The following is a 102,059-nucleotide window of genomic DNA, read 5'->3' on the forward strand; positions in this document are numbered from 1 at the left end:
GCACGGTCACCACCAACCCAGGGAGAAGCGCAACAGAGTTTTTGCGACCCTGGAGAGGATTAGGTGTGGTAGTCTTCAGGACAGACCCCCCAACCTTAAGGTCTTGCTTTTGAACGCCAGATCTGTCAATGGTAAAACAGCTGTCATCCAGGATTTGATCCTGGATGAGAGGGCAGATCTGGCATGCATCACCGAGACATGGCTGGATGAGCTGGGAGGTGTGAATCTTACCCAGCTGTGTCCTCCTGGTTTCGGGGTGCATCAACAGGCCAGAGTTGGGGGGCAGGGAGGAGGAGTTGCGGTGATCTTTCGGCAGTCCATCGCCCTGATCAGATGCGCCGTTCCACAATCCCCGAGGTTCGAGTGTGTCTTCCTGAAGGTGGGAGCCCGAGACAGCTTGGGGATTCTGTTGGTGTACCGTCCACCCCGCGACCCAGCAGTCTCTCTGTCCGAGCTAGCAGAAGTGGTCTCCAATGCGGCCCTTGTCTCCCAACAACTGATAGTTTTGGGAGACTTTAACATTCATGTCGAGACCACATTGACAGGTGCAGCTCAGGATTTCATGGTTGCCATGACAACCATGGGGCTGTCTCAAGTTATATCTGGGCCCACACATCAGGCAGGACACACCTTGGACCTTGTTTTTATTGTGGACGGTGGGACAGTCAGAGTGGAAGAGCAAAACATTCTTCCATTGTCATGGTCTGACCATCATCTGATCTGTTTAAGTATCGCCGTGCCTTCTAACCTCCGCAGGGGTGGTGGACCCATTAAGATGGTCCGCCCCAGGAGACTGATGGATCCGGATGGACTTCTGAGGTCTCTTGGGGATCTTCCTGTCCTGGAGACTGGCGATCCTGTCGATGTCCTGGTTGATCGCTATAATAGTGAGCTATCAAGGGCATTGGACACGATCGCTCCCGAACGTCCCCTCTCACTGCGTAGAGTCGCGTCGACTCCTTGGTTTACCGAGGAGTTGGCTGTGATGAAGCGTAGGAGGAGGGGACTAGAGTGCATCTGGAGGAAATCTCGGGACGTGTCCGACCAAGCACGGGCTAAAGCCGCTATTAAGGCGTACTCCGTGGCTCTGCGAGCAGCCAGGAAAGTTTTCACGACTGCCCGCATAGCGTCTGCAGCCAACAGGCCATCGGAGTTGTTCCGAGTTGTGGGGGAGCTCCTGCGGCCTCCTGAGGTCCAGGGGCTTCCCGATGACTTGGCAACTGGGTGCAGCGATTTCGCGCACCACTTTGCAGGCAAAGTTGCTCAGATACGCCTTGAGCTAGACTCCAGCTCAATTGTGGTCTCAGCGGAGGTAACCGAGGTACCTGTCTGTTCGATCTTATGGGATTCTTTCCGGCTTGTTCTTCCTGATGACGTGGAGGGGATTCTTGGGTCTGTGAGGGCGACCACCTGCGCTCTGGATCCTTGTCCCTCTTGGCTGGTCAAGCTGGCCAAAGATGGGTTGTTGGATTGGTTTGTGACCATAATAAATGCTTCTTTGGTTCAGGGGTCGGTGCCATCCTACTTTAAGCAGGCGGTAGTAAAACCACTACTAAAAAAGCCTTCGCTTGACCCATCTATTTGTAACAACTACAGACCAATCTCCAACCTCCCGTTTTTGGGCAAGGTTCTGGAGCGGGTGGTTGCCACGCAGCTCCAGGAATTTCTTGATGACACTGATTTTCTGGACCGCTCGCAGTCTGGCTTCAGGCCTGGGCACAGTACCGAGACGGCTTTGGTCGCCCTGGTGGATGACCTCCGCAGGGAGCTGGACAGGGGGAGTGTGACCCTGCTGGTTCTCTTGGACATCTCAGCGGCTTTCGATACCATCGACCATGGTATCCTTCTGGGGAGGCTCGCCGGGATGGGGCTCGGTGGCACGGTTCTGCAGTGGCTCCGGTCCTTCCTGGAGGGTCGTTCCCAGATGGTGAAGCTGGGGGACACCTGCTCGGACCCCTGGCCATTGACCTGTGGGGTCCCGCAAGGGTCTATTTTATCCCCTATGCTATTTAACATCTACATGAAACCGTTGGGAGAGGTCATCCGGAGTTTTGGAGGGTGTTGCCATCTCTACGCAGATGACACGCAAATCCACTACTCATTTCCATCTAACTCCAAGGAAGCCCCTCGGATTCTGAACCAGTGCCTGGCCGCTGTGGCGGACTGGATGAGGAGGAACAAGCTGAGGATCAATCCTGACAAGACAGAGGCCCTCCTGGTCAGTCGCCCATCTGATCGGGGTATTGGGTGGCAACCTGTGCTGGACGGGGTTGCACTCCCCCTGAAATCACAGGTCCGCAGTTTGGGGGTCCTCCTGGATTCAGCGTTGACGCTTGAGGCTCAGGTGTCGGCGGTGGCCGGGAGGGCTTTCGCACAACTCAAACTTGTGCGCCAACTGCGACCATACCTCGTGAAGTCTGACTTGACCACGGTGGTGCATGCCTTAGTTACCTCTAGACTGGACTACTGTAATGCGCTCTACGTGGGGCTTCCCTTGAAGACGGCCCGGAAACTACAATTGGTCCAGCGCTCGGCAGCCAGATTAATAACAGGGGCGAGCTACAGGGAACGATCTACTCCCCTGTTTAAAGAGCTCCACTGGCTGCCGTTCACTTTCCGGTCCCAATTCAAGGTGCAGACCATCATCTATAAAGCCCTAAACGGTTTGGGACCCACCTACCTTAGGGACCGTATCTCCTACCATAAACCTGCTCGTTCCCTCCGCTCATCCGGGGAGGCCCTTCTTTCGCCACTGCCTCTGTCCCAGGCCCGTCTTGTGGGAACGAGGGAGAGGGCTTTTTCTGCTGTGGCCCCCCAACTGTGGAATTCATTGCCCACTGAGATTAGGCAAGCCCCCACCTTGTTAGCCTTTAAGAATGATCTAAAAACTTGGCTTTTCCGATGTGCCTTTGGGGAGTAAATGTAATATATTGCTCTGGCCATTCCCCTTGGTTTTTATCCTTTAGACTGCGCCACCATTTTATTTCCCTGTTTCCCCCTATTCCTATGTCTCTCTCTCCCGAGTTTTTAATTAAGTGTTCATGTGACCTGCCCTGGTTTTCATTGTTTTCTCCGATTTGGGTTGTAATATATATTCGATGATTCTGCACTGTTATATTGTGTTTGATTTGCTGTTTATTTTGTTATATTGTATGGTGTCTGGGCATGGCCCCATGTAAGCCGCCCCGAGTCCCCATAGGGGAGATGGTGGCGGGGTATAAATAAAGTTTTATTATTATTATTATTATATAGAGGTCAATAAGATGGGTTACGGAACAGAGCATGTCAGAGAGTGGAATTGGTTGAAAAGTGGAACCCAGTTTTTTGAACTTGCAAATGCTTTTTGGCTGCTGAAAAACATAATTAATACACAACAATTGGTCTTCCACATTCATTGGGGTTAAGGACACAGAATCACTATGAGACTGAAAGACTGCAATTAAAGAAATTTCTGTGTTTATTTACTCGACAGAATATCTCTCTAAGAATGACTTATGGTCAACTTCTCCTGGAAGTTGACCATAAAATCACATTGGAAGACCTAGAGAGAATATTTTAAACAAATACATGGATCACCAAATCTGCAAAAGTGAAAAACACAGATGTGGAGGGAAGGAATGTATTTAGAAATACAAGTACACCAAAATCCAAAACGTCTGCAATCTACAGCGCTTCTGATCCCAAGTATTCCGGATAAGAGATTCTCATCCTATATTTAGAATATGCAACAATATTATACAAATGTTAAGTATAGGTAAATATACCTAATTATGATGAAGTTTTAGCAAATTTGGGGGGTAAACATGTAGAATGAATCCTCAAAGGGTGTGTGTGTGCGTGCGTGTATGCTCTGTTACCTACCAATAGAAAGTAACAAAAATAGCAAGACTTGAGAGATAGTGCTTTCAGAGGAACAGTCAAACTCAATAAAGAGGATTTACCTGGTCCCCAAAGAGTTCCGCCCATAACTAAGATTTTTCTCCTCTTCCCCCTCCCACTCACTTCTAGAGGATAGAAAACAGGATTATCTATATGGGATAGAAAAGCAGTCAGAGATCTGACCCACTACTCCAGATTTATAAGGGTTCTTGACTTGTCATCCAGAGACATTTACTATGAGTACAAGTAAGCTGCCTCTCAGAGGCTGAGGGTGGACGTGGGGGGAGGAAAGGACCTCACTATGGGGGCCTGAGATACAGAAACAGGGGGCTTAGAAGAAAGAATTGTGCTCCCTCTCTTTCACACACAAACTTCTCCTCGTCCATGTGCTGGCAATGCTCCAGTCCCACATTACAATGGACTGCTGTTCTGAGTATTTTGACACAGCTGGCAGTTTGATGGGAACAGCTGGTTGCCCAGAAGGGAGGGTGGAGTGGTCCTTGGCTTGATGCCGGGGGCCCTCAGTAGGGGCTGAACAGCTCTCTCTTTCTCTCCAGATCTCTTTGAGTGAAGCAGGAACCATTTCTATATAGATTGGGGGGCGGGGGGGGGGGAGATGAGATCAAGAGATCCGTTGCAGCCAAGGTGTTCCCCAGTGTTGTCCTTCCCAGCATGGAGGGCATCAGAAAGATACAAGGACAGATCACTGAAACTTCAATGTGGAAATGACGGACAGCAGCATCTGAGCAACAGAAAAACATTTAGCATACTTGCCAAACCACTCTTTCTGCTTACTCCCATCCTGTTGTACAATCCCAAGCTTGAATTTTCTTGCTGCAAGATTCATAGCTTGGGAACTTTAAAAGGTAAAGGTAAAGGTTTTCCCCTAACGTTAAGTCCAGTCATGTCTGACTCTGGGGGTTGGTGTTCATCTCCATTTCTAAGCCGAAGAGCTGGCGTTGTCCGTAGACACCTCCAAGGTCATGTGGCTGGCATGACTGCATGGAGTGCCGTTACCTTCCCGCCAGAGCAGTACCTATTGATCTACTCACATTTGCATGTTTTCAAACTGCTAGGTTGGCAGGAGCTGGAGCTAACAGCGGGCGCTCAAGCCGTTCCCGGGATTTGAACCTGGGATCTTCGGTCTGCAAGTTCATCAGCTCAGTGCTTTAACGCACTTCACCACCAGGGCTCTTTACCCATGGAGAACTCCAAACATGGTTAGTGGCTTCTTTTTGGAACTGTAGTCTGAAAAAAGGAACTTTTCCGAACTCTGAGTTGATCCTTGTCCTATGAAATCTTGTCTAATCTTTCGCAGCAGTTGCTTCCTCTTCCACGAAGGTATTGGTGCTGGAGCCAGTTGTGAACCCTATAAAACTGAGAGCTGGAAATGTATTGCAGTGGAGCTGAACTGAGAATCCTGAGTTCAAATCCCCATACAGCCTTTAAGTTCAATTGTTCAATGTTTATTTAACTTATTTATTATGATGTTTCTAGTTACATATTTCTTCAAATATAAGACTCCACCAATTGAAAAACACACAATTTCAGTAATACCACCAACAACAAAAACAATAATCATAGAATCATAGAGTTGGAAGATACTTTGTGGGCCATCCAGTCCAACCCTCTGCCAAGAAGCAGGACAATCACATTCAAAGCATTCCCAACAGATGGCCATCCAGCCTCTGCTTAAAAGCCTCCAAAGAAGGAGTCTCCACCACACAGAGGTACAGAGAGTTCCACTGCTGAACAGCTCTCTCTCACAGTTAGGAAGTTCTTACTCATGCTCAGGTGGAATCTCCTTTCTTGTAGTTTGAAGCCCTTGTTTCATGTCCTAGTCTCCAGGGCAGCAGAAAACAAGCTTGCTCCCTCCTCCCTATGACTTCCCCTCACATATTTATACATAGCCACTATGTCACCTCTCAGCATCTCATAACAGGCCCCTGCATTGTAAGACACACCCCATTTTTAGAGATGTTTATACAGGGAAAAAGTGAGTCTTAGAATTGAGGAGCAGTATTTCTTATGGCATTTATATATCACAGCATGAACCTGGGCTGTAGCACAGCAGTGAAGCCCGTGATTTATATGCCAGAGGAATTAGGTTGTGTCCCTGGCATCTTTAGGTAGAATTGGGAAACAGCCAATAAAAATACCCCACACATATGCACACAGTAATTTGTAAATCACATAGTTTTCAGAATAAAATCAAAATCATTCACCATCCCTTATAGAGTTTTAACATTACAATCATGTCAGTGCAAATAACTGAGACTAAAAGATGGTTGGGTTGTTGTATGTCTTTCGGGCTGTGTGGCCATGTTCCAGAAGCATTCTCTCCTGACGTTTTGCCCACATCTATGGCAGGCATCCTCAGAGGTTGTGAGGTATGGATAAACTGAGGATGCCTGCCATAGATGTGGGCAAAACGTCAGGAGAGAATGCTTCTGGAACATGGCCACACAGCCCGAAAGACATACAACAACCCTGTGATCCCGGCCATGAAAGCCTTCAACAACACATTAAAAAATGGTTCTTAGTGATGTCACATAGGCAAGTTTTGTGATGTCACAGAGACAAGGTAGGCAAGGATTGAAACGCAGGCCTAAGGTTGCTAAAGCTCAAGCTGGAGATGGTTATGCAGAAGAGCACATTTCAGTAGGTGTTGTTGGTCACACAACCAGGGAAAAAAGAACACCTGCTGAAAATCAGATGAAAACTGCTGCTGGGTCTGCAGACTGTGGAAATCGGCATGAGGGTCATTTAGTTAAACAGTTATAAAATTGGGACAAAACTTGGCTAACCAGGGAGCATATTCTAACCACAGGCTAGAAAACAGCATTTTGGAGTGGCAGGCATCCACTAGCTGAAGCAATTTTGACATTCCCACTAGAATTTGCAAGCCATTTGCCTGATGCACAGCCATATTTGATACATCTGGGCTCTATGCTGCTTCTGGGACAACAACAACATGATAAAAAAATTAAGATAAAGAGTGAATGTTTACATTTCTTTTGTCCTGGAGTTGCTATGGTATTGTATTGCTCACTTTTCCTTTTACCTTAGAAATGGATATTGAGAAATGGTAATGGGGAATATTGTTGTTGTGGGCTTTTGTTTCCAATTCATGGTGACTCCCAAAGTCCTATTACGATGCTTCTTTGACAAGACTTGAAGCTGAGAAAAAGTGACTTGCCCAAGGTCACACAGTGGGTTTCCATGGCCAAACAGCAATTCAAACTCTGTTAATCAGAGTCATAGTCCAATGCTGTGTTTTATTAAGTGCTGCATGTGCTCAACATAGTGCTTGACTTACTCCCTGCTGGTTACTAGAGAGCACCGCCTTAGCAGTGCTAAATACCTTTAGCATGAGGGTGATTTTGGGAAGAACGGAGCTTGGAAAAATCTTTTAATTACATCTTTCACAATCCCTCATTGGCCATTGTCATTTTCCCAAGCTATGGGAAATGGCCACACATTCAGAGCTACGGGAATGTGATTTTTGTGCAGGCAAGTTACAGCAAGTTACCTGTTCAGATATTCAAAAACGTATCTTTAAAATTTGATATAGATGAAAGCTTTGTTAAAAAGTAAGGCTAAGTAATTGCAGCTTTTAGTGTTGTATCTAAGCAGATGGATTTCAGCCACAGGATCCCATTGCTGTCAGGATGGGAATTTTTTTTCAGAATGGTCAGCCCATTTGGTGTGATTTTCAGCACCTTGTGAATTCTACCAAGCCATGAATATATATATATATATATATATATATATATATATATATATATATATAGGTAAATGTTTCCCCTGACGTTAAGTCATGTCTGATTTTGGGGGTTGGTGCTCATCTCCATTTCTAAGCTGAAGAGCTGGCGTTGTCCGTAGACACCTCCAAGGTCATGTGGCCGGCATGACTGCATGGAATTACCTTCCCGCTAGAGCGGTGCCTATTGATCTACTCACATTGGCATGTTTTTGAACTGCTAGGCTGGCAGGAGCTGGAGCAACAGCGGGCGCACACTCCACTCCCAGGATTTGAACCTGGGACCTTTCGGCCTGCAAAGTTCAGCAGCTCAGTCCCATCCCTAGTAGAAAAGGTTTGCCTTGTTCACTGACCTAGAACAAGGACTGGGAATTATTGTTCTTCAGAGATCAGAAAAACTTCAAATCACATCAGCTTGATCATCGTAGGCCATGGTGAGAGGTGCTGGAATTGCTGTCCAGCAATATTTCTAAAGCCATAATTTGCCCACCCCAACCTATAAATAGTACTATATAAATGCTATGTTTGAGTGCTAAAAATGATGATACAACAAAACATCAAGGAGATGTTTAAAATAGCATCAGCAGAACCTAGAAGAGTAAGCGGATCAATGGAGCCCATGTTCACTGTATTTTTTGCTAGTTCTCAGCTTTGCATGCATTGCAGTATGCCTTAGTTTGATTAACCAAAACCTTCAAGTAAAATGATGTAGCTGCCATGGGGGACACATTGTGCCTGAGCTGTTTGAGTAAAACCACAGATGCTATAATTCCCTTTGCCATGACATGTGCTCCTTGGGGCCTGAAGGACATATCTACTTCCTCTATGCTTATAAGTGGATTGCCCTACAACAGAAAAAAGCCCACTCTCAGACCTATCAGGCTGCTCCTCTGACTTCAGCTGGTATTAATTGCAACATTATATCCTCTCTCCCAGAGTCTTCCATCTAGGAACTGAAGATGTTATTTCAGGATTCAAACAGAGATACATATTTACATTATTTAAAACTAATTCATGCACAAAGAATAATGTCTGGTGCATGCAGTTTGAATGCCCTTAACATGCATATAAACTTTCACATGTCCTGGCCCCATGGTTTTGGAGCTACGGTTTAAACAGAGACACATGCGCTAGCACAGTGGTTCTCAACCTGTAGGTCCCCAGGTGTTTTGGTCTACAACTCCCAGGAATCCCAGCCAGTTTACCAGCTGTTAGGATTTCTAAGAGTTGAAGCACAAAACATCTGGGGACCCACAGGTTGAGAACCAATGTGCTAGAGTTTTATAATGCAGTTTTACATAATACATAAAGCACAACTAGTATTTTCTGTTTCACGACATTGGAGCTCTTAGGGATAAAAGACAAAGCAATGGAATGTTTTTAATTTAAAAAATTGTGTGCTGGCAGTTTTATGCATGAACCAACAGTGTCTGAGGTCATATCCTCATTAGCGCATATTCCCACTAGAGACATTATTCACACATCCTCAGCTGGTAAGTAGTAACTATGCTAGTATTGGTCAGTTTCCTTCTGTGCGTCTAGATATGAGGATGACAGGATTGTTCAAGATACACAGTTTCCCTTGCCCATAAGCCTGATCTAATAGAAGAATGAGGGGTGCACCTCTAGCCAGTAAACTAAGGGCAAGATTGCTTCAGCAAAGTAGAGGTCTCCAGGGCATAGGCAAGGTTTTGTCTCTCCCAAACTTCCCTTCTCACCTGTCCGATGGCCTTCTCTTTCACTTCAACAGAAAAGGAAGAGGGGAGTAATTTCAAGTTGGTACCTGAAAGAAGGAATAAGTTTTTAATGCACTTCAATAAAATTACAAGTGAGGCAGTTCTCTCAGGATCTTTCCTCCAGGCTGTGTGGTCATTCAGCTCTAAATAGTTTTCCACAAGCAGCTAAACACATTAATATTTATACCCCCAAGTTAGGTTTTGTGTTAAAAAAAACTGGAATGGTTGTGTTTTATCTCTCATGAATATGGATATTGGGGTACCAGCTCAAGGCTTACTTTATTATTATTCTTTTTTGCCCTTAAACCACCTCTTCCTTTGGCAACTGAGAAGTGCTTTAATGCAGCTCCAAGAGTAGGCATTGCCTGCAGGTTCCTTCGGCCGTTGTCCACAAGTTGGACAAAATGGCTTGGCTCAATGTCAAGATTTCTTGGAAACTGATTGCCATTGTGTCCTTTTCCTGCTATTTGGAGTTCTTGTTCTCTCTCTTACTCTCATGCCACCAACACTCACAGTGTTGCCTCACCAGTACCTTTCAAAAATATTGTAAAGGCAGCAAAATTATTCACTTTCCCACTCTTTTTTACACACCCTGGCTCCGCCACTACAGATAGCCAGCGGCTGTGTGTTGTCTTCTAGTAAGACCTTTTATGTAGAAAAGTCAATGTCATGGTACAGGGCTGTAGGAACTTGGTGCTTCTATTCTGTTCTGCCTGTGGGAGTTGGGGTGCTTATAGCAGAGGCCTTCAAAGGGCATGGGAATTTGATACCCAAGAAGAATGGGTAGGAGAAGCACTTATGAACTAGCGTAAGGGTGGGTTGTGGGTATCACGAACACCAAGGCACAAATGGAAATGCTGTCTAGAAAGGGCATGAGGAATCTTTGAGTAATAGAAAGTCCTCCTCTGCTTCTGTTAAGCTTGGCAAAATCCTGAGTTTACATTAGTTAGTTTTTTCAAAGTATAATCCTGGCTTTGTTATGTGTCTATTAGTAGATGAAGTCTTCTCTCACACATAAGGGAGACCTAAAATAGAGAAGGTACAAGGAATAATTGGTCCAGGCTGTCCCTTGATTCTCCCACACTGATAATGCATGATCTATGGAAGAGCCAAACACAAAACATCTTACAACTGTGCCGGCAGGGATGCTGATGTTTCCTCCTCTCTCTCTCTGCTTTTAAGTGTAAGAACTTGCATCTCAGTTAGGTACACCTAGAAGGCAAAACCAGACTCCCTCACAAGGTCTGGCAACTGGATTCTACTAGGCTTGCAAGTGGGGAGGACAAAGACAACAGGATAATTTGAGATATCCTCTTTGGAGAAAGCTTTGGGCTATTGGATAACTTGAATGATCAAAGTTGTTTAATTTACCACTTCAATTTAGGTAAAAGAACCTTATCACACCAGGAAAGGGGGGGAGGAGCGGGAGATAGTATCCTCTTCCAGTTCTGTTCTATGGCATTTTGTCTTAAAATAAGATGGAGACTATATCACCCCCATCACACAGGATGTGCCTCAGCCTGTTTCTAGTTAAACTATGAGTGTCATTCATCATCACACATGCAACTCTTCTCTCCTCCCATTCCATCATCTGCAGAGTGCCCATATCATAGTTTTTTTAATTATGCAATTGCAGAATTTCAAAAGTTCAAAATTGCATAGTTACAGCAATGGTTTTAAAAAGAATTATTTACCAGTCCTCCTTGTGTCTGAAGAGAAGTGGAGGCAGAAGGAGCATTGAGGGACACGAAAAGACTGTCCACATACACACCCACGTTGAAACATCACAAAATGAACTGAAATGGAAAACACAACATTTCCCATCCCATGGAAAAATACCAATTTCTAAGTGTTTTTAATCACAGGGAGACAAATGGAGTCAATTTCTTCCTGTCCATTTCTACACACTCTGGGGACACAGTCCCATGAGCAGTCCACAGAGCACATTGTGATGGTGCATGGCAGTGTCCATCCAAGCCGCAAAACAAAGCAGCAAAATGAGGCTAAAATGCCCTGTGTGAAGAGGTCGCCTGTCTCTCAGCAGTTAATGTAGATGCTAAAAAGTATACATCTTGGAAATAAAAAAGCACTATCTGAGAGTCTGAAATTCATGATCTGAGTAATTTCTCATAGTTTGATGTATCCCACAAAAGAGAGTTGTGGTTCTGTGATGTTAGGTGCTGAGCAAAATAGTAAGAAAAGGGGAAAGAGGAAGGTCCTCTGCTGTGACAGAGAAAAGCGGCCTACAGGGTTGCTTTTGGATTTGATGGGGGGAGGTGCTGCTAGTTCTAGCAACTGGAAGGAGCTCCAGCCAAGTGGCATTCCTCAATGCAGAGAGAATGGCTCAAAGGAAAGGATAAGCGAACTGACAGCTCCTCCTCTCCCTTTACAAAATGAAGACAACAGTCTTGCACTGCCTGTCTTGGAAAGCCAACTCACTACTAAAAATTAGTACTATGTGATCAAAACCCTCAGGATTGCAAAACCATTAAGGGCTCTTTTTTCTCCATCTCACTTAGAATCATAGAATCATAGAATAGTAGAGTTGGAAGAGACCTCATGGGCCATCCAGTCCAACCCCCTGCTAAGAAGCAGGAAATCGCATTCAAAGCACCCCCGACAGATGGCCATCCAGCCTCTGTTTAAAAGCCTCCAAAGAAGGAGCCTCCACCACAGTCCAGGGGAGAGAGCTCCACTGTCGAACAGCCCTCACAGTGAGGAAGTTCTTCCTGATGTTCAGGTGGAATCTCCTTTCCTGTAGTTTGAAGCCATTGTTCTGTGTCCTAGTCTGCAGGGCAGCAGAAAACAAGCTTGCTCCCTCCTCCCTATGACTTCCCTTCACGTATTTGTACATGGCTATCATGTCTCCTCTCAGCCTTCTCTTCTGCAGGCTAAACATGCCCAGCTCTTTAAGCCGCTCCTCATAGGGCTAGTTCCCCAGACCTTTGATCATTTTAGTCACCTTCCTCTGGACGCTTTCCAGCTTGTCAACATCTCCCTTCAACTGTGGTGCCCAAAATTGGACACAGTATTCCAGGTGTGGTCTGACCAAGGCAGAATAGAGGGGGAGCATAACTTCCCTGGATCTAGACGCTATTCCCCTATTGATGCAGGCCAGAATCCCATTGGCTTTTTTAGCTGCCGCATCACATTGTTGGCTCATGTTTAACTTCTTGTCCACGACAACTCCAAGGTCTTTTTCGCACACACTGCTGTCTAGCCAGTCGTCCCCCATTCTGTATCTTTGATTTCCATTTTTTCTGCCGAAGTGAAGTATCTTGCATTTGTCCCTGTTGAACTTCATTTTGTTAGTTTCGGCCCATCTCTCTAGTCTGTCAAGATCGTTTTGAATTCTTCTCCTGTCTTCTGGAGTGTTAGCTATCCCTCCCAGTTTGGTGTCGTCTGCAAACTTGGTGATCGTGCCTTCTAACCCTTCGTCTAAGTAGTTAATAAAGATGTTGAACAGAACCGGGCCCAGGATGGAGCCCTGCGGCACTCCACTTGTCACTTCTTTCCATGATGAAGACGACGCATTGGTGAGCACCCTTTGGGTTCGTTCGCTTTGCCAATTACAGATCCACCTAACCGTAGTTTTGTCTAGCCCACATTTTACTAGTTTGTTTGCCAGAAGGTCGTGGGGGACTTTGTCGAAGGCCTTACTGAAATCCAGGTAGGCTACATCCACAGCATTCCCTGTATCGACCCAACTCGTAACTCTATCGAAAAAAGAGATTAGATTAGTCTAGCATGACTTGTTTTTGGTAAATCCGTGTTGACTATTAGCAATGACCGCATTTGTTTCTAAGTGTTTGCAGACCACTTCCTTAATGATCTTTTCCAGAATCTTTCCTGGTATCGATGTGAGGCTGACCGGACGGTAATTGTTTGGGTCGTTCTTTTTTCCCTTCTTGAAGATAGGGACCACATTTGCCCTCCTCCAATCTTCCAGGACTTCTCCTGTTCTCCAAGAACTCTCGAAGATAATTGCCAGTGGTTCTGAAATAACTTCCGCTAGTTCCTTCAATACTCTTGGATGTAGTTGATCTGGCCCTGGGGACTTGAATTCGTTTAGAGCGGCCAGGTGTTCCTGGACAACTTGTTTCCCTATTTGGGGTTGGATTTCCCCCAATCCTTCGTCCATTCCATGTTGCTGAGGTTGAAGATGGCTTTCTTTTTGTGAGAAGACTGAGGCAAAGAAGGCATTAAGCAGTTCTGCCTTTTCCCTGTCCCCTGTTGCCATCACCCCATCTTCTCCTTGCAGTGGCCCTATCGGCTCCTTTTTCTTCCTTTTTCTACCAACGTAAGCAAAAAAGCCTTTTTTGTTGTTTTTTATGTCCCTGGCAAGCCTGAGCTCATTTTGCACTTTAGCCTTGCGAACCTTTTCCCTGCAGGTGTTGGCTATACATTTGAATTCTTCTTATCTGTCTTTCTGTTTCTCTTTTTCTTTCTCTCTCACAAGCAGACAAGCATCTTAATAAATGTCATTTTCAACATTTCAAAAAAAGAGATTTGCAGGGAATACTTGGTTGATCTGGAAGGGACCTTTTCCTTTCATGTTCAAATCTCTCACCTAATCTTTTGGGCAAAGACATGTTTGGGAGCTCTTGTTTTACAAGATATCTCACTCCACCCTCTGCCCTTTTCCAAATGTGTTGGACAACAAACTCCCATCAACCTCAACAAGCATAGCAATAGAGCATGGATTGTAGTTAATGGTTGGAGTTGTATTCTCCATACATCTGGAAGATACCAGGATGACGGAGAGCTGGATTACATTCTGACTCCAAAATATAAAAGAAGATTAATAGTGAATTGATTGAACAGTGAATTTCAGGAACAGGAATTTAAGACAATTCCTGCTCGTGGGTATAGAGGGATCTGTCCCCATAACCTCCTGGCAAATCTTTGGGGAGTTCTCCTCCTACCTCTAAACTGCCATCAATTTGGAGAGAGTTGGATGACCTCACAAGTACACAGGTTGGAAGCGAGGAAGGGAAGAGAGGGAAGGTTTCTGGTTTTGGATGGGCCAGAAGCCAGGTCTGGTAGGGAGGGGAGTGCATTAAAAGTTGAAAGCCAGTCTTTTTTCATCCATGTCTAAATGGGAAACAGCTGCAGTAGCTCCAGCCAAAGCCCTGCTGCGCCAGAGACTAGCATGTGGGGAGAGGGTGTTAGACATAATACCAGGCATGAGGAAAGCGCGACTGGAGCCTCCAAAACTTTATTACTTTCCTTCCGCAGGCTGTTCTACCTTGCCTGGCCCCTGGCAAATCACGCTGCATTACGGCTGGCAGAAGATGATTGCGGGCCTCCCTCTTGCCACCTGAGCCTTTCTTCAAACTACGCTCAATACAACTGAGCCTCAAATCCTGTTTGCCATGCCAGGGGGCCTCAGATCCAAATGATAGAAAGCAATAATAAGAAACAAAGCAAGTGTATCTGGTCATAGGCAAAGTGTCTTTCTTTCTTTCAATATACAGGTCAATATTTTGTAACTTAAGAGGATAGGAATTTTCTTTCAGAAAGCCAAGCTTTCCAGCATTTTAAAAAGTCAGACAGAGCTTGGATAAGTTAGTGTGCATGCTGGGAATTACAGTCCCCAAAATTAACTTTTTCAAAGTTTGCTGCTCAGAGACTCTTCCCTTTTCTCTGACACACTCCAAGTACAATCTGCTTCACTTTGTAACACTTGGTGCTCTCCTTCATGCCCCATAGCCATGCCAGCCTGTTCCACCCAGGGCAATGCCTGATGTGCCTGTTCTTGCTGTGACCAGTCTGATCCGTAGGTGCCTGCCCTCTGCATGAGGCCAAGGTCTCCCAGTATCTATTGAGAACCCTCAGCATGCTATATATCTTATTTTCCATACTCTTTTGGGGTGCTATTTCTGAGAATAGACGATATTTTTTTCATCAGCTCCCTTCCTCCACTAAGAAGCTGGACCCCTTGTTGATGAAAATGACAAGCAAACAAACAAACAGATTGAGGCTAGAAGCTTAGAAGGGCTGAGTACAGGGCAATGGTGCAAGTTGGCGGCATTTCTCCAGAACTCCCACAATTTTATTCTGCTGCTGTAAGTTCAGGGATAATATTGGATGAAACTGCTAGCCAGAGGACTCACCAGATTTTATTTTTGCTTCCTGGTTACCCTGTTCACTATCACTTCTACAACACAATTGTTGCTGTTACCTACTACTAGTAATAGTGTACTATGACTATTATTTTTATGATACTTTGGTTCAGTGACTAGTTGATTCAAGAGAGCTAGGAAGTTGGGAGATTTAAAGAGGAAGAGAATTTGACGCTGGGTGTATCTGTAATATAGAATTAATGTAGTTTAAGGTCACTTTAACTCTCATGGCGCAATGCTATGGAATTATTGGAGTTATAGTTTTATAAGGCCTTTAATATTCCCTGCCAATGAGTGCTGGTGCCTCTCAAACTACAACTCCCATGATAAAAGTGATAAAATGATCTTAAACTGCATTAATTCTATAGTGTACTGCAGGTAGAACCACTGAGACAGAACCAGCCTTGCTTTTAGGAAGAATATGTTGTCACTTCTATTTTTATTTCTGACTTTAAGGGTAAGGAGTAGCTATCTGCGGGTGGGGTTTTCTGCCTTCAGGAAACAAAACAACTTGACTAGACATTGACTTTGGCACTGGTTCAGTAGGTGTCACCATTTTTGTGCCACTTCAAGCAGAAAAATGTCCTAATCCAGTCTTGTCTTGAAAGCCTAGAAAGCTCGGTCTAGATATTCCTAATCAGATAAAGATGTCCCTGTGGCTGGTCAATAGATTTGACTCTGAGTTTGGACTACAACTTCAGAGTCCACAGCCAACAAGGCAGTGGTGGTGGCTATGCTGTTTAAGAATTGTGGGCATTAGACTCCAAAAAGTATCTTTTCTCACCAGGCTATGCACATTTGCTCTTCAGAGATTTTGTGTGTCCTGAGCAAAGTCAGAATTTAGAAACTGGCTCTGATACAGGAGTGGGATTCCAGGGATTCAGTTTTCAACTAAAACAAACGCTTCTAGCCTTCATAATAGTGATTAAAAGCCATGAGACATTCTAAGGTGTGGTGGTGGTAGGAGATGAAGAGGCGGAGGATGTGAAAGAGAAGAAATCCCTGTAAGAAAGCTCTGAAACAAGAGACTCTGGCATTTCCAAAATGGTTGCAGTTTTAAGTAATGCCCTATATGGACCTTTTCCTCTGCTATGTGCCCAAACTCCCCCAACAAGACGTTGAAAATAATATCTACGTTCTGCAGCATCCTAAGTGTTGCAATCAAAACAAACAGTTATGATCATAAAATGACTGTGCAAACCTATTTTTGATATGTAAAAATCACAAATACAGCGTTTGAATACCTTGGCTCTGAATGCTGACTTTTGGAAACAAACTACATATAAGTCAAGGTCTTACTTGGGTCATTCCAGTGAATTCCAGACTAATTTCCTGGCAAGGAGCCTGGTTCAAGCCACATCCCTTGTGCCCAGAAATATCATGGTCTGGACAAAAAAATAACTACAACTTACAGAATTGTCTAGTTAGAAAGTCTGGCCATACTGAATGGATGATTACAGGATTTACAGTGAAAAGGAACTTTTGCAAGCTCTGTGATGTGTATCTCTACACCATCTAGTTTGTAAGCATCTCCTAGCTGAGCTATGTGAAGACCGCAAACCGAACCGAACCATTAAAAAAATCAAGATTACTTAATCCAGTTTCTTCTGTAGCAGGGACCTTTGATTTTCCAGCTGTTTTGGACTTCAGCTTCCAGCAACCCCAACAACATTACCTGCGGGAACACACATGGTAGTTGTAATCCAAAAGAGCTGGAGAGGCTACTTTCCCTTCTTGCTTTATAATCACAGCATGACAGAACTTCTTAAGAGTTAAGATTTACAATAAGAGGATGTACAATTTCCCCCCACTAAAAATCATACAAGCATTATAATTAGTATCTTTAATGTTCATAAAGTTACCTATTCAGCCATTTACACAGGAGGGATAGAATGCAGCAACTACAATTATTTGTTACACATCTAGATTTAGTGAACAAAGCTTGGTCAGAATATGAAGCTTTCCTTTTATTTCTGAACAGGTTCTAGTGCCCAGTGTTGCTTGGGAGAATCATTAACCATTGTTAATTATTGTTTCGTTTTAGCTCCTCTGGAGGAGGAAAACCGCCTTTCTGTTTTGGTACTCAAAATTGCTCTTCAGGGAATACATCAGGCTCAGTTGCCCTTGGGAGAGCAGGCTTCTCCTGATTGGCCACAAAATACACTGCTTTGCCTCTGGGTTGCCTCTCAGGGCCCCTCCAAGTTAATTCCATGTATGCTCCATGGACTAGCTGAGCATCCCAAAACCTTACTTCCCAAATCTGGTTAAAAAAATCTAGCTGTATATGTCTGATGCAGCAACAAAAAGTCATTTTTGTTAACATGCCTTGCTGAAATGTATCAAGAGATGTGTCACATTATTTTCTATGCATGGAAAACATACTAATGGGGTGCCAACCGTGGACTCCCAAATTGAATTTCATGTATACGGTATACCATGCTTATTGTGTACCTTCAGGTACACCTTATTGTGTACCTTCCCAACTTATGACAGCCCTAAAGTTAACCTATCATGGGGTTTACTTTACAAGGGCTGAGACTAAGATAGTGTGACTTGCCCAAGGTCACCCACCACCCAGTGGGTGTCCAGGGCCAGAAGGGATTCAAATCCTGGTCTCTAGAATTGTAATCCAATACCCAAACTTCTGCATCTCACTGGCTCCATAGCTTATATTTCAAACCAGACTGTTTATATTTACTAAAATTAAATTAAAAAATTAGTTTCCTCCTACCAAGTGAATTTTGCAGACACTACATTTTCTGTATTTTAAGTCAGACCATCACAAACACAGCTTCCAAATTTGGAGAAAGGCCTGTTGGAAAATAATTGGGATGTCTCCCCAAGGTTATCAAAAGTGATTTTTGCACAATGTGTATGTCACGCAGTCTATATTTTGAGTTAGGCCATCTGAATCTGTTTTTTTTATTTGGGCAATTAAGCTATGGATGTAGTCTTCATGTGCTCTCTTGCTGTCCTTGCCATTTATGTCCATTGGTTTAGGAAACAAGGTTCCTGATACCCGATGGCTCTATAAAACACAGGGAATAAAGTCAGATGACCCATATAAACTTTCTGGGGTCAGTATGCTAACAGGGGAAAACAAGAAGGCACTTGCTTATGTTTAAGGGATATGTGGAACCTAGAGCATTAAACGGGCGCATAATAGATGCTCCATGTTTTGTCAATGTGTTTGTTTTTTTAAAAACCTAATTATTAGATGTGATGGCATCTAGTGTCTATTTTCTTCTCACATCCTCACTCCACGTTCCTGTTGAATTGTTCTGGTAGATGTAATCAGTGTTTGTTTAATTGTTTTAACACAATGCCATGGCAAACACTTCTAGATGAATATAAGTATATGGGTAGGGCTGCCCTGCTCTTTTCAAGTTTGTAATGCTATAACAAAAATCCATTAAGAAGGTGCCGTATAGGCACGTATTGGGCTTTACTAAAAATTATCATTGCAGTAATTTAGCAATTCCATCCTAGGATTTATGGTTTGGTGAGGGACTTATTGCTTTACCAGTCCACTAATTTAAACCATGTTATTTTATTTTAAGGAGGCCCCGGTGGTACAGTGGGTTAAACCCTTGTGTCGGCAGGACTGTGATTTGAAGGTTAGGCTGCTGACCTGAAGGTTGCCGGTTCAAATCCAATCCGGGAAGAGCGCAGATGAGCTCCCTCTATGAGCTCCAGCTCCGTGAGGGGACATGAGAGAAGCCTCTCACATGGATGGTCAAAACATCAAAACATCCGGGCATCCCCTAAGCAACGTCCTTGCAGATGGCCAATTCTCTCACACCAGAAGCGACTTGCAGTTTCTCAAGTCACTCCTAACATGAAAAAAAAAGTAAAATCCACTCCAGCCAATTTTATGAGGTTAGCTAAATGTTTATGCTCTCTATCATAGCCTCCCTCTAACAGCATTTTGTCCACAATAATGGCATCATTACCAACTCCCAAATCTTTTTAACAAAAGTAATAATGCTGCAATGGCAAACCAGTACAATGGTAAGATGTATGATGATAGAGCATCCCCAAAAACAAAACAAAACAGAAATCAAAAGTAGGGATTAAAGTGGTTTAAAAATACTAAGAAAAGTCACTTTCCCTGCCGGAGAACCAGAAGGGGTTTGGGCTTCTCTACCAGAGATTTCCTTGGAAATCCTTGAGTGAGGGATTACCTGTCCACACACATACACACATGTAGCTCATTCATGGAAGATAGCTCTATGAAACATTCAGACTGGATCATGAATTATTGTAGGAAGTGGGAGGGATAAATTGATTATTTCCAGGGTGAAAACCTCATTTTCAATGACCCTGCAATACAATAATGCCTGGAAATCAACAAGTTCATGCAATATGGCTGAGGCAAACATGAACTAATGCATAAATATAATGGTTTAACAGCATGGTGTGATAAAACCCTTAGGTTATCCATTCTGAAGAGCTCTAGTGAATTCCCCACAACTACAGCACAGAACCGTAGTCTCAAATGAAAACATAAATCACAGGTTTCCATAGAATGGAGCCATGGCAACTGAAGTGGCATGAGTCTGCTATAACTTTGTAAGGCAGACGTATTTTTAGAAGCATCTTATATTATCTGGAAGTAACGTTTCAAGGACAAGGAGGATTTTTGTATAAACTTCTCTCCCCTGCCCCCTTCTCTCCTAAAAGGTAAAGGTAAAGGTTTCCCCTGACGTTAAGTCCAGTCATGTCTGACTCTGGGGGTTGGTGCTCATCTCCATTTCTAAGCCGAACAGCCGGCGTTGTCCGTAGACACCTCCAAGGTCATGTGGCAGGCATGACTGCATGGAATGCCGTGACCTTCCCGCCGGAGTGGTACCTATTGATCTACTCACATTTGCATGTTTTCGAACTGCTAGGTTGGCAGAGGCTGGAGCTAACAGCAGGCGCTCACTCCACTCCCCGGATTTGAACCTGGGACCTTTCGGTCTGCAAGTTCAGCAGCTCAGCGCTTTAACACACTGCGCCACTGGAGGCTCCTTCTCTCCTAAGGAAGAAGCAATTTTAGCATTCCTTAAGGGCACTTAGAAGGTTATGGCAGTAATTCCTACTTTCCATGTAATGTATTTAGGACCACATGCCTAAGGACAGTGAAAGAGCATGTGATTTGCTCCCTGGCTGGCATCGCCAGGTAAGTCTTGGAAAGAGCCTTGCTTGCGTCTCTAGAGAGCTGTTGCTAGTCAATATCAACAATATTGGGCCACATGGACTATCCTCAGTAGAAAGTAGATTCTGAGATGTTCCCGAATGTAAAACAAAACAACAACTTGCTTAACTGACAATGTTCATTCTTGCCCTGGGCCTGGAGCACAAAGATCAAAGCAAAAAGGGTGGTTCGTAGGCTTACATCTGGGCATGTAGGGAAGAAGACTTGTGAAACAACCACACAAAAACAAAACAATCTTGCACAATACAGAGGGTTGTCGCTATTATTCTCAGTATCAGCAATTAACCCACGACATCCTTTACTGTACAGGTTGTATCAGGTCAGGCTGAACGATGTAAAATCTAGTGCAGATGTGTTGGAGGCAGGGTGTCAAATCTTTTTTTAAAAGCACTACATGTGAATTGGACCTTGGGGTTATTGTTGCTTGTAAATCACACAATTACACATGATTCTCAGTCTAGTGACAGTGAAATGCAATTTCTGTGGTGTTCAGTTGCTGAAGAAGGGCAAAATCAGGGGGGAACAAAAAGTGTGAACCTTGACTACAAGGTAATCAGGAAGGAGCCTGCATGATAACTGCAGCACTAGACACCAAGGATGGAGCATATGCCCTCGCCGGCATACTCAATGGTTAAATGATGATGGGAGCTGCACTCCAGCAATATATTAAGGGGCCACAAGCACCTCATCCCCCTGCAAAATACTCACTGTTGCAGGATAATGGAAATAGCAACCTGACATCTAGTGAAATACACTTTCCCTATTCCTGATCCATACCTTCGTAAGCTAACAGGTACTTTCCTAGTGTTGGGAGGTTCTTCTGCAACAATTTAATATCAGTGTTAAAAGTACATGCCTTACAGCAGATGTTTCTAACCCTTCTTGTATCATTGGTATGTTCTAAAGGTTAGGAAAATGTTGTCAGTATCACTAGAAAATGGCAGTTTCCAGGATGGATGCATAGTGGGTTGCAAAATATCAAGGAAGTAAAAGTTGGATCTAGAAAATCTGAAATCCATATAAATGAAGCTGTTAAACATTGTACAGTACAGTGTCCATATCTGCACAATCATTTCCTATACCAATAGTTCTCAACCTTCCTAATGCCATGACCCCTTAATACAGTTCCTCATGTTGTGGTGACCCCCAACCATAACATTAAAGTCAAATGACACAAATACTCGACATGCCCAAATGTGAACAATGGTGGAGTTTGGGGAAAATAGACCTAGACATTTGGGAGTTGTATTTGCTGGGATTTATAGTTCACCTACAATCAAAGAGCATTCTGAACCCCACCAATGATCAAATTGTGCCAAACTTCCCACACAGAACCCCCATGACCAACAGAAAACACTGGAGGGTTTGGGGAGGAATTGACATTGATTTAGGGGAGATGTAGCTCATCTACTTCCAGAGAGCAGCGGAGAGTCTTTGGCAACCCCTCTGACACCCCCCCTTGCGTCCCCCTGGGGGTCCTGACCCCCTGTTGAGAAACACTGTCCTAGACCCTCCAGTACAACTCCATAGTATTCTTTGTTCAGAAGTGCTTAATTTTAGAAGGGTTCACTATTATCTGTGGTTTTACATATTCATGTGAACCTGATAACGTAAGGTTGTATTGTATTGAAATGTAAGTTAAAATGCCTGCACTTGAATTAAACAGACTATCTGATTAGAGATAACAAAAGTTCTCATTCCTTGAATGCATTTACATTGCAGAATTAATGCGGTATGACACCACTTTAACTGCCATGGCTCAGTGCTAAGGAATCCTGGAATTATAGTTTGGTGAGGCACCAGCACTCTTTGGCTGAAAATGCTAAAGACCTTCTGAAATCACAACTCCCATGATCCTATAGCATTGAGCCACAACAATCAAACCGCATTAATTCTAGTGTATAGTAGCACTCAGTGTCAATATGTATAGTTTTCACTTGCAGCACAATGCATACCCATTCAGTAGTCACTTGTTATGTGAGCGAGTATAGATTTGTAGCTTGCAGACTATGACTTTTCACACTAACCCATGTGTATGTGTGTGTACAAGAGAGTGATCTCTTTCGCAAGGAGAGGGTTCCCTCTGAAGTGCATTCAGTGGGCTGTCACTGTATGTGAACCACTTCCTGGTTTGTGGGAGAGGTTTGACATTAAAGAGGAACAGCTCCTCCAGCAATTCAACAGAGCACGCTTCTTCCATCTGGCTGTTGCCCAATACTCTTCTGTGACGGCTGGGACCCTTTTCTACTTACATTGCCTACTCACCTTTTACTATAGTTCATGCAAGATGTAGCAAAGCAGTTCCCTGCGTATATCCTGCACATTTTCCATTGACATTTATTAAGGGGAAATAGTCTATAAGCTCAGTGCATATGCATCTATCTTTCCAACATCGTGAGTTTCACCAGGGCAATACATGGTGGATAAGTAGTAAGATCAAAAATATGATTTATTTGTTTGTGTGGACATTTGAACCTGGCTACATCAGTAGTACAGTGGAGAAGAAACTACCAGGTAAAGACTTTTGAATAAGAGCCACCCTCAATCTTTACTTTGTTTCCTGTTAGCTTAACTACAATATTACAGTAGCTGTGGGTGGATGCGAGGAATGAATTACCCAGCAACGGAATATTCCTATAAGTGCTCATCATTATGCTAAGTGTTTTGAGGTGGCTTGTTCCTGAATGGCCAATTATATATTTGCTTACATTGCCCAATGGGTTTCAGCTGACCTAAAACTGAATTCCACACATGTCTGTGATAGAATCACTGTAAGTCAGATACATCTTGAAGGCACACCACAACAACATTTAGATTTAGCTATCTTCCCTATGTATGAAAAGTAAAGGTAAAGGTTTCCCCTGACGTTAAGTCCAGTCGTGTCCGACTCTGGGGGTTGGTGCTCATCTCCATTTCTAAGCCGAAGAGCCGGCGTTGTCCGTAGACACCTCCAAGGTCGTGTGGCCAGCATGACTGCATGGACCGCCCTATGTATATGTGTGTTCTATTTTATAATTTTTCCCTTGAGACTCCATATATGCAGTTGAAAGTTTTTAACCCATTGCCATGATGCTTGTGTACATTTATTTGTGATCCATTCAACTGCTATGGTCTCTTAATTGTTACCAAAACAGATAACCAATGATTGAGGGGGGAAAACTAAAACAATTAAAAAATGTCAAACCTGATTTCTCAGATCTTTCTTACCACTTTTATTTGATTATTTGGTAGATGCTTCCCAGTTTTGCTCTATTTTTGGTCTTGAATGTGCAATTAGGGCCCGCTGACTATGCAAAAGAGCCACTGTGGCTAAACAGACTATTTTGCATGATATTTTGCAGACAAAACCATTTGGATCATGTCTGTGCTGAGCACTATGCTTATGTGTAAGCATACCCTTCTGTAGCTTCCCACCATTTCACAAATCCTCTTGTTTTGAATTGTTCACCATTTCATATAATGTTTTTTATTTCACTACACCATTGTATATAATAAGACTTGAGTACCCACAATGTTTTGGAATCCATAGGGATCCTGGAATCAAACCATAGTTTGTCTCCATTCTAATAGTTCATTTAATTGTTTTATACTTTTAATAATCTGATTTTTAGCTGTGTCTTGTTTGAACTGCATTGTAAACCGTGATGTTCCTCGTATTGAGAGAAAGGTATAAAATAAGCAAACAATAAACAAGCAAGCAAACACCCTACCTGTGTTTTTAGATTCTCCTTGGTGGCGTAGTTATGAAGACAATTGAAAATGCCTGCCTCTCAAAATTTGCAATCACATCACTGCCCTCCCTCTTCCTAGCATCTAGGACGGTCCTGATAAAACTCAGTGTTTATAGACGGTGGTGTGTTTCCAGAACAGGAATGTAGGAAAAATTAACAGCTCTTTTGGGAATTATGTCTTTTTACAAGAACAGATAACAAAAGACAAGATGGAAATAAAATTAGCTTTATGTCCGTCCGGCTGTACTCTAACGTCATCCCATTTTTATTCTTCAGGTCTGTTAAGGCCATTTAGTTCATTTTTTAAAGTTTTCCAGTCTTCCTTTGGATTCTTGCTCTCATCATTCTCCTCCTTGTGGCCTCTGCAAATTCCACCAATACATTCCTGCTTCCATTGCTGTTGGATGTTCAATTAAAACTGTGCCGCACAATGGGCACAAGACATTCCAAAGATTGCTTCTCCCTAGTTTTTGTCCTCTTCTTGGTGTCACTGTTAGCTTTACAAATGATCTGGTGACACACTGCTTGTTGAACAAATAAGCACGATCAAAACAAAGCCACAAAGCAAACAAAAATTCTGTTATTTTTCAATCAAGTTCCCCTTACTTTTTGCATACGTATAAAACCCTTTGTTTCTAATAAGCCCAGTTGTATTAATGTACTCTAGGTGATTTTATTGCAAATTTTCAATGAAGCATAGTTGAGCTGTATTCCTTTTTTTCAAGGCTTTCAGTAAGTGATAATTGATTCAGCGCAAACTCTTACAAGTCACCAACGGACAAATACAGGTGTCCTATGGGGGGTAAGGGGCGGAGTGGGAAACAAACTTGCCGAGAGTCACAGCTGTACTGTAATTTGAGTTGTCTGCCTCTTCCATGCTATGCTAATTTACATACTTTATCACAGAGCGAGCATTTGGTATTTTAACAAATGGAATAAAAAGTAAGACTGTAATATGTTTTGGGGCCTGATCCAGCAACCTCTTCCAGAATTTCCTAAACTAATACTTGGGCGCTTTGAAACTTTTTTTTGCTCTCAGATACACATTTGTGAACCTGTTTTGATTTGCATAGACATTTCAAACAAATGGATAAACTTTTCTCTCCTCACTTTTTTAAATGGCTGGTTTTGATCAATTTTGTATTTATTATGGTATGAAAGAATTTTTAAGGATTGTAAACACTTCTAGTTAATTTTTTTCTGTTAACAATACCAAGAAATAATCTGCATTCAGCTAACTCAATAGAGAGGCAAGGGACATGAGAGGAGAGTCTTGTCTTTCCAGGAGGCTCAGGCAAAAGCAAACTGCTGGAGCTTCTCAGTTTGAATCTCTTTCACCATTAGCAGCTGTTTCCACTTGGTCATGCTGTAATATTGCTAGGCCATGTGTGTCACAATTTTCATCTGTGAAATGTTAAATTATGTTTAAACAGGATCAGGAGTGCTAACATCTTGCTGCTTTGCTCACAAACGCAAGCTGGGCTACAAGATTTTTAAAGAATGCACTACTTTGCTTAGAAAACACACTTGGTAGGAATGAGGGAAGAAGGATTAATTTTCCTACTGATGAACGGGATATCTTGCCTCTTTCCCCTTTTCCTCCCTCATTTTTTAAGCTAATGGTAAACACTTAGGATTTCAAACGCTGAACACTTTTTATGTTCCTTTTGGTTGGCTTTATTAAGGCACAGTATTGCATTTTTTAACAAAAGGAAAGGCACATGTTTTCATACTCCAAATCCAAAAATTAACTATAGCAACAACAAGCAGAACCCACATCCTTATGAAAATCCTAAAGATGTAAGTTATATTTCCCCCAAATGTATTATCCTTTTTGTGTTTAGGGAAATGTTCTCTGTTTTAAACACACAGCCAAATGTTAAACGGGAGTCCTATCCACTGTACCTTCAAATTGCACTGATCTTAAATGATAGTCCTATGAACAGAACTTCTGTGACTTATCTTAAGGCTCAGACCTGTTTATATGAAAAAATGGTCTCCTTTAGGCAATCAGGTCCCAAACTATTTAGGAATTTAAAGGTCAAGTAGTATATGCATCTACCTTCAAGTAATCTGTCGATTTATGGTGACCCCATGAATTTTATAGGCTTTTCTTAGGCAATGAATAAGCAGAGGTGGATTTACCAGTTCTGTCCACTGCCTACAGCGCACGGTATTCATAAGCAGTCTTCCATCCTAGTACTAACCAGGGATGATCTTGCCTAGCTTCCAAGATGAGATGAGATCTGGTGCCTTTAGGCGGATGGATACACATCTGTTAAGCTGGGCACAGAGATCATTTGATAAACCATATTCTGATACAGAACCATCAGAATGTGCTCCAAATTCTTGACCCTTACAAGAATATTGGCCACACCATTCTCTACTGCCCAGAGCTCCAAACATGTCTTAAAGAGAAGCTTGTAATAGTCTCATCTGGTCATAACCAGAGACTGAATAATTGAGGTTTGCAGATGGTACACCCGCCAATACTAGCATTCTTAAATCTAAATCCATACATCCCCACACCCAGCTGTTCTGAACTGTCCTGAATTGGACATTACTGATTAATCTTTTGCCATCCTACTTTTTCTTCAAACTGAGTTCAAGTACAAAAGTAACTTGCACTCAATTAACTCAGCAGGGAGGAGAAGTGAGGCAGAATCTTGCCTTTCCCAGTATGTTCAGTCAAAAATAAACTGCTCCAACCTCTCCTATTTGATTCCTCATTAATAACTTTCGCCATTTTGACCACACTCTCCTGGTGTTTGGCCACAGGTGTCCTCATTTTTGTCTGTGAAATGTTGGAGGGCATGTAAATACAGTTGCTAATCTCAACTGGAGCAGAAACAGTTACAGAGCCTTGTGCCACTTTAACTATTGTGGCTCAATGCTATGGAATCCTGGGATTTGTAGTTTGGTGATGCATCAGTCATTTTTGGCTAAAGACCTTGTAAGGCTACATGATTCTATAACAATGACCCACAGCAGATAAAATCAAATGGCAATAATTTGACAGTGTAGGATAATTTGACATCCTTAGATTGTGTTTCGTCTTTGAAACCAATTTGGTAAGGCACAGAGGTACTGCAGCTCTCGTAGGGATGTGACAGAAGAGTCCTGGATTGTAATTTTGTTATCATGTCAGAGGGACTTGAGAACATACTGCAAGTCACTTCTGGTGTGAGAATATTGGCCATCTACAGTGAGGTTGCTCAGAGGACACCCAGATGTGTTACTATCCTCCTAGGAGGCTTCTCTCATGTCCCTGCAAGCTAGTGCTGACAGACAGGAGCTCACCCCATCTCACACATTTGAACTGGCAACCTTCAGGTGAGCAATCCAACCTTTAAGTCAGCAGTTCAGCTGCACAAGGGTTTAACCCACTGCGCCACCGCAATGTAATGGTTGTAATGAGGGCTTGGGAAAGGCTAAGGTCTGCTTGCACTGAGGCCTTGAGGGTCAAGGAACGGTCCCAGGTCTGGGGATGTGCGATCCGCTTCTCCTCTCCTCCCTGGGAGCTTTGGCAAGGGTTGAGTGGGAACGCTGCATGCAGAGTGGCAGCCTGGACATTCCTGAAGGGCCCTGGCGCTTGATCTCTCTTTCTCCGTGGAAGGCAGCCAGGCAGCCAGATGTATGAGTGAGTGAGTTTCTTGCCTATAGGATGGGCCTGGCCCAGACTAGTTCTACCGCTCCTCAGACAGGCGGGCCAAGCCCTTGCTCACTCCCATCACTCTTGGCAGAGGTAATCTCCCTCTGCAGGCAAGATGAGCGCGCCAAGGAAAGTGGGACAAGTGGGGAAAGGTGGAAGCTTTCAATCTCTGACAGCAGAAAGACTATGTTAATGGGGAGTTTGGGAAGTTATTTCTTGAAGGCCTTGCTTAGTGCTGTTGTCAGGATTTTAAAATACTATTGATGTTACTTGTTAGGGTGGCTAAAAGGTGCCTTGTTATATCATTTGCTTTCCTCTTTTGCGGCAAGAGTGGAGGAATATTTAAGATGGATAGAATGGCATAACCTAAACAAGGTGACTGAAATTCATTAATGTGTCCTTTAAAAGTAACCAGAGGCTATTACCCCTTTCCACCTCAAAATGTTATGCGGAATTTCTACTTATTATTTTTTAAACATTATTTCATGACACACTTGATGTCTGGACATAACTAATCATTTCAGCAGATTACTCCAAGTTCAGGTTAGAGTTACCAGGCTCCTGTCCTTTTAAGGGTTGTGCAGAAGTGGCAAGTTCAGCAGGTGATGCTTGCATGACATAAAACACCTACTGAACCTCTCCCGACTACTCAACCATCAAAGGGACAGGAACTCTGTCCTTTATTTGACCTGGCAACCCTAGTCAGGTTGTTTGACCTTATATTGGTATTGTCAAGGGAGAACCACTTGGGATATCTCATGGGAAAAATGTTATATAAATTATATAAATAAATAATTTAAGCAGTATGTAAAACTTTTCAGATTTTTCTCAGGTTCATAATTTAATCTTTCCACTGTGGTTGTGAGGCTGTGACTATAGTTGAAATCTTTTAGAAATATACTTAATTTTTGGAATGAGAGTTTTACTTTAATTTATTAATGCTTTTATGCATCTCCATATTACAAAGTCTGAATTCAAAGTTTCAACATGAGAATAGCTTTTTATGTGGTTGGTGACCACTGGGATGATAGGCATGAAGAACTGGAAAGTGGCAGATAACCTGTGTATAAGACGTTGGCTGAATAGAACATGATCTATTATTGCGTTTGCTTATGACAGACCATATCATATCCTTGGTGTTTATCAAAAACAAAAAAAACCAACTGATGTTCTGGAGAAATTCATGTTGATACAAATGGAACTATACACAACATTGAGTGGAGTGTGAGAAATTACAGCTACAGTTAAAACTGATTCTGTAACAAAGATTTGGGGAAGGGAAAATAGCAGAACACATACAGTAATAACATATCTTGATGTCTATTGTTACTTGCCAATCTGTTTCTTAAAATCATAATTGCATATTTCTTGATACATTGTTAGTATATGTTATTATAAAAACATGAAACTACCATTGAAAAAAATTGTCTGGCAGGATGTTAAACGAATGGGAAGAGTTCTTTCAAATGCAAAATCTTACTCCACATATTGTGACATTTGATTGATACCAGTAATGGTCGTATAAATGTTTTGTTCCTGTTTTGTATCCCAACTCCCTCCACATTGTATTGATGGCCAGAATCCCGTGAATGACTTGTACATGTGTACGTTTTGCCTATAGACATGTTTTCAGAAGGGCTGTTCTTAGTTCAAAAGTGCATGTGTGTGCACTGGACATACATTTGTGCATGGGTCCATTTTCACATTTGGTTGCACATTAAATTGCACAATGTCACAATTCTCTAAAGAGCCAGTGTTTCACAAAACTCCACAAGCATAAAATCATGCTCATCTACTTGATGCAGAATGTAAACTTGTGTAGATCTTTTCCTGTGGAGGAATCAGAGCACAGTGAAATACAATGGGGTAGCATGTCCAAAGATTAGTGGTGAGAAGACACATGAGCCATTTAAAGTCAGAAAGGCACTAGATCAGAGGGGAGGAATGTGTGGCTCGGCAGTTGTTCTTCAACTGCAAGTCCTATCAGTCTCAGGCAAGATAATAAAGAATTCCCCATCACTGCACCAGATTGGCAATACATGTTCATGAATTCCTGGAGCAGTGACCATGAGGACTGTGTGTGTGTGTGTGTGTGTGTGTGACTGCATCCATGTCATCCTGGCTGTAGTGTCTCAGTATGGATGTGTGCTCCACATGCTACTGCAAAGCAAGGCAAAGGGGATATTGTTCCCTTGGCCAAAATGTGGGAAAAGGCAGGCCAAAGAAGCTGAGTAATTCATGAGAGGTCACAGAGTAAGTGGGTGGTAGAGGAAGAAGTCTTTTCTTTTTCTTTTTTTTTTAAAAAAAGCAACCTAACTGAATCATTTATCACATTTGAGCTAAGCAGTCTGGAAGGGACTGAAAGGTGTGTCTAACTGCCAGGGCTGGCCCAAGACATTTTGCTGCCTGAGTTGAAAGAGGGGCCACATTCATGGTTCCACTTACAGAAGCCAGCTAGATTTGTAGTCTGCCTTTAGCCCTGCCTAACCCTACTTAAGGGCATACAGGAAGAGCCATTGGGTGCGCATAAGAGCGTGATCCCTTAGCAACTCTCTGCCACTCCTTGGCCCCTGAGGCATGCACTTCACTGTACAAATGGTAGTGCTTCCCCTGCCAAGTGAAACAACAAGATTGTGTTCACTGCCATCTTGGGCAGGCAAAGAAAGTGCTGAAAGAAGCACATTGGTGAAACATTTATTCAATCTGCTGATTTATCCAGTCATATATTATTTATTCATGCATTAGTTGCATTTTTATATTTCCCCCAATGAGCTTAAAGAAGTTTTATGTGGCTTCTATCTGATCCATGCCCTTTTCTCACAGCAAACCTATCAAGTAGGTCAGGCTGAGAGATCACGGTTGACCCAAGGCCACTCAATGCATTTCAAAACACAGTGGTGACTTGGGGAGCGTCTACACCGTACAGTTAGTACAGTTTGACAACATTTTCACTGCCATGGCTGCATGCTGTAGAATTCTGGGAGCTATAGTTTTACAAAGTTTTCCCTGCCAAATACTGCTGGAGACTCAATGCATTTCAACTCCCAGCATTCCATAGCATGGAGCTATTGCAGTGAAAGTGGCTTCCATCTGCATTGACACTACAGTGCAGACACAGTCTCAGCTTCTGATCACCCATTACCCAGCCCTATATTCTAAGGGACTATGACACCATCACTTTAGAGTGTTCTGTTGCTCTTGTCATCTCATATCTTGTGGCAATGAGTTCCTATGGCTGCTTCTACAAAATTTTCTTCACTTAAGGTTCTCAGCCTGTGGGTTCCCAGATGTTTTTGGCCTACAACTCCCAGAAATCCCCAGCCAATTTACCAGCTGTTAGGATTTCTGGGAGTTGAAGGCCAAAAACATCTGGAGACCCCAGGTTGAGAACCACTGTCCTAAGGTTTTGCTGCCAGCTACTGCATAATTTTTTTGGAAGCTGATGCTTTAACAGCCCATTGGACGTCAAGATGTTTTGTGCTAACCACTGCAAATCCGACCACCCACTCTGCACTATGGTCAGCCCTCTAATTGTACATCCATAGATTCAACCATCTGTGGCTTGAAAACATTGAAAAAAATCCAAAAGTCAGAGTATGATTTTGCCTATTTTACCCAGTAATTTGTATACAATGAGACTTGAGCATCCATGGATTTTGGTATCAACGAGGATCCTGGAACTAAACTCCAGGGGATACTAAGGGCCCACTGTTTTTTATATACATTTCTCAACTACTCATACATAAACACACATAAACACCACCACCAACATTTTATTGTCTTCAGGAAGTTGCTAGCGACAGTGTGAGGCGAACTAAGGAATGTCTTCATTTGGAATCTTATAATAAATCCTGAACCCAACAGGATGTTAACAGTTTTCTGTCTTCCTCCTGCCTCCCCCTTCCCTGTTTCTCAGCCCTCACTTTGTCCTATGGATTTCACTGTATGGCACAACACAGATGAACTACATAGACATTTTTGGAGATTCAGAAAAATGAACTTTCTGGAAGGGGTTTCAAGTTTCTTTGGCGCCCCCTCCCCTCGCTCTCATCCGTGCCCGGGCTCCTGGGCTTGTGCCATTGGAAACAAGGCGGGCCTTTGCTCCAAGCTGCTCCTTCTCCTGCCTGGAAGAGCATGGAAACTTTCCCCTCTCCTTGGGGAATCTGGATGCTCATTAAAGGCAACAATGAGCAACTTTTGGGTCATGTTTGGGGAGTTTGCTGGAAAGTGTGTGGGAAAATGCAACAGTGGCCTGGAAGTAATGAATTAGAACCAAGCCAAGGCATCCAGCTTGGGTTCTTCCCCACTTCCCTGCAAGCAGCCAGGGGTGCATCTACATGGCAGAATTAATGCAGTTTCGTACCACTTGAGCTGTCTTGGTTCAATGCTGTGGAATTTTGGGTTCTGAGAATTTAGGTTTCCAAGACTGCTTGCCTTCTCCACCAAAGTGTGTTGGGGCCTCACAATAACTCCACCTATCATGATTACAGAGTAGTGAGCTATGGTGGTTCAAGTGGTGTTGAACTGTGTTAATCCTACAGTGCAGGTAGGAGATGGTCCTCTAGGATCTATCTATACCGACCATATTTATAGGTTCATGCTGCAGCGGCCAGACACCAAACGCTCACAAAAACGTGCAAAGAAAACCCGTGCATCAGTGCTCTGTAGTTTGTGTAATCACCACCTGGGTGGCAAACTGATTCTAAGGCAGTGGTTCTCAACCTGGGTTCCCCAGATGTTTTTGGCCTTCAGCTCCCAAAGTTAAATTAATAAACTGGCTCGGATTTCTGGGAGTTCTAGGCCAAAAACATCTGGGGGCAGGTTGAGAACCACTGTTCTAGGGTGTTCTATACTGACCATTTATTGCAGTTTCAAACTGGTATTGAAGAAAGTGTTTTTTCTGTGCAGCTGATTCCATAGGAAATCCTGGAAACAGTTTGCTACCCAGATGGTAAGGCCAGGGGCCCACATACACTGCCATATAATACAGTTTGGAATTGCATTATATGATCAGCATAGACTCGTGTAATGTAGTTTAATTGCATTGAGCTATAGTATTGTATTGACCATATAATGTCAGTTCCAAACTGCAGCATATGGTAGTGTAGATGAGGCCATAAAGCACAGAGCAGTGATAAGCAATAAGAGCTTTCTTTTGCAAAGCGTTTTGAGAGTTTGCTGTCTGGCTGCCAGAATTTGATGCTGGCTTCCAACTGCATTAAATGTTTGATGTAGATGAGACCGTAATAATCTGAACAGTAAAATTACTTTCTTTTATACCAGTTGGAAACTGGCATAAAACAGTCAGCATAGGTAGGGTCCTAATCTCCATTGCATTCCTTAATTGGGCCTCCTAACCCCTAAAAATAATCCCTAATAACACTCATCGGCCTTGTCCGTAGATGAGGCTAACGTTACACTGTGGTATAATGCCATTTTGAAGTGCATGATATGGTCAGCATAGACTTGTCTGTGTTATAGATATGTGAAATTTCTGGCACTAAGGCTGTGTTGTCAAACTCATTTTGATTAAGGGCCACAAGAGCCTTATGGTTCCCTTCAAAAAGCTGTTGAATCATAGACAGAGAATCCATGGTTACAAAGGGCCAACTATATTTATTTATTTATTTATTTCAAATATTTCTATCCCGCCCTTCTCACCCGGAGGGACTCAGGGCAGCGTACAATTGGCAACAATTCGATGCCGATACATCATTAAAAACAACAACATATAAAAATATATTACAACCAATTAAATACAGTATAAAATATAAAACATAAAACATATGCTTAAAATCCGTTCGTCCAATATCTTCCAACTTTATCCATATAACAATCTGGGTCGTCTTTATCATTTATTCGTTAAAAGCCTGGGCACAAAGCCATGTTTTTAAGGCTTTTCTAAAACTCAAAAGGGTTGGGGCTTGCCGTATATCTCTGGGGAGGGTGTTCCACAGCCGAGGAGCCACCACCGAGAAGGCCCTGTCCCTCGTTCCCACCAGCCGCGCTTGTGAGGCAGGCGGGACCGAGAGCAGGGCCTCTCCAGATGACCTCAGGGATCTTCCTGGCTCATAGGGGGAGATGCGTTCGGACAAGTAGATTGGGCCAGAACCGTTTAGGGCTTTATAGGTCAAAACCAGCACTTTGAATTGGGCTCGGTAGCATATCGGCAGCCAGTGGAGCTGGCTTAACAAGGGGGTGGTAAACTATAGTTTTTTAACATTGTGGTCAGTGCTCTTTAGTTTAGGTCAGTTTAGGTCTCCAGATATTACTGAATGACAATACTCATCACTTCTGATTAATGATAGTAATAATAGTAATAATAATAATAATAATAATAATAATAATAATAATAATAAAGTTTTGTTTATATTCTGCTTCCTCTCCCCTTGGGGTAGCTTTACACTATGTAACAATATTTGAAACAATTCTGTTTCTGGTTTAAAAGTGTTATTTGTGTTAAATTGTGCAGTACTTAGGGTTGTTGTATGTCTTTCGGGCTGTGTGGCCATGTTCCAGAAGTATTCTCTCCTGATGTTTCGCCCACATCTATGGCAGGCATCCTCAGAGGTTGTGAGGCATGGATAAATAAGGCAAGGAAGTACTTAATTTGAAAGTAGTTGTTATACTCCATAAACTTTGTTTTAGTGGCTGTCACAAACTGTGTTGAATTGGTTGAGATATTCATGGAAAAACTACAGCAAAATGTGCTGCAGGATGTCCCACAAAAACAAAAAGTTTTTTTGTAGGTAACGAAACTTTTCCCATGTTTTTATGATACAATCAATTAGGAAATTGCATTCGTGCTACACCAGGCCTGGGCAAACTTTGGCCCTCCAGGTGTTTTGGACTTCAACTCTCACAATTCCTAACAGCCTATTGGTTGGGTTGCTGTAAGCTTTCCGGGCTGTATGGCCATGTTCCTGTAGCATTCTCTCCTGATGTTTCGCCCACATCTATCCTCAGAGGTTGTGAGGTCTGTTGGAAACTAGTCAGGTAAGATTTATATGTCTATGGAAGGTCCAAGGTGGGAGAAAGAACTCTTGTCTGTTGGTGGCAAGTGTGAATGTTGCAATTAATCACCTTGATTAGCATTGAAAAGCCTTTCAGCTTCAAGGCCTGTCTGCTTCCTGCCAGAGGGAATCCTTTGTTGGGAGGTGTTAGCTGCCCCTAATTGATTCATGTCTGTAATTCCTCTGTTTTGAATGTTTTTGTTTACTGTCCTGATTTTAGAGGGGTTTTTTTTTTAATTCAGGGAGCCTGATATTGTTCATTTCATGGTTTCCTCCTTTCTGTTGAAATTATCCACCTGCTTGTGGATTTCAGTGGCTTCTCTGTGTAACTTGACCTGGTGGTTGTGAGAGTGTTCCAGCATTCCTGTGTTCTCAAATAACATGCTGTGTCCAGATTGGTTCCTCAAGTGCTCTGCTATGGCTGACTTCTATGCTTGAGAGGAGACATGATAGGTAAAGGAAAAGGTTTTCCCCGACATTAAATCTAGTTGTGTCTGACTCTGGGGGTTGGTGATCACCTCAATTTTTAAGCCAAGGACCTGAATTATCTGTAGAGACCTCCAAGGTCATGTGGCCAGCATGACTTCCTGCCAGAGCGGTATCATTTATTAATTTATTACAGCATTTGTATCCCGCTCTTCTCACCCAAGAGGGGACTCAGGGCGGCTTACAATAAAAGCATATATATAAAAATAATACAATACATTGCAATTCAATTAAAATTAATTACATTAGACATTCATAAAATACACTTATAAATATGCAGATTGGCGCATACAGAGTCTAAAAGAAGAACTTCCTCACTGTGCAAGAAAGCTGTTCAGCAGTGGAACTCTCTGCCGCAGAGTGTAGTGGAGGCTGGATGGCCATCTGTCGGGGATGCTTTGAATGATTTCCTGCTTCTTGGCTGAATGGGGTTGGACTGGATGGCCCACGAGGTCTCTTCCAACTCTAGGATTCTAAGACCTTGCAAAAGTAGTATAACTCCTAAGATTTAATTGTGTTGCGCCATGGCAGTTAAAGTGGATTCATTATACAGGTTAGATCAGGCATGGGCAAACTTGGGCCCTCTCTTCAGGTGTTTGGAAGTCCAACTCCCGCCATTCCGCACAGCCTCAGGCCCCTTCCTTCCCCCCCTCAGCCGCTTAAGCGAGGAGAAGGAGGAGGAGAAGACGCTTCAGCGGCTGAGGGGGGAAAGGAAGGGGCCTGAGGCTGTGCGGAAAGGCGGGAGTTGGACGTCCAAACACCTGAAGAGAGGAGAGGACCCAAGTTTGCCCATGCCTGATCTACACTAACAGTATTTAGATCCAAACTACAGGAGTAGATGCAGCCTGAGAGTCCGTGAAGTCAACCCACAGGCCTCCCAGGTGACGTTTTCCTCTCTGGGGAGTCAGCTGTGCGTGGAAGTCGAGGGAAGGGAGGTGGGAGAGCAAGCCCTCCAAGCCGGCCTCTCATTCCCTCCCTCCCTCCCGCTTAGTGCCCCCACTCGTGGATGGAGGGGGAGGGGGGGCGGGAGCGTGGGAGCGGAGCGAGGCCGGGATGGGATGGGATGGGCGCGGGCCCCGCCCCCGGCAAGAAGAAGGAGCCAGGCCCCGCCCCGCTCTCCCTCCGCGAAGTTTCCCAGGGTCCGGGACCAAGAGGAGGAGGAGGAGGAGGAGGAGGCGCCAAAGCCGCCTTGGCGAAGCCTGGCTCTCTTGCGCCGCGCAGCCTGGGGCCCTCCATGGAGCTATAGGGCGGGCGGTCGACGGGCGGACGGAGCCCCATCAGCCGAAGGAGCCCAGGGGAGAGCCACCCGGGCGGGGCTCTTGTGGGCATGGGCCGGGCGGGGGCCCCTTGGCTGGGCCTGGCGCTGCTGCTGGGCGTCTGCGCGCGGGTGGCCCTCGCGGCAGGTAAGCAAGGGACACTCGTCCTCGTCGGGGGTTCGTGGGGGGGGGGGGGGGAGGGAAAGCGCCGAAGGAGCCCTCCCTCCCTCCCTCCCTTCTCTCTCATTCGCCCCCCTCCCTCCCTCTTCTTCCTCCTTCCTGGGCCTTTGCGTTTCCTCTTTTCGAAACTTTGTGAAAGAAAGAAAACTTCTTGTGTTTGTGGCCGGGATCACAGGGTTTGCTGTGAGTTTTCCGAGCTGTATGGCTATAGTTCCAGAAAGAAAACTTTCCCCCTCCTTTCCAAGCCCAGGCTCCGAAACAGCCGTGGCAACAAGCTTGTTCTTCTTCCCTTTCTTTCTCTCCCCAGGGAAGGAAAAGGGAGACCCAGCCAGACCACAAAGGAAAAGATGGAGGGTTTAGCTTTGTGCTTGGGAGCGGGGAGGGGGGGGAGAGAGAGACCTAATTCATCGGCACTGATTTGAGCTCCAAGGGAAAGGGAAACAAATCTCGAAAGTGTGTTTTTTTTTCATTATTGACTTGGAGCAAACTTTTCTCGGCCAGCCCGTTCCAGCTCCCCGGCGCGGAGATGGCTGGAAAACCCGGAGCCTGGCTTTGGATCTGGCTCCTCTCTCTTCCTCGAGCCTGCTGTGTGCTCTACTCCTAGAGGCCGAGTGTGCGGAGTTGTGTGTGTGTGTGGTTGGGCCCTGGAGTGGCCTGTCGCTGTGGGGAAGAGGGAGGGAGGGAGGCAGCCAATTTCTGGAGGGCAAAGCAGGGCCGAGGGAGCCTTTGGCAAAGGGAGGGAGTGCGTTCACAGTTCCTCAGACTCGGCTGTGCGCGCATGCCCTTCTCAAAAACGCACAAATGGGCTCCCTTCTCAAATACGCAAAACTTTTGGATGTTGAATGTATTGTCGGAGGCTTTCATGTCCGGAATCACGGGGATGCTGTGAGTTTTCCAGGCTGCATGGCCATGTTCCAAAAGCATTTTTTGGACCACTCTAACAACTGCCATGTCAGACTACACAGTGAATTGAAATCCACTACACAGTGAATTGACTACACAGCCTTTGAAATCCACAAGCATGTGAACGATTTCAACAGAGAGGAGGAAACCATGAAAATGAACAAAATTTGGCTACCAGTATTAAAGAAGTCTCTAAAATCAGGACAGGAAATTAAGAATAACACTCTGAAAATGGGGGAATTCCAGACATGACTCAGTCAAGGCCAGCTAACACCTCCCAACAAAGGATTCCCCCAGGCAGTAAACAGACAGACCTTGAAACTGAAAGGCTATTAAATGCTATTTTGTGTGTGTCAGGAGCAACTTCGCTTCTGGTGTGAGCGAATTGGCAGTCTGCAAGGATATTGCCCAGGAGATGCCCATCTTGTGAAAGGCTTCTCTCATGTCCCCGCATGGGGAGCTGGAGCTGACAGAGGGAGCTCACCCGCACTCCCCTGTCAGTCAGCAATCCTGCCAGCACAAGCGTTTAATGCTAATCAAGGTGGCCAATTGAAACATTCACACTTGCCTCAAGCAGACAAGTTCTTTTTCCCAACCTGGATGTGCCACAGATATATAAACCTCACTTGCCTAGTTTCCAGTAGACCTCACAACCTCAGAGGATGTCTACCATAGATGCAGGCAAAACATCAGGAGAGAATGCTTCTGGAATATGGCCGTACAGCCCGGAAAACTCACAGCAACCCACTGTTGGATGTTGGCTTACTCTCACTGTGAACTCAGAACTCCTGGACTGGGCCCTGAAAGTGTGCCAGATGTGTGCTTCCACAGAAGTGTCATTTATTGTTTGCACACTGTTGTTGAGCTGCCTATTTGTTTTTGCTTGAGGTGGGAGCCCTTATGGGGTGCATTTATACACTGTCGAGAATGAGTGAATGCAGTTTGGACCCACTTCAACTTCTATGGATCAAAGTCAGGGTTTGGGGAGGCACCAGAGCTTTTTGACAGAGAAGGCTAAAGACCTTGCAAAAGTTGTATAACTCCTAAGATTTCATTGTGTTGAGCCATGGCAGTTAAAGTGGGATCAAACTGCATTAATTGTACAGGTTAGATCAGGTATGGGCAAACTTGGACCCTTCAGGTGTTTTGGAGTCAAACTCCCACAATTCCTAACAGCCTCAGGCCCTTTCCTTTCCCCCCTCAGCCGCTTAAGCAAGGAGGAGGAGGAGGAGAAGATGCTTAAGCAGCTGAGGGGGGAAAGGAAAGGGTCTGAGGCTGTTGGGAATTGTGGGAGCTGAAGCCCCAAACACCTGGAGAGCCCAAGTTTGCCCATACTTGGTTTATATGCACCCCTGGATTGGGGCTGATGCCCAGAGATTCTGTGTTTTTTTTTCTGGCTTGCCCCACAGTTGCCTTCCTGGAAGGGTAGCTCTTGAGTCAACTTTGGATTGGGTTGCACTTCTGTTATGGTGCATTGTGTGAATGGGATAGCTGGCCAGCAGCGGGGCTGTGGATGGTTTGTGCAGATGTAGGTGCAGCTGTCGTCCCCATTCCCCCCCTCCTTCTCACCCTCCTTCACCCTCTCCTGGATGTACAACATTGTACTGTTGCTCTAAGCAGCTTTCAGTAAGTAAACTAGATAGATGTCCAAGTGCCTGCCCAGCCAGAAAGCTCTTGCACTGAGTACAGTATTGGGGCCCTGACATGGCTACTTCTAGCCTTGAAATGCACTGGGAGCCCTGGCGGTGGAGTCAGAAAGGCACCTCAGAGGCAGCCCAGGCAGCGAGTGCACAACTCAGCACCTCCGTTCCCATGCTTCTGGGGAGTCGGGGCGGCTCTGTCTGCTCCCTCCCTGCACTGCCACCCAATGCACAGCCGGCTCTTTTCCCAATTTGTGCTGGGAATAAACTTGTGATGCAAACGGGAGATAAGATGACTTAATTGGGTGTCATGCAGCGACTTGCTTTGCCCTATGAAACGTGCAGCAGTATGCCAGGGATGAGATAATTGCTGCGAAAGGTAAATAGAACGTCGGCTATTATTCCGCATGGGTTTCACTCTCCCATGAAGCCACCTGACTGGTTTGGGGAAGCTGGGCCTTGCTGCTGTTACAGCGCTTGCCCGCCAGCTGGTTGGGCCCTGCGTGTGGGAATGTGTGCCTGGTCCTTGCACAGGAGGCCAGGAAAGCGGCTGGATTGTGGACGCCTGGGAATAGGAATCCCCTCCTCCCCGCCAGCTTGCTGCTTGGTTGGACATAGACAGGGCATTGTTCTTGGTTGAGCAATTCCACCGCAGTGCCGCCGAAGCCTTGGCGGTCTTGTGCCAGACAAGAGTTTGACGCTGTCTACTTTGAACCACACTTGAACATTTCTAATGGCGTTGGAAAACTTGAAATCACATGGAAGTGGCTGGGGGCCCTATCCTTAACCCCCTCCCCCCAAAAGCGCATGGAAAGAGGCTCAAGGGCTATGTGATCCTATATGTGAGATCGAATCTGCCTGGCTTTCTGGGTTTGAACTGGCAAATTTGATTTTTTTTCTTTCCTCTTCTCCCTCGCATTTGGTGGATTGAGTTGCACTAAGTGAGGGTCATTCAAGGGTTGGAAATCTGTCTAGCATTAAGGCCGCTATGTGGGAGCGAAAATAGACCCGATTTTTCTGTTTTTAAACTGTAGAGCACTGATGAAAATTGGGGCCAGACACTTAGCCCTTATCCATACCCTTAACTGTAAACCAGACATTTTGTCTCTTTCAAGGCTGTTGTTTCTTTTCTGCCTGGCTTCACTGATAACAATGTGGTGATTTGCAGTAAAGTGCTTCACTTGATGGAGCCCTCATCTGTAGGCTCAGAGAGACCACCCCCACCTCGTCCCCTTAGCTTTCCAACAATGTATGTTGCATTCCAGGACACCAAAACTCCCCATGCCTCATCATTGTGTAAATATTTTGTCTAATTTGCTTCAGTGTAGAAGGTTTAGTAATGGACAAAGTGTTGTTAGCACAGTTCTCTCATCCCATAATTGACAAAACCCATTGTTAGTAAAAACCATCAATCTGTATAAAAATGTAATACACTTCAGTGAGGACTCTGGGATTTGAACATAAGTAATGTAGTTAAATACGTCCCTGCCATTTTTTAAAAACCCCAGACTTTACAATACATTGATTACAAGTGTGGCACTAAATACGAGATAAATGAAATAATTTGAAATCAGTTTGTCTATTGGCACAGTTCAGTCTGATTTCTTTCCTTTGTTTCTGGAATTGGGAGAGAAATCTATGCTTGTGCAAATCAATCTATAGAGCTTTTACTTTTGGAAGACACTCTTGTGTCAAAATCTTCTTGCCTACCCAAGACATTTTGCTGCAACAGAGCAGCAAAAAAGACCCTCTCCAACTCACCCAAGTCAAAGTGCAGAAGGCCCTTCATACATCTCTCTCACTCCCTAGTAGTACAAATATAACAATCATAAAAGCAAGCAGTCAAGTAAGAATTTGCTGCCCTTTTATGAAAGCCAGCTTCATTTTACCTAAAAGCAGGGATGGCCCAGAATATCTTGCCTTGTTTGATTGTTTTTAAATTCTTGCAGACATGGGTGCATAGCCCAAAAGTGTAATGTACAAGCATATCTGAGGGAGAAGGCTGAATGAGGCCATTGTCTCCCCAAATAAGATTTCTGTTCCCCAATAAGATTTTCCTTCAATCCCTACAATTTCAGTGTGGCAGTAAAGAGCTGCGGTGGTGCAATTTGTTAAACCCTTGTGCTGGCTGGACTGCTGACCTAAAGATATGGTTTCTGACCTGAAGGTTGCCAGTTCGAATCCTCAAGATGGGGTGAGCTCCCGTCTGTTAGCTCTAGTTTGTGGGGACATGAGAGAAGCCTCCCAATAGAATGGTGACACATCCGGGCATCCCCTGGGCAATGTCTATGTAAACAGCCAATTCTTTCACACCATAAGCAACTTGCAGTATGTTCTCAGGTCACTTCTGACAAGATAAAAAAAAGTGTGGCAGTAACTTCAAATTTCAGTCAAGCATTTGGCAATACAATTTTGCGGGCAGGCTTCCTTCTTCCCTCAGGTGTTTTGGGGGAAGGGGGACCCTGGCCTTTGGTCATCTGAGCAGCTAGGGGATGTATCTTATCCTTCTGGTCAGGAAGAATCTCCTGCCTCCCACACACTTTTGCCTTCGAAAGAGATCTGTCTGTGCTCAGAGCAGAGCGCGGTTGAGATCCAGCAGCTGCCTTCCTGCTGCAGCCCATCCAGAGGCAACAGTGGGACAGCCGGCTGGCCATTCAACTCCCTGCCCCTTTATTCTACCCACATTGCTAGCCAGTTAATAAAGGCATTGCAGAGGCAGCTGGAGAGAGAGAGATCTAGAGAGACCACAAGGAAAGCAAGAGAAAACTTGGAAAGACCTTCCACAACCCTGCTGCACTCACTTTGGAAGCTGATTTTTCCAATATGTATCCACATTTTTAAAAAGCCTCAGATCAAGTACATTAAAGGGGTAAAAAGATTCCAGCTTAAGATTCCATATGCATCTCTTGAAAGCAGTATCTGAGTTCAATTATGTGCATGAATCTTGGTTTCCCATACCATGTCAGCAACAGCTCACTGATGTTATTTTTTGAAGTGCATCTCCCCTGCCAACGGGTGGATTCTGGGAGTTGAAGTCCAGAAAAAGTACCACCCAAGCTCATTGCTGAAAATAATGTCTTATAAATGTAAGCAGTAATATGGGGAAACCAGGATTGGTGTCCACTTTGGAAGTCCCAGATCAGCAACTGCATGTTCAGTTTGGGTTAGTCAAATCACAGTGTGTTGAGATTACATGCAAATAGAAGCCATGTGACTTGGACTAAAAGCAGTGGCTGACTCCTGTCCATTCACTGTTTGAGGAATAGGAATGAAACTTCTAGGAGTCAAGCATCATTTTGCTTTGCAATTGGAGCAGTCATATTTAGGGCCTCTTTCAATTTCAAGCTTCCTTTCCTCACTCCGTGTGCACAGAGGTACTTTCACTAATGTAAACCCTGATCTATTCCAGGTGGTTGTGAGATCAACAGCATCCAGTTGTGCCACAACCATTTAATTACAGTAGTTGGGTATTGAAAGAACATTAAAATTCAGGCAGCAGTTCTTAATAGTGTAATATTTTCCTCTTCCTTCTTTATCTGCTTTTCCTTTTATGCTATGTCTTTTTAAACTGGAAACCCTCTAGCAGAGGCTGTCTTATTTATATTGCTCTATAACCACTTTGGGGATCTTTCCAGTTGAAGAGTTGAGGTAAAGAGGTTTTAAAATACAAATGGGCAAGAGGGCAGTTTCTCTCCTATCTTTCCCCCTTGCAGTGTCCCCCAAAACATGGCACTATAGCTCGGGTTTTTTTTTTGGTCAAGGTCCTTTTCTTAATGCACATTTTTGAGCATGGGGGTCAAGTAAAAATTACATCATTTCAAAGTGCTGGGGGGCTTGCAATGCCCCCCTGCATGAAGCAGAGTCTAGAATCTGTGGGTCCCCAGATGTTTTGGCCTTCAACTCCCAGAAATCCTAACAGCTGGTAAACTTGTTGGGATTTCTGAGAGTTGTAGGCCAAAACACCTAGGTACCCATAGGTTGAGAACCATCTGTCTAGAGCCTGTATGCAGCCGTATTGCCTCACCCTGGATCAAAAAAATTAAAAAATCATATTTTACTGTCCTGTACTAGGATTTGAAAGTGCTTCTCCTTCCAAACAGATTGTTGTATTTTATGCAGGCACAAAATTTAACATAGGTGTGGAATTCTGACAGCTGTAAAGCTTACTATTTCTTCTTTAAATCAGGTTTCTAGTCCTTATGATCACTGGGAGGAAAAATGGGGGCTGAACAAGGCTTCCAGTAGTCAGGAGATTGGACTTTGGGTTTAAATCTGGTTGCTAGTCCCTACTAGCACAGATCCATGAATCAGTGGAATGTCTTACCAAATTCCATGGGCCTCGCAGTTGGATTTAGGTCTCTAACAATTTCTCCCACCCCATGGTGGCGCAATGGGTTAAACCAGTGGTTCTCGACCAGTGGGTCCCCAGGTGTTTTGGCCTACAAATCTCAGAAATCCCAGCCAGTTAATAAGCTGTTAGAATTTCTGGGAGTTGAAGGCCAAAACATCTGGGAACCCACAGGTTGAGAACCACCGGGTTAAAACCTTGTGCCAACAGGACTGCTGGCACAAGGGTTTAATCCAGGGAAAGTGGGTGAGCTTCCTCTGTCAGCTCCAGCTCCCCATGCAGGGACACAAGAGAAGCCTCTGACAAGGATGGTAAAACATCAAACATCAGGCAGCCCCTGGGCAACATCCTTGCAGATGGCAAATTCTCTTACACCAGAAGCGACTTGCAGTTTCTCAAATTGCTCCTGACACACACACACACACACACACAAACAAAACCCCTACGACTAAGAAGAAATCATGGTAATTGATGCATGCAAATTGACTCACTTTGCATAATACGTCCAAGTCATAGTTTTTCAGCATTTCTTGGCTCAGAATATAGTATACCTTGGCAGAAAATTTTGGTGTTTTTAAAAAGTAATGAGTGTACACAGTTCTGTTTATAAGTGTCTGCCAAAAAGGGTCTGAAATCACTCAACCACACCCTACATGGTAAGCAAGATATGTGGGTGGTACCCTTGTCCTGGGCTGTTTCAGTGGCACTGTGTAAAGTCTTTCCAAGGAGCTCTCTCTTTCATTTTGGGATGTTGTTTTGAGAGATGTTCTTGTGGAAGGTTTTTGGAAAGGCTAGCTGTGCCATGGTGATCACCACGAACTGCAGCAAGACAGTGGTTTTTCCTGCTTTAATTGTGCAGCATACCTGGCCACAATCATTTGCTAGTTAGATTAGTAGTAGTGGGCAAGGGGACTCTTATAGGCAGGATGGGGAAGCCAATGGTCCTCCAGATGTTGTTGCACTGCAACTTCCATCAGTCCTAGTGGACACATGCAATGTGAGGGACAGTATGTGTTGCCAGACCAGAAAAATCTGGATGGCCACATGTTGACCATCCCAGTTTTAAGGGGAGCTAATCTGTTGTTTTGTATCTGTTGAATGAGAAATGCCAAGAGTTATACAGAATGTGACTTTGTATTTTAATACTATAAGACCACCAGCAACGGAATGGGCCCAGGATGATAATCTCTAGTTTATCTCTGGTTATTCGCTGTATATCAGTGACGGCTTCTCCTAAAAGAGAGATTGGAACACAAGGAGGAGTCCAGTTCATTTGGAAGTCTGTGCATGTAAAGTGAATGGAGATTTGGAGATGGAGAGCCATAAGATTTTGAGGGTGAGCCCATTGTAGAAAGCCCTTTGATAAAATTCATACAGGGGAAGAGGGTATAGTGCATCCTCTGGTATATCTATTCCAGGATCAGATTACCAAGGTCTCTCAGAAAAGAAACTCCTAATAAAATTTCTTACTAGTGTACGCATGAATTGCGAATATACAGTGGTGTTTCCAGAGGTTACTATTTTAATGCCATCTGTTTCCAGTGTTTCCTGTACTGCACCTTTCCCCAATCTGGTGCTTCTAAGCAGTGCTTAGACTTCACCTCCAGCCAACATGGTCATTGATTGCTGAAGTCTGACATTTGGAGGTTACTAGGAAGACTGCTGTGGTCAATATGCCAAGAAGACTTGGAATGGTTGCTTCAGTTCACTGTCTTTCAGGAAGTGTTGAAGGTACTCTGTACCTGCACAACCTGTGGACTTCCAGCTTTTTGAGACTCCAGCTCCCAAAAGCCCTAGTTGGCCTGTCCAATGGTTACAAATTCTGGGAACTAAAGTCCAAAATACCTGGAGGGCCACAAGTTGTATTCATTTACAAGTAGACTTAAGAGATGAGGGTTTGTTTGGACTGTGTTGGTCTTGTTTCAGAAAAAGTAGTCATCTTAGTGGAGCTTTAGCTGATACCACAAAAGCTACCAAATTTTATCTAATGGATACTTACGAATCATGGTCATGTACTTAGTTGTAAGATTTTGTCTCTACTGAAACATTATTGTAGAGTTTGTTCATTGTTAAAGAGCCAGATTGACTGGTATCTGGATAACATAGAAACTATTTCCTGATAATAGGCCCAAATAACCCATCTTCTTAAAAACGTTGGCATTACAAAAGGAAATTCCCATGGGAAGAATGGCTACATAGAATAGTTTGCCTGTTTTGAATGAAGATTCATGACTGAAAGTATATGGTGTTATCTGGAAGGATTTATTTCTGGACCAGTTGATGCACATCCTTTTCTGTGTTGAAAGAGATTTGCCTTACTCAAGCATATGTGAAGTTTGAGGTCAAGGCCAAAGTTTCACAGTCTGTGATGTGTCATGGGAGTCAGGCAATTTGCAAAGGAAGTCTGGTTAACTGCAGTGCCATTAAAACTAGTTCTACCTATTTTATCAAGGTAACAGTGCTGGTGTCTGAGCCTATTTCGAGCTACTGGAGGTTTACCTGCCTCTCTTTTGAACAGACAATTTTTGTGATAACTTTATAAGAAGTCCTTACATACACAACTAAGTCCCTCTCTGCAGGTAACAGGTTTTCAGCTTCGTTGGGATAGTATCTCACTTTGTGCTGCAGGAGTTTTGTGGATGTTTGTTGCTTTTTGTATGATATATGATACTAAGAACACAGTGATTCCTGCTTGTGGCACATCCCGGACTCTGTTGACCTAATTTGAGGCTTTGCTGTTGACTGCCTTTCTGTGTGTGTCTTCAAAATTATACGACTCTTCAGGTGTTTTGGTAGTTGTTGTATCACAGTGCAAGAATCAAGAAAATGTATGTGTCCCAAAGAATATGTGCCATTCCAAATGTACAGTTGTGTGACTCTATGGCAAAGTGTTTTGTACATTGTAGGTCAATGGTTCATTTGCAAGTCATGGGTCCTTGTGAAATGGCTTGGAGATACTTTTCATGCCAATGTTACTTTGTTGCACAGACTATATGCTCAAGAGATTTTAGGTTTTCATGCTTCCTCTGCCATCTTCCCAAAGAGGTTTGGGGCTATAGAAGTCTTAGGAAAGGAAGAAGATATTTTCATGGAGGAGGATCATGTAGTGATCAATCGTTCTTACATGTTTTTAACTGATATCCTATGAGCCAGTGCGGTGTAGTGCTTTCATCATTGGACTACAAGTAGAGACAAGGCTGCCAATACCTGTTCAGTCAAAGAAACCCATGCAAAGAGAAATTCCCTTTGAACAAATCTTGCACACAAAAAATACCCATGATCAGTTCACCTTAGGTTACCATAAATTAGAAGCTATTTGAAGGCACACAACAGCAACAACCCTAAGACCCATTGATTTCAGTGAATCTAATTTAAGCATGACTACATCTTGATACAACCTGATGTAAGCAGATGTGCCATTTAATTAAATAGCTATAATTATAAAGTGCACATACAGTGAAACTTCTGTTGATTCAAACATTGAGACAAGTTAATTTCTGACTTAAGTCCGTATGAGTTAACATATTGAAAAGAGGAGTGTCAGGAATGAACAACATTAAAATACATGCAGGATATTAATGTGGATGAAATAATCTTTGCTTTCCTTACAAATCCATTTTCAACACCAGAAATATGCCTTTCTGGTGTGCCTTTGGCACTCACCCTCTTGAATAGCTCAAATCCTAAATAAAATAGGATATGTATTGATAGCCAAGCGAGAAAAGCTTGGGATAACTGTGTATTCTATTTTTAACTTTCAATAGTGACAGCTGGAAAGGGAAATATCTTACCTGGGAGGGATTTGAAGCTCAGAGCTAAAGATTACAATTAGTAAGGGACGGAAGTAGCCTTGCTTTTCTCTGTCTGATTATCTTTTGGAATGGCAGTTATCATAAATTCTGCCTCTTCTTTCCAGACTGAAAATAAGGTCTGGCAACTGAGAAGTTTTCTCCATTCTCACATGGCTGTCATAATTGGTCTTCTGCCAATGAACTTGAGAATCCTAGAAAATGGCCCCAAGTGGGAGTTTTAATGTTAAATTTAATTGTTAGTCCCAGTTATATTCATGGTGTTTACCTAAATGCAAACATAGAAAGTTCTCATGGGTCGGTGGGTCTACTGACAGTGAGAATAACAATTAGATTTAGTCCATATAAACTTTAGTCACTGTGATTGCTGTGTAGTTAATATTGGAAGTAACACATTTGTCCTCTTCTTGAGAGCTAACCTAATCCCCTTGAAAGCACTAGCTCCTGCTTGTTGTTTGTTTTGGGGCTATAGTTGCCTGACTAGGTATACCTGGATGAGAATCATGTGGCCCTGCGGATGTTGTTGGACTACAGTTCCCAGCACTCCTTACCATTGGCTATGCTGGCTATGCCTGCTGAGACTTGCAATTCAACAATATCTGAAGAGTTGCATTTTGTCTAACATTGTGCTAACTAAAGAGCAAAACTGTCAACCATGGATGAAAACAAACTTAACAAGAAACTATTGTTGCTGGCTGAATAGAGAACTAGGCCTTAAAAGATACTTTGGCAAAGTGTAAAAAATAGTTATTGTATATGATGACAAACTGGGACAGCAAACAAAGAGTTCTTCAGATTTGGAGAGAAATTAATGATCGAGAGTAGTGTTTGATATTCCAAGGTCTCAAAAAAGCATTTAAAAGAATTTAAACTACAGTTATGTTTTTTGTAATATATTTTCTCTTTGGTTTCTTTTGTCACAGCAAGACGTGTCTGATTAAAACTCTTTCTAATCAACTGTACTGCAGTATAGATCAAAATATAACAAATGATCTAGTGAAACAGGGCATTAAAGACAGGATCTGACACAAACGCACTGTCCTTTTCAAGATATATAATGATGTTTGTGTTCTCTTCCCCTCTTTAAACTTGTGCCAAGACAGTCATGGCCTTTACAGAATCTTATGAAAATCAAGCAAATGTTTTTAAATTTGCTTCTTTTGCCCATTTTTTTTTGTTCTAGTTATGGTATATAGAAAGTAAAAAATGCAAAGTATAGAAAGTAACAAATGCAAAGTACAGAAATCTTGCCTGTTTACTAGTAGGAAGTCCATTTTATCCCAACTCTTGTCTTCTGAGAGTTCGTTCTGGATTTTCCTATGACTCTCCTTCACTGTAAGAAGAAATCTGTTTAAAAATTATTTCAAGGATATGAAATTCCAAAAAGAAAGTTGAATTTTTCGTATTTATCCTGATTTGTTGGTAAAAACCACCATAAAGATGGGGATGTCCCTGTACCTATTTGTATCATAGGAATGCTTTTTCTATCTGGATTACCAAATCATTATAAAGGTCCCACATATCTCTGTTTAGAAGGTCAGATTGTGTTTAGGAATTCTTTCACACTTCAGGGAGAGGGGTTAAATGTTGCTTGCATGGGTAGATCAGGGTTGCTTGTCATTGTGAAGGGGAGGATGGATGGAGGGGCGAGAAGCCTGGATTCCTAACATATAGCAAGAGCAGGGGGATTAAGTGGTCAAAGCAGTGGGAGCCAGGACTCCTCAATTGTAGTCTGTGGCTTTTCACAGCCTTGATGGGTTGACCTCTGCCACTTCTTATTCCCAGTGGTTCTTTAAAGAGCATGAGACCTATTTGCTTTCCAGCTTGTTTCAGGATGGGCTAATGGAAAACTGGAGCCTTCAGGAGCTCATTTTCTGCCCTATTTGTTACCCCACATATATATGGAGAGGAGGTATGATAGCCTGTGGTTTGTTGCACTTGTCCTGAAATCCTTGAGCGGCCTGCTTGTATCTCGGTTTCCTCTGGTCTTTGAAGATAAGGTCCCAGGCAGAGGCTGAGCACCAGTACTGTAGACATGAGACTCCTTTGCACCTGGCCTGACACCCAGGAGCCAGTGTTGTGTTGGAAGGTTGCCTGCAGAGATTGCATGGAGGGGTGCAAGCTGGAGACTTTTTTGAGGAGAGTCCAGGGTTGTGGGAGCACATTCCATGGGCTCAAGTGTGGCTTTGCACTCCTGGGGGGGGGGGGGGTGGGAAGGTTCAGTAGGAAATTTTGGGATTGTGTTGTCTTAGGAATGCAGTCTGCTGAAGTCCCTCCTGGCTGTATGTGTTGAGTGCTGTGAGATGGCATGCTCGTTCCCATAATGAGTGCTATGCTTGTCTCTTTGAAAGCATTCATGTGATGGCTGTGTTTTTAATATTTGAAACCTTCTAGAAATGTATAGGGATCTCTGCTGTGATAAGATACTGGAAAGGTTTGTGTGCATGCATACACGTGACATGTGAATGTACAGTATTGGGAATGCTTTTCCATTGGGTACTTAGCAGCTCCAATCAATGTGTGAGAGAGTGGGTGATGGTGCTTCTATGTATCTTTGTAGTTGTTGGAAACTTATTTGCACTCAACAATTATCAGGCAACCTACCTGTGTGCACCCTTTTTTGTAAGTCTTAAGTAGAATTAAAGGGAGTGCTGAAAACTGCAGCACCACGTTCCTTTTGGGGACTGAAATCTTCTAAGAGCCTGTATATCTGGGGTTGCCGAGAGCAGTTTGTTGCAGCGCTGTTTCTGCCTCTGCCTGCCGACAGAGTGAGGGGCGCAGGGAGTGGGGCAGGGGAGCCATTGTCTGCACTTGATCTGTGTGCTGGGCACGCACTCTGCTACAAGTGGGTCTCTAGAAAATGGCTGAGAGTGAGTGAAGCAGCTGGGCCCCAGCTCCTTCCATCTTCTCTCGGCTCTGAAAAGGGGAGGGGTTTTCCAGCCTCTGTCCTCCTGCTCTGCAGCTGCATTTCTCTTGTTTCATAGATCCAGAGCACTACTATCTTCTTTTGAGCCTAGAGGTTATTGGGGTGGGGTAGAGGGGGGATGCTGTTTCTCTCATTGCAGATCTTCTATGGGGCCCTCAAGCGCCCCACTCCAAGGGCAGGCTGGTAAAGGGGTTTGCCTGTAATTTCCCCAGCCTGGGCCCCCCAGAAAATGTGCTTTGCTTGGCTTGGGTAATTTGCTAATTGGCTCCTCCTCCTGTCCCACTCAGACCAACACATTGCATGGATAGGTTTTCTTACCGGTCTCCTTAAAGCGAGAGGAGGAGGAGGAGGAGAAGGGAATTAATCTGGGAGTAAGGGGGCTCTCCATTTGCAAGCTGTTTGAAAATATAGCCTCAGCATAAAAAAGGCTACCCATCTTGATTTGTCGAGGTCAAAGCTGCTTCCATTGGCCATCTGGGGGAACAATTCATTATTGGGGAACAACTGTAATCCCTTGAGGCGGTCTCACAACTCGAGTGAATTCCAATACCCTGGGGTTGCTGAATCCTTAACATGGTGTGATGAGAGCATGCACAGATCCTGGTGCAATCCTGTTTCTTCTGGTGTGACCCCAGCTTCCTAGAATTGCTGCATTTCCCCTCCTGGTTGCAGATGATGTCAGGTTCTTCTTTCTGTTGGTTTGGCATGGATTGGACCTTGAATTGGTCCCACTGCTTTTACTCCGAGGGAACAAAGTTACCTGTTGTAATATGACATGTCGTACCTGTGGCCTTCTAGTCTTTCTGGGACTGCAACTTCTGCAATGCCTCACCATTTGCTCTGCTGTCACCAGGGCTTTGAGGAGTTAGCTAAAACATCTGGAGAGTCACAGTCACCCACTTCTATAGTAAGTGGTAGTTGAATGTCCAGTTCATGCAGACTGTAAATGCTTCCCCACCTAAGCCAGCTTGGAATAGTGTATGTGGGGATGAACTCTTAGTATTGGCTTTCTCATGTTCCTGAGGAACATGTGTGAGAAGGATCAGACTTCCTAGATGAAATTTGGAGGAGTCCTTCCACTTTCACTGTGCTGCCATCTTGTTTCATTCTTTCATTTTTGCTCCATGAGGCTTAAAGAGAATGTCCAGAGTTTCAGGCCAACTTCTCATTTTTGGTGAGGAATAGTGGGCTTATGAGAGCCAGTGTGGTGAAGGGGTTAGCTTGTTTTGATACAACTCTGAAGGCCAGGCTTCAAATCTCTACTCAGCCATGGAAATCCACTGGTGATCTTGGACATGTCACAAACTCTCAGCCCCTAAGAACAAGTCTTGCCAAGAAAAACCCATCATAAATTCGCCTTAGGGTCGTCATCAGTCAGAAATGACGCAGCAACAAAATGAGTAATGCTCATAGGGAAGGAAATAGTCCATGTGAAATGTGTATTGCTCTTCAAAATTCGGAGACTAAAAGAAGCCAGATGTAGCCTATAAAATGGCAATTATTCCATTGGTGCTGTAAATGATTTTTAAAGTGACAGTGTAGTTGGGATCTGTTACATTTTCCCACAAAGCATCAGAGGAAATGAGCTGTGGGGAAAATACTGGTTCTTCTAATGTAAGAATTTGCAGATGGTCATATTTCTTTCATGTTTTTTTTTTATGCTGGAATTCTGTATAGGTTTTGTACGTGGAGTAATGAAGCTCTCTTTAAAAACGATGTAGGTGTTGAGGTTGCAGAAACCCAGCTAACTGGGCTTATTTGTAGCTTGTGAGAAATTTGTCCATCCTCCACCAGTTTCTGCTACTAGATGTTGTCCTGTGTGGCTCTGTGAAGTTACAGCAGAACAGCATCCGCTTTCTTTTCTTGTGGAGATGTAAAATTCCCAGAAGTTTTAAGATAGGATGGAGTGAGGGGATATTCCTCACATTCCTTCAGTTTCTTGGGAATGTATTCTTAACACTACCAGTAGCAGTTATTAACTATTTTCAAGTATGATCATTTTAGCAAGAAAAATGTGAAGTTGAGGGCAAAGCATGTGATTGCAGAGTTTGCCCTCAGTCATCAGGGGGGAAAAGGAAGGAAGGCAAATTTATCCAATCACTGCCATCTCTCCTTGGGATTAATCCCATCCAAGAGCCCGGAGAGCTGCTGCCAGTTGATGTGGTAATAATACTTAGCAAGAGGGATTATCTGAGTTTGGCATAAAGCAACTTTGGGAGAATGAAAGGCTGAAGACAAGAGGTTTCAGGAATATAAAACCCTAGGAGTTCTCTGTGAGATCATTTCATCTCCTGGCCCTTCAGTATTTCCCCTTCTCAAATACTGTACTTCAGCCCCCATCACCTCTAACCAACATGGCCAATGGTTGGGTTTTTGGGGAATTGTGATCTTTTCAGGGATGAAAGTAAGGCAAGGCTAATTTGAATTACTATTTTATGCCCAACATGACTCTGGAAGTACAGTAGAGTCTCACTTATCCAACGCTCGCTTATCCAACATTCTGGATTATCCACGCTTTTTTGTAGTCAATGTTTTCAATACATGGTGATATTTTGGTGCTAAATTCGTAAATACGGTAATTACTACACAGCATTACTGCGTATTGAACTACTTTTTCTGTCAAATTTGTTGTATAACATGAAGTTTTGGTGCTTAATTTGTAAAATCATAACCTAATTTGATGTTTAATAGGCTTTTCCTTAATCTCTCCTTATTATCCAAGATATTCGCTTATCCAACATTCTGCTGGCCCGTTTATGTTGGATAAGTGAGACTTTACTGTAATAGAATGGCAGTGATGGCCATCCTTAGCAAGGAGGGCAGAGTTTGGACTGGATAGGGTAACCTGAAAGATATATAACTGTTTTGATTGATACCTGTTTTCCCGTTTTTCCTAGCCAAAGTATTTTGTTTTCTTTGCTGTAATGCAATGCATGCTCTGACCAAACTTCTTATCTTTTCCAACAGGTGTACAATGCTTGGATGGTGAGAAACCCTGTGAAAACGGTGGGAGTTGTGTTGTCTACTCCAACGGGATTGCTGCCTGCATGTAAGTGAAATCACTCCACAACCCATTTTAGGGGCTCATAAACGGCTTGTGCATTGAACCAGTTTACATGATTGCTTGTAATGGATAGACTAGTGAGACAATATGGGAGCCATAGATTTGTAATTATGAAAGCAGTAGTTGCAGATCAAGGGATTTGAGATATAGCTAGGGAATTATGGTAACACACAGTGTGAGGTGCAGTTTAAGAGAACTCTGGTCTTGTAATAGGCAGCATGCTGTGTCAGGGGCCAGAGCATCTTGCTCAGTTGCTCTATGTTAGATGTGTGGGAACTGGGAGGTACTCCTGCTGACAGCTACGCATTAGCTTTTGCTATAAAGCACAGACTGCTCTTCATCTAGTCTGCTGTGAGACGTTTGAGCAATTTAATCTCAACATCAAATGAGAGCCAATGTGATCTAATGTTGGATATACATTACAGAAACCTGAATTCCTGGTCAGCCATGAAGTAATGACAAGGAAGAAGGGAAAGATTAGTTGGATTTTCTGCTTTAATTGCCTTGCATGGTTGTTAGGAGGACAAAATAGGCTATTGTCAGGATCAAAGCCACAGTGAGTTCATGTGAGGAAGGATGGAATAAACATGAAAGAAACATAAGAGTGAAAAGAATATTACCTTATATACTCAGGTAAAAATCTAGAAATTTTAGCCAAAAATATTGAACCAAAATCCCTGGGTTGACTCACCTGTGGGTCGATGTACTTTAACTTATCAAAAAAGGAACCATCCCCTTCTCTTAGCAGAGTAATAAAAAGCAAGTGTTTAGTCTCTTCCAGGAAAAACCTAAAATAAGCATGTGGCACAGCTCTAGTGGCAACTTCCCCTTTCTAAGGAATGACCCTCAACTTACGCATGAGTTTATATTGGAATCAATAATCTTGATTCCTCCTCAATTTATACATGAGGTTGACTTACACATAACTATTTACGGTAATATGGGTTATTTCAATTCATTTTTATCAAGAAAACTTTAAATCAGAAACAGGAAACTGACTACTGAGACAGGCAGACAGTTGGGTCACAGCAAAGGAATACTGAAAAGGGATAAAGAGATTCTAGGGAAGCTAAACAATTGTTGATGTGTCTTCAGTGCAGAAGATAAAGGTCACAAAGTTATACCTGAAAACAGGTGAAAGGGAAAACGTAACAATATTTTATTGATACTTCTAAACAAATAGGGTTAAAAAATCAAATCACTGAGACCAGTTTCTTTATTTTTTAAACCATGTGTGAAATTGCTGCCTTATTAACAAAATATGTAATTTGTCTCTAGGATCATGGAAATTAGATTCCAATATTTGTTTTGGGTAAATTGGTGGTAAAGCATTATAAACATCTTCCTGAAAAACAACTCTGCTTCGTTGAGTTTTTTAAAAATGTCAGTAAACACATAGTGAAAGGTGATCTGCTAGCCATTGTTTGTTTGCTCGGACTTCCTGAGTCTTTTGGCAAGAAAACTCTCCTGAGCAAACGTAGCAGTCTTTGAAAAAGAAGACCTTGCAGATTGCTTTCAAGTCATTTCTGGCTTGTGGACACCCTAAAGCAATGGTTCTCAACCTGGGGTCCCCAGATGTTTTTGGCGTTCAACTCCTAGAAATCCTAACATCTGGTAAACTGGCTGGGGTTTCTGGGAGTTGTAGGCCAAAAACATCTGGGGACCCCAGGTTGAGAACCACTGCCCTAAAGCATCCCTGCCATAGCAGTTTTCTTGGCAAGTTTTGTTCTGAGGTGGTTGTCATTGCTTTCCTATCAGGCCGGGCCCATACAAACCACTATAGCACTCTTGTTCTTTAATAAGAAAAGTGGTCCTGGTTAAAAATATAGAAGCTAAAAAGTAAAAATAAGTGGTTCTTTCAATGGAGGGATGCAGGTATTTTGATAGGCATATCCGGTAGAGACTGGTACTTTTTAATTAATATGTAGATGTTTTAGAGTTTGAGGCAAGTAATGACATGGGTAACTATGCTGAGGATACCAGAATCTTTAGGACGATTGAAATAAAAATCAATTGGGAAGAACTTCATAAATGATACTCTCCAAATTGGAGATGTTAAAATGTTAAATGTGATTCCAAGTTAGAATAAAGTGATCTACCTGGGATCAGTAATTGCAATTTTACCCTGATCTGATCTTTGCTGGCTGTGTGTGTGTTTGTGTCTTTTCCCCAACCTTGTAATAACTAGAACCTGTGGTCATCCACTGGGTGCTGGGAGATTTTGGAGAAACAAAAGGAAATTTGAATAACTTTTAAAAGGGATTAGATAAATTGAAAATGGATAAGGCTATCAATAACAGCTGCTGGTGAGGGGATATATGCTATCCTGTATTGCTCTGAATAGTATTTGCTGGAAAGATAAATGAGAAGATGTTAATTGCATTCACGTCCTGCTAGCATGGACTTCCCAGATGTATTTGGTTGACTACAATATGAATAGAATGTTAGTTTTGATAGGTCTCTGGTTTGATTCATCTTGGCTCTTACGGGCACACTGAGAGTTAAAATGATGATCACCATCTGTGGTGTGTGCATGGATATAGTGTTTAATCCTTCCCTTCTTTCCCAATCTTAGTCACTCCCCAAATTACTAATTAGTCCCTCAGTAGAAAACATACAGGTTATAGCAGTTGTGCAGGTATAGTGGCTTTTGGAACTGGAAAAGGCTTCACCCCAATTAAATCTAGAGCTGTCTGTAGCTGCTTTTAAGTAAAAATGAGAATGTAGGAAATTAGAATCATAAAATCAGAGTTGGAGGAAACCACATGGGACATCCAGTCCAACCCTCTGCCATGCAGGAGAAGCACAAAGTACCCCTGACAGATGGCCATTTGTTTAAAAACCTCCAAGGAAGGAGTTTCCACTATACTCCAAAGAAGAGAGTTCCACTGCTGAATAGCCCTCACAGTGAGGAAGTTCTTCCTAATGTTCAAGTGGAATCTCCATTCCTGTAATTTGAACTCATTGTTTCGAGTCCTAGTCTCCAGGGCAGCCTGCTCCCTCTTCCTTATGACAGCCATTCAAATATATAAACAAGGCAATCATGTTTCCTCTCAGCCTTCTCTTCTGCAGGCTAAACATGCCCAGTTCTTTAAGATGTTCCTCATAGGGCATGGTCTCCAGACCTTTGATCATTTTAGTTGCCCTCCTCTGGACACCTTCCAGCTTGTCAATATCTCTTTTAAACTGTGGTGCTCAGAACTGGATACAGTATTCCAGGTGAAGCCTAACCAAAACAGAGTAGAGAGGCACCATGACTTCCCTCAATCTAGACACTATACTCCTTTGATGTAGCCCAAATCCCAATGACTTTTTTAGCTGCTGCATCACGCTGTTGGCTCATGTTCAACTTGTTGTCCACAAAGACTCCAAGATCTTTTTCACATGTACTTTTGTTGAGCCAGGCATCACCCATGCGGTATCTGTGCATTTTATTTTTTCTGCCTAAGTGAAGCATCCTACATTTTTCCTTGTTGAAATTCATTTTGTTAGTTTTGGCCCAGCTCTCTAATTTGTTAAGGTCGTTTTGAATTCTGATCCTGTCTTAGCTATCCCTCTGAATTTGTTACCAACTACTAAATTTTCATCCAAGTAATTAATAAAGATGTTGAACAGTACTGGGCCAGGACAGAACCATGCGGCACTCCATTAGTCACTTCTTTTCAGGCTGAAGAGGAACCCTTTGGGTTCGGTTGCTTAATCAATTACAAATCCACCAAACAGTAGTATTGTCTGGCCCACATTTTTCTAGTTTTTTTTTTACAAGACGATCTTGGAGGACCTTGTCAAGCACTTTACTGAAATCAAGATTTGCTACATCCACAGCATTCCCTGCATTCCCTGTTGCCTGTTCCATTTTCTGGACAATTGTCTGCAAGGCAACTGAGGAATTTGTTGGACTTTATACTCTTGACTGTTTGTTTTCCAGCAAACATCAGAATAGTTGAAATTATCTATTATCTCAATATCTCTCCTTTCTGCACGTTTGGTCATCTGTTCAAGAAAGGCTTCATCCAGGTCTTCAGTCTGGCTTGGTGGTCTGTAGTAGACCCCACAGCTACATATTTTTCAGTTCCCATTCCCTTAAGGCTTATCCAGATGTTCTCAACCTGGTTGTCAGAATTAAAGTCCTGCATGGACCTCTGTGACTATGGACCTCTATCTTTTCCCGTTTTGTTCCTTGCCCATAGATGGTCATGGTTGGGAAGTTAGAAAGATGTTGTGGGATTATTTTGTATTACTTTTGTAATATACACTGAATTTCAGTAGCCTGGATCATAATGACAAGTCAAAAAAAGGAGGGAAGGACAGACTTTCTGATTTGTTGGATGGCTTAATTGTAATGAATTTGATGTCATAATGCATTGCTGCTCATGAATTCTTCTTCTTCATAGCCTGATGATCGAGCCAGGTCACATGACACTTGGTGGTCTGTCAATTTCTCTCTTACGCACAAACACACACTACTTTTCTGACTGTTTTACATTCAATAGTAAAGATAAAAGATTCTCTGGACATTAAGTCTAGTCATGCCTTGGCTCTGGGTGGTGGTGCTTATCTCCATTTCTAAGCCGAAGAGCCGGCGTTGCTCGTAGATGCCTTCAAGCTCATGTGGCCAGCATGACTGCATGGAGTGTCATCATTTTTCTGCTGAAGTGATACCTATTGATCTACTCACATTTGCATGTATTCGAACTGCTAGGTTGACAGAAGCTGGGGATAACAGCAGGAGCTCACCCTGCTCCCTAGATTCGAACCACAGATCTTTTGGTCAGCAAGTTCAGCAGCTCAGTGGTTTAACTGGCTGCTCCACCAGCTGCTGCATTCAATGGTCTGGAGCTATTGGCCTTGATGTGTTTTGCCCTGAACCTTCTGCTGCCGAATTCAGTTCTTTGGCCAAATGGCAGGTGCATAAATGAATTCAGTGAATGGTGTGCTTGGCTTGGTGCTGCCTGTGTTGGAATCCAGGACAGGTGGATCTGCCTGCAGCCGCCACGCCCAGAACAGGTGAATCACTGGGAGGTGGAAGGCCTGGCCTGGATTCCTGGATGGGACCAGACAGGACAAGAAAGTACTAGCAGCCAGCCGGAAACCCTGATCTGGAGTCCTAGGACAGATTGCTGCCGTCTGTCTGGCACTGGAATGGGCTCTTCGCCAAGTGTTCAGGGATTTTCAAAAGCAGTAGGCGTTTCTGGGGGTGCTCTGGATACCTTCTCCTGGGGGTTCAGGAAAGAGGAAGAAAAAAAGAAAAAGAGCGCTTGGCAGCATGGTCTGAAACCTGTCAGACAGGTTGGGTGGAGAGCCTGGGAGTGCCCAGCGCTAAAGGGAAAATGCTGTCCTCCTCCTCCTCCTCTCCCCCTTCCCTCCTCCTCTAAACACCTGCAAAGAGGCCTCTTAAAGGGGCGGTCTCCTTTTAGGCCAGGTAATGCCAAATCAAAAGGGGTGGACAATGGGTGGTTTTCAATTAGTATGCCCCCCCCCCTCCAATGGTCTGGCTTTTGTTTGGAAAAGAAAGGTAGGTGGGGCTTGCATAAAAACTGTCACTCATTTAAAAATGAATGTGAATATATGTTCTTGGGAAATTATGTCCTTAGTTTTATCTACCTAGAAGGGTGTACAGAGTAGAGGGGAAAGTAAATACCGTATTTCCTCAATTATAATACGTTATTGAATTTAAGACACACCCTTCTTTCAGTGCCACCACCACCACCAAAAATACATAAGATGTACCCAATAAGATGTACGGCGCTCCATACAGTCATGCCGGCCACATGACCTTGGAGGTGTCTACGGGCAACGCTGCTCTTCGGCTTAGAAATGGAGATGAGCATCAACTCCCAGAGTCAGACATGACTGGACTTAACATCAGGGGAAACCTTTACCTTTTTTACCCAATTTTAGATATGTTTATATAGGAAAAAATTGCATCTTAGAATTGAAGAAATACAGTAGTTCTGGAATCAGCAGTAGGGAGGCTGACCCCCAAAACTGCCTTGGGATGTGGAATGGGCTTAGTGTGTGGCCTCATATAAGAAGTTAGGTCACTAGATGGGAGATGTCACAGTTATACAATACAGGTTGCAATTTTAAATTCCAAGTTTAGTAGTTGCCACAGAGTCTCATCTGTCTTGATTTTAATTTTAAAAGTATTTAGTATTTTTTTTACAGGAAGAAGCATACAGGACTAAAAATGCATGACTTTGATGGTTTTTTTTTACAGCTTTGGTGCTTTGGTATGTTTGCCCCTTAACCTGTTCAGTCACAAAGAGACAATTTAAATATAAAAAAGAGAAAGAATGAGAATATAACATTTCTGCTTGTAACCTGTATACTTGCATAGTCAATACTTGTAAATGGGCATATTTATTTTAATTCTTGAATTGAGGCTTCTTGGAGTTTTGGCCCTTAGTTTCTGTTATCTTTTGAGATACAGGCCGGATGGGATTCACTAGGTATTTATTGCTTTACGAGAGATAGGGAAACTAGCACAAGAAGACTTGATTCTCTTAGGCTACAACCCTATACCTACTTTAATGATAGTAAATTCCATTCAGTTTAGACTCCCAAATCATCACAGGAATAGAACACAGTAAAATCTCAGCATCCAACCAATATATCCCAAAACTAAGGTTTAAATTTCTGTCGTCTTGTTATGTAGTGGCGTAAATACCCAAAAAGTACCAGATGTCATCTAATTTTGGAAACTAAGTGGTTCAGCCCTGGGAGACTACTAATAAATACCTGATGTTGTAGGCTATATCTCAGAGGAAGTTGCTGCCAAACCCATTTCTGAGTAGTCCTTGTGTATGAAAACCTTATGAAATTCATGGAGTTGCATAAGTCAGTTGGTGATTTAAAAGCACATGCATAGTTCTTGCTTTGAATTAGTTTATTCCATGATACAATATCATATAGGACACATGAATGCATGCCATCCCTGCAGTCTTATGGAGTAGGCAATTTCTTATAATTTTCAATGAGTAATCATCACTGTTTGGAAAAACACCTTTCTTTTAATGTGCTCTCATTTGGAAACTGTCAAGAGAATATGTATCTTTTGTCAGCAGCAGGTTCAGCATTTGAGTTGTCAGTACTCATTGTGTGTCTTGAATTTCAGGTTTTGTCTGTCAGCCACAGAGGAAAAGAACTGATTCCAGATACAATTCCTACACCTCCAGAGCCAAATTAAAGGGTGTTCGTTTCCTTTTAAAATTAGGAAAATGCATGTGGCTGCATACACACACACACACACACACACACACAAATACGTGTGTGTGTGTGTGTGTGTGTGTGTGTGTTTAGATTACAAAACAGTGTCACTGTTTGAACTGTTGATGCATTGGGTTGACTACCAATGTATCTGTCCAGATCAGCTTTTCCTTGGGCTATCTATATTGCCATTGTTTGATGGCTGTGTTTTGGTTTCACAAAAGTCCCTATTTGTATGACTAATTTCTTAGGACTTTGTGATAGGACCATGAAAAGGACACTTACTTTACTGGGAAATGCCGTGCATAAGGAGAGACACAAAATCCTTTTTTGTTCCCTTGTTTCTATCCCCTTCCCCCCCCCCCCCCAACTTTTTCTGTGTGCCTTCACATTGCATACGTAAAGTAAATATGGCGACTCCATGATTAGCAAAGGGTTTTCCTAGCAAGAAATACTCAGAGGTGATTTTGCCAGTTCCTTCCTTGGTAATACAGCATGTAGTACCTGGTATTTTTTGGTGGTCTCCGACCCAAGTGCTAAACAAGGCTGACTCTGCTTAGCTTCCAAGATCAGACAGGGTCTGGTTCCTTTTAGGGCAGGCATGACCAAAGTCCTGCCCAGAGGCCAATTGCGGCCCCTGTTCAAATTTCACTGGTCCTCTCTTTCCAGGCCTCCCTCTCTCCCTCCCTTTCTTCTTTCCTACCTCCTTGACTTCCTTCCTTCTTCCCTCTCTTTATTGGCTTCTTTCCTCTCTTCGTTCCTTCCTTCCTTTGTGGGGATCAGGGCCTGGAAAAGGTAGGCTCCTCAGGAGGAGAGAGAGAAAGAGAGATGGCAGTTTTTTTGTGTCCCTTCTCCCCAACTAAGCGTCTCCTTCTCGGGTGGCTCCGGTCTTGGGCATGCTATTCCAGTGACCCCATCTCTCTCTCTCCCTCTCCCTCTCCCTCTCTCTCTCTCTCTCTCTCTCTCTCTCTCTCTCTCTCTTCCCCCATAATTTTTCTTTATTTTTCTGCAAAGTAAGGCTCCCCAATTCTCCTGCTTGCCCCAGGTGTTCACGGCCACCGTCGCTACTACTACACAGCTGGGAAGGGCTGGTCCTGGAGGCTGAGCGCTTGTCTGGCTTCCCTCCCTCTCTTCCTTCTCTCACCTACATTTTCCAAAAAAGCTTCCCTTCGCTGCGGCTCCTCTCTTGGGAAGAAAAGGGGAGAGCCAGGTGGCAACTATAAGACCCCTTGCCACAATCAAAGCCCTCCTGACAGATGGCCATGCCACTGCCTCTGCTGAAAAACCTCCAGAGAAGAAAATTCACTGAAATTTAAGGCAGCATATGCCCCTTTCTGAATGACTTGAAGGCACACAACAACAACAATACTAATTAACTTGACTCTCTCATCATCCAAAAGCAGACCCACCCTTCCCATTAAAAGACTGGTATGTTTACGTTGATAAAGGTAGTTCTTCATTTTATATATTGTATTGTTCTTTCATGGTTGTTTTTTTTTTTTGCAATACAAATAAGACATGCAATGTGCATAGGAATGAATTCATGTTTTTTTTTTCAATCTGTAGTCTGGCCCCCCAACAGGTGGAGGGACCGTGAACTGACCCTTGGCTTTAAAAGTTTGGAAACTCCTGTTTTAGGGTATTTAGACCTCACCTTTCCAGTTTTGTAATCCCATAATTTGGCTTCAGATTTTTTTATTTTATTTTGGACACTTCTTTTTTAACCTTGATTTCTATGGTGAAAACCCAGGTGAAAAGGGGGAAATGTGACTCTGTGCTCCTATTATGGATAAAGTAAAGCCCTTCTCCACTCACTTTATATATAAACAAGGTAGCCATATGAAAATAAAAGAGGTGCCTGTTGCTTCTGTTGTGTCTAACTTTGCCTTTAGTATTAAGTTAAAGTGCCAGGACAGTTACTGATATGGCCTTGTTCTTTTATTGGCATTTTTTGGGGTATTTTGATCCTGTGTGGCTTATTGGTGGCATAAGATGGCCCAGACATAGGCAAACTTCGGCTTGCCAGATATTTTGGATTTCAACTCCTTCAATTCCTAACAGCCGGTATAGACTGTTAGGAATTCTTGTGTAGTTGAAGTCTAAAACATCTGGAGGGCAGAAGTTTGCCCATACCTGAGACGGCCAATTCCAGAGCAGTTGAAGAACGCAGAAGAAACAGTAAGGCAGTGTGCGCCTCTTGATCCTGGTATCATAGCCCCAACAGGAGTTATGATGACTTGAGGCTGAGAGCATTTTTGGACATTATTTGGAAGCACTAGTAGGAGGCTGAATGAGTCACTTGCACATCCTCTTGTTTATGCTTCCTGTATAACAGCGTAAGATGAAAATTGCTCCTCAGTCTAGTAAAATGAAAAAGAGGCATGCCCTGCATTGTTTTGCAGGAAGATACCCAAGTTCCTCATGTATGTGGAACTCATGCTACACACATGTGGAGCTTGTTCATCTTCCTGAAGGGAAGATAACACATCTCACACTCTGAACATGAACATGGAAAGCCCAGAAGGAAAATGCCAGAGTTACTCCCTTTTGTGGGTTGCACCAAGTTTGTTTTGCTTTGTTTTCTTTTGAGGTTTTGAATGCTGATCTTTAGTAGGCCTTTAGTATTTGCAGTGAAATAGAAGGAAGCTGCCCCTGCCTTACCTGTTTGTCCCCTTAATTGGGAAACTGTGTATTTGAGCAGGATTCAAAGAAGCACCATGAAACTAATGAGTAGCAATAAACTCTTTTACCTCCTGGAAATACTAATTTGGGGGTTATGGCTCTCTATCTATTCTTCCCCATCTCTCAAATTATAGTAGAGTAGGCCAATTTCCACAGGGGTTGGGAGCAAAATCCCTAAGAAGATGGGGGAAAATGCAAATAAAACAACCCATTTTTTTTAATGGGAGAGAAGTTCTGTCTAGGAATCTTTAGGTCCTTCACGATGATCATACGGTCAACCCTAACCCTAACCCTAACTGGCCTAGATATTCCTAAAAAAAAATAAAAATCAAATCAAATCTATAAAAGTTAACGCTGCAAATTTGGTGAGTTGATTGTAATTAAAATTTCCTCACAACTGAATTAGGGCAAAAGGAGTTTTGGAGAAGAAAATAGAATTCTAACTGGTGTCTATAACTCTCTTGCTACAACACAAGTGGTCTTGTAGCTTTGGAATGTGGGATAGGGGAACAGAAGACAGGGATACAGAAGCATTGCCCCACTCTGTCACTTCCATCTATTTTCACATTTGTACAGGAACAAAACATTTTATTTCAATTGATGTGTAGTTTGTGCTATTTGCTACTTGGTTTTATTTAAATATTTGCAATCCATTTTGGCTGTTTGCCATTGTAAGACTTCTCATAATGATTGCTTGTAGGTGTACTTGTATGCTGGGTTCCAGCTGACTAGTAAGCAAGGGTCAGAGCTACATCTTAGCTACTGATCTGTTTGCATGGTGTGATTAACTGTCTCTAGTCTCTGGCTTGGTAGGAGAATTCAAAAGTTTTGAGTGCCAGTCCTTGGAAAACAGGACACTAGAGAGGTGTACAGGTGTAGGAGCTTGGTTAGCTTTAGGGGAGCCATGTTGTCCTGCTGACCTTATCCAAGTTCTCTTTAGGGAACTATGGTGAGAGAAACTGCATTAAATGTGTTCTGCCTGTAGTGCCCCAAGCAGACCTCAGTCATTCAGTTTTGGTGCAGGGCCTGAGGCCTATTGGCAATGCCTGCACAGCCCTGGGGTAAAAGGGGATGAGTCACAGAGCGTTGAGCGACATGCACAGACAGAGTTGGTGATTCACATCCCCAGGGGAGAGGTACAGAAACCCAGCTTTCCTCACTGGATGTGAACGGGCAGGGCCACGGTGCCAGGGCTTGCTTCCCAATGCAGAAAAAAGAGGCTTTCTTCTTTGGGGCACCCAGTCACCCCAGTTTGGCAAGTGAGATTGCTGTCGTACTGCCCTGAGGGTAAGAAGGAGTTTTCAGTAGATTAACATGTTGGTGCAGGACTCTGCTTTGCCATGAGCCTGTATTCTTGTTCTGCGTCCATGGTAGAAGAACTTGAGAGAATTCATTAGGTTCTGCGGCATACTACTAAAGACCAGACTAGTTTGTTGTTACATACTGCCTTGAATGAGAGACCTCCAAGTCACCCTGTCCTCGGCAGCACAGCCGACGTCTTGCAGGTTCAGCGCTATGACTTCCTTGATGGAGTCTATCCACCTGTAATGTAGTTTTCCTCTTTTCTTACTGTCTTCTCCCTTACCCAGCATGATGTCTTCTTATGATATGGCCAGTATATCATAGCTTCGGTTTAATGATCTTTGCTTCGGTTTGATGTATTCTAGGACCCATTTATTTGTCTTTTTATCCATAAAAGCAACAGAAATGTGCATACTTGAGACACCATGTCCCCTTGTACAAGACAATTAAGGTCCAGCGGGGAGACCTTGGTATCAACTAAGGCACTTTCTGTCATGCATCTTGAGGACCAGGGAGGTCTCATTTTCAGGCAGTTGTTGAACATACTGCCTGAAGAGCTAAGATCGGCCCCTTTCTTTAGTGGCATTCCGGAAGGGGGTGAAGACATTCTTTTTCGAGAAAGCGTTTAATTAAGCCAAAGAAGTTATAGGAAAGCTCTGGGTTTTTATCTTGGTTTTAATGTTTATATGATTTTAACTATGTTTCCTGTTTCAAATATTTATGATTTTATGAGTTGTTTTAACTTTTGTACTGTATGTTTTTTATTCCGTTGTATCCACCTTGGGTATGTGCTCAGAGAAAGGTGGGATATAAGTTTCTGAAATAAATTTTAAAAATAAATAAAATATATATTAAAAATTATTCACTGTCCTTATTTATGCCCAGTCAATTGACATTCTCAGCCCAGCTTACAAAATAAATAGAATAGATCTTTGTGAATCCTTCTCTACCAGTGCTACTTGTGCTAATTATCTTTAGCCTGGCCTCTGTTGGCACTTAAAAAAATCAATCTAGAAACATTCTTCTCTCCTTTGAATGCTACAAACTCTTCCCAGCTGGTAGAAGAACCAGTCCGTTGGTCTGGGTGACTCTTTGGCTCCTGTGCATATGGATGCTTCTGGGTTCAGTCAGTTTACCCCTAGACAGAACAACGGTGGATTTCTTTGGCACAGCTGTACCTTGGCACACACTTGTGACTTTGTTGCTAAAATTGTCAAAATATGCATTCAGAAACTTGGGGATGCAACCACAAATAGGCGTAGAAAGTACAGATGTGGTCAGTGTTCTTGGAGGCAGGAAAGGAAGGAGAGAGAGGTTGCTTGAAGGATAAGGCCATGTTTTTAGCACTTGATGTTTTTTGTTTTTGTGCCCTTTGGACTTGACCTACTTGTAGGGGGCCTTGTTTGGGGAGAAGTAGTTATGGAAGAAAGAGGGCAGATGTGGCAACAGGGATCAGGCACTACATCAGAGGTGGGACAAGTGAGGGAATTTGGCCATGTTCAGCCAACAATTCCACTAGCCTTCTTTTTTTCTGGCAAAAATATCAGTTGTCTCTCTTGGAAGCCTGTAAGAACAGAAACACTTAAATATTTGCCTCCTCTAGAGCCTAAAATAAAAATACCTGTTTTTCAAAACCAGAATTGCACTACTGACTATTTCAGTTTTTCCCTTTTGCTCCTTTGGGTAATGTATATAACCTCAAGAAGGCTACAGGGGCAGTAAATTGGACTCAGACCCACCAGAGTTGTCCACACCCATTCTACACTGACATGAGATTTGGGATTTGACTTGAGTGTAACTACCATTGTAGTTTACTAAGGCTGAGTATATCAGCTGATGTTTTTGTTGTACATGAGGCACATAGTATTTTACTTGCAATATTTCCTTGGGATGTTCCTGCTGACCAGGATAGGGTGCACTCGTTGATATTTACTAGAAACATGGTTTTGGTTTAATTTTGGAATAAGAAGTGAATCCTTACTATGGTACTTGGCTACTCAAGAATAATTTGCATTTCACAGCCATGACTAAGTCTTCATTACTTCTCATTAGCTCACTGGTTTACTTAACAAATTCATAAAGCCTACCAGTCAGACAGAAGAGACCACAATTTCAGTATTTCCCAATTCCTTTGTAGTTTACATGCATTTGCCTCTGTGTGTAGATGCTTGAGCTCACACTCAGCTAGTAAAGGGCCTCAAGTTTTGCTCACAGACTTACTCCTCACCTGCCAGCCCTTTCAGAGCCATTGGGAAAGTCAACAGTCCTTTTACGGTTTCACAGGGAAACCAATTCTTGTGTAATAAATTGCTGTTATTTGTAGGGCCTTTTTCTTCATCTGCTTTCTTCTAAACTTAGAATGCTGGTACCTTAAGCTGGAATAATTCTTGGTCATCCAGGCTAAAATCATTCTTAGGCAGTGTGCGAGGAGGTATCCAGTTGTTGTGTTGTGTTGGATACACAAAGCCACCTGGAGATTTCTGGGCACAGGGCTGTCTCCTCAGTGATGGATTGAGTGCCAGGGACTTGTGTCCCTGCGTATTTTACCTGCCCTTGCATACCTGGGGAAGGAAAAACATATTTTGTCTTCTGATCAGTCATGTAGCATGTTTGCTAGTGAAGGTAAAATGTTTTGCCAGTAGATCTGTTGAATCTTGGCTTAGTTTTTCCTCTATTCAAGCTGAGCCTCTTCTTTGATTTCAGGCAAAATCTCCAAAGTTTTCAGAGGACATGCCTCTGCAGTTCACCATTTTCTGCTACCATTTTCTCTTTTGAGTTCTCCAGTTCCCATGGCAACTGGAACTAGTCAGAGGTCCACTTTCCATCCTGGGTAAACTTTTACTTGGCCACACAAGACTCATTCCACTTGCTTTAGATTTGGCTTGCAAGGAAACTTTGATCAATTGACGAATCCCACAAGTATAGCTGAGTGTAACTGTTTAAAATTTTGGTCCCCTGGTCGGCTGTCTGTCTTCTTCCTCTGACAGCAAGGTGGGGTCATGTAGTTTGTTTTGACGTTCTTAGCCTTTCCTGGACCAGCCTCTCTTGGGGAGGCTGTGAGGCCCCAAGCAAGTGGGGAGCAGTTGTCTAAGCCAAGGCCCAAGACCGGCTTGCTCAGGCTAGGGCAGGAGAACAAACAGGCTTTCTGTGTTGCCATGACAGTTGCCAGCAATGGTCAGAGAGCAGAGGGAGGGGGCTTGGAGGGGGCTGAATTCCCAAGATGGTCAGGGATTAAAGAGGAGAGCTGTATAATCTCTGCAACAGCACCCATCACTTCCTGGCCCCTTGCAACCAAGTTGGAAGAAAGTCTTTGAGAGACAGGTTGAGCCTATTTGCAGAAATCCTGCAAGTGGGAACTTGAGTTTGCAATGAAGGAAGAGTGAACCTGGATCCTCTGCAATTGCTTCTGAAATTCCCTCTATCAGGGCCAGCTACTGCGTCTTGGGCTACTCTTCTTTATCCCTGGGTTCAGTAGCTGCTTCACATGGTTCCTTTGTGTGTAGACCAGGAGAAAGCCTTCCCCACCTTCCCACTTGCAGGATTTCTGCAAGATGCTGAGAACATTTTGAACTGAAGAGGTTGGCACAGGACAAGCCTGACCTAATGGCAACTTTAGACATCTAAACCCAGCAGGACATTTTTTTTTTTCCTTGAGCCTTGTTAATTCTTCGTTATCTGCCTGAGCTCCTGAACCCACTCAAAATATTTTTGTCTGACACTGGGAAAGCAAGCTGGGGTTTAGGAGACCTTGGAAGAGTCATGTGTAGATCTAGTCAGCTGGAGCAAGAGCTATAAGGAATTACCAATGACTCCTCTGAATTTAAAATCACTTCTTAATGACTGGTACTTTTTTCTGATTTGGAAGATTTGTTTCTAAAACCGTGATATAAAGGGACACCTCTTTATTTGTATCATGAACAATTAGAAGTCCAGATTCTGCAAAAGCTGATGGATTTGGTATTTTAACTAAACTGCAAAGCTTTGTCTAGTTTGATAAGATCTGTGATTCCTTTGTCCCTTGATCATACCTTGCAGTCTGTCTCTTGACAGACCTGTACACTACAAAAAGTGCCTAAAGTCAGGCACTGTGATAATTTCTCTCTGAACAAGGCTTCACCCCTGTCTCAAAGCTATATACATTATTCTCAACATATGAAGGCCGTTCCGTGGCATACAGCTAGTTTGCCATCTGTATAAACAGCTGGCCCATCCTTAAGCCACATTCAGTTCTTGACTTCCCTACATGTTTTGCAGAGTTCTGCTGACAAAATCTTATCCTGGGTGGGAAAAAAATTCTTTTCTTAGATCTGCCTGGAATTTGTTGGTAAGAGGAAATGGTTGGCTGGAACATGACAGAAGGCCAATATTTAACATATCTATTTTCAGCTCGGCAAAGAGTGAGTTTGAGCAGTTAGCAGAATTTGCAGATGACACACACTGGTGGAGTAACTGGGTTAGTGCAAGTTAATAGAAGATCTCTTTAGTGAACTGTTGCTTAATGGAGACAAAAGTCAGGTCTAAGCCCCATGCTGGCACCTGTGTTGTTTGAGTGGGGCCCCTGCTGCCATAAGCCACAAGTAGAGCAGCAGATCGGAAGCCTGTGTTGCTTATAGTTAGAAGTTGTTAGGGATTTGTGAGATCCTGGTTCAAAATTTTATTGAACCATGAAATTCACATGGTGACTTTAGTACAGTGCTGTGTACACAACACTGAGCTCATTCAGGGCTCAAGGTAGTGTAAAAGGCAGTCTATGAAAAATGAACCTAACATTGAAGTAGGTTATCTGCACTGTCCCTTGTATCAAGAAGCTCTAGTTTGAAAAACAGAGTGGCACCCTTCTGCTGTGGTATAATTGAGCGCTTAAGGCTTCTTGGAGTCATTGGCTTCAGAATTTTTTTTCAATATTTTAATTTTAAAAATTTAACAGAAAAAACACAAATAAAGAAAACAATGCCATTCGAATTATTGATGGATTGATGGCTGTAGATACAGAAAGGAGGAAGCCACAGCGTAGCCATTCCTTTGTCCTTCCTCCCCCATTCTATGTTTTATTCTTTAGGTATACAGATATTCATAGATTTGCTAACTGCCTCCTGGAGAAATGAAATGTAGGTAATTTACAGCAGGGGAATATGTATGTAGATTTTTCTGAATATCAGATTGTTTCCCCGTTGTGTTATTTCTCTGAGACTCAGGGTTTCATGTACTATTTTCTCCTCTTTATTTTTCTATATATGATTTCTCCAAGAGTGTTTCTTGCATTGTTACTGTTCCCCGACATATCCTGCAACCTCCAGTGGTTGTAGGATTTTGGACTTCGGCTGTTAACAATATTAGATGGGATGAGGGCCAGAGGTCAACTAATATTTTCTCTCTCTCTGCCAGATGCCAGGCTGGGCTGATTGGAGAACACTGCCAGTTTCAAGACCCTTGCCACCAATCTCCTTGTGCCAATGGAGGCTCATGTGAGAGCACCCTGCGTGATGGCACTGTCCACTATCAGTGCACCTGTCTTAAGGGCTTCAGAGGTGAGGACATTTCTAGGAAAAGATTATTTTGTGTAGAGCTTCTAGAATTCTACTGTTATCCTTGTAGGAAAGTTGCCACATGGGAATGGGAACACAGGCAGGAATGCATTTGGGGAATAGGTCTAGCTCAGTGTTTCTCAACCTGGGGGTCGGGACCCCCGGGGGGGGGGTGTCAAGAGGGGGCCAAATTTGGTCCAGTGAATGAAAATACATCCTGCATATCAGATATTTCCATTATGATTCTACAGAGTAGCGAAATTATAGTTATGAAGTAGCAACAAAAATGATTTTATGGTTGGGGATTACCACAAAATGAAGAACTGTATTAAAGGGTCATGGTATTGGGAAGGTTGAGAATCACTGGTCTAGATCATAGGTGAGAAAATGGGCCTTTTGGAGAAAGAGTTAATTTCCTTCCAGGTAATGGGTCTTTTGGTATTCCGTCTTCCTTGCAGGTCAAGACTGTTCCCTGTTTGATGCTTGTTCCAGCAGCCCTTGTCTTAATGGTGGCCGCTGCACCAACTGGAATGGCCGCTACAACTGTACATGCCCATCAGGCTATCAAGGCCGCAACTGCCGGGGCGATGTGGATGAATGCCGGGTGCTTGGTCTTTGCCAGCATGGTGGTACCTGCCTCAATACACCTGGTTCTTTCCGCTGCCAGTGCCAAGCTGGCTACACAGGACAGCACTGTGAGAGCATTTCCACACCTTGTGCCCCCTCTCAGTGTCTCAACGGAGGCACTTGTCGCCAGACAGGAGAACTCAGCTATGAGTGTGCTTGCCTACCTGGTAAGTGAACAGCTTGCAAAAAATAGTTGCTGGCACTGTTGTATGACAATGGGGACATGAAGATTTGGGGTGAAAATATTCCTTTGGGTACTTGAGTGGTGTAGGATACCATTTGGAATACCCTTTTCCTTTGGCTGGACTGTACTTTGTTTCACCATTCGGCTGCCAGGAAGCTCATGGGAAGTTATTGAACGCCTTGGTGGAACAGGAAGGAAGTAATCAAGGGGGAGGCAGGCAGAGTTGGCAGACAGTAGTTGGGACTCTGGCTGTGTGAGCCGGAACATATATAGAGAAAGGTTTGGCTCATTCTTCCTCCTTGTATGAGGCTGAGATCTGGCATGAGAGTGGGGCTTAGGCCAGAGCAGAGGTGTTCTGCTATGTAGCGGAAGGGATCTGTCTTTGGTTTTGCTGCAGTCCCAGCTCAAAATTGAGACTGGTAAGTCATCTATAGGGCAGTCCTGAGCATGTATTTTTTTTAAAGTAAGTCATAGTATGCTTACTCATATTTATTCCCAATTAAGTCTGTAAAGAACTGCACTGGAGTGGGATGTGTGTTGTTTTTATGTTTCTTTCCAAGAATCACTTTTTCCATAGTTACCACCCAGACAAAACTTTTTTTCTCCTTCCTCAGGCTTCGAGGGACACAACTGTGAGATTAATATAGATGACTGTCCAGAGCACATGTGCATGAATGGAGGCACTTGCGTAGATGGCGTCAACACCTACAATTGCCAATGCCCTCCTGAGTGGACAGGTACTGGTGCATCAATCCTAGAACCAGCATATGATTTGAACAGCCTGAAAATGTAGTGAGCTTAATGTAAAATGTAGGGTGCTGTCAAGCAGATATTAGACATTTTTGTATTTGTTTTATGTATCGGGGTTGGCTGAATAATGAGTCCAAATCGGGAAAACAGGAAATCTTTTAGGTAATGAAAGGAGGAATCTTTACTCATTGGTTTTGATCTGGCTCAGTAAATGGAAGGCAAAGAAAGACAAGAGCAATTTATGACTGGGAACTAGGCTTGAGCAGATGGTGACTTAGGAGAGAAGTTAGTGCTCCAACTTTTGGGCCAGCACTATTTTGGATGATAGTGAGCCAAATGTTTTCCCCATTCCCTTTTTATACCCTAGGTCAGTTTTGCACTGAGGATGTGGATGAATGCCAGCTGCAACCCAATGCCTGCCACAATGGGGGCACTTGCTTCAACACCAATGGGGGGCATACATGCGTCTGTGTTAATGGCTGGACTGGGGAGAGCTGCAGTGAGAATATTGATGACTGCCAGACTGCTGTCTGCTTCCATGGTGCTACCTGTCATGACCGCGTGGCTTCCTTCTATTGCGCATGCCCTATGGGAAAGACAGGTAATTGGTTACTTGCTTCACATGACTTCCCTGTGCAGCATATTTTCATTGGGGCAGAATTATTGGAGGACTTGGTCACTACAGTACAGTAACTGGAGTGACTGTGCAGAGCATTGGGTAACATGTTAATGCTTTCTCTCTGAAATGGAAAGAGATTGCTCAGCATGAACAAGATATAGAAGCCAGTTGTCCTTGTCCTGGGAATTCTGTCTCATTTTTTGCATTTCACTTATTTTCCATTACTGTTTTTATGCATTTGCCTTTTGTGGCTTCTCTCTCTCTTAGGACTCCTCTGTCACTTGGATGATGCCTGTGTCAGTAACCCTTGCCATGAGGATGCCATTTGTGATACCAATCCCATGAATGGCCGTGCCATCTGTACCTGCCCTCCTGGCTTTACTGGAGGGGCCTGTGATCAGGATGTGGATGAATGTTCCATTGGTAAGAGCTGCATCCTTCTTGTCCTGTAGAATCAAAAGGGGAAGGAAAGATAACTTGCCTCTCCAATGAGTGGGAGGGGAGCATTCAGGGTAAATGAGATGGGTTTGAATAGCTCTTTGAATGTGAAACTTGGCATGTAAGCCACCTTTGAGAATACCTGGCATCAACTGACATGCCCATCTTGTTTCTTGTCTGGATATTTTCCTGAGATGAAGATTGAGAGGGTGTAATATTGGACCAGCATCTCACGGACAATTTCATGTTCCTTTACCATCTCCAGGAGCCAATCCATGCGAACACTTTGGGAAATGTGTCAATACTCAAGGCTCTTTCCAGTGCCAGTGTGGACGTGGATACACAGGTCCACGCTGTGAGACAGACATCAATGAATGCTTATCCATGCCTTGCCAGAATGATGCTACCTGCCTTGACCGCATTGGCGAGTTTACCTGCATCTGCATGTCAGGTGAGTTCTGTGGGTTCACCTGGTGATGCCACACTAGAGAGACAGAGAAGCCATTCTACAAAATGCAGAGTATTGGTGGCAGTAGTGATGATAGGAGAATAGGTAGGAACCCGGAGCCAAATTCTCACAGTTATTTTAGCTTGCTTAAATGCAAGTAAGACTTCAGTTACCTGAAACACCTGTGAAATTCTTCCAGACCTTCCTCACTTGATTGAGCAATAGCTATACTGTTTGGAAATGATGGGAATTGTAATCCCATATATCTGCATTTCACCACATTGAGAAAAGTGCTCTTTGTAACTCGTGCTAAGACTGGTGTGTAAATGAGAGAAGACAAGTCCTTGCTCTTGTGCTAGCTGAACACTTCCTATTCAGGCATTCCTATGCCCAATGTAAGCACATGCCTCTGATATACACTGAAACAAGAATAATGTATTTCTGATTATTTGAAGGAGTGATTTTTTATGGTTCTTACATGTTTCCAACTTGAAGTTGAAGGTATCACTTGCATTTTTATATTTCTGTGTCTCACTTGTACAGCTTTTTCTTTTTAAGGCTGTTTCATTCATATTGGCTGTTCTTTCTAGGTCTGGATCTTTCAGCATGGGTAGGTTCTATTCTCCAAAGTAAGGGATGCAAAGAGAAATGAATTGGAGAGGGTTTGATTGCATGGGTATCTAGTGTGAGCCTTTCCTGCACCCTCTTGCATGCTGGTTTGTATAGTTTCAGGCTCTGCAGTCTGTGTTCTTACAGCAGGAGCATAACTGATTACTACTTTCAGGATAGTGGGCCAATACAAACTTAGGAGAAACTGAGAAAGGCTGTTTGTGGTACAAACTAGCACTAAGAATGCAGGAGCCTCCACTGAGATCCCTGAATGTCTTGTATAGCTATGTCCACGTCATTGCAGAGGGGTATGTTTGTGGCAACACCCCTCCCACCTACTCACCCATCCACAAAACACCAATACTGAGATCCTTAGAGATGCTTCTCTGGGTCTGAGGCAAGTGTATACATATGAAGGGATCCTTCAAAATTGAGGGATAGCTATACAGCTGTCCCTCCTCCCATTGTGGCAGTGCTATAGGACTCGGGTGCCGGGGAAATCAGCACAATGTTCATACAGACAGTGGGAGTGCAGCATTGTGCTTGGAATATTAATGGTGGGGCCGGCCTGGCGGGTGATGTGAATTGGCTGTGCTTTGTGCTTCCTTTACCCCATATAGGGAGGAACATTCTCCTTGCTTGCTCACTCATTGGTTAATGCCGGCTTTTTGTAAAAACTTGGGGGAGGGGTGGGCCCTATTAGCTGGGAATGGCTTTGGACTAGGGGTAGTTTTCATACCACAGTTCTGTTCCAATGCAATATCTCTGCATTCTGGAGTCACTCCTCTTGGGCTCAAGATGTAGTGAAAGGTTTGACGTATCTAGCTTAGGTCCTTGGCAAGGAGCTCTTGAAATTAGGAGCCAGAATGCAATTACATTCCTTTCCTACATAATCCTCTTCCCACAGCAGAAGCACAAAAGCTTAAAAACATTTCCACTGTGTCACGGGTAGTTAGGTTTCCTCTTGCAGCACTTCCCTTAAGGGGGTTAGGAAACAAATCTAAAAAGCTGTCTCTTTGCACGCACCTGTGATTTTTAAAAGTCCAGTTCATGTGTGCATTTTTGTTTCATCTTCTAGTTATCACTGTTGTTTGGGTTCCCTACTAGTGTTTCCCTTGTAGTCTTTGCCATTCCAGTTCCTTTCCTTACTGGGAGCCTCAAATCACAGGGCTACTCACTTGGACAAACTACGATGCCAGAAGCATGTGTCCCAGATTTTGTCACATGCCTTTTACTCGCTTCTTTTTTCACTTGTGTAAACATATTTCTATGTTTCTTGCCAGAATGAGCAAGGTACCCACCTGGTTTACTGATATCCTGCCATCTTGCTGTGTAACTACAGTGTCCAGATGCAGTTCCAACCTGAGGATTTTCTCCCCTCTCAAACTGTTCCTTGTTTCACCATCAGTGCCAAGTTGCTTTTCTTTTTTCTTAGTACTTCCTTTTCTTAGTACTACTAAAAAATTAAACGTGATGGGTGGGCATATATTTATGCAATGTTTGAAGCAATATTTGAATAGGATTGTTCACATTAGGGAATAAATTTAATTTTGAAAAAAAATGTCAGGTGAAGTGGTTGTATGATATTGCTTCACTACCAATTCTTTCTTTTTTTTAACTAAACATTTGAGAAGCATGGTAAAGATGGATTATAAACACACTGCAGTACCTAATTTGTATAAAAATTGCTTCCAAAATGGAAAAACATGGGAGTTGGCTTGAAGCTTAGTCTAAGGGTACAGCAATAGAAGGCAGAGTTTTTGTGGCTTTCCTTTTGACATTGGGCAAGCCCTGCCCATTTCAGTGGTGTGCACAAAAACTTTGTAAGTACCATCATACAGGCAAAGAAATCTTGTACCACCCATCTCTCTATTTTGGCAGTCATGTACAGGGAAAGATATTTGCATGGAGGAGGAGGAGGTTCCTCGGCCAAAAGTTGAGGCATATTATAAGGCCATAGCAACTCAGATCCTTGATGAGTAGCCAAGTAAGTGGGGGTGAGTGGGCCTCAAAATGATTTCCTCAGTGCTGTTTGCCAGCAGACTATTCATAGGAGGAGCAGACTTCATTTTTTCTTTCAGTGGAGGACTGAGATGAACAAATTTGGGAGTTTTAGTCATGCAGTGCTATGCCTTCATAACAGCTGGATTTCCTGTCTTCTTTCCTGTCACTCTGGAGTGGCCCTTGAATGTGTTTACAGAGGTCACCAGACAAATTGGCAACTAAATTGGCTTTTGAAGCCTTAAAGCTCTGGACATTCAGTATGACTGATCTGTTATCGTCTTAACTGTCTTCCATTATCACTTGCTAACATAGAACATGGCCAGTTTCTTCCACTTTCTGGATAACAGGTGACTTCTCCACTATTACCTAATACTAGTAGAGTCTGTGCTGTGTTGACATTTAGCTTAAAGGAGAACTGGCTTAACAGGGCCAGACTTAAAGCGTGTGGAAAGCTAATGCTAGAGAAGTATAGACAGTATTGGTCTGGTAGATCAACTTTCCGGTGTGCCTTTGTTTATGCCTGCATAATGCATGTATATAATATCTGTATGCTTACATCACTACTTAAAGATACTGTTTTTAGTGATGTTGTAACCCACCTCAAGCCACGAGAAGAGGTGGGTAAGAATTATTACTACTACTACTACTACTACTACTACTAAAATAATGTTTCATAAATTCTTTTTTTTCTCACAGCATAAGAAGCTGTGTTTTCTTCTATTTGTTTGTGTTCCTGTTGCTTTCTCATTAGGATGATAGGAAACTGCCTTGAAGCAGGTCAGACTATTTTTCCAAATAGCCCAGTGCTTTGATTAGTATTTACATCACCTGCTTGCTGAGTCTTTTAATTGGAGATGTCAAACCTGGTATCTTCTCCATGCAAAGCAGTTGCTATCACTGGTCAATGGTGCCTACTTCATTAAAGGGAATGAGCAAAAGCACACGCGCACACACTATGCAATATCTAAAATCCTGTAACATAAAAATCCAAACTAAGAAAAGATTGGAATGTTACTAAGCAGATACAAATAGTTAACCTAACTCGTGATCATATGTGATACATGAGATACATGTTACATCATCATCAATGGAAGTAGTAGAAACATATGTAAAACTATGGGATAAAATGTGGGATTAAACTATGATATAAAATGGGAGCAAATAGCAGAGGGAAGGCAATCCGACTGGAATGAAAAATGGGGTTGAGATTTGCAGATAAACTTCCTCTTTCAGCCTACCTGGTATACCTTACATAAGCTTTTAACTCTTAATTTTTTAACCTAACGGTTTTGACCTGTTAAATGTTGCATTTGTAACCACAAGATACATCAGACTGCTTTAAAGTGCATTTTATAAGTGTTCTGTGATTGGAGATGAAGTTCTGTAATTTACATTGCCTGTTTGCTGATGTAGTAAGTCTATGTTCCCAGGTGTGAACCTGCAAGATGAGATGGGTCCCTTGTTTTTTTGTTGCTGTGTGCAATTTGTGTGTACATGAATAATAGGTTGAAGCCACTTTCTGTAACCCAGGCGCTTTCTCTTGGTTGTAGGTTTCAGTGGTACTTACTGTGAGATCAACATCAATGAGTGTGAGAGTAATCCCTGTGTCAACGGTGGTGTCTGCAAGGATATTGTCAATGGATTCAGCTGTACATGTCCCTCAGGTAAGCCCAGTCCTTTTGCCAATGAGGCGCTCTCTCTCCCTTACCCTTCTACCAGGAGAAGAATGAAAGTGGACGTTGTTCTTTATGTCTTTATGTTCTTTATGTCTTTCTTCACTCTCAGCCCCCATCTTGGAACTTGCTCCTAAGCACTAGAAATGTAGTTCTCTTCCTGTGAATGATTTTTTTCTGGTCATTTCAAGTGCTCTCCTTGCGAGTATATACCTGAGGCGTACCCAGTCTCAGAAGAATGGGGAGGATCTGGCCTTCATGCCAGGGACCTAGATATCAGTTTTTTTCTTTTTTCAGTGTCAGGAACTATTGTTCACTTGTATGAACTTATCTGTGTGAACTTAATGTGAGTCTCAAAGAAGCGTTGTGTGCTGCAATTTTTCATGAGCTCATACTGCCCCTGGTGCTTCCTCTCATCCCTTGCACTGTACTGAACTTCTATAGGTGCCCTTGCTGAGATGGGCGCCTGCTTTGGGGAATCTCTTCTCAGCGTCTGGGACACAACTGCAGCCCTAGGGAATACGTGTTCAGCTCATTCCCCAAGACTGGCCCAGCCTTTCTGCTACCAAGCGGGTGGGGGGTCTTGGACTCCATTCAGTTGCTTCCCAGGTTGATTGACAGACAGGCCTATAGCTTGCTGTGTGGGAGCTGGGACAATGGCATCTTTGTTCCCCCAGTCTGTTGCACAGGCCCCTGAACCCAATTTACATGTGAGGCAGACACTGCGAAGCCTCCTGCGGAGAGGAGGGGGAAAGACATTGGGAGTCCTTCCTATAGGCCTCTGGCGCTAGGGCTGGGCTGGACAAGCAGGCTGGAGCATGGTTGTAGGTCAGTTTCCTTCCATGCAAACTGATTTCCCTCCTTTCTGTCAAGATTGCCCAGTCCAGATTGTCAATTTATACTGGCTTGATCGAGCGGCACACCAATCTCACATGCTTTTTGTCAGTTCATTTAGTGCTCTTTCCAAATTTTGTCATATTTGGACCATTTGATATTTGACTGTCCATTTTGTCAGCTTGTTTAGTGCTTTCCCCAGATTATCCGTTTTGTAAAGCTTATATATTCCAGATTAACAGCTGCCTTTCCTCTCTCATTCCTCCTGAGGAATCAGAAGCAGTACTTCCATTCTTCCTAATGTAGCCTAATGTCTTTCTTCATTTGCTCGGTTTTTCGTAGAAATAAATACTGATGTTATGTTCAGTCCCTATGCATTAGGGTGGATAACAACATGCATGTCTGTGTGCACTTGTGTGTTCAACAGGCTATAATTTATATGGGAACTGTATGTACATGTTCTTCTGACATGTTTGACCTCTTTCTCTTTCTGGATCTAGGCTTCTCAGGCTCCATGTGTCAGATTGACATTGATGAGTGTGCCAGCACCCCCTGCCAGAATGGTGCCAAGTGTGTGGACCGCCCCAATGCCTATGAGTGCCGCTGTACAGAAGGTGTTGCTTCCCACAGTGATTTACTTTTTCTGTTTACTCTGCTTCTGTGCTCCTGAAAGGCTTTCTCCCAGCCATGAGGAAACTGTTAATGATGTTAACACAAGGTTTACTAGAATCAGACTCATTAATTTGATTTGAAGATGATTAAAAAAAAACCTTAAACATTTTAGGCTGCAACATTTCCAGGGAGACTTACTGGATTTAAAGTACTGATATTGTTGAACTCAATACCTATTAGTCAAAGCCACTGTGACTCGAGTGGTGAGGGCAAGAATTGACACTGAGGGGCATTGTAGACTAGCAGTATCTCCCATCCTTGATTTACAGCATAAGTGGTGTATAGTGTATGTCATCATCTTATCATAATCTGTACTGACTTTCTTATCAGTAAAAAATATGCATCTGGATATTTCAAGGGAAGACAAGGAACTCCTATAGAAAACTGCTTTTAAGATGGGGGAAGAACCCAGTTGTTTTGTTTGCTAAGCATGAAGTTGCATTCCTTATGTGTTACTCTAATATTAGATTTTGTGATATAGATAATTATAAATATCTGTGAGAATCAAGGGCTAAAAAGCTTAAAACAGAAGTTGTAAAGAAAAAGAAACTATTGAGAAAGTTAAGAAAGAAAATAAATGTTTGGTCAACCAGATGTGATTGTTCAGAGGGGCAGGGGAGGTAGCTTTTGCCTATGTACTGCATGTATGGGAATTCCTGTGAGCCATGCTGATGCTGTCTTCGTTTCTCCTTTGCAGGTTTTGAGGGGACTCTGTGTGAGAAGAACATTGATGACTGTTTACCAGATCCATGCCATCATGGTGATTGTGTGGATGGCATTGCTAGCTTCACTTGCACTTGTGTCGCTGGCTATACTGGATACCGTTGTGAGAACCAGATCAATGAGTGCCACAGCAATCCCTGCCAGCATGGTGGCAAGTGCATTGACCTGGTCAACAAGTACCTGTGCCACTGCCAACCAGGAACCTCAGGTAGGCCATCTCTCCTTGCTGCACAGAAAATTCTTATTTCACCTTTACTCACACACCATTCTATCAACTGGCAGCATTTTGAGGCAGGCAGCACGTTACCATTTTGCAAGTGTGTCAGGCAACAGCCTAGAGAACTATGACAACTTCGTCTCCAATATATCTCATTATACTTCTGCTATTTATATCCACTCTGCAAACATAACTCAGACAAGGAAGGAAGGAATTTCCCAATGTATGTGTTTGTTTGTTTTTGATGTAGGGGGTGATATCCCAAGCATGTAATAATATCCTTCCCTCCCTTAGGTGCCAACTGTGAGATAAACTTTGATGACTGTGCCAGCAACCCCTGTGATTATGGCATCTGCCGAGATGGCATCAATCGTTATGACTGCATCTGCAAACCTGGCTTTACAGGTATGTCTTGAAGGTGCTAAGGGGGGAGGGGTTGCATTAAGTGTTGCAATGCTTAAAAGATAATGCCATGACTGAGTTCATATGGAAATGGCCATTTTTTGTTTTGTGAACTCTGCTTGAGCCCTTACTTTTCAGGAAAAGTGGATCTTTTGCTCACCTAGTACAATAGACAAAGCTGGGCTGATACAGAAGGCTTAAAAGCTGCCAGAACTAGTCTTAGATATCCCAATGCTGAGGAGTCTCCTTTTCCCACTTAGGTCCTCTGTGCAATGTAGAGATCAATGAATGTGCATCCAACCCCTGCAAGAATGGTGGAACCTGTTTGGATGGTGAAGATGGTTTCTCTTGCCTTTGCCCTGAGGGTTTCCATGATCCACATTGCTATTCGGAGGTGGACGAGTGCAGCAGCAGTCCCTGTGTGCATGGCGCATGCCGTGATGATATCAACGGGTAAGAACTGGTTATCAGGTTATGAAGTAAGGGGTAGATTAAGCTGATCTCTACTGACTGATCAAATGGATTTTGTAAGAAATCTTGTCATAATTTGTTAGTTCTTTTTCTCTCCCCGCAGTTACCGGTGTGAATGTGAGCCGGGCTGGGCTGGCACCAACTGTGATGTGAACCGCAATGAATGCGAATCCAATCCATGCCAACATGGGGGCACCTGCACAGACTATGTCAATGGCTACCGCTGCAAATGCAAAGAAGGCTTCCAGGGTATGCCTTCCAATTGCTTTCTTCACTTGTGTTTTGCCCTAGGTTTTATGTTAAACTTGATCTCAGTTTAAACTCTGTGTTCTAGAAGGTCTCATTTCCCTTTTCTTGAGTTTGATTTCTCTCTTTATTCAGGGCCTCTGCATAACCCTTTGATATTTGGTCTGTTTGGCCTATAGAAGGCATGGGCAAACTTCGGCCCTCCAGGTGTTTTGGATTTTTAACTCCCACAATTCCTAAGAGCCTCAGATTCCTTCCTTTTTCCGCTCAGCTGCTAAGTGGCTGAGTGGGAAAAGGAAAGGGCCTAAGGTTGTTAGGAATTGTAGGAATTGAAGCCCCAAACAGCTGGAGGGCTGAAGTTTACCCATGCCTCGCCTATAGGGTATAAGAAGAGCTATGCTTCGCTTTCTTGTGCACCTGCCCATTATCTAGAAATCGTGTAGGACACATTATCTGCAGAATGACAGCTTTTACTCCAGTTTGATTTTACATGGTGGCTAGTAATGGGTAGTGGCATTAGATCTTTCTACCTGGGGTCCTGCTGCTCGTGGATGATCTTGAGATTTTCTATCCTTTTCCCTCTGGCAGGAACCTACTGCCAGACCAATGTAAATGACTGCGCCTCCAGCCCCTGCCTCAACAAGGGTACCTGCATTGATGGGATTGCTAGCTATGAATGCCTCTGTGACTTGCCTTACACTGGTGAGCAAAGAGTTACTTGTGGGTATGTGTATCATTGTGTGGGTGTCACAGTTATAATCTACTGTAAAGTATAATTCTTGTTAAGAAAATTCGTTTCCAGTTCGTCTAGCATAGCAGAAGCTTCTTCGGTTGTGAAGGAGTTGGGAATGGAAGAACTGACAAACAGTATTTTGTTTATGTTACATATGTAAGAAGCTGGAGAGTTATGACTCATATTCATCTTTTTTATTTAGCTATCCATGTAGTTGTATAGACTGAATAAGTAACATAGGCAACCCTCACTTTAGTGTCTTATGTATCCCATCTTTGACCATATTCATATGGCAACTTCACAAACTCTGTTTCTTCTTCCCCAATGTGACATTTGTGGAGCTGCATTCTAGATTTCAGTTCAGTTATAACAACATCTGCTGTCTGTGAAAGGAGAGAATAATTTCCTGCAATTGTGACATTGATGCTTGAAGATGTAATATAAACAGAAATGCTTCCTTAAAGGAAGACATCTGGATTTTAGCTGTAGTTGATTGACAACTTAGCATTCAGTGCTCTGTGAACTTACTGGCAGAGGAAATTCTTGAATTAACTTGATTACATTCCCCTTATATTTGAAGCAGATCTCCCGTTGACATCACTCTGTGGCTAGACGTTTGTTGTTGTAGCTTCCTTTGTATTCACTTTGAATCTAGAAATACGTTTATAACTCAGAACATTTGGACTATTGGTCTCTAGAGGAAATGCAAGTACTATTATAGTTTTTCCTCATAGGCCGTAACTGTGAGACTGTGTTGGCCCCCTGCTCTTCCAATCCATGTGAGAACAATGGTGTCTGCGATCACACACCAGACTATGAGGGGTTTACCTGTGGCTGTGCACCAGGCTGGCAAGGTACTTAATCCAAGGCATCCCTTTTTCTCCCATCTACTTCTAAATATTGTATAAGACTATATAGACTGGTTTTTATAATGTTACTGTTTCTTATAATTTTGGTAGTGGATTTTTTTTTACCAATTAAGTCATTTTGCCTGTATGTAATTTGAATTTCTATTGGTTATGGTCTTGAATGCTTTGATAAACAGTGATAAAAACATCAGAAGTGTAATAGAAACAATCCATCTATGACCATTGTTTTTCCATTTCTCATAGGACAGCAATGCCACATTGACATTAATGAGTGTGATCAGAACCCATGTCGAAACAGGGGTACCTGCACCAACACACTTGGCAGCTACCGATGTGCCTGCCGCCCTGGCTACACCGGCACCAACTGTGAGCTGGATATTGATGACTGCACACCTAGTGAGTTCCTTGAGATGACAGAACAACAGGGGAGGTGCAGAGAGCAACTAACAGTTTGAGTGCCTGTTGGCTGATTTATTTAGAATAGTATGGTAAAGGGACCTGAGTGGAACTTCTAGGAAGAGCATTGTGTCACAATGGATAGCGAGAATGCTAGCCAAGAAGTGGAGACTAGGTGACTTGTTTTTCAAGTCTCTGGTCAGTACAGGTGGCTGTGCCCTGCCTATTGGTCGTCTTAAACATTTTGATGGATATAAAGTGCCTACAAAAGGTTGGGTATTAATATATCATATCTACATTATGCCTAATAAATCAATATTCTGGGGCAATTTGAATAATGTAGAGCAGTATCATTTTCTATAAATACGTTTTTTGCTTAAGCGTGATCTGTGTTTTGTTGTGTTGCATGTCTGTGGTAGCTATTAACTCAATTTTTACTCCTTACATCAACAGATCCTTGCCTGAACGGTGGCTCCTGCCAGGATGGTATCAGTTCTTTTACATGTACCTGCCTGGCTGGCTTCACAGGAGTACGCTGTGCAACCGAGACCAATGAATGCTTTAGCAATCCATGCCGCAATGGGGCCACCTGCACAGACTACGTCAACAGTTACACTTGCTCTTGTGCACCAGGATGGACTGGTCTTCACTGTGAGCATAATGTACAGGAATGCACAGATAGGTGAGCTGGCCAAGAGGGTTTGTCTGACTTGCCCAGAGCATTGCCAGATGTTTGCGTCAGAATGTGTTTTAGTATTCAAGACATCTTACACTTTTTATTTTTCAGAAGTCTGTTAGTAGTTCAGATTGCTTACTTAGCAAGCACAGTGTGTAGAATGAACATGATGATATAATCTTATGAACAGCAAAGATAAGTGGCACAGTGGTGGCCTTTACTTTTTTATAGTGCCTTTACTTTTGCACACCAGAGTACTGAATGGAGCATTTAGTTTAGTGAAGCCATACGAAGATACTTACTTAAGTGAGTGTTTGTTTTTATAAGGCAAATGTTTTTATTATACACAAGAGGTTCTGTAGTATTCTGAGTATATCAATAAAGTTCAGATAGAGAAGTGGTTCAAGCTCTTTGCTTTTAAATCCTATATCACTGAAAATAAATGTGTTTGCTGTTCTTGTTGAAGTCTGGAGCATTTGATGCTAAAGAATATGAAGGGCTAGGTCTTAAGCTCCACTAGTTATCATTTCCAACATAAAATTATCAAAATAGAAACAATACCCAAATGTTCAGTCAGAAGAAGGATTAATCACTGGGTAAATCTACAGTTTCTGAGTGGGAGTAGTGGAAATTTCTTCTCTTAACCTCACTTCTGAAGACAGACACAGCAACAACTTTTATTCATTTATTTCATATACTGGCAATTATCAGGAACACCTTTGCACTACAGTCTTCCGGGCCAGTCTCTAGAGAAACATGATGTACTGAACCACATTCTGAAAGGACTTAAAATGTTGTGCTACATGTTATTCAGACTTATTCTGTTGGTCTATGCTTCTTTCTCTTCCTTTCTCTTTTTTGTTTTTTGTTTTCTTAATTGTAACTTCATGAAATTTAGTGAGGGAGATATCTTTTTACAGTTGTATCTGTTCACCTAGGGTGGAAACACCTCTGTTGTGTTATTTGTGAACAGATTAGCTTGGTTTAGAGCAGTGGTTTTCAACCAGTGGGTGGGTCCTCAGATGTCTTGGCCTTCAACTCCCAGAAATTCTAACAGAAATCCTAACCTACAACTCCCAGAAATCCTAACAGGCTGGGATTTCTGGGAGCTGTAGGCCAAAACACCTGGGGACTCACAGATTGAGAGCCACTGGCTTAGAGGGACAGATCTATCCTCACTAAAGTCTCTTAGGCTCTTTAACATTCCTGCTTGTGTTTTCACAGCTCCTGCTTCAATGGTGGAACCTGCCTGGATGGAGTGAATTCATATACGTGTCACTGTCGAGCTGGCTTCACAGGCTCCCACTGCCAGCATGAGATTAATGAGTGCCAGTCACAGCCCTGCCTCAATGGCGGTGTGTGTCAGGATGGTGTGCAGTCCTATCGCTGTACCTGCCCACAGGGTTACACAGGGGCTCAATGCCAGGTAATTTGCTTCAGGCTTTAGTGGAAAAGGATGAAGAATTTTCAGACCTTCAGCATCAAATAGTGCAAGCAAAGTTGAATCCTTGTGGTTGGATTGTGTGTATATATGTGTCCTCATTGATTTATGGAGATCCCATGAATTTTCATTGATTTTTTTTGGTAAAGAATACTCTGAAGTGTTTTTTCCAGTTGTGAGCATGCTACAATAGCTAATCATTTAAACCCAGTACTAAGTGGGAACATGGGGAAAGTATCTCATCTGAGCATCATCATTGAGTTGCACAAATAATCGCACCCTTGTCTTCTCACACTCCTTCCAGACCCTGCTGGATTTGTGCAGTCGCTCTCCATGTCAGAACGGTGGCCGCTGTGTGCAGACAGGGACTACTGTATCTTGTGATTGTCCTGGAGGCTGGACTGGTCGTTACTGTGACATACCCAATGTTTCCTGTGAAGTTGTGGCCAGGAACAGAGGTAAACATTCAGTGCCAGAATACACTAACAAAAACAAATAAACAACCCCGCCAGATCCCAAAAGAAAATTTGCAACGATAACAACATTAAAATCATAACAGTAATGCTTATGAGAATTAAAATAGTATCTAATGGGGGAGCATCTAATGAAATCTACAAGAGAAAGGAGAGACACAAATGCCTGAAGGTCTTTACTGGCTAAAGGCTAATTTCAGCTTGCGGATACTCATAAAGCTTTCTTTAGATAAAGAATAAGATAAATGAAAAGTAAAATCTGACCATGAAAACACTGGGCTTAGTTTATTCTTTTCTAGTAAAATTAATTTGAGTTATGCAGGTTATGTTGGGAATAAATGCTAGTGCTTTAAAACAAAAAGTTAAGAGCACGTCTTGTGTTCTGTTCTTGGCTTTACTCTTTGTAAAGCACTCTTCCATTTCTGATCTTTATGTTTGATGACTGGCTAACGTTCCTGTGGGAAGGGAGTGTAGAGGATAGCTAGTTGACTGACATTGTACAATTTTCTTCTTGTTGGGATAGGTGTAACCAAGGAGCAAGTGTGTCATTATGGTGGCCGTTGTGTGGATGCTGGAAATACCCACTACTGCATTTGCAAGAAAAGCTACACAGGCAGTTACTGTGAAAGTGAAGTCAACCACTGCCAGCACAGCCTGTGCCGAAATGGGGGCACTTGTCGCAGTTTTGTGGGAGGCTACATCTGTGAGGTGAGGAAGTATTCCTGTTTCTTCAGAACATCAGAAAAGGGGGGTGATGGTTCAGAAGAAAGTGGAGATTTATTTTCCAGTCCAACAGACTATCATGGTTTTTAAAGATGAAGAATCTGTGATGATCTACAACTTAGACTTTGCCTCAGTCTTCTCACAAAAAGAAAACAGTTCTCAACCTCAGCAACATGGAATGGACGAAGGATTAGGGGAAATCCAACCCCAAATAGGGAAACAAATCATCCAGGAATACTTGGCTGCCCTATACGAATTCAAGTCCCCAGGGCCAGATCAACTACGTCCAAGAGTATTGAAGGAACTAGCGGAGGTAATTTCAGAACCACTAGCAATCATCTTTGAGAGTTCTTGGAGAATGGGAGAAGTCCCAGCAGATTGGAGGAGGGCAATTGTGGTCCCTATCTTCAAGAAGGGAAAAAAGGGCGACCCAAACAATTATCGTCTGGTCAGCCTCACGTTGATACCAGGCAAGATTCTGGAAAAGACCATTAAGAAAGTCGTCTGCGAACACTTGGAAAGGAATGCAGTCAACACGGATTTATCAAAAACAAGTCATGCCAAACTAATCTGATCTCTTTTTTCAATAGAGTTACAAGCTGGGTAGATGCAGGGAACGCCATGGATGTAGTGTACCTGGATTTCAGTAAGGCCTTTGACAAGGTCTCTCATCACCTGGCAAACACACTAGCCAAATGTGGGCTAAGCAAAACTACAGTTAAGTGGATCTGTAATTGGCTAAGTGAATGACCCAAAGGGTGCTCACCAATGTGTGTCGTCTTCATCTTGGAAAGAAATCACGAGTGGAGTGCCGCAGGGTTCTGTCCTGGGCCCGGTTCCGTTCAACATCTTTATTAATGACTTAGATGAAGGGCTAGAAGGCATGATCATCAAGTTTGCAGATGACACCAAACTGGGAGGGATAGCTAATATTCCAGAAGACAGGAGCAGAATCCAAAATGATCTTAACAGATTAGATAAATGGGCTGAAACTAACAAAATAAAGTTCAACAGGGACAAATGCAAGATACTCCACTTAGGCAGAAAAAATGAAATGCAAAGATACAGAATGAGGGACGCCTGGCTCGACAGCAGTACGTGTGAAAAAGAGCTTAAATTCCTCGTGGACAACAAGTTAAACATGAGCCTAAAATGCGATATTGTGGCAAAAAAAAGCCAATAGGGTTTTGGCCTGTATAAAATATGAGTATTTATTTATTTATTTATTTCCAATATTTCTACCCTGCCCTTCTCCCCGAGGGGACTCAGGGTGGCTTACACAACTGGTAGGATCACTACCAGTACATCATAATACAATAAAATAAGAATAAAACAGTTAAAATAATTAAATAACATAGTAAAATACAATATATAAAAATTTAAGACAATGCAACACCAAATATATATACCAATCATCCATCAGACCTTGTGCAAAAGCCTGAATCCAATCCATGTCAATGCTAACTGAGTTCATTCATTAAACAATTGCGCGCATAGCCAGGTCTTCAGCTTCTTCCTGAACCCCAGAAGGGATGGAGCCTGCCGGATGTCACTGGGGAGGGAGTTCCACAGTATAGTGTCTAGATCCAGGGAAGTCATGCTAGTCCTCTATTCTGCCCTGGTCTCAGACCAAAATCACACTGTATCCAGTTCTGGGCACCGCAATTGAAGGGAGATGTTGACAAGCTGGGATGTGTCCAGAGGAGGGCGACTAAAATGATCAAAGGTCTGGAGAACAAGTCCTATGAGGAGCAGCTTAAAGAGCTGGACATGTTTAGCCTGCAGAAGAGAAGGCTGAGACATGATGAGGTCCATGTATAAATTTGTGAAGGGGAGTCATAGGATGGAGGGATCAAGCTTGTTTTCTGCTGCCCTGGAGACTAGGACTCGGAACAATGGCTTCAAATTACAGGAAAGGAGATTCCACCTGAACATTAGGAAGAACTTCCTGTGAGAGAGAGCTGTTTGGCAGTGGAACTTTCTGCCCTGGAGTGTGGTGGAGGCTACCCTTCTTTGGAGTCTTTTAAACAAAGGCTGGGTGGCCATCTGTCAGGGGTGCTTTGAATACGATTTTCCTGCTTCTTGGCAGACGTTTGGACTGGGTGGCCCATGAGGTCTCTTCCAACTCTTATAATTCCATGATTCTATTACTATCCCAATAATTTAAACAGAAAATATGTTTACACTATAGTTGTATTCAGCTGAATAGCATCCTTATATTAAGAACTAATATATATTTTCCCCACTGCTGCTGTTTCCCCTGGGTTTGCTATAGTAACACTGATGGCTATGTGATTGATTAATCACTTTCACTTTCAAAACATATTACATAATATATATGTGTTGTTTATGTCTGCCCCATGTCATTAAAATACCTTGGTCAGAATCCTATTGGGACACAAAGTTTGCACCACTTCCAGTTGCACGAGTGGTTCTACATTCTCCTCAGTCCCACAAAAAAGCATCCCAGCCTGCCTTAAGCAAGTGGTTTCCGGCTGTTGCAGAAAGATTAGGTGGTGCAACAGGACTGGCTGATGTCCCAGTTGGCTGCCAGTCGGCCACCTCCACATAACACCCCTTTCCCATACGGCTCACTGTTGAATGCCAGTCCTTGAAGAATATTTGCCTTACTTATGAAATTGTATTATTTCCACCTACTTTGAATAAAGAGAACAATAGTTTTTCAACAGTTTCAAGAAAAGAAACATTTCCAAGGGTCTTAAGTTTCAACTCTCCCAGTTCTTCCTTGCTTATCACTCTGCTTATTTGTCTTTCTCTTGCTCTAGTGTCCGCTAGGCTTTGAAGGGAAGAACTGTGAATATAACATTGATGAGTGTCAGTCACATCCTTGTCAGAACGGAGGGACTTGCATTGACCTTGTGGGTCACTACATTTGTTCCTGTCCACCAGGAACTCTGGGTAAGTGCTGAGTATTGTAGTAGAGAGATCTTTGCAGTAGTAGGGGAAAAGCAGTATAGAAGGGAAAGGGCTTTAGGTTTTTAGTACTTCAGGTTTGAGTTTCTGCTTGATCTCCTCCCCCTTGGGGCCCATGATGGAGAATATAAGCTCTGAATTCTCCCAGGATGGTTTTGAAGCAGGATAGCCACAGAAATTGGTCTTCTGAAGCAGAGATAAGCCACCTCTGATCCTCCAAATGTTTTTTGTACTTCATACTTGATTAGCTCTGATAGACAAAGATGATGGTTGTAAATAAAAAAAGCACTGGGAAAAAATAGTTTTTCTTTCAAGAGCACCACAGAGAGCAGAAAATTAGTTCTTGCCTCTCCATTTAGAGTTTAAAAGGTGTGGGGAAGAGGTTTGGGCATCTGTGTGGTGAGGTGTTTGGTGTGATGCCTTTGTATTGTTTCTCTAGGTGTCTTGTGTGAAATCAATGAGGACGATTGTGCTATGAATCCTGGCAGTCGCATCCCCAAGTGCCTCAATAATGGGACCTGTGTGGACAGAGTGGGTGGCTACCGATGCAGCTGCCCACCAGGCTTTACGGGTGAGCGTTGTGAGGGGGACATAAATGAGTGCCAGTCCAACCACTGCCACCCACGCAACACACTGGACTGCGTTCAGGAAGCCAGTGACTACCACTGTATTTGCAAGCCCGGCTATACTGGTGAGTGGAAAAGCATGCTAGGTTGATTCAGTGCCTGTGCAAACAGGAAAGATTTGTGGTGGTGGGTAGAGGACCCAGGCTTCAGTAAAGAATGGCATGTAGGAAGATGTAGGCAATGTGTGGTTAATCAATGAGGAACTATATGATGAGGTTGAAAACTATTATAGCTTACTTTAGACTGCTTCTTAAAGAAACAGGCCTGGTTAAGCAAGCAGCGCTATCATTTCAGATTCTAAGCTTGGGGATCTCTTGGAATCCCCCAAATTGCCCATGCAACTTCAAAAATTATAAAATGCGCTTACAAGAAGATGTACACACATGTTGGCTGTGTGTACATCTTCAGAAGCACCTCCCATCTAGAATCTTGTTTGATGCATTAAGTATCTTCTGATTGCACAGCACTATATTATAGTAACTTTATTTCTGAGGTTACACATCCACTTATTACATATTGAGGCTAGTGTAATTTCATAATGAGGATATATGCTGCATACAATTATTTTCCCATAGTCATTAGCATCCCAGTTTAGAGGAAATGGTAGGTAGGTGGTATGTGGTGCTGGTGTTCCCAGGGATGATGATAGAGGCTCAGGTGCAGACAGATTGTGCATGTGAAGCTTAGAGTTCATTTTGAAGCCTAAAGGGAGATATAAGAATCATAGAATTATAAAGTAGAATGAAACCCTCCAGTCCAGTCTCCAGCCATGCAGGAATACAAAATCAAGCACTCCCCATAGATAGCCATTCAGCCTCTTTTTAGAATCTTCTAGCTGAGGCGACTCCACCACATTCTGAGGCAGTTTATTCCACAATTCTCTCTGTAATATTTGTGTTATTATCTCCAGCACTGGATAAACCGCCGCCCTAAGGAATACTGTTTCCTTCTCCCACATAACCCAGTTTACAGCCCTCTTGATCAGGTTTGTGGGATTCTTAACAAAAATACCCCTGCTCGTTGCTGTTAGGTGCAATCCATAACTTGCTAGAAGTTCACGATTCTTCAAAAACGAATGAAAGCTCTCCCTCACAAACCCTAAAAAGGATAGCCAAGAAATCAAGGATGACCCTCAAAACAGCTCATCCTCTAGTCTCTGCTCAGGGTTTCCTCAAGAGTGATACTATCATTGGATAGGTATGTGTATGGGATTGCCATGTATATGCAAGAAGCTGCAGGAATTGGAAGTGAGACCCAGACCCAGAATAGTTGAGTGATATTATTCTTGGCCACATTGAAGTGTGTGCGGTGTTAAGTTTTCACCAAAAACACTCTGTTTTTCTCCTCAGGCCGACACTGCAAGAATATTGTGAATGCCTGTGAGTCTCAGCTTTGCCAAAATGGTGGACAGTGCAAGCTGGCAGTAAACCTGCCTCTAGGATATACCTGCCACTGCCCCCGGGTAAGTGCCCTCCTGCAGCACTGTGCCAAGAAGTGGTGAATGCAGCTCCGCTACAGAAATAACAGAAAAGACTAGATTTGAGCAGAGGATGACAATAGGTTAAGTGGAAGAATTGTGAAGTAGATTAAGTTAAGGCTGTAGCATGATGAATATCGGTATCCACTAAGAAAGAGATCTGTTAAGCAGATTGTCATCTTTACTAGTGAATAGCTTGCTACGGGAAGAAACTCTGCTTCCATTTGAGGATTGATGAGGAACGGTTCCTGCAAGGCCTTACATTATTGCAGAATTGCACAGTTTGAGTACTGTACCAACCAGAATGGTTGGTACAGCATTCCAGTAAGCATCAGAGTTTACAGGGGGGATTACTGTGTGTGTGAGCCTGTGCTGGAGAGGAGTATGAGAAGGTAGTTGAAAGCAGGATATGGATATTAAGTCTAGAGGATTTCTTGTGGGAAGGATTTTCTTAACTCACAGTGAGCACAGGAGGGGGAGACAGACTCTGCTGAAGAGGGGTTGTTGCTATTGTTAGCTTTTGGAGAGAATTCTAGGTTTGCTGACCTTTCCTGTACTAACTGACTTTGTTGTCCCTTTCCAGGGCTACTCGGGCTTAAACTGTGAGCGCAGTGTCCTGTCCTGCCGGGAACTCCTCTGCTTAAACGGTGGCACCTGCCGGACCTCAGTCCTGGGTGCTCGCTGCTACTGCCCTCCCGGGTGGGCTGGACCTGACTGCCGCTTGCGTGCCAATAGTAGCTGTGCAAACCTGCCCTGTCACAATGGGGGTGCCTGCCATGAGATTTCTACTCCTCCTTATTTCCAGTGCCTTTGTCTCGGGGACTTCTCAGGCCCACGCTGCCAGACTCCACGGTACATGCGTCCCCCTCCGGCCCCCGAAGTCCGTTGTCCACTGGAAGAGTGTGCTGCCAAGGCTGGAGACTCCTACTGTGACAAGATGTGTAACACCCCAATCTGTCACTGGGATGGGGGTGACTGTTCCCTGTTGGTGGATGACCCTTGGAAGCAATGCGAGAACCCACAGTGTTGGGAGTACTTCAACAACAGCCAGTGTGATGAGTTATGCAACACTGTTGAGTGCCTTTATGATAACTTTGACTGCAAAAACCGAGAGCGTACCTGCAAGTGAGTCCTGCTGCTGCGTGTGTGTGTGTGTGTAGGGAGGAGGGGGGCTCAAAGTGGGATACAATATTCCAGATTCCTCAAATATGAAAGGTTAGGTTTCACCCCAGATTAACCAAACAGGAGTGCAGAGCTTCTTACTTGAGGCAAGGGGGTTCTATGCACAAGCCCTTAAATCTCAAGTTACTCCTTAGATCCAGAGGCATGAGCATTTCCTGTTTCCCTCCCCTCACGTGTGCAAGTCTCAATACTTGTACTGAAGGATTGAAGAAGGAATCCTTCCCATAGACCCATATTGCTATGAGCTCTTCCCTGCACAATGACTAGCCATGCAGAGGTGTGCTGAAGGAGCATAGGGTTTCTCTTGATAGATTTGATTCAATTTTGGCTCCTTCCTCCTCCACAGCCCTGTTTATGAAAAATATTGTTCTGACCATTTTGCTGATGGACGCTGTGACCAGGGTTGTAACAATGAAGAATGTGGCTGGGATGGTCTTGATTGCGCCCGAGAGGTGCCTGAGCATTTGGCCAATGGCGTTCTGGTCATCACAGTGCTGCTTCATCCTGACGAATTGATCCGCACAAGCACTGTCTTCCTCCAGAAGCTGAGTGCCATCTTGCGAACTTCACTGCGCTTCCGCCTTGATGAAAATGGCAATTACATGATCAAGCCATACTATGGTTCTGGTGGTCGACATCGCAGGGAACTGGGTCAGGAGATCATTGGGTGAGATATACAGATGAACTCTTGGAAAGAGTGGGTCTTGGGGGCTGGTGGATAGAGCTTCTGTGGCACTTGGCCGTTGGGAGGATTTGGGTGTGGAGGATATTGGGGGAGAAGGAAGAGCACTTACATGGAAGAAGAAGCAGTTCAGGAAAACTGTTTCCAGCTACCTTCACCAAAGAAGATACCTGAAAAAGCACATAACCAAACTATCTGTTTGATAAATCCCAATGACCACAGAAGAGAGATCAGAGTGAAATAGTAGGTTACAAAGGGATAAAATGTCATATCTGGATGGAGATTAATGCAAGCCTTCTCAAAAAAATTCCAGTGCATGACCCAAGGAATATGTGTTTCCTCCATTGCCATAATACTGGAAATTAGCTAGTACCTTCCAGGAACCTTGGGCAAGTCACATACTCTTTGTTTCAGAAAACCCCATGATAATTTGGGCAACAGCTAGTTCAAATCTCAAAAAAAGAGTAAAGAACACATTGGTAAGATGCTGCTGGCTCACTGCGAATGTCAAGCAAGTGCACTTAATGCATCATTGCAAACAAATAGGATAACATTTGCTAGTGAAGGCAGAATTATGACAGTTATGTTGGCATTCCTGATGTTCACACATCTGGAGGCAAGGGTAATTTCATGATTTACACTCAGAAATATCTTACCTTAATCTAAATGTGAAAAGCTAGCCTTCTTACACATTAAAGAGAAGTTCTTCTTGTGGATGTAGTGGTTTTGCACTCGGCCCTTGTAATACTTGCCCCTTCTCCCAGGTCTGAGGTTACTCTGGAGATTGATAACCGTCTCTGCTATCAAGCATCAGACAAGTGCTTCCCTGATGCCCAAAGTGCTGCTGACTACCTTGCTGCTCTGTCAGCTGTAGAGCGCCTTGAGTTCCCATACCCCCTCAAGGCTGTAAAAGGTGGGAAAGTTGTCTGCATTTGGTTTTTCTTTCTTTTGCCTGTTTGTAAGTTATAGTAAGTTACTGACAATTTTACTAATGACATTGTTTCTGTAGGTGTAAAGGTGGAAGTTCCGATTGACCCACTCAAGCTGCTGCCATTGCTTGTGGTAGCAGCCCTGATCCTCCTAGTGATTCTGGTGTTGGGCGTGCTGGTAGCACGACGCAAAAGAGAGCATAGCACCCTCTGGTTTCCTGAAGGCTTCAGCTTGAAGAAGGAGAATAGCAACAAGAACCGGCGTGAGCCTGTGGGCCAGGATGCCCTTGGCATGAAGTAAGAGCCCCTCATTCACTTGGCTGCTGTCTAGAATCAATACACCATCACTGTTACAGAGAACCTTGCAAGTAACCTCCAAGAAGTTACTTGCCAGTCAAAGGAAATTGTTGAGAAGTATATTAGTCCTCTATGGAGCTAGTAGCCACTATTTCCATGCTGGCTACAGAAAAAGGGAAGCAATATCTCTGCATCCAGTGTGGAAGCCAAGGCTGAGGAAAGGAAGGATACCGCATTTTACTTCATAATAGTCACACGTGTTTTCTCTTTTTTCCCCTTAAGGGGGGGGGGGTGCAACTATTCTGTGGTGAACTGGGAGGCCTATGGGACCTCCAATGGCTGACAGCTGAGGGATACCCCATAGGCCTTCTCTGCAACCATGCACAGATGAACAAGGCCTACAGGGCCTCTTTCAGCTTCTGCAGGCTCACCCTCTTGCATGCCTGCTGGACAGAGCTAACAGGCCTTTCAGCTGCTGGCAGCCAAGGGAAGCCTCCCAACTCTCAGCCCTTCACTCACCCACATGCCTGTCCCTTGGAGTTATGAGGGCTGCTCTAAGGGGCAAGTGTGTGGTCAGGAGGTATGATTATTATGCGAGAAAGACAAATATGAAACCATGACTCTAAAATGGGGTGTGACTATTACGCAACGGCGACTATTATGCAATGAAATACAGTAGTTCCCAAGGATATGAGAGGTAGAGAGATGGCTGACAGCTCCTGCTCTGGTTCTATGCTGACAGTGGATGAAGATACTAGTTTCATCTGCAGTCAAACAGGCTAATGAAGGAATTGATTTCTTCTCTTCTAGCCTGTTTACTCGCCTGCATAAAATTTATTGTTTCCTTTTACTGCCAGGCAAGTTCTCAGGTACATGGCCTCTGCCCTCAATTTTTAGCTGTTACAGAGAACAGTAAACATTTGACTTGCCATGAATGTGCAGCATTGCCAGCAATACTTCCAGTAGTTGATGGAGAACTTTTCCTTTAATTGTGTTTCTGTGTGGGTATGGATGGAAGAAAGCAATATAGTGAGAAACAGCTTGCCTTAACTGCCTGCCCTACACTGCTTCACTGTACATTTGTTCCCTGTGAAGGAATATTGGCAAAGGGGAGAGCCTCATACCAGACAGCTCAGAAGACTGGTTGGAAGCAGAATGCCCAGAGGCCAAGAGACTAAAGGTATTGGCTATTCCTTTTGGGACTTGTCCCTTCTTCCTCTCTTCCTCTTTGGAGTCATCTCCCCATCTTTCTCCACTCTGCCTCCTTTCCTGACTTTTTTGCCATAAGACTGTTGTGTGGCCCTTTTGATTTTTTCCTGCAAAGTACACTGCAATCACTTATGTTGTTGGATTCAGCAGATGAATAGGGGAAATCTCCCCTAAGTTACAGAACTGTGCTCTTTCCTGCCAGGTGGAGGAGCCAGCTATAGACTGTGAAGACCCTGTGGACTGCCGCCAATGGACACAGCACCATTTGGTAGCAGCAGACATCCGCATGCCCCCTTCTATGGCCCTTACGCCACCCCAGGGTGAATTTGACACTGACTGTATGGATGTCAACGTTCGTGGACCAGGTAATTTAGAAAAAGGAATACTGGATCTAAATCCATCTGCAGAGTCTTTGTACCCGCAGAACAAAATTGGTCTGCCACTTCGCTTCATATGTCGTGACTCGGCAAGTTTTTTTCAAGTAGAGAGATATAGTATACTGAGAGAGAAGAAACAGAATATGCTTTCTGAAACCTTTTCTGATGTCTCCTTTCAGATGGTTTCACGCCACTTATGCTGGCCTCCTTCTGTGGTGGAGGCATGGAGACAGATCTGGCTGAGGAAGAGGAGGCAGATGATTCTTCAGCCAACATAATCTCAGACCTAATATGCCAGGGGGCTAACCTAAGTGCCCAGACAGACCGCACTGGCGAGACTGCATTGCACTTGGCTGCCAGATATGCCAGGGCTGATGCTGCCAAACGTTTGCTGGATGCTGGTGCAGACACCAATGCACAGGACAACACAGGGCGAACACCACTTCATGCCGCTGTGACTGCTGATGCCCAGGGAGTCTTTCAGGTGAGTCTTATCTTCACAATGTGAAGTGTGAAGATAGTGTGAAGATTTTTAAAATCCTGTGAGAGATATGTGACCACTATCATCAGCCTTGCCTATATTAGCAGCATACTTTTTCTGCATTTCCAGTGAAGAGCCACTGCATTTATTACAATAAGTAATCTTTGTGTTATGAATGCAGATAGCTCTTATGTACTTCTCATTGACAGAATTGAGAACTGTACAGTACTACTTTCAATGTGTGTTTTGTTTCACTCCCATCTAACATTCCATCATTGTTGACAGATCCTAATCCGAAATCGATCTACAGATTTGGATGCCCGAATGGGGGATGGCTCGACGGCACTGATACTGGCAGCCAGGCTGGCTGTGGAGGGCATGGTGGAGGAACTGATTGCTTGTCATGCTGATGTCAACGCTGTGGATGAGTTGGGTAGGTTGCTCTCAGAGTAAAACTGGCTTACCCTATACTCTGGGCAGCTCTGGAATTCGGCTCCATTAGATACCATGAGCATCTGGTTTACAGCAGGCCATATCATGTCTATATTTGCAGATTCTAGTTTGCATTTTGAAATTGTGTGCCAGATTGATTTTATACATCCTCCACCCTCACCAATCTAAACAACCAATCCAGGTACTTTAGATATGCCTCAGCCAGCAGGAATTCACTTGGCAGTTTTCCTACCTTTTGTTGCTTTCCCTCCCATAAAACACATTTGCTGTATATTGCCAAGGTTAGAGCTTTATGTAGCCGTGGATTTTTTGCAGAGCCCTTGAAGAGATTGGGGGTGGTGGTGGGGGTGGTGAGAACAAAGTATCTATGGGGGAAAGCTCTAGTAACAGACCTTGCATTTTCAGAGAGTGCAGCATGGAGTTGGCAAGAAGGGCATTTATCTTTATGGCTTAAACTGATCTGGGTATTAATTTCTATAACAAAGCAGTTTACTCTGGAATCATTTCCAAGTTCTTATGTCTGCAGAATGTCAGGTGTTAGTGCAGGAAGGTATTGACTGCAACTATAATAGAGAAGAAGATAATGTCTTAAGACTGGAGAGCATTGGTATAGAAGAAGGTTTCTGGTAGATTTGAAAGATTTTCATGTGTGCAATTGCATTAATCTGCATTTTATCCTTTCTTCCAGGTAAATCAGCCCTGCATTGGGCAGCAGCTGTCAACAATGTAGAGGCCACAATTGCACTGCTGAAGAATGGTGCTAACAAGGACATGCAAGATAGCAAGGTAAGTCCCTTGTTTTTCCCTAAATACATGGTAACTTCACCAAAATTTGGAGAAGCATAACTGTTACGCTTCTAACAGAGGGGGTTCTTTTCACTCCTTTAGATGCTGCCCAGATAGTTCTGGTGACTTCTCTACTTTTATGTGCATTGGTGTATGTTGGGGAGACTTTTGGGGAAATAGATGCTCTGCACAGCTACCTGCTGCCCCGTGCTAGAAAAATTGTACTATATGCCAATCAATGTGTCTTCTTCTGGTAGGAGGAGACGCCCCTGTTTTTGGCAGCCCGGGAGGGCAGTTTTGAGGCAGCCAAAATCCTGCTGGACCACTTCGCTAACCGTGAGATCACAGACCATATGGATCGGCTGCCGCGTGATGTGGCTCAGGAGCGCCTGCACCACGACATTGTCCGGCTTTTGGATGACTACAACACTGTGCGCAGCCCACAAGGGGGGCTACCTGCTGGTCATTCCCTTTCCCCACTCATGTGCCCCCCTAACAGCTACTTACCCAGCCTCAAGCCCACTCCACAGGGCAAGAAGAGCCGACGGCCTAGTGCCAAGAATGTGGCTGCAGGCAGCAGTGCCAGCCTGGCCCGGGAGAGCAAAGAGGCCAAAGCACGTGCCAAGAAGCTCAACCTGGAGTGCCAAGGTACTCTCCTGGAAAGTTCTGTCACCCTGTCTCCTGTTGACTCGCTGGACTCCCCCTATGTGCCCAACCCTGCTTCGCCAGGGGTTTTTCATGCAGCTAGTGCCTCGCTGTCAGTCCCCTCCACTCCCATGGTCCATGGCATGATGGAAGCCCCTTTTGCTGTCAGCTTAGCACGCCTCAGTGACCTAGGGGACGGTACCCTTCTCTCCATGAACCGCCTCTCAGTGCCACCTGGCCGCATGGGGCTCAGTCTGGGCATGGTGAGCCCTGTGGCCATGCCTTTTGATTGGCATGCCCGTGTCCCTACTTCCCAGTGCCAGCCAATCATAGGAGTTGTGCACCCGGCTGCCTCCCATCCTAATCTACACCAGCCTGGCCAAGCTTTCCCACCTGGGCTGCTTCTGCCTAACCACATGGCCATGGGTCACAGTTCACAGGGGCTGCCCAACCCAGCTCCGGCACAGACCAAGGAGGCGGCCCAACCCATGCCCCCGCCAGCAACCACCATGCGCGTCAACCAGCCGGTCTCACCCCAGGAGGGCCAGGGCCAAGGGGTGCCGCGTGCAGGGCCCCCGCAGTACTTAAAGTCAGCAGGAGTGGAGGATTACCCAACACCTCCCTCTCAACACAGTTACACACAGGGTCAGGATGCGACACCCAAGCACTTCCTCCACCCCACAAGTGAGCACCCTTACCTGACCCCCTCCCCAGAGTCCCCGGAGCAGTGGAATAGTCCTTCTCCACACTCCTTGTCCGATTGGTCTGAATCCACACCCAGCCCCACTGTTTTGGGCCCAAGCCACACCCAGCTTCCTTCAGCAGAGCCATCTACTAAAATGCAGGTGTTTGCATGAGGAGCTAAACTGTGTAAAAATACATAAATCCCAGAGGCCTGTGTCCCACTGTGGCCCCCATTGGGGCCTATGCTTGCCACTGGGATCCGGTTGTTTCCCCTAATTGTGTTTTTATAAGAAAAAACTCAAGTGTAAAAAAGTTTTTTAAAAAAACATGCCTGATCTGGGAGAGTTGAGGCATGGCCTCCTCCTTCCTTCACTGCCACAGAGCCCAGGCTGGCCTATGCCCTCCCTCGTTGCTGTGTCAACCTGATTTCTGGGGAGGTTTTTTTAAAAAAACATTGATCCCTTTTTTTTTGTATAAACCCAGCATTTTACTCTAAATGCTTTTATTTTTACTGTGTATTCATTGTCAGTCCCTGTTGTGTCGCTCTTCTTCCTGTGGGCCTTCGGATGTGAGGGATGGAGAGGAAACTAGGCGCCCTCCCTCCCCCTCTGTGTGGCACTGTTTGTCGGGTTGAGCACCCATCTCCCTCCCCACCATGTTGGGGTGGGATTTTGCTCACTGTATTTGTGTACTGGGTACACAGCATTAGCCCAGATTGGCATTGCCACACAGAGGGTTGAGTTCCAATCCTGCCTGTGTTGTGCAGGTAATTAAGCCCCACCACAACCCCACCCTTAAACTTGGCACTTCATCACATTCCAGGTTAATTTATTCATCTGAAATTCAGAAGCATTTCTTCAGCATATTCCCCTCCCTGCCCCTGCCCCCAAATCCCCGCATTGTTTTGGGTAACACTAGCCATGATCTTGGGGGGTTTCCCAGTTTCCAGAATATTCTGAGCCACTCTGTGTTGTTATGCCTGGCCCTTATTGACATCCCCTCTACTGCCTTGTCTGGAGCTGCCTTCAGCCTACGATTCCCTGTTGGCAAAATATGGTACTGTGGGACCTTGGGGCAGCCACAGACACCATAGGTTTCACTTTGGGCGCATACAAGGTACTGAGATAGTATTAAAATACTTGTCTCGTTTCTCCCGAAGACTTTTGGTCTAGCAGTCAACTACCTACTTTCCTCTTTGCTCCCTGTCTCTTTGCACCCTGTACATTCCAGCTGTTCCTGGCTGTAAATACTGCCAGTGGGAGCAGTGGCCACGCAGGACCCCGTCCGGTTGTGGTCGCTGCTCTCCCCTCCCTTCCCGTGCTATGTAGCATAGTGGGGGAATGGCCCTGCCAGTCTCCCCTCTGCCATAGAAGGGCCATTTCTAGCTCATTTTTTAAAAACCTTTTTTTTAAAAAAAATCCAGTGTAAACCAAGTAGCTTTAAAGCAGCTGGGTGCTTTGTGTACAGAGCGGCTTGAGCCGCGGCATAATAAACATATAGCTTATAAGGAAACCGCCTCCGCTTCCTTTGTGTGTCATTTCTTCCTTTCTATGTCAATTGTTTATTCATACTTTGGGTTTAAGTTGTGAAACAAAACATTCAAAGGATTCCACTAGCAATAATTATAATACCATAGACACAGTCTTATTTTTTCATTTGCTCACCTCAGTCAGTGCTGAATCCTACAAAGCATTATTCCCTTATGACCCTTACAGCTTATGCTATGCCACCAGCAAAGCCGTTGGAGAAACATTTGAAAGATGACTGCTGGATTCTAACAGTTTCCAACACAAGGGTGTTGAGATCCATGCACTCTGAAAGATCGGCTAATATTATTGATTTATGTGTTAAAAGTTCTATCATACCCAAGAGTCTTAAGAACTTAGTAACTTTTGGATTTTCTCCCTTAAGAGGATCTGTTTGACAGTGACCCTTCTGTTTGCAGAATCATGCTCAGAATAAGGCTTGGTTTCTGCGGGCCAAAACCTGTGCAACTTCATTATTGCTCCAGATTGAGGACATCTGTGCTCAGTGGATCACTGCACTGAGGAATTCCTCATAATGCTCCTAATCCATCTCACAGTTTTAAGAAAATGACAACATTAGGCACAACAAAAGTTACTTTGTTTTCATGGGCCCAGGCTGTGGCGCAGGCTGGAGAGCAAGCCAGCTGCAGCCAGCTGCAATGAATCACTCTGACCAGGAGGTAGTGAGTTCGAGGCCCGCTCGGAGCCTATCTTTGTCTTGTCTTTGTTCTATGTTAAAAGGCATTGAATGTTTGCCTATATGTGTAATGTGATCCGCCCTGAGTCCCCTTCGGGGTGGGAAGGGCGGAATATAAATGCTGTAAATAAATAAATATTGGTAAAGAGGAAACTCTACTTCCCTCAACAACTCCAGTGTTAGCAAAACCTAAGCTTTGCTTTGGTTTTTATTATGTGTGTGAGACACCTTCACTTGGAGTTCTCTTTTAACAAAACCTTGGACCAATCCAACCACAGCATTCTAAACACAACTCCCAAATTGCACAGTAAATGATCTTGATTTTTCTTTTCCATCTGAAAAATTCAGCCTAACATTGCTGTCTGTTTGCCCTTACCACTTAACACAGATTATGCTTGATTTCTGTTAATGAATGTA

General features: G+C 43.5%; 1 protein-coding gene and 2 long non-coding RNA genes across 5 annotated transcripts; 1 reads left to right on the plus strand and 2 right to left on the minus strand.

The window, feature by feature from the left end:
* Nucleotides 1-4,147: 4,147 nt before the first annotated feature.
* On the minus strand, nt 4,148-25,782 carry LOC103277805 (uncharacterized). Its single transcript, XR_505683.3, has 3 exons — nt 24,414-25,782; nt 9,361-9,425; nt 4,148-4,621 (listed from the first exon to the last, which is right to left on the minus strand). It is a non-coding gene; the product is annotated as an uncharacterized LOC103277805 (long non-coding RNA).
* Nucleotides 25,783-36,716: 10,934 nt separating this feature from the next.
* notch3 (notch receptor 3) lies at nt 36,717-100,931 on the plus strand. 3 transcript variants are annotated; one of them, XM_008104238.3, is made up of 34 exons: nt 36,717-36,988; nt 53,615-53,696; nt 70,290-70,432; nt 70,888-71,223; nt 71,855-71,977; nt 72,358-72,591; nt 72,877-73,032; nt 73,313-73,498; nt 77,659-77,772; nt 79,116-79,229; nt 79,985-80,218; nt 80,522-80,632; nt 80,890-81,082; nt 81,204-81,349; nt 81,935-82,048; nt 82,814-82,933; nt 83,192-83,344; nt 83,798-84,026; nt 85,245-85,446; nt 85,766-85,919; nt 86,458-86,642; nt 89,444-89,576; nt 90,031-90,282; nt 91,567-91,679; nt 92,278-92,819; nt 93,223-93,543; nt 94,323-94,471; nt 94,568-94,784; nt 95,880-95,964; nt 96,169-96,358; nt 96,550-96,854; nt 97,137-97,284; nt 97,993-98,090; nt 98,348-100,931. In XM_008104238.3, the coding sequence occupies exons 1-34, from the start codon at nt 36,913-36,915 to the stop codon at nt 99,590-99,592; spliced, it is 7,203 nt and encodes a 2,400-aa protein (XP_008102445.1). In that variant the 5' UTR covers nt 36,717-36,912; the 3' UTR covers nt 99,593-100,931. The 3 variants fall into 3 exon arrangements, with proteins under 3 accessions (XP_008102445.1, XP_008102446.1, XP_008102448.1); XM_008104239.3 differs by having other exon boundaries at nt 96,175-96,358; XM_008104241.3 differs by having other exon boundaries at nt 96,196-96,358.
* Nucleotides 90,685-97,749, minus strand: LOC134296285 (uncharacterized). Its single transcript, XR_010002948.1, has 2 exons — nt 97,537-97,749; nt 90,685-90,919 (listed from the first exon to the last, which is right to left on the minus strand). It is a non-coding gene; the product is annotated as an uncharacterized LOC134296285 (long non-coding RNA).
* Nucleotides 100,932-102,059: the final 1,128 nt, after the last annotated feature.

Source organism: Anolis carolinensis, chromosome 2 (genome assembly GCF_035594765.1).
Source record: "Anolis carolinensis isolate JA03-04 chromosome 2, rAnoCar3.1.pri, whole genome shotgun sequence".
NCBI lineage: Eukaryota > Metazoa > Chordata > Lepidosauria > Squamata > Dactyloidae > Anolis > Anolis carolinensis.

Coding starts and splice junctions, on each gene's coding strand:
- notch3 (XM_008104238.3), top strand. CDS start 36,913: ATGGGCCGGGCGGGGGCCCCTTGGCTGGGCCTGGCGCTGCTGCTGGGC. Junction 53,697..70,289: donor AACGGGATTGCTGCCTGCAT/GTAAGTGAAATC, acceptor TCTCTCTGCCAG/ATGCCAGGCTGGGCTGATTG. Junction 71,978..72,357: donor ATGCCCTCCTGAGTGGACAG/GTACTGGTGCAT, acceptor TTTATACCCTAG/GTCAGTTTTGCACTGAGGAT.